General features: G+C 35.4%; 11 protein-coding genes across 15 annotated transcripts in view; 3 read left to right on the top strand and 8 right to left on the bottom strand.

Annotated features, from left to right (window-relative positions):
- The window catches only part of LOC126704133 (UDP-glycosyltransferase 83A1-like), an 82,030-nt gene extending 16,031 nt beyond the window's left edge, over nucleotides 1–65,999 (bottom strand). Inside the window, exons 1-3 of the mRNA XM_050403162.1 lie at nucleotides 65,968–65,999; nucleotides 64,905–64,945; nucleotides 63,761–64,683 (exon numbers count right to left, since the gene is read on the bottom strand). Of these exons, the coding sequence (XP_050259119.1) occupies nucleotides 63,797–64,683; nucleotides 64,905–64,945; nucleotides 65,968–65,999 (960 nt within the window). The 3' untranslated portion in view covers nucleotides 63,761–63,796. The remainder of the gene's footprint in view (nucleotides 1–63,760; nucleotides 64,684–64,904; nucleotides 64,946–65,967) is intronic.
- Nucleotides 10,465–12,246, bottom strand: LOC126701762 (UDP-glycosyltransferase 83A1-like). Its single transcript, XM_050400113.1, has 2 exons — nucleotides 11,661–12,246; nucleotides 10,465–11,426 (listed from the first exon to the last, which is right to left on the bottom strand). Exons 1-2 carry the CDS (start codon nucleotides 12,190–12,192, stop codon nucleotides 10,540–10,542), a joined length of 1,419 nt encoding a protein of 472 aa, XP_050256070.1. The 5' UTR covers nucleotides 12,193–12,246; the 3' UTR covers nucleotides 10,465–10,539.
- On the bottom strand, nucleotides 25,931–27,710 carry LOC126701761 (UDP-glycosyltransferase 83A1-like). Its single transcript, XM_050400112.1, has 2 exons — nucleotides 27,150–27,710; nucleotides 25,931–26,997 (listed from the first exon to the last, which is right to left on the bottom strand). The coding sequence occupies exons 1-2, from the start codon at nucleotides 27,682–27,684 to the stop codon at nucleotides 26,111–26,113; spliced, it is 1,422 nt and encodes a 473-aa protein (XP_050256069.1). The 5' UTR covers nucleotides 27,685–27,710; the 3' UTR covers nucleotides 25,931–26,110.
- LOC126701764 (UDP-glycosyltransferase 83A1-like) lies at nucleotides 50,051–52,231 on the bottom strand. Its single transcript, XM_050400114.1, has 2 exons — nucleotides 51,669–52,231; nucleotides 50,051–51,431 (listed from the first exon to the last, which is right to left on the bottom strand). Exons 1-2 carry the CDS (start codon nucleotides 52,198–52,200, stop codon nucleotides 50,545–50,547), a joined length of 1,419 nt encoding a protein of 472 aa, XP_050256071.1. The 5' UTR covers nucleotides 52,201–52,231; the 3' UTR covers nucleotides 50,051–50,544.
- A 154-nt stretch (nucleotides 66,000–66,153) lies between the features above and the next one.
- On the top strand, nucleotides 66,154–67,029 carry LOC126704132 (uncharacterized). Its single transcript, XM_050403161.1, has one exon. The coding sequence runs from the start codon at nucleotides 66,154–66,156 to the stop codon at nucleotides 67,027–67,029; it is 876 nt and encodes a 291-aa protein (XP_050259118.1).
- Nucleotides 67,030–71,022: 3,993 nt separating this feature from the next.
- On the bottom strand, nucleotides 71,023–72,771 carry LOC126704131 (UDP-glycosyltransferase 83A1-like). Its single transcript, XM_050403160.1, has 2 exons — nucleotides 72,279–72,771; nucleotides 71,023–71,888 (listed from the first exon to the last, which is right to left on the bottom strand). Exons 1-2 carry the CDS (start codon nucleotides 72,769–72,771, stop codon nucleotides 71,023–71,025), a joined length of 1,359 nt encoding a protein of 452 aa, XP_050259117.1.
- A 7,230-nt stretch (nucleotides 72,772–80,001) lies between these two features.
- On the bottom strand, nucleotides 80,002–83,224 carry LOC126702630 (protein Asterix). The gene is made up of 3 exons (XM_050401392.1): nucleotides 82,958–83,224; nucleotides 82,772–82,872; nucleotides 80,002–80,229 (listed from the first exon to the last, which is right to left on the bottom strand). Exons 1-3 carry the CDS (start codon nucleotides 83,111–83,113, stop codon nucleotides 80,166–80,168), a joined length of 321 nt encoding a protein of 106 aa, XP_050257349.1. The 5' UTR covers nucleotides 83,114–83,224; the 3' UTR covers nucleotides 80,002–80,165.
- A 2,985-nt stretch (nucleotides 83,225–86,209) lies between these two features.
- LOC126702981 (uncharacterized) lies at nucleotides 86,210–91,781 on the top strand. Of its 2 annotated transcripts, none has more exons than XM_050401862.1 (8): nucleotides 86,210–86,538; nucleotides 87,430–87,514; nucleotides 88,259–88,300; nucleotides 88,948–89,116; nucleotides 89,908–89,960; nucleotides 90,063–90,284; nucleotides 90,768–90,814; nucleotides 91,187–91,781. In XM_050401862.1, exons 1-8 carry the CDS (start codon nucleotides 86,246–86,248, stop codon nucleotides 91,239–91,241), a joined length of 966 nt encoding a protein of 321 aa, XP_050257819.1. In that variant the 5' UTR covers nucleotides 86,210–86,245; the 3' UTR covers nucleotides 91,242–91,781. The 2 variants fall into 2 exon arrangements, with proteins under 2 accessions (XP_050257819.1, XP_050257820.1); XM_050401863.1 differs by having other exon boundaries at nucleotides 86,391–86,538; nucleotides 87,402–87,514.
- A 4,029-nt stretch (nucleotides 91,782–95,810) lies between these two features.
- On the bottom strand, nucleotides 95,811–96,737 carry LOC126704130 (uncharacterized). The gene has a single exon (XM_050403159.1). It carries the CDS (start codon nucleotides 96,735–96,737, stop codon nucleotides 95,811–95,813), a length of 927 nt encoding a protein of 308 aa, XP_050259116.1.
- A 7,593-nt stretch (nucleotides 96,738–104,330) lies between these two features.
- Nucleotides 104,331–116,479, bottom strand: LOC126702065 (uncharacterized). Of its 2 annotated transcripts, none has more exons than XM_050400677.1 (10): nucleotides 116,301–116,479; nucleotides 112,658–112,721; nucleotides 112,297–112,545; nucleotides 109,460–112,110; nucleotides 109,166–109,311; nucleotides 106,917–108,875; nucleotides 106,628–106,691; nucleotides 106,285–106,532; nucleotides 106,054–106,161; nucleotides 104,331–105,082 (listed from the first exon to the last, which is right to left on the bottom strand). In XM_050400677.1, exons 3-10 carry the CDS (start codon nucleotides 112,487–112,489, stop codon nucleotides 104,854–104,856), a joined length of 5,598 nt encoding a protein of 1,865 aa, XP_050256634.1. In that variant the 5' UTR covers nucleotides 112,490–112,545; nucleotides 112,658–112,721; nucleotides 116,301–116,479; the 3' UTR covers nucleotides 104,331–104,853. The 2 variants fall into 2 exon arrangements, with proteins under 2 accessions (XP_050256634.1, XP_050256635.1); XM_050400678.1 differs by having other exon boundaries at nucleotides 106,628–106,676; nucleotides 116,301–116,477.
- A 13,030-nt stretch (nucleotides 116,480–129,509) lies between these two features.
- Nucleotides 129,510–138,418, top strand: LOC126704440 (protein LEO1 homolog). 3 transcript variants are annotated; one of them, XM_050403463.1, is made up of 12 exons: nucleotides 129,510–129,746; nucleotides 130,356–130,690; nucleotides 130,914–131,046; nucleotides 131,129–131,311; nucleotides 133,039–133,215; nucleotides 133,789–133,920; nucleotides 135,498–135,677; nucleotides 135,768–135,899; nucleotides 136,140–136,244; nucleotides 136,347–136,601; nucleotides 137,480–137,641; nucleotides 138,034–138,418. In XM_050403463.1, the coding sequence occupies exons 1-11, from the start codon at nucleotides 129,633–129,635 to the stop codon at nucleotides 137,612–137,614; spliced, it is 1,881 nt and encodes a 626-aa protein (XP_050259420.1). In that variant the 5' UTR covers nucleotides 129,510–129,632; the 3' UTR covers nucleotides 137,615–137,641; nucleotides 138,034–138,418. The 3 variants fall into 3 exon arrangements, with proteins under 3 accessions (XP_050259420.1, XP_050259419.1, XP_050259418.1); XM_050403462.1 differs by having other exon boundaries at nucleotides 129,511–129,746; nucleotides 136,341–136,601; nucleotides 137,483–137,641; XM_050403461.1 differs by having other exon boundaries at nucleotides 129,511–129,746; nucleotides 136,341–136,601.
- The last annotated feature ends 5,761 nt before the right edge of the window (nucleotides 138,419–144,179 follow it).

Here is a 144,179-nt window from a genome sequence, read left to right as displayed (position 1 = left end):
AAATGTTTCTCTTAAGGTTAAGCTTCTCAAAGTTTTCTTGGTTTTTCTCACTCAGGAACCTCTCACTATCAAAGGTGGGGGAAGGAGAAGAAGTGCAGGTCCTATTAGCTCTAGTTTTCCTAGGCATGATGCTAAGGAAAGGACAAGACAAACAGAGAAGAACCAAAAAGGAAACAAGAAAAAACCAAGGACGGACTGCAAGTTAGCACAAAACAATATAGAAAATAACAATCTATATGATGCATGAACAGTATAATCAAGATCAAGTGTTAAAGCCATGTAAGTCTGTCCAAGATTCAAGTGCAGAAAGTGTTGTTCATTAAAGCTCAACAGCTAGCCATCTATTGAGCCTTGAAGAGCTATTGAAGCCCATAGCTCAACAACAGCTCGACAAATAGGGTATCGGTCGAGGTTTATGAAAAACAGAATTTCAGTTCTGTTTTGACTCCAATCCGTGATTATATATTTGGGCTTTCTTTTCTCACAACCCTAAACATATAAAAGGATTATTTTAAGAGTCATCAAAGTAGACACAAGTTGCACAAGTGTTGAACAAAGTTTGTTCAAGCAAATTGTGACCGGGGACAGAATTTGCCCTAGTTCATCGTTTTTGTGTAGAAGTTGTTGTGTTTGTACACCGTAGGGTTTTGTGACCAAGCATCTTCTCAATCTTCATCATGTGATGAACTGAAAAACTTTGCAGCCAACAACTTTCCCTAGTTGGTGATATAAGTCGCGTATTGGGATCAACGCAATTGGTTAGTCACGCATTGGGAGCCATGCATTATAAGGAGAGATTGTCATTGCAGAACAAGTCCAATTGGGTATTGGGATAAGGGTTCAATTGTAGTTTGGTATAAGGTACTGGGATTCCTTTATTTGTAACCGCTTGTGGTGATAATAGTGAATTCTCAGGAGTAGTGATCTTAAAATCACCCGGTGGGGTTTTTACCATATAGGTTTTCCCCATTTGTAAACAAATCATCATATCAATTTATTTTCTGGTGCATACTTAGTTTATTGGTGATTTGTTTGTACTACCACGCATTTGCATATTAGTTTGATTAATTAATAAACGGGTCATGCTAACGAGTGCCCTTAGGGCACTCATTAATAATCCATTTTAGAAAAATTTTGATACCATTTTTATAGGAAATGAAAAAAGCTGTCAAATTATTAATTTTTTTTTTTTCATTTCCTATAAAAACTTTCTTTAAATGGATTATTAACCAATACCCTAAGGGCACTCGTTAGCATTTCCCTTAATAAACTTGGCTAATTAATCAATTAATCTATCACAAGGGGTCAATTCATTTTTGGCGTATTAAATGGTATTAGAGCAGGCATACTCTGATTAGGTTTTAATCTTTGTTGTGTGATCCATTGACCCCTGTTTGTCATGGATAGAGGACAGTCTCTTATAATACCTCCTTTATTTGATGGCACTAACTATGCATACTATAAAGTACACATGAGAGCTTTCTTGCAATTTCTAGATGAGAAAGTGTGGCAAGCTGTGGAAATAGGCTAGACCAAGCCAAAGGAAGCGCCGACCGATTGGGATGATGCTAAGATCAAGGCGGAAAACTTCAACAGCAAAGCATTGAATGCCTTATTCAGTGCGGTCAACAATGAGGAGTTCAAGAAAATATCCTCCACTGAAACTGCGAAAGAAGCATGGACCATTCTCCAGACAACTTATGAGGGAACAAAGGTTGTCAAGGACTCGAAACTTCAAAGGCTCACTACTAGCTTTGAAGAGATTAAGATGGAAGAGGATGAGTTGTTTGATGAGTTCTACGCCAAGTTCAAAGACATAGTGAACTCAGCTTTCAATCTTGGAGAAACCATTCCTGAACCGAAAATTATGAGAAAGGTGCTCCGATCTCTACCCGAGAGATTTCATGCCAAGATCACTACCATAGAGGAATCAAAGGATATTGACAAGATTCCTTTGACAGAGCTGGTTAGCAATCTATAGACCTACGAGCTAAGGTTAACAAGAAATGGTAAATCGGGTAAGAGCAAAAGCATGGCATTGAAGGCCAAGAGCAATGATACTAAGGAATCTTCAGACGATGAAGATTCTAAGATGAAGTCCTACATTACAAGGCAATTCAAGAAGTTCATGAAGAATGCTAATGGAAAGGGCTTCAACAAGGACCGTAGGCAATCTAGCTCCTCACAGTTCAAGAGCCAAGATAAAGGGAAGAAAGATGCTAGGGATAGCGGTCAGTATACTATTCCTTCAAGACCAAAGTGCTTTGGGTTTCAAGGCTTTGGTCATATGAAACAAGAGTGCCCTACATATCTCAAGACCATTGGGAAGAGCAAGGCACTTGCTACTACTTTGAGCGACACTAAGCCTAAGGATGATTCCGACAATGAAGATGACGGAATCCTAAATGCTTTCACTGCCACTGTCAATCCTACTGAGGGGATTGTTAAAGATGTGAATGAAGAAGAGGAGTTGGTGGAGTCCAAGTTTGAAAAGATGGATGAACAAGATGACATCCATACAGCCTATGCAAAGTTATACAAGGTCTTAGAGAAGCATGAGAAGATGTATAGGTTGACCATTAAGAAGCTTAGTGATGTAGAGCTGGAATGTGAGCTTTCCACAAAGTTTGATAAAGCCAATCAGACTATTAGAGCACTGAGGTTTGAAAATAATTTCTTGGCTGAGAAAACCAAGAAACTTGAGGCAGAACTGTTCCAAGACAGAGCTCAACTGGAAAGGACTTCAAGTGCTAAGCTCAATGAAATGCTCAGTCTTCAAAAATCTGTTTCCGATCGAACCAGTTTATGGTATAATTTCTCTTCTCCTAGTATTGCTTCTACTAGTCCTACTGTTTTGGTTCCTCCTACTAATAATGTTGAAATTGAGAACACTAATATCAAAACTGATTTAGCTAGTGAGAACAAAGACAAGGGCAAACCTATCATAGGAGCACCCCCTAAGCAGGATAAGAAAGAAGTTAAAAATCCTACGGCTAAGAAGGCTAACTCTCAAAAGCCTAAACAGAAGAAGTAGCACCTTTGTCATCATTATAGAGCAGCCGATCATACTCGACCTAATTGCTATAAGTGGTTAGCCACTCCACAGAGCAACGGCATGATAGCATCGAGAAACCAGAATCAGTTTCCATCCTCTTTTGCTCCTCTTGGAGATCTTCTCAAAGCCCTTATATTCCTTTCAAACTTGAACGGTTTTAATTCTTTCCCCTCACTTCCGGCTCAAGAGTTTGCTAGACAGAAAGATTCTTCCAAGGTGTGGAAGGAAAAGGGCTCCAAGTGATTCTGTCACTTCTTCTCTCTCTCCCTTCTTGTTTTTGTTTGCATTACTTGTGTGTTTTACTTTACTATTTTGAGTCAGTCTAGTTTTTATGTTTTGCTTTGTTTAACATGTTTTTGTTTGTCTTCAATTTTGTTTATTTTGTTTTTCATATATAAATAAATAAATTGAAAAATCAAAAAAATACAAAAACAATGTGTGTTTTGTACATTGGTACTTATGTACCTTGGATGGCCATTAAAACAAAGTTTTCTAAACTTTGTATCTTTTGTAGCTTAGATGAGCATCTCTATGCACAACTAAGTAAGTGAGCTTTATGGTTCGTGTTTGTGATAAGTAAGATTAAGTAATCTCTTGTACTTAACACTTGTATCACTCTTTTTAATAGGAAGGACTAGAAAATCCTAAGAAAAATGCATAAATAACCATCTCACTACTGTTGCCCACCAATCATGAAATGACATTTGTATACTTCGGCATAGCAAAAGTGGAATTTCAAATGCTTAACATAATTGAGTATTTCTTTTCTATCTCTTATAGGCCCATGCATAATTTGCTTAAAAGAAATATAAAATGCAAAAAGATCAAAATGCTTTTAAATACAATTGCAAGCGTGTATTCTAGGAGATGTGGGAGTTATAGGATGTACTTCAAAGATGATAGTCCCCATCAAATAGTTATGATTGTGCATGAGTTAAAGTGATTTTCTCATATCTCAAATCGTCATAACATGTATACATTTATGCAATTTTGCGATGTTTTTCACACACAACACACAATATTCTTTGCTACTCTTGATACATGTGCAAGTACAATGTGATTTGGCCATCACAAGATTTGCATGTGTGAATGTATGCTCACTAAACTGTCTTAACTTGTTTTTGAAATATAAAATTGGTTAGACTTGTTTAGTGTGTGTGTGTTTTGGGATCTATGTGCTTAAAATTTTTCATTGAGGGATGATTTTGAGAGTTCAAAATGTTGTTTGGATCCTTGGTTGTGTTGAATGTTTGATTGCATTCATATTTGTGTTTTTTCCTTCTTGGAAAATTGTTTTAAACAATCTCGACACCTCCTCGACACCTCTCGACACCTGGCTTATCTATCGAGCTCTTCAGCTGATTTTTATCGCAATCTCGATACCTTTCGATAGCTAGGTGGATCAATCGAGAAATCTCCTATCCCCTCGATAGCTCCTCGATATCTCCTTGATCCATCGAGCCTGCTTTGTTGTAGACACCTGGACACCTTTCGATAGCTGCTTCTGTTGAAGCTTTTAAAGCTCGACACCTGTCTCGATACCTCTCGACACCTTGATCTGTCGAGAATTACTAAACACTTGTAAATAGGTTTTAGCGCGATCTGATCCTCACTTTCTCAATCTCTCTCGATCTGTCCACACCTATTCACCTCCCAAAACTTCTCTCTCTTACCTTAAACCTCCTCCTCAAGGTTTCTTCGAGATTCATCAAGTTTTTCTTCCCTTGGTAAGTCTCTAATCCCTCATTTTCATGCATTTCATACTTTGTAACCTAAGTTTTTGGGATTTTTGTAAAATTTGGGGTTTTTCAAAATCAAAGAGGTTTTTATGCAATTTTTGGGATGGGTTTTGAAGATTTGATTTTAAAAACTTCATGTGTTGCATTCCATGTGCATTATAACTATATTTTCATGCATTTAGATGTGTGTTATATATGTCAAAATGTTTGTGTGCTGGTAGGTTTGGATTGAGCTAAGCCTATGATGATATTACTGTTGCACGTCACATGCTCATGCATACGTAACTTACATTCAATATATTTCTATATATTTGAACTGTTTGGGACTTTTCTGAGTGTTTCTTTCTTCCCCCTTACTCTTTAGTTTACGTTAGTGCATCAATGGCACCAAAACGTAAGTCTGCTCTGTCCCGAAACCCTCTTCGTTCCGAGGCATCGTCTTCTTCTGATCCTACCCCTTCCTCTATTCGGTTCTGTGATGAGGATGCTCGAAAAGACTTCTCATAGAACTTTTCTCGACGAGGTTTTCATTCGGAACACCGAGTCATCTTGTTGGACTTCTTCGACATTGACCTAACCACTGTCATTCATAGTCGAGGTTGGGAGTCACTGTGTGACATCCCGATCACCTATCCATCCATGCTAATCCAGGAGTTTTACTTCAACATGCATGAACTCAATTCTTCAATACCTCTCTTTAATACTCGCGTTCGAGGTACGCACATAGTTATCACACTAGAGTTGGTATCTGATGTGCTCCGTATCCCGAGGGTAGAGCATATTGACTACCCTGGTTGTGAGCATCTAAGGACTGTGTCCAAAGACGAAATGATTTCTGCTTTCTGCGAACGTCCCACTAATTGGGGCGATCGTTAGTTTACACCATGTTCGACCTTTGCTAAAGGTCCTAAATTCATGAACATGGTGATGACTTTCATTTTGCACCCTCTTTCTCACTATAACTCTATCACAGAGCCTCGTACTCGATTTTTGCTTTCCCTTCTTGGGCATCTCACTATAGATTTTCCTTTACACTTTATTCCTTCTATTATAGATGTCTATAGGGATATAGTGACCCGTGATAAGCTCATCTTCCTTTCAACTATCGCTCGGATTTTATGCCATTTTTCTATTCCTTTTCCCTCGTCCGACCACTTCTCCATTATGTGTGCCATTGACTACGCTACCGTTAAATGGAGCAGTACGGCAACTCCTCCCACTCCCTCAGCTACATCCACCTCCGCTCCCTCTACATCAGCAAGAGGTGTTACTCTGGACGCTATCATGGTGCAGGTTCAACGTATGGATGGTCGCCTTGATACACTCTCTACTAAGTTGTATCAAGTGAACACCCGTGTCGGCCATATTACTAGACGACAGGCTTGCCTTGGTGGTTTTGTGAAGTCTCCCTCTCCTCCTCCCGAGGCACCCGAGGCATCCAAGGACGATGACAACTTCGACGACGATGATGATGGTGAGGATGGAGATGCTAGCTCTTCCAACTTTGACGAAATGTCTACTTGACACTCTTACCCTTTGTCACTCATGACAAAAATAGGAAGTAGTTTTAGTTATGAGAGTAGTCATAATTAGGGGGAGGGTTAGTATGGGAGATTTTTGTTGAGGGGAGAGTGCACATTAAGGGATGTAGTGAGGCTTATTTGTATCTTTTTCTTTTCTTTCTAGTTTAGACACATTGTTCATGTACCTTAGATCTTGTGATCATATTGTGATAGCAAACCTTGTACTTGTTTATATATATACATTTGAGGTTGTTATTAAAGTTCTTTCACCTATCTCTCCATGTGTCGTTTCTTTTCTTTCTTTATACACATGTTTCTTATACTTGTATGTAATCTATTATTTCTGTTTCACACAAAGATGCCTTAATGAGTTTTGTTTCAAGTGTTTCAGAAATATAGGTTACTAAAGTCTACTTGCCATAAACTCTCTTCTTGCAAAAATTTTCAAGAGTTTGTGTTAGGATAAATTTTATTGTATTCAACAAGTGAATATGAGTTAAGTGATTTATGACTTCTCTCATATGTTCATTTGTTTGTTATGGTTTTGTCACGGATTGCCAAAGGGAGAGATTGTTAGGACATATGTGATTCACTTGTTAGGAACATATGTCACTATTTTATGTAATTGACTATTCCTTTGACAAAACGCACGTTACTTGTAATTGGGTAGATCTATGATGTGTTTAATATTTCAAGAAACCTTGTTTCAAGATCAAGTGTTAAAGCCATGCAAGTCTATCCAAGATTCAAGTGCAGAAAGTCCTGTTCATTAAAACTCGACAGCTAGCCATCTATCGAGCCATGAAGAGCTGTTGAAGCCCGTAGCTCGACAGCAGCTCAACATATAGGGCATCTGTCAAGATTTATGAAAAACTGAATTTCAGTTCTATTTTGACTCCAATCTGTGATTATGTGTTTGGGCTTTCTTTTCTCACAACCCCAGATATGTAAAATGATTATTTTAAGGACCATCAAAGTGGACACAAGTTACACAAGTGTTGAGCAAAGTTTGTTCAAGCAAATTGTGACCGGAGACAGAATTTGCCCTAGTTCATCGTTCTTGTGTAGAAGTTGCTATGTTTATGCACCGTAGGGTTTCATGACCAAGCATCTTCTCAATCTTCATGTGATGAACTAAAGAACTATGCAGCCAACAATCTTCTCTAGTTGGTGATAAAAGTCATGTACTGGTATCCGCGCAATTAGTTAGTCACATACTAGGAGCCGTGCATTACAAGGAGAGATTGTCATTACAGAATAAGTCTAATTAGGTATTGGGGTAAGGGTTTAACTGTAGGTTGGTATAAGGTACTGGGATTCCTTTACTTGTAACCACTTTTTATGATAATAGTGGATTCTCGAGAATAGTGACCTTAAAATCACCCGGTGGGATTTTTGTCATATAAGTTTTCCCCATTTGTAAACAAATCACCGTGTCAATTTATTTTCTGCTGCATACTTAGTTTATTGGTGATTTGTTTGCGCTACCATGCATTTGCATGTTAATTTGATTAATTAATAAACTTGGCTAATTAATCAATTAATCTATCACAAGGGGTCAATTCATTTTTGTCCTATCACAATGTATGATGAAGTACACCTAGGGATCTTAAAACTTCTAGAGCATGTATGTTCCAAAGTCAATGTCTTTAGTTAGTAGCTCCTCTCCTTTGTCACCTTTGTTAGATAGGCAACAAACTTGCAATTTTCCTGGCAGACAGCTCTTACCCTTTGCAGGTCATTTTTTACAAATTTGATCCCTTATCCACCATGAACTACATATTCTGTTATAGCTTCCTTGAATTGCTTGGGTGTTGAAAACAGCATCTCTTTTTCAAAAGAAATATACTTTACCTTAGCCACTAGCTTAAACACAGGGAACTTCTTCACTTCCTCATTTTTTGTCCCTTACCATTTCCCACATGCGTACTTCTATCATCCTCAAAAATATCATCACCATCATACCCAAGCTTATCATTAGATGATGATTCCACCAGATTGTGCAATTCCTCACTCTTATAATCAGAGTTTATTACACCAGTACCCATTTGGTCTGGTTCAACAACATCACCATCATCCTTACCATCCCAATTATCACTACTGTATTCAATAAAGTCCCGAACACCATGGTTCAACTCTTCCTCATCATCTAGCCCATTTTCCCCACCTCATTTGACTCATCCTCATTGTTAAAAGTTTGATCATTAGCATACATCTCATCACTAGTATAGGATTATCTATTGGGTGCTCCACATACACATGAATCTCTTCATGACCCTTCACTAACTCTATCATGTACATGGCATTGTCATCAACAACAACCAAATGGAAGTTTGCCCTTTCTTGGTCCATACCAGGTATTGTATACTACAGCCTACTAACAGATGTGTACCCAAAGTCCCTACATATACCCTCTATCTCAACCTTGGACCACTTAGCAGGGTCACAATTATCAACTACATCTACTTCACCTCCCACATATTTTTTAGGGTTCTCAGTAAAATAGCCACCATGATGCACAGATATACTGAATAGGTCATCCATTTTGCATGCCATACACTCAAAACGAATTAAACAATGCTAGTTAAAGAAAAAGAACAAAACAACTCTTATTTAAGAAAACACTACTCATTTACCAACACATCACTAAATGAAGTAGTTCACTCTGCATGCAACATACCCTCAATACCAATTAAATAGTACAAGTTATATTTCAATGTAACATACCCTCAATACCAATTAAACAATGCAAGAACAATACAACACTCATTTACCAACACAGTACCTAATAAAATTTTTCATTCTACATGCAGATAACACAACACTCAATACAGTATTTACCAATACAACACTAATCAAATAATTTTTCACAACACGACACTGACTCCAATAGTTCTGGAGTACTAAAATAGACATACATAGTTATCAAATTACACAAAAAACCCACATACAATACTGTTTGGCTTACTTAACTCTCTTCAACAGGGGCACATAGGGAACACAGACAACATAGGGAACACATGGACTACAATCAAAAGTAACATACAAAACCATACAAACACATTGTGACCCCTACTACCAAAACCAACCAACAAGCATATTGTAAAGTTATAAATAAGGACATAGACAGAGAGAGTAAATACCTTTTCACATACAAAGAGAGAGAGAGAGAGAGAGAGAGAGAGAGAGAGAGAGAGAGAGAGAGAGAGAATATTGCCTTCAAGTGGCAGAGATGGGTTTTGAGCGATGGTTGATGGTGATGGTGGCTTCAAGTGACAAAGCTGGTTGATGATGGTGGTTTCAAGTGACAAAGCTAGATGATAGTGGTTTCAGAGAGAGGCTGATGGTGATTCTTGGGATTAATGTTTGATTTGGGGATTTTCAGTGTATACGTGCCATCTTTAGTGGGTGGTTGACTCATGTGATAAACACGTGTGAAGTAAATTGGGTGGGAAAGCCACGTGGCATGGCAGACCTGGCCACGGTGGATTTTTAATGTTTTTAAATGATTTTTAATTCTCTCCGTCAGCCATATCAACTTTCCCTATTACTTGGCTAACAATAAGGACTTAAACGTCACGCGTTAATTGGTTTAGGGACTAAAAGTAGTAAAAATAAAATATAGGGACCAGAATAGAAAAATGTGCAAAATGTAGGGACCAAAAGTGCATTTACGCCAATAAAAATTTTGGGATTCAAACCCCTACACCAAAAATCAGTTCATGTCTTGGTCTTATGATTAAGAGTAATCATTATGAAACAGATATTATAAGTTAAAATTCTACCACATCTATAAAAATAAATAAAAACCGTTTAGCTAACAAATGGCTAATTAGTTTGACCGTACGCGTTGAAACAAAATTAACTGACCAACTATCAAAAGACTCCATATTGACATTATTATATATCTCACCCCCTACTCTCACTTGATATGAGAAAAAAATAATATTACAAGAGATATCAAATAATTGAGTTATATGACTCTTGCCATAAAGAAAAAGAAGCTAGTTTAGCCTAAGAAGCACTAAGCTTGTTCAACTAATGATCCTAACTTTGCAATCCATTAACGAAATTCAAACCCTTACATAGGTTGGTAAACACGCACAATATTTCTTTCAATCTAAAGCTTCATTTTTATGGAACATGATTCAAAATAATATCTTAATAAGGACATACTTGAAAACACTTAGAAACAATATAACAATAACACTTTATAACATGCTTAATGCTTTAATTGTTCAATAAAGCTTTCAAAATTCTTAGAAGAGGATCCACCTTCAGTTACACTCGTTTTGGCCATTTTCTTTAGCTCCAATGAATTTCTTTTTATACCATCATCAAAGAGTAGTGTTTCTATTTTTGTTTTGATTTCATGCCTCGTGATGAGCCCATTTTCATCTGGGGTCAACCCTAAACCAATCTTCCAAACATCACATATGTAACTCCTATTATGGAATTGGTCTGAAAAGAAAGGCCAACATAGAAATCGGACTCCCATGCTTATACCCTCCAAGGTAGAATTCCATCCACAATGGCTTAGAAAACATGCAATAGAAGGGTGGTCTAACACCTTCTCTTGAGGTGCCCATTCAACAATCATTCCACGATCATTTAGTCTTGTTCTAAACACATGCAAGAATTCAGAAAGTGGTCCATCTGTTATATCTGATCGGACAACCCACAAAAAAGTTTGGCCTATGAGTTCAAGACCATGTGCTAGTTCATCAAATTGTTTCTGGCTAAAGGTTGCTATGCTGCCAAAGGCAACATAAATGACTGAACCCACAGGTTGTTTATCAAGCCAGCTTAGACAAGTTGAATTCTGAGGCCAAAAGCTTCCAACATATTTGCTCAATTGATTGCCCAAAAGTAATGGGCCAACAGGTATGATCCCAGGAATTAAATCACAGACCGCTGAGTCAAGTTCATGGAATGAGTTGCAGAGAAGCCAGTTGCATTGTTTGACATAATGGTTCACTCTCGAAGCATAATATTCAAAAAAAAAGTTTTGTATCTTTAAGTCTGCTGGAAAGCTCCAAGGCAACTCGGTGCTACTGCATGCTGGGATTTCCTTTGACAACCAGATCAAGTTGTCTTTTATTGGAGTTCCTACAGGGTGATTCAACTATTATTATTTTTTTTTTTTTTCCTCAAAATTAAACAAGTATAGGTCACTAATTATGTGGCCGGTACATTCTCATCCTTTTTCACCTTTCTTATACCAAATATTAAATACTGAAGATGCTTGATTATGAGTTGCTCAATAAGGTTTCAACATGTAAATCAAAATCTTTTTTAATAACATAAACAAGTTAAAATTATTAATAGCAGCAATATTTTTACCTTTAGTATCTATTATTCCATCCTCAATAAGCTTCGGGACATGAAGTAAAAAAGCCAAGTTTCCTGGTCCACCAGGCCAAACTGCCGCCCTTTTAATTCCCATCTTCTCAGCAACTTCTAGTGCCCACCCAACCCCTATACTAGCAATGACACAACTGATCTGATCATCATCATTTGACTGATTAATTGTCTCGATCAAGTCCGTCAAATGGACTGGCATAACTTTCAGCATACTTTGTGTCAGCTTAAGAAAATCTTTTCGATCATCCCCAGATTCTAGCCCATCTGGGATTAAGACTAGCCTTATTGGGCTCTTCTCTTCACTCTTCACTACCATTGAAGCTTTGACTTTTCCATGTATAAACTCAGTGTTAACAAATGTGACCTTGATCCCATGATCAACAATCTTGTGTGACAACTTCATTAGAGGGGCAACATGACCCTGCGCAGGAAATGGTATGACCAGCACATGCGGTTGCCTGCCCTGGCTGTCCATGACACAAATTTTCAAAGGGATTTCGGGCTCACGCATTTTAAGAGGTATTGGTTGGATTTTTATAGCTCTTTCTCACAAACGTGAAATCGGAAGGGGGAGGGGCTACAATTAATAAAATAATATTTCTCAATAATTAATAAAACCTAAGATGCGACTTGAGGGGATAAAGTATGGGAGGTTGTGTGGGATTCCCATTTTAAGCAGGGGCTGCGCCACGTTGCCCTGAAAAAAAAAATTATATATAATAATTTAAAATTTTTTATATATTTACTCTTTAAAAAAATAAAAAATTTAGGAATATCCTCACTTTTTTTATGCCAATAAAATTAAATTTTACTCCATAATTTTTTTCTACATTCAATGGATGAATGATTGTTTAGTTGTGTACATTGAAAGAAATGTAGCTTGTAGCATTGGTAATGAGACTATCATATAACAATTTCAAAATAGAACAAAGTTTCTCTCCAAACTAGTTTGGAGAGAAACTCTATAAACTTTTCATATATTTCTTTTTTGGGGTGTAAATTTTGAAAATCTAACTATTGAATTTCATGTTCTTTATGTTCTTTATGTTCTTAATATGCGTATCAAATTTCGTTCAAATCGGATGCTATTTACTATTTGATCAATTAACTTATTTTTTATATACAACTTTAGATCACAAAAACTTGAAATTATAACATTTATTTGATGACATAGCAATTGATCTTTGATCTCCTTGAAATTTTGTAAGCGTTAAGGATGTAATAAAAACATGCAATCTAACGATTAGATTTTCGAAATTCACACTCAATATAAAGATATATGATGAGTTTGTATGGTTTCTCTCCAAACTAGTTTGGAGAGAAATTTTCTTCAAAATATGAAAACTCATAGAAGACAATTGTTAACTTTATGTATTTGCATGTTTTCTTATTGTTGTTGTTGTTGTCAATATATGAATTTTTTTTTATTAGATTGTGTAATTTATGCTTCTTGAGAAACGCCTTGAGAAAAAATTTTAGAGCCGCTACCGATTTTAAGTTTAGAAATTTTTTTATTTTTTATTTTTTTTAGGGGAAGGAAGTTAAAATAAAATTATAATAGACTTTTAGTTTAAATAAAATATAAATTTGATAAAATTTAGGGTAAAATATCATTTTCATCCCTAAACTTTCACAGAAGTTTGTTTTTGGTCCTCAAACTTTCAAAAATTCATTTTTGTCCCTAAACTTTGCAAAATGTTCTACTTTTCACCCTTCCGTTTATATCTGTAAACATATGGACTAAAAAGTTCTGGTGAGACAAATTTACCCTCAAAGGCTCACACCCACTAACCCACATAACCCAGTCTCAAAAATCCCCAAATCTGAAAAGCTCATTGAAGATAACCGTTACTAAAGCAACAGAAAGACTTTGAACCTTCTTGTTATACGCAAACAAAAGACAAATTTTTTGCTTAATTGAAAGTTTCTGAAGAAGAAACCTCTCCTGCATTGTTGAAAGTTCACTAGTGATTTTAAATATTGACTTGCTTGGTTTGGTGTGGAGGAAAAGAGAAATCTTTGAGGGATTTTTGGCTTCTTTGAGTTGGCCGAAAGTTGCTCTTGGAGGTTTGTTAGAAAATTTTGCTTTGTCAGTCTTTTGTTTTTGTTCATTTGATTTTTTTTTCTTTTTTTTTTTTTACCTTGAAATTTACTCTAATTGTTGTTTAGTTTTGAAGATAAGCCCATGATATGCCAAAATTTTGATATGGGTGCATGGGTTTATTATTTTTCTGTTTTCAAGTTTAGTGAAGTTCATAGTTCATACTGAATCAGTATTTGATTTTTTCACATTTCTTCTTGTATTGTTTGAAATTTGTTGGTGGATTTGAGTTTAATGAGTTGTGTCTTGGTCAAAACTTTCATGTGGATTTCTCCTAATCGTCAACGGGAGTTGCCTTTGAACACTCCATCGCCGGTACTTCGTTTCCGATGTGGGGTCGCTGGTTAGGGTCGTCGATTAAGGCCGTGGACTGGCCCGTGAGATTGTGGCATTGGAGTTTTAAGCGTTTCAAATTTGGGGATTTTTAAGACAATTGAGGATTTGATTGGGTTGTGTGGGTGTCAGGGTAAATTTTTCTGACTAGTAGAACTGTTTAATCTATGTGGGCTATCATCACCATGTGTTTATAAGTTTAAAAATAAATTAGTTTCGTCAATGTTAAACGCCACATCAACATTCTGTTAAGCCACGTAGGATCTAAACTAACAGACATATACGAAATGATGGAAAGTAGAACATTTTGTAAAGTTTAGGGACCAAAAATGAACTTTTAAAAGTTTAAGGACCAAAAACAAACTTTTATAAAAGTTTTGGGATAAAAATGATATTTTACCCTAAAATTTAAATGATAAAATTTTGCGTAGATTAAACTGTTGTTAATTTTATCCCATAATTTAAGAAAATATGTCCTAACAATTAAAAAATAATACTACCTCCGTCCCAGTTTGTTTGTCCTCTATTCTATTTTGGTATGTTCCAAAATATTGTCCTGTTTCTAAAAATAATAGTAATTAATTTACCAATATTCCTACTTTATTTTCAAAATCATTTGAAAATAAAATTAACAAATATTTAAAAAATCAATCTAAGTGAAGCACCTTTTTAGTTGCCTGATTAATAATAACTCTTTAAAAAAAAAATTGATAAATTTATAGAAAGGCGGTTTTGTAAAACTTATATATTTTTTATAAGCAAGATAAGACAATAAATTATGTTCCCTAAAAAAATTTGACTTTTCAAACGACAAATAAATTGAGATAAAGGGAGTAATTTAATAATTAATTACAATAGTTGTTTATTAGGAAAAAAAAAATTATTCCAATGTGAGAGAGTATCTTACAAATTTATCAACTTCTATAAATCTATACAACATGTATATCTATACATATGCATAAGTTGTAACTTGAAAAAAACAAAAATAAATAAATAAACAAAAACATGGGGTGCAAAAGGGATTCTATGGAAAGTCAATTGGCGAATATATGTATTAAGAAAACGATAATAGATTTTTAGTTGGAGTGGGATTTAAATTTCTAGAACATAGATGCGTGTTGCATGTCATAAAACACTTATTGTTACTTTAAACAAAAAAAAAATGATTAAAAAAAATAAGTTGGTCTCTATCTATTGAAATTTAGATGCACGTTGCATGCTTTGTTATAAAAAAAAAATAAAAATAAATAAAAATAAAAATAAAAAAGAAACTTATAGTTATTTTACTTAAAAAAATTAACAAGAACAAATAAGTTGCTGTCTCTATCAATTGAAACACACTTTTTTGTGAAAACACTTATAGTTATTTTATCTAAAATACATGTTGCATGCTTTGTTAAAACACTTATAGTTATTTAATCTAAAGAAATTGCTAAAAACAAATAAATTGTTGTCTTTATCAACTGAAACTTAGATGCATGTTGCATGTTTTGTTAAAACACATATTGTTATTTTACCTTAAAAAATTGATAAAAACAAATAAATTGTTGTCTTTATCAATTGAAACTTAGATGCATATTGTATGTTTTATTAAAACATATTGTTTTTTTTTTTAAGGTGTAAATACACTTTTGATCCTACATTTTGAGCCAATTCCCATTATGTTCCTCACCTTTTTCTCCCGGCTACAACTTCATGAGAGGCTCTCCAATTCTCCATGGGCTTGTGCAGGGTATGTTATTGCTAGCACGTGTTCGCTTGCCCATAATATGTGGTGGTCACTTACTGCCTTCATACACCAACATATACATATTTATATCAGTAGTATGCCCTTGACACTCATTCATATGAGTGAAGTAATTACGGATTTGCTGGCTTAAACAAATCTTTGAAATAGGCTAAATCTTGTTATACACTCTTTGTAAAAACACAACTTTAATTAACCCATATGGCAGGAAAAATTACACTGACCTCCCTAAGGTTTTATGTCATTACACTTACCTCTTCTTGATGACTAAAAAAATGAGTTAAAAATCTCAGAAAAACAAATTCAAATCCTCTATTAGAGAGTGTGAGGATGGCAGTTTAAGTTAAGGGTACAATACGAAATTCATCATTTTAAAAAAAAACAATTCAGTCATCTAAGGGAGTCTAATTTCTGAAAAACTCAAGAGAGATCAGTGCAATTTACTCTCATTAACTATTATAAAATAGAAAATGTGAAAAAACAAGATACCAAAATCAGCAATGATGAGAGCAATCTGAATCAATATCATTTTGATTGGTCTTCTTATCAAGTCCTCCAGTTAACCAGGCATGACTCTACTGAGCAACAATCCCACCTAGCTTCCTTTCATCTTTTGGGTCATCACCTGTCTCCAACCCCTCACGAACTGAACAGATGGCAGTGCTGATCCTCAATTCCAATTAACATGGATACAATGCAATCTTCATTGACATTGTCTTAGAGTATAATTATTGTTGAGTATGTAAGTGTGAGTAAAGTCTCACACTGAATAATAATGATAAGAATGAGTAGTTAATTATAGATAGTTAGGCCCAAACTTATAGGTTTAAAGACTTTTGAAATAAGTAGTGTCTTTATATGTTATATTAACTATTCAATTGGAAAAGAAGTAAAGTCGAGATATGTGTACTTTGAACCCACACAAATGTGCATTCCACAACACAAGCTGTGAGAGAACACGACCGCGACCTCGGCCAACTTCTACCTTGGGCCAAACCAACATGAATGGTTGAGATCTTGTTCGTGTCCCTCAGGGTGGTGATTCAACTTAATATATATTTCCTTCTAAATCAAGGGTTTTGAATGAAGTTACGACTTATTTTATTGGAAAATTAAGAAAACCATAGATAAATAAATAAAATGTCTAATTTCATTGGTTTGATAAAAATGTACATCAATTTGAATACGACTTAAAACATTACATGGTTGCAGTCCTAGATATAATCTAAGAGAAAATTTACATGGCTTTGATTCTAGTAACATTCTACAAAGATGATACTCTGATAAAACCTTAATCTAAGAACCCGTAATCTAAGTTCAAATGTTAAATTACCAGGTGAGAAGGTGTTCACCGCAAGATAAAATCAATTCACCAGACTATGGTGGCCAATTAACATGTCACATCCCCAAATAAATAATGTGCTATAAGCAAACAAGTGCATGTCAAGATTGAAAAGAAGGGGATGGTGAACATGCCATAAGAACATGATTTGAAATTTAAAAGAAAAACATGTGATTGTTTGTGATTAGTGATGATCACGGACCTTTGATATAAAAAATTATGAGAGAATGGAAAAATAAGCATGTTATTGCATGTAATTAATGGGAATCAAAGATTAACCATGATTAATTTTATCTCATGAACTACATATGAACAAATTAATATCACAAGAACATCACTAACATGCTTTGATCCTAGTTACCATGATAACATCACCACAAAATATGTTTTTATTCTATCATAATAGCACTAAAACATAACAACACTAACATGCATAAAATTAAATAAACAACAAGGGTGGGGGGGGGGGGGGGGGGGGGGAGAGAGGGGGCGGGGAAGTTCTCTAGAACCATAAAATAGGAGCAATGAAATACTTAGTCGCAACCCAAGACTAGGAAGGTTGGATGCACATTGACCATTACTTTTTTTCTTCCACTAGAGCTCTAGAAGAGTGGAGTGCCTTGAACTATGAATCCCCCATATATTTAAAGAGCATAAGAAGACTCTAGAAAGGGTGTAGGTGCATGGTTTTAAAAACCGAACCAAGAACCAGACCGTTTTTAAAAAAAATTCCCAGGTCAACCCAATTTTTGACCAGTTTTCACTAGTTTTAGGGGTTTTTACTGGACCGGACTAGCTCTCGGTTCCCGGCTGAATCGATCAGACCAACTGGTCCATTCTGATTTTTAAAACAATGGGTAGGTGGGCTACCTCGGATTTTGGGAGCTTTGAATTCAAAATTTGAAGTTGGAGGGAAAAAAAGGAGCTAGAATTTGGAATTTTGAGTCAGCTATTTTCAACACTTGGATATTGCCCTATGTCTACCGATCAGTAGATGGAGTAGCAGAGCCAATGCTAGCCTATGTTTTTATTCTTTTTTTGTATAAAAATTGAGGTAAAACTAGGATTCTTACCAATTTCAGCCAAAGTACATTTACTTTAGTAATAATAACCCTTAATTATTTCCTAATTATCCAGTATCCCTTTTAAAATATTATTTAACCAATCAATTAGGGATTATTAATGTTTGACAATATAAATTGTCCAATGTGTTCTCCCTCATGATTATTTTAAGTCAAATCCAAAAAGATTGTGACACGTCGTTTATTTTTAATTTATTCCTTATGGAACCAATCAAAATCAATTTTTCATAATTACACGTGATTAGATTAAATCATGCAAATGCATTCAGCCATTGAAATTTGATTTCACAATATCTTTCAATCTAGTGGTTCAATTCGAGCTCATGGCATATCATTTTGGTCATTAAGCTTCAAGATTTATTTTGAATTGAGATCTAAATTTATCTTGGACAAAAACAACAAAAACACAAACCCAATTCAATATCATTAGTAAACCCAGCACATCCCCAAATTTTATGTCTTATGCACCATGCCAAAATCGAAGACTTCAACAGATCCACTCGATGACTCGGCTTCCCAAGTTTGAAATCTCAGATCTTCAGTCACTGTATTAGTATTGGGAAGTTGCAAGGATCGATTGGATTTGAAGGGATTTTGATCTAATGGTCTCTGTTTGTTTCGAATTTTTCTAGTTCTGAAATTTATGGGTTTGTTTTCTAGGTTTCATATTTGTGGATAGTTTGATTTTTCTTTGTTCGTGTGAAATTCTGGGTTTGTGTTTGGTTTCTCAAAAAGCGTAAGAAAAAGGAAGAAAAGTTCAGTGTTCTTCCGAAAAATAATGAAAAAAAAAAATGTGGCTATGCGGTTTGAAATTGAAATCTAAACTCAATTTTGATGTTTTGAAGTTGTGTGGGGGGTTTGATTTTTTGGATTTGTTCATATTTAATTTTGTTTTCATGTGGATCTGAATGTTAATATTTTGGATTTTAAATTTTCTGAATTTGTGTTCTTGTTGTTTTTTTTCAAGATAAATTCAAATCTCAATTCATGTTATTTTTTGTTTTTAATTTTGTTTTTTATTTTGTTAAATTGAGAAGTTAATTTTTAAAAATATATTTTGACGTGGATGCTAAATAAAATTTTTTTAATATTATTTTTAACGGCCACGTCAGCATTTACGATGCTAACAGTGCACTTTGTTTGTCACGTAAGATATTTCCATTAAGTAAGTAATGGTATGGACTAAAATGGAATGCTTTTTTCATTTAGGGACTAAAAGTGGTAAAATAAAATGCAGGAACCAAAATAGAAATAGGTTCAAAATGTAAGGACTAAAAGTGCATTTATGCCAACTTTTTTTTAATCACCCAAGAGAGGTCAATGTAAATAGTTTTCATTTTAAGGGAGGTGAGTGTTTTATTCTAAACTAGATGGGAGTTGATTGTAATTTCCCAAAAAAAAAAAAAAAACTCAAGGGAGACCAGTGTAATTTTTCTCATTAATTATTATAAAATATAAAATGTGAAATGACTTTTTTTCCCTTTCTTCTTTGACACCAAATATTAAATACTAATTATGCTTATTAATTATGAGTTGCAACATCTAAAGCAAAATAATTTTTAATAACAAAAACAAGTTGAATTTTTAATAGCTAAATGTTAGATCTAAGTTGTGTTAGGTTCAAGGTAATTTTCAACGATCCCAGGAATTCTCTTAAATTCTCGGGCATTCCTATTTGGTTGTAAACAGCTTAAGAAAATTAATTGCCCAAATTTATTACAACAAAAGACACATTGAGAGTAGGTTTTAGTTAACTCAAATTGTAAAATCTTTTGTCATCAAATAAAAAAGGCGTAAATGCACTTTTGGTCCCTACATTTTTCACATTTTTCTATTTTGGTCCCTACATTTTATTTTTACCACTTTTAATCCCTAAACCAACATTTAAGTCCTTACCATCAGCCAACTAACAAGGAAAGCTAATGTGGTTGACAAAGAGAATTAAAAATCATTTTAAAACATTAATAATCCACTGTGGCCACGTCTGCCATGCCACATGGCCTTCCCGCCCGATTTACTTCGCAAGTGTCCATCACATAACCACCACTACCACGTTAATCTCCCAAATCAGTACCAAAAAACCCAAAATCTCCCAAATCAATACCAAAAACCCTAACAACAAAAAACATTCCTCACATCCACCCACATAGCTATTCCTTGAAGCTTAGACCAGAACGGAAGAGCTCTTCAACAAGTTCCAGCGTGAGGAGGAGAGCACCAATAAGGTGTTACTGTAATCAATAACCTATCCTAGTTGTGTCATGGACATCAGAAAATCCTAGCAGAAGATTCTACAGTTGTCCAAACTACTGGGTAAATTGTTTAAGTGGGCTTTACTACATTAATTAATTTAATTATTTTGTTTCTACAATAGTTTATGGGTTTTCATTTTCTAAGCATTATTTGCATTTCAAGTGGGGCATAAGTGTAGGTTCTTCCAATGGCATGATGATGAGATATGTGATCGTGGTAAGGTGCTTATCCCACAGAAAAAGCAGAGGATCATCACACTTAAGGCTGAGGTTGCAAGTTGTAAGAAGAGAGAGAAGTTTTCAGTTGTGGCTGTGGCATTGTTAGTGGTGATGTGTGTAGTTTTGTGTTTGGTTAGGTAATATATGTAGTGTTGGTAGTGTTAATGTATGTAGGGTTGTATGTAGGGTTGGCAATGTTAATGAGATAGGGGTGAGTAAACTATTCCTGTGTTTGAGCACCATCTGCTGTGTGAAGCAACAAGTGTTGCTGCTGGTATGTGCTACTACTGCTGATGCTACTATTGTAATCAATATTGTTAACAGGGCATTAGTAAGGCTGGCAATTTAAATGTATGTAGGGTAGTGATTGTTATGGGCATTATTAGGGATGGTAGTGGTAGTGGTGATGTATGTAGGGCAGTGTTAGTTTATGTTAGGCTAGTAGTGTGTACAATTTTTGTATGAGATGTGTTTAGCCATGTATTACCTCCTGGTAATTTTGTGCTCCTGCCAATTATTAGTAATGTAACCCATTTCCCTATGAAATGAATACACTTTTTGTGCCCATGTAAATGTAAATTCTGATTTGAATGCATCTACCTATGGATTCCACAATGTGAATGAAATGAATACACCTATTGCAGAAAATAACTGCATTACAAATTCATTAACTACTAAAAATAACAGACTCAATATTAACCAGAACAAGATCTATTTTGAATACAAATACATTAATTGTCTCTCATTGACGTGAGTACCAAAAGTATGCCAAGATATATATATGTTCAACACATGCTACCATTGCCATCACCTACAATAACTGCCTCACTGCCATTACTTACAATAAAGTTCACACAAGGGTCAACTATACTATTACTATGTATTCCAAAACAAGACACAAAATTCAATATTAAACTAAACAACACAAATTGTATAGAAATACATCTTCAACTTATCATTGATTGCTACTCATTGGTATGGGTATTAAACCAGGACAAAGGGTTCATTTTTAAACAAAACAACACCTACTATCATCACCAGAATTGCACAAAACACAATGGCATAGTTCAACTACAACACTAACTACCACAGTTGACCCAAAACACCAGTTCGTACACAATCCCCATAATTACATAGTTAAGCCAAAATAGGGCATTGTTCCGTAGTTAACCCTATCACCATAAATATACAAAACAAGTGACCCTCATCAACAAAAAGAAAAATCAACTTCTTGCTCTCTTCATTTCCTCGGACCCTCCACAAATGATTGACTCCCAACACGTCTAATTGCTTCCATGTATATGGATGCATTCTTAGAAGCCTTCAAAGTCTTTGATCTGACCACCCTTTTCTTTTTACTGCCTTAAAGTTGGGTTACTGCTGTTGGAGCTATAATGTGCACCTGATTGGTGTGGTGCACTTGGTGTGGAGCTATGCTGTTGTGTATAAGAGTGGATGAATGTGCCTCCACTTGCTTCAAATGGATTAGATTGGGGCATACTGGTATGATATGGTGCAAACTGAGTGGCTGACCTTGTCCTGGACTGGGATGGAGCACCTGGTCTAAACTGGTATGGTGCACTTGCAGTAGATGGGTTATGTATGCTAAATTGTGGTGGTGCACTTAGACTGAAGCTATGCATGCTGGTCCGGTGTGGTGCAAATGGTGTGGTTGAGGTTGTCCTGGCCTATGATGGTGCACTTATGCTTTTGCTGGTCTACAAACAGGAAATTCGCAAACATTAATAGTGAGTATTGAACAGCAACTATTTCAACAGACAAGATGCTGAGCAATATGTTCACCCTTGTCACCATCTCTCTACATACGGAGCATGCTACAAGCCAATCATAGCACCAATCAATGGGCAGAATATGTTGAGACCATGTGGTGTGACCCCAGTTCAGCACCCTATCAAAAGAAAACCACTTGGCAGGCCTAAGAAGAAGAGAGTAAGAGAACCTAATGAACCAACAAGTAAGAGAGCTGGTAGCTCTAAGCAGTGTAAGGCCTGTGGTAAGTTAGGGCACAATAGGAGTAGTTGTAAGGGTGAGATTGGAGGAAACTCTTCATTGCCAGGCACGCCGTCGATTGCGATCTCGATCTGGCGCGATCTCGCGAAGGCGAGATCGTGATCGATGCTTCGCGAGATCGCGCCGTCGATCGCGATCTCGCGAGCTCCAGTCCGACGACCGCGATCGACGCTTCGCGAGATCGCACCATCGATCAAACGAGCGCGCCTTCGCGAGATCTCGTCCAACGAGCGCACTCGTCGATCGACGAGAGACGAGCGCGCTCGTCGATCGCGATCGTCAATCGCACCGCTCGATCGACGATCGCACAGCGCGATCTCATCGATCGCGAATGTCGATCGCACCGCTCGTCGGCGCGGTGCGATCGTCGGACAAGCGACGCGATCGATGAGCGCACCGCTCATCGACGCGACGCGATCTAGGCTCTCTCTCTCTGATCTAGGCTCTCTCTTCTCTCTTCTCTCTCTCTCTCTCTCTCTCTCTCTCTCTCTCTCTCTCTCTCTCTCTCTCTCTCTCTCTTCCGGAAATGATTTGAAGTGAAAATGAGGGGAGAAAATCATTTCCGGGTCAAAGGTGAAAATATTGGTCAACCGGAAGTCATTTTCCGGAAAATATCATTTTCCGTGACAGCCAAACACGTGGGTTTTACGGAAAATGATTTCTGGAAACGGTTTTCACCCAATTCAAACACAGCCTTAAACACAAGAAACTTCTTCACTTTCTCATTTTTCTGTCCCTTACCATTTCCCACATGCGTACTTCTATCATCCTAAAAAATATCATCACTGTCATACCCAAGCTCATCATCAGATAATGATTCCACTAGACTGTGCAATTCCTCACTCTTATAATTAGAGTTCATTACACTAGTACCCATTTAGCCTGGTTCAACAACATCATCATCATCCTTACCATCCCAATTGTCAATACAATCTTCAACAAAGTCTCGAACACCATGGTTCAACTCTACCTCATCATCTAGCCCACTTCCCCCACTATCACTGCCATCACCTACAATAAAGACCTCAGGTGGGTGCTCAATGATAGGTTATTTACATTCTCTCCTTGAACCCACATGGGAAGCAACAACCACAATGGGAGCATCAACATTAACCTCCTCAATAACAAGTTCTGCACCTACTCTCCTAACATACACCTATTCAACAACCACCTCAATTGACTCATCCTCATTGTTAAAAGTTTGATCATTAGCATACATGTCATCTCTATCATAAAAACTATAAAATTCACCCCCATCATGGTCATCATCATCACTATAATCACTATAATAACCCATAGGGCCTTGCTCCACTGCCAATGGCTGCACACCCTCACTAACATCCTCTCCTTCATCAACTAGTATAGAATTATCTATTGGGTGCTCCACATACACATGAATCTCTTCATGACCCTTCACTAATTCTGTCATGTACATGGCATCATCATCATCAACAACCAAATGGAAGTTTGCCCTTTCTTGGTACATACCAGGCATTGTATACCATAGCCTACTAACAGATGTGTACCCAGAGTCCCTACATATACCCTCTATCTCAACCTTGGACCACTTATCAGGGTCACAATTATCAACTACATCTACTTCACCTCCCACATATTTTTTAGGGTTCTCAGTAAAATAGCCACCATGATGCACAGATATACTAAATAGGTCATCCATTCTACATGCCATACGCTCAAAACCAATTAAACAATGCTAGTTAAAGAAAAAGAATAAAACAACTCTTATTTAAGAAAACACTGCTCATTTACCAACACATTACTAAATGAAGTAGTTCACTCTGCATGCAACATACCCTTAATACCAATTAAATAATGCAAGTTATATTTCAATGCAACATACCCTCAATACCAATTAAACAATGCAAGAACAACACAACACTCATTTACCAACACAACACCTAATAAAATATTTCATTCTGCATGTAGACAACACAACACTCAATAAGGTATTTACCAACACTACACTAATCAAATAATTTTTCACAACACAGCACTAACTTCAATAGTTCTGTCATACTAAAATAGACATGCATAGTTACTAAATTACACAAAAAAGCCTCATACAATACTGTTAGGCTTACTTAACTCCCTTCAATAGAAGCACATAGGGAACACATGGACCACAATCAAAAGTAACATACAAAAGCATACAAAAACATTGTGGCCCCTACTTCCAAAACCAACCAACACGCATATTGTAAAGTTATAAATAAGGACATAGACAGAGAGAGCAAATATCTTTTCACATACAGAGAGAAGAGAGAGAGAGAGAGAGAAAATACTGCCTTCAAGTGGCAAAGATGGGTTTTGAGCGATGGTTGATGGTGATGATGGCTTCAAGTGACAAAGCTAGTTGATGATGGTTAATGATGGTGGTTTCAAGTGACAGAGCTAGATGATGGTGGTTTCAGAGAGAGGCTAATGGTGATTCTAGGGATTCATGGCTGATTTGGGGATTTTCAGTGTATAAGTGCCATGTTTAGTGGGTGGTTGACTCATGTGATAAACACGTGTGAAGTAAATTGGGCAAGAAGGCCACATGGCATGGCAAACTTAGCCACGGTGGATTTTTAATGTTCTTAAATGATTTTTCATTCTCTCCATCAGCCACATCAGCTTTCCCTGTTAGTTAGCTAACGATAAGGACTTAAATATCACGCGTTAATTGGTTTAGGGACTAAAAGTGGTAAAAAAAAATATAGAGACCAAAATAGAAAAAGGTACAAAATGTAGGGACCAAAAGTACATTTATGCCAATAAAAAATTTGGGATTCAAACCCCCTACACCAAAAATCAATTCATGCCTTGGTCTAATGATTAAAAGTAATCATTATGAAACATATATTATAGATTAAAATTCTACCACATCTATAAAAATAAATAAAAACCATTTAGCTAGCAAATGGCTGATTAGTTTGACCGTACGCGTTGAAACAAAATTAACTGACCAACTATCAAAAGACTCCATATTGACATTATTATATATCTCATCCCCTGCTCTCACTTGATATGAGAAAAAATAATATTACAAGAGATATCAAATAATTGAGTTATAAGACTCTTGCCACAAAGAAAAAGAAGCTAGTTTAGCCTAAGAAGCACTAAAAGCTTGTTCAACTAATGATGCTAAATTTGCAATCCATTAAGGAAATTCAAACCCTTACATAGGTTGGTACACACGCACAATATTTCTTTCAATCTAAAGCTTCAGTTTTATGGAACATGATTCAAAATAATATCTTAATAAGGACATACTTGAAAACACTTAGAAACAATATAACAGTCACACTTTATAACATCCTTAATGCTTTAATTGTTCAATAAAGCTTTCGAAATTCTTAAAAGAGGATCCACCTTCAGTTACACTCGTTTTGGCCATTTTCTTTAGCTCCAATGAATTTCTTTTTATACCATCATCAGAGAGGAGTGTTTCTATTTTTGTTTTGATTTCATGCCTCGTGATGAGCCCATTTTCATCTGGGGTCAACCCTAAACCAATCTTCCAAACATCACATATGTAACTCTTATTATGGAATTGGTCTGAAAAGAAAGGCCAACATAGAAATCGGACTCCCATGCTTATACCCTCCAAGGTTGAATTCCATCCACAATGGCTTACAAAACATGCAATAGAAGAATGGTCTAACACCGTCTCTTGAGGTGCCCATTCAACAATCATTCCACGATCATTTAGTCTTGTTCTAAACACATGCAAGAATTCAGCAAGTGGTCCATCTGTTATATCTGATCGGACAACCCACAAAAATGGTTTGCCTATGAGTTCAAGACCAAGTGCTAGTTCATCAAATTGTTTTTGGCTAAAGGTTGCTATGCTGCCAAAGGCAACATAAATGACTGAACCCACAGGTTGATTATCAAGCCACCTTAGACAAGTTGAATTCTGAGGCCAAAAGCTTCCAACATAATTGCTTAATTGATTGCCCAAAAGTAATGGGCCAACAGGTATGATCCCAGGAATTAAATCGCAGACCACTGAGTCAAGTTCATGGAATGAGTTGCAGAGAAGCCAGTTGCATTGTTTGACATAATGGTTCGCTCTCGAAGCATAATATTCAAAAATAATGTTTTGTAGCTTTGAGTCTCCTGGAATGCTCCAAGGCAACTCAGTGCTACTGCATGCTGGGATTTCCTTTGACAACCAGATCAAGTTGTCTTTTATTGGAGTTCCTACAGGGTGATTCAACTATTATTAAAATACCAAATATTAAATACTGAAGATGCTTGATTATGAGTTGCTCAATAAGGTTTCAACATGTAAATCAAAATCTTTTTTAATAACATAAACAAGTTAGAATTATTAATAGCAGCAAAATTTTTACCTTTAGTATCTATTATTCCATCCTCAATAAGCTTCGGGACATGAAGTAAAAAAGCCAAGTTTCCTGGTCCAGCAGACCAAACTGCTGCCCTTTTAATTCCCATCTTCTCAGCAACTTCTAGTGCCCACCCAACCGTTGTATCAGCAATGATACAACTGATCTGATCATCATCATCATTTGACTGGTTAATTTTCTCGATCAAGTCCATCAAATAGACTGGCATAACTTTCAGCATACTTTGTGTCAGCTTAAGAACATCTTTTCGATCATCCCCAGGTTCTAGCCCATCTGGGATTAAGACTAGCCTTATTGGGCTCTTCTCTTCACTCTTCACTACCATTGAAGCTTTCACTTTTGCATGTATAAACTCAGTATTAACAAATGTGACCTTGATCCCATGATCAACAATCTTGTGTGACAACTTCATTAGAGGGGCAACATGACCCTGCGCAGGAAATGGTATGACCAGCACATGCGGTTGCCTGCCCTGGCTGTCCATGACACAAATTTTCAAAGGGATTTCGGGCTCACGCATTTTAAGAGGTATTGGTTGGATTTTTATAGCTCTTTCTCACAAACGTGAAATCGGAAGGCGGAGGGGCTACAATTAATAAAATAATATTTTTCAATAATTAATAAAACCTAAGATGCGACTTGAGAGGATAAAGTATGGGAGGTTGTGTGGACTCCCGATTTTAAGCAGGGGCGGCCCCACGTTCACCTGAAAAAAAAAAAATATATATATATATATATATATATAATTGAAAATTTTTTATTTATTTATTCTTTAAAAAAAAAATTAGGAATACCCTCAGTATTTTTTATGTTAATAAAATTAAATTTTGCTACATAATTTGTTTTTTATTCAATGGATAAATAATTGCTTAGTTATATACATTAAAAGAGATGTGGTTTGTAGCATTGATAATGGAACTATCATGTAATGATTTCAAAATATGAAAACTCGTAGAAGACAATTATAAACTTTATGTATTTGCATGTTTTCTTATTGTTGTTATTGTCAATATATGAATTTCTCTTTTTATTAGATTGTGTAATTGATGCTCATGAGAAACACCTTGAGAAAAACTTTTAGAGTCTCTACTGATTTTAAGTTTAGAATTTTTTTTTTAGTGGAAGGAAGTTAAACTAAAAATTATTCTAGACCTTTAGTTTAAATAAAATATCAATTTGATAAAATTTAGGGTAAAATATCATTTTTATCCCTAAACTTTCACAGAAGTTTGTTTTTGGTCCTCAAACTTTCAAAAATTCATTTTTGACCCTAAACTTTGCAAAATGTTCTACTTTTCGTCCTTCCATATATTTCTGTTAGTTTAAGTCCTACCTGGCTTAATGAAACACTGATGTGGTATTTGACACTGACCAAACTTATAAACACATGGACTAAAAAGTTCGAGTGAGACAAATTTACCCTCAAAGGCTCACACCCACTGACCCCCATAACCCAGTCTCAAAAATCCCCAAATCTGAAAAGCTTGAAAAGCTAACCATAACTAAAGCAACAAAAAGACTTTTGAAAGTTCAAAAACGTGTACAAAAACACTTTTGAACGTTTAGACCCCCAAAAACCAACTTAACCAACCCAAGCAATATGTCAAACAACTAGTGTGCGGAAACTTAACATATGCTATAATATGGAATTGATTAAACAACTATCTAAGCCACAACAAAATAAACCACAGCAGATAATGTAAAGGCAGAGATAGAGAGGAAGGAAGATGCAAACACAGAGATAACACCAGATATGTTATCGAAGAGGAAACCGAAGACCTCGGCGAAAAACCTCTCCGCCGCCCTCCAAGCGGTAATCAATCCACTAGAAAATACAGTTGGGATACAAGGACAGCAATAGACCCTCCAAGCCTAATCTACCCAATGCACCTAAGCCCTCCAAGCTTCTTGCTCCAACGAGGTTGCGCCGAACCTTTTTCTTTTCTAGCTTTCCGGATTCCGCTACTACACCGTAGCATCAACCAATGAAGATTGGCTCCTTCCTAACTGCTTCCCAGAACTCCAAACGTCTGTCTCACAGAGATGATAATGGTGAAAACCAGGTTTGGTATAATGCCTCTCAAGGATTTGACAATGGAGAGGAAGAGAGTGAGGGAATTTGATGAGACTCTAAGGTAGAGATTGTGGGTGAAACAATCTGGTTTTTCTTTAGGGTTTCTCTCTCAAAATTCTCTCTGGAAGCTCTCTTTCAATCGTGGGTTAAAATGGTATTTATACTGGAGTGAAGAGGAATGCGAAACGTTAGGTTTTTCCAAAACAGGGGTGGCTCGCGGCTTGACCTCGCGGCTTGACTAAGTCGCGAGTTCCAGTCGCGAGTTAACCGTATGGCCAGTTGTCTTGTTTTGTCCTGTAGTGCTCCAGCTAGCATGACTGTTCATCTTCCAGCATGCTTGGCACGTGTGCATCTTCTGGCGGGTTGAAGCCGCGAGTCCACCCGCGAGTCCCAGCCGCGACACTCTGTTTTCTTGCACACTCTTGAGCAATCTTCACTCTATCTCACTCACTACCCTTACAACAATCCCACCTAAATACAGGGTTTCTAAATGCTGAATTACAAGCAAATTTGGCACGGAATAAAGCCAATTAGATGGTTGAATAAATTCAACCTTACAATCTCCCCCTTTGGCTATTCCGTGACAAAACCCTAAAACAGACTCTAGACTTAACATGTGAGTTGGGAACAGTTGATCAAAACTCACTCACACCTAACTCTAGAAGCTGTGAAGCACTTGAATCATATGAACATAAACTCCTGAAACACAACAATACACCATGATCATTGTAAGCAGAAAATTATAAATGCATATGAAACAGGCAATATGAGATCAAGCAAAGATGGAGTTAATAAACAAACCATGGCTTGATCAACCAAGTGAACACCACAAGGTAGTGATCACAGTGCTCATTCACACTTGGAATGAACACAAAGACATACAAGTTAACAAGCACAAGGCAAGACACTTGTATGCTCAACACTCAACCAATGCATAGCACACAAGGCATATGCATCTAGGAACAATCCTACAAGGGCACAAGAGTGACAGTACATAAACCAAAATGCAGAACATTTAGATTAAGTACTGATTTCAACATAGCATAAAGGCTGCACTTAAGCATGGTACATACCATAAAGCCTACAAACTATGCATAAAACAATAACCCTAAAAGCTTACATAAGCATATGGGTACAAACCAACCAATACCTGAATAACATCATCAAACATATATTAAAGTTTAAACCAAGAGTATATGAAAAGAGTTAGAAACAGTTATACACCAAAACACAGTGTATCAAAAACCATAAAAACACTAAAATACCCAAATCATAAACATATATAACCACATTACTCCCCCTCAACTAATTACTCCCCCTTAAGAGCTGCTTTTCTGCTTCTCAATCATCAATGAACTTTCTCCCCCTTTTTGACATGGAATGGCCAAAGGGTCACTTGTCATGCTGAGTTGTGAAGCTGTCAAGTGTAGCAGCCAAGACATCAATCTGGTCTTGCATGGCTCTCATCCTGTCAGAATGCTCAGTTTGGACTGCCCTGATCCCATCAAGCCTTTCCAGAATGATCTGGAAAGCATCTGGAGGTGTGTCTGCAGAGGTTGAAGCTCTGTGTCTTTTGCCACTTCTCCTAGGTGTTGAAGTTGATGCAAGTCCAGCTGCTTCTGCTTCAGTCTCCATTGGAGCAGCCTCTCCTTCATCACCTTCATCTTCTTCTCCTGGAAGCCTGACACTTATCCTTTTGCAGGTGAGCTTGTTGATTGCAGAGGGTGTAGACATGGGACTGATGTCTTGAGGGATTGGAACACCTTTATTCCTAAAAATCCTCATAAGCAAACTTGGAAAGATCAATTTAGGCCTAGAGGTTGTTCTAGTCTCATCCACAATGGTGTCATAAATGTGGGAACTTATGTCTATGAAGTTCTTTTCTTTGAGATCCATCAGAAAGACTGCTCTAGCACAGTTGATTGTAGTCAATTTCCTAATGGGATAGAGGTTAAACATCATGATTATGGTAAGGCACCTCATGTCCACTGGAAAGGCAGTGGTATTCAAACATTTCCCTTCTCTCTGCCCACCTATCCTTTGTTGAATTGTTTCAATAGACACACTCCTATCCTTGTAATTGATAAATTCTTCATCATCTAATCCTTCAAGCCCTAATGCATCATCTATGACATGAGCATCTAAGACAAACTCTTTACCCCTCACCCAGCAACTCAATTCATTATCCTTTATCACAGCATTTGAGTAGAATTCCCTAATTAAGGGTTCACACACAACAGGGAAACCACTCAGAAGCTTTTCCCATCCTCTTCCTTCAAAACAGCTGGGAATAAAGGTTTGCCTTAAGTCCTCCAAATCCACAAATCTCTCTTGAATGATTCCTGCATTCAAGAAGTTATCCTTGTATCTCTCAAAGTGGTGAACTGACCTAAACAATCTAGAATCCATTTTTAATCTCTTGTCAGCCTTCTTGGCAGTAGATTTCTTCTTCTGTGGTGAGGGAGCCATCTGTGAACAATCAGAAAAGGCCACAACAACATATAGCAATATATGTGCATAACCAGTCAGTACCATGTAGTTAACAGAGAGAGATATCAACCATACAAATGAACTACAAAACTTAAACAACAAGCTACTTAGTTCAAACACATGGATAAACCAAGCCTAGGATAGGAAACACATGAACAACATGGTGAAACTATCCTGAAGGCAGATAAATGACATTGAGGCAGATAATGGAAAAATGATATGACACACAAACAATATATTGAGCCTAACTGAAGCTACCCACAGATAGACACACAAGAACATGCAAATCTAGCATAGTAAAACTCACAACCTCAAACAGAACCAATAGAAATCACTCAACAGCTCAAAGATCAGATTGAAATAGAATAAACACTTAGCTACGCACAAGATGAAGAGCAATAAGCATATGACAATCATTTAACTCACCTATAGCAACAGCATCCACAAGCTAAGTAAGAACAAGGAGCAGAGACCGAAACACAAACCCATTTCAAAAACACAATCATATGCGAAAAAATCAAGGGTAAAAACACAAAATCAAGTAGAAAAGAGTGTAAAACAGAAAACCCATACCTGTAACTTGACGATTTTGAGCTACAAGAGTGCAACACAAGAGATTGGAAAAGGGAGCACGGAGTGTTTGGGAGGGAGAGAGTTTAGAAAGAAGATGAACAGTCACAAAAATTCGAGGGAAAAATTGAAAAAGTTTAAAAACTGCTCCTGTTTCTACAAAACACGCGATTTTCGCGACTGGATTAAGTCGCCACACAGTCGCCAGATCAAGCCGCCAAAGCACTCAAGAACAAAATTTTGAAAAATTTTTCTAAGTGTTTTTCGCGACTGGAAAGTCTACCCGCGAGTGAGTCACGAGCTGAGCCGCGAAAATCTCTGAGTGAATCTCGCGACTGGACCTTCCACTCGCGAACAAGTCGCCAAAACTGACCAGCGAAGATGCGACTGAGGCTCGCGACTTGACATACCCGCGACTGAGCCGCCAAAACAGGGCAAAACTGTATTTTTGAAATTTTCAGATTTTTCCAACAAAATACTTTCCAAAAACACCTAAAACACTCAAAAATCTTTTTGTGCTTGAATTAACAAAGATTGAGCATGTGAAAACACATTTTATCAAGTACAATCACACAAATGAATATGGCATTTATTGAACATAAACTTGTGTGTTGTGTGTGGATACCAACAATGAAATAGTCCTTTGTCTAATGTGAAGCTTCAATGATCAATTCAACCAAGGCATACACAATTAGCACTAGATCATGTGACCAATCTCAATTATAGAAATATGAATATATGACCTCCCACATAACTTGATAATCATAACTTGGAGTTTTTCATTTGACTCCACTTTCAGCCTTAACATTTGATCTTTTGAGGCAATCATCTCTCATTGTGAGAGGGATATATAACATTTCTCTTTGAAGAAAAGACCTTTGGCCCTTTTGAATGAAATTTCACTTTTAATATAAGGTCGCTTACCCTTTTTCCTAGTCAAATACTAGAATGTGCGACTGGCTTTTGCAGCTCAATATCTCTTTTCATTTGGAGATTTACATTTGGTGAGCTCTTTTTAGCAAAAAAAAATAAAAAGTGGGAAGAGATATAGACACAAGACTATGCATGTTTCAAGATCAACATAACCATTCACTAATCATTCATGACAAGTTTGAAGATCTATTTACAACAATCACATAGATTTCAAGATTTTTCCCATAGTGATATGAGTGCATGAAAACAAGCAATGCTCGAAAATGCACAAAGCCATTAGCACAAATGTACAAGGCAAAACGAGTTTTAAGACAAAACTCAACAAAGTCAATCAAGCCTTTTGATTTTCAAATTCTTTATGTAATTTTTGGATTTTTGACTCAAGAAACAAAAAGATTGATAAAACACAATTAAGAAATATTCACAAGAAGAATAATCATGCAACCAAGAACAAACACAACAAGCATACCAAACAAACATAGTCACAAAGCATAGGAAGTATTAATGCATGGACATGTTGTAATGCTTATGCATGAGTACCCCTTTTCACCCACACGTCACTTGCGTTTGGGGTGATTTCCTTAAAGGATTGGGTACGGGAGTTAGGGCTTTCAAACCTTCGTGAGAAGCTTTCCAAGCAGTTGGTGAATGCACCAATCATCTTCATCACGTTCATCATTCCGGGATCTCCATTTTGCTCTCTAGGTTGATCACCTGCCCAAGTTCTCCTATCAATTCTTGGTCCTCCTGACCTTTGAGGAGTTGCACTGTTCTTTGCTCTCAGCTTTTGGCAATTTGGTCGAGTGTGCCCTTGAAGTCCGCAATAATGGCACACATACATTCCTCTAGGACCTCTTTGTGGTCGTGGACGTGACTTAGCACGAGATTCAGACCTGCCCACATACTGATTACGATGATTCAGCATCCGTTGGTCCACCACATTCTTCTTCTCCTCCACCTCGAGCTTCACACCAGTAGGGTCAGCTACAACTGGATCTTTGGCTTTGACAAACTTCACTTCTTTGGTGACATTTCCAGTTGAACTACTTCCTCCGGTATATCCCAGTCCGGATTTGTCTGAGAAGCTCTTCTGAGATGATATAACATCATCTAGCTTCTTGGTGGTGACCCTCTCTATTTTTGCATTTGCTTGCACAATCTCATTTTCAAGAAATCTTACTTTAGTGTAAGCTTCGGACAGCTCATCATTCAGAGTTTCAATCTCGCATTTGGCCTCCCTATACCGGATTAGGAGACTTTTGTAGTCTTCCTCAGCCTTCTTCATCTTTCTCACAGCAACCTTGGCTACCCTTGTGTATTCACCTGACTTCTCCAAGAGTGAGTTGTAATTTTCTTGAAGAGTTGCTGTGCTTTCTTCTTCTTCAGCTTCTGATTCTTCAACAATTCCTAGTGATTCGTCATCACTATGTTCTCCAAGGTCTTGAACAAGCAAACTCAACTCATCCGAAGACTCAACATGAGCAATAGTCATGAAAGCTGAATAGTTCCCTTCTCCATCACAGCTCTCTTCAGATTCTGAGTCGGACGAGTCTGAATCACTCAAGGTCGTGGCATACACCTTGCCTTTCGATTTCAAATAATTAGGACATTCCTTCTTGAAGTGTCCATGCCCGTTGCATTCAAAACAAGTGACACCTTGTGTGGATTGGAATTCTTTTCCATCTTTCCTTTTGAAATCCCTCTTCTCCCTTCCAGAATTTTGGAATTTTCTCTTATCATCAAATTTTCCATTGTTTTTGAATTTCAAAAACTTTCTGAAATTTTTAACAAGATAGGCTACATCTTTGTCCACCATGTCTTCTCCCGATGAGCCTTGACCTTCCACCTTCTCATTAGTGGTCTTTAGAGCAAGGGATTTGCTCTTCCGTTGATTTGGCAGCGACATCTCATAGGTCTGCAGAGAACCAACCAGCTCCTGTACTCTGATGTCGTCAAGATCCTTGCTCTCTTCAATGGCTGTCACTTTAGCACGGAAACTTTCCGGCAATGATCGAAGGATCTTCCTTACAATCTTTGTGTCCTCCATTTTCTCCCCCAAGTTAAACTTACTGACAACCACTTCGTTTAGCTTCCCATAGAAAGAGTCGAAAGACTCATCCTCACTCATCTTGAGCTCCTCAAACCGAGTGGTCAGCATTTGTAACTTGGTATCTTTCACTTTCTTCGTGCCTTCATAAGTTGTTTCCAGAATCTCCCATGCATCTTTGGCAATGGTAATGTGAGAAATCCTGTGAAATTCATCTGGAGACACACCACAGAAAATAGCATTTAGTGCTTTACTGTTAGCATTAGATGCAGCAAGTGCTGCCTTATCCCATGTGGATTTGGCTGCCTCAGGTTTGGTCCAACCAATCTCAACAGCATCCCACACGGATTCATCAATAGAGCATAAAAAAGCTCTCATACGAACCTTCCAAAATGCATAATTACTTCCATCAAAATATGGAGGTGCATTAAGGGATTGAGACCTATCCATCTCAAAAAGGGAGTCAAGGATCACACAATAGTAATGAAACCAAACAGCTGTGTACCCGCTCTGATACCAATTGAAAGTTCAAAAACGTGTACAAAAACACTTTTGAACGTTTAGACCCCCAAAAACCAACTTAACCAACCCAAGCAATATGTCAAACAACTAGTGTGCGGAAACTTAACATATGCTATAATATGGAATTGATTAAACAACTATCTAAGCCACAGCAAAATAAACCACAGTAGATAATGTAAAGGCAGAGATAGAGAGGAAGGAAGATGCAAACACAGAGATAACACCAGATATGTTATCGAAGAGGAAACCGAAGACCTCGGCGAAAAACCTCTTCGCCGCCCTCCAAGCGGTAATGAATCCACTAGAAAATACAGTTGGGATACAAGGACAGCAATAGACCCTCCAAGCCTAATCTACCCAATGCACCTAAGCCCTCCAAGCTTCTTGCTCCAACGAGGTTGCGCCGAACCTTTTTCTTTTCTAGCTTTCTGGATTCCGCTACTACACCGTAGCATCAACCAATGAAGATTGGCTCCTTCCTAACTGCTTCCCAGAACTCCAAACGTCTGTCTCACAGAGATGATAATGGTGAGAACCAGGTTTGGTATAATGCCTCTCAAGGATTTGACAATGGAGAGGAAGAGAGTGAGGGAATTTGATGAGACTCTAAGGTAGAGATTGTGGGTGAAACAATCTGGTTTTTCTTTAGGGTTTCTCTCTCAAAATTCTCTCTGGAAGCTCTCTTTCAATCGTGGGTTAAAAGGGTATTTATACTGGAGTGAAGAGGAATGCGAAACGTCAGGTTTTTCCAAAACAGGGGTGGCTCGCGGCTTGACCTCGCGGCTTGACTAAGTCGCGAGTTCCAGTCGCGAGTTAACCGTATGGCCAGTTGTCCTGTTTTGTCCTGTAGTGCTCCAGCTAGCATGACTGTTCATCTTCCAGCATGCTTGGCACGTGTGCATCTTCTGGCGGGTTGAAGCCGCGAGTCCACCCGCGAGTCCCAGCCGCAACACTCTGTTTTCTTGCACACTCTTGAGCAATCTTCACTCTATCTCACTCACTACCCTTACAACAATCCCACCTAAATACAGGGTTTCTAAATGCTGAATTACAAGCAAATTTGGCACGGAATAAAGCCAATTAGATGGTTGAATAAATTCAACCTTACAACTTTGAACCTTCTTGTTATACGCAAACAAATGACAAATTTTTTGCTTAATTGAAAGTTTCTGAAGAAGAAACCTCTCCTGCGTTGTTGAAAGTTCACTAGTGATTTTAAATATTGACTTGCTTGGTTTGGTGTGGAGAAAAAGAGAAATCTTTGAGGGATTCTTGGCTTCTTTGAGTTGGCCGAAAGTTGCTCTTGGAGGTTTGTTAGAAAAAAAAAAAAAAAAATTTGTCAGTCTTTTGTTTTTGTTCATTTGATTTTTTTTTTTTTTCTTTTTTTACCTTGAAATTTACTCCGATTGTTGTTTTGTTTTGAAGATGAGCCCATGATAGGCCAGAAATTTGATATGGGTGCATGGGTTTATTATTTTTCTTTTTTCAAGTTTAGTGAAGTTCATAGTTCATATTGAATCAGTATTTGATTTTGTCACATTTCTTCTTGTATTGTTTGAAATTTGTTGCTGGATTTGAGTTTAATGAGTTGTGTCTTGGTCAAAACTTTCATGTGGATTTCTCTTAATCGGTAGCTGGAGTTGCCTTTGAACACTCCGTCGCTAGTACTTCGTTTCCGATTTGGGGTCGCTAGTTAGGGTTGTAGATTGAGGCCGTGGACTAGCCCATGAGATTGTGGCGTTGGAGTTTTAAGCGTTTCAAATTTGGGGATTTTTAAGACGTTTGAGGTTTTGATTCGGTTGTGTGGGTGTAAGGGTAAATTTGTCCCACTAGTAGAACTGTTTAATCTATGTGGGCCAATCATTGTGCACCATGTGTTTATAAGTTTAAAAATAAATTAGCTTCATCAATGTTAAATACCACGTCAACATTCCGTTAAGCCATCTAGGACCTAAACTAACAGACATATACGGAATGATGAAAAGTAGAACATTTTGTAAAGTTTAGGGACCAAAAATAAACTTTTGAAAGTTTAAGAACCAAAAACAAACTTTTATAAAAGTTTAGGGATAAAAATGATATTTTACCCTAAAACTTAAATGATAAGATTTTGCCTAGACTAAACTGTTGTTAATTTTATCCCATAATTTAAGGAAATATGCCCTAACAATTAAAAAATAATATTACCTCCATCCAAGTTTGTTTGTCATCTATTCCACTTTGAGATGTCCCAAAATATTGTCATATTTTTAAAAATAAAAGTAATTAATTTACACATGTTCCTATTATATTCCTACTTTATTTTCAAAACTATTTGAAAAGAAAATTAACAAATTTAAAAAAAAATAAAAAAATCTAAGTGAAGCACCTTTTTAGTTGCCTCATTAAGAATAACTCTTTTAAAAAAATTGATAAATTTATATAAAGGTAGTTTTGTAAAACTTATATATTTTTATGAGCCATACAAGACAATAAATGATATTCCCTTAAAAAATTTAACTTTTCAAACAGGACAAACAAATTGGGACAGAATGAGTAATTTAATAATTAATGACAATAGTTGTTTATTAGGAAAAAAATTGTTCCAATGTGAGGGAGAGTATCATATAAATTTATCAACTTCTGTAAATCTATACAACATGTATATCTATCCAATAAAAATACATATGCATAAGTTGTAACTTGAAAAAAAAAAAAAAAAAACACACACACAAAAACAAGGGGATCAAAAGGGATTCTATGGAAAGTCAATAAGTGAATATATGTATTAAAATAACGATAATATATTTTTAATTGAAGTGGGATTTAAATTTCTAGAACTTAGATGCGTGTTGCATGTCGTAAAACACTTATTGTTACTTTAACCAAAAAAAAAAATGATTAAAAACAAATAAGTTGATCTCTATCTACTGAAATTTAGATGCACGTTGCATGCTTTATTAAAAAAAACTTATAGTTATTTTACTTAAAAAAATTAATAAGAACAAATAAGTTGTTGTCTCTATCAATTGAAACACACTTTTTTGTTAAAACACTTATTGTTATTTTATCTAAAATGCATGTTGCATGCTTTGATAAAACACTTATTGTTATTTAATCTAAAGTAATTGATAAAAACAAATAAATTGTTGTCTTTATCAACTAAAGCTTAGATGTATGTTGCATGTTTTGTTAAAACACTTATTGTTATTTTACCTTAAAAATTTGATAAAAACAAATAAATTGTTGTCTTTATCAACTGAAACTTAGACGCATATTGTATGTTTTATTAAAATATATTGTTATTTTTTTAAAGGTGTAAATACACTTTTGATCCTACATTTTGAGCCAATTCCCATTGTGGTCCTCACTTTTTTTTCCCGGCTACAACTTCATGAGAGGCTCTACATGGCCTTGTACAGGGTATGCTATTGCTAGCACATGTGTTCACTGGCCCATAATATGTGGTGGTCACTTACTGCCTTCATGCACCAACATATACATATTTATATCAGTAGTATGCCCTTGACACTCATTTATATGAGTGAAGTAATTACGGTTATGCTGGCTTAAGCAAATCTTTGAAATAGGCTAAATCTTGTTATACACTCTTTGTAAAAACACAACTTTAATTAACCCATATGGCAGGAAAAATTGCACTGACCTCCCTAAGGTTTTATGTCATTACGCTCACCTCTCCTCTATTTTGAAATAAGACACTCACCTCTTCTTGATGACTAAAAAAATGAGCTAAAAATCTCAGAAAAACAAATTAAAATCCTCTATTAGAGAGTGTGAGGATGGCAGTTTGAGTTAAGGGTACAATACGAAATTCATCATTTTAAAACATTTGTTTCAGTCATCTAAGGGAGGTTAGAGGTAAGTATTTTATTCCAGCCTAGACGGGAGGTGAGTCTAATTTCAGAAAAACTCGAGAGAGATCAGTGCAATTTACTCTCATTAACTATTATAAAATAGAAAATGTGAAAAAACAAGATACCAAAATCAGCAATGATGAGAGCAATCTGAATCAATATCATTTTGATTGGTCTTCTTATCGAGTCCTCCAGTTAACCAGGCATGACTCTACTGAGCAATAATCCCACCTAGCATCTTTTCATCTTTTTGGGCCCAACCCCTCACGAACTGAACAGATGGCAGTGCTGATCCTCAATTCCAATTAACATGGGTACAATGCAATCTTCATTGACATTGTCTTAGAGAATAATTATTGTTGAGTATGTAAGTGTGAGTAAAGTCTCACACTAAATAAAAATGATAAGAATGAGTAGTTAATTATATATAGTTAGGCCCAAACTTATAGGTTTAAACTTTTGAAATAAGCAGTATCCTTATATGTTATATTAACTATTCAATTGGAAAAAAAGTAAGGTCAAGATATGTGTACTTTGAACCCACACAAATGTGCATTCCACAACGCAAGCTGTGAGAGACCAAGACCGCAACCTTGGCCCACTTCTACCTTGGGCCAAACCAACATGAATGGTTGAGATCTTGTTCGTGTCCCTCATGGTGGTGATTCCACTTAATATATATTCCCTTCTAAGTCAAGGGTTTTGAATGAAGTTACCACTTATTTTATTGGAAAATTAAGAAAACCATAGATAAATAAATAAAATGCCTCATTTCATTGGTTTGAAAAAATGTACATCAATTTGAATACAACTTAAAACATTACATGGTTGCAGTCCTAGATATAATCTAAGAGAAAATTTACATGGCTTTGATTCTAGTAACATTTTACAAAGATGATACTTGGATAAAACCTTAATCTAAGAACCCGTAATCTAAGTTCGACAGTTAAGTTACAAGGTGAGAGGGTGTTCACTGCCAAATAAAATTGATTCACCAGACTATGGTGGCCAATTAACATGTCACATCCCCAAATAAATAATGTGCTATAAGCAAACAAGTGCATGTCAAGATTGAAAAGAAGGGGATGGTGAACATGCCATAAGAACATGATTTGAAATTTAAAAGAAAAACATGTGATTGTTTGCGATTAGTGATGATCATGGACCTCTGATATAAAAAATTATGAGAGAATGGAAAAATAAATATGTTATTGCATGTAATTAATGGGAATCAAAGATTAACCATGATTAATTTTATCTCATGAACTACATATGAACAAATTAATATCACAAGAACATCACTAACACGCTTTGATCCTAGTTACCATGATAACATCACCACAAAATATGTTTTTATTCTATCATAGTAGCACTAAAACATAACAACACTAACCTGCATAAAAGTAAATAAACAACAAGCGTTGGGGGGGGGGGGGGGGAGTTCTCTAGAACCATAAAATAGGAGCAATGAAATACTTAGTCGCAATCCAAGACTTGGAAGTTTGGATGCACAATGACCATTATTTTTTTTCTTCCACTAGAGATGTACTAGAGTGAAGTGCCTTGAACTATGAATCCCCCATATATTTAAAGAGCATAAGAAGACTCTAGAAAGAGTGTAGGCATGATTTTAAAAATTGAACCGAGAGCCGAACCGTTTTTTTCAAAATTCCCGGGTCAAATTACATTGACTTTAGTAATAATAACCCTTAATTATTGCCTAATTATCCAGTATCCCTTTTGAAATATTATTTAACCAATCAATTAGGGATTATTAACGTTTGACAATATAAATTGTCCAATGTGTGCTCCCTCATGATTATTTTAAGTCAAATCCAAAAAGATTGTGACACCTCATATATTTTAAATTTATTCCTTATGGAACCAATCAAAATCAATTTTTCATAATTACACATGATTAGATTAAATCATGCAAATGCAAGATTGTGACACCTCATTTATTTTAAATTTATTCCTTATGGAACCAATCAAAATCAATTTTTCATAATTACATGTGATTAGATTAAATCATGCAAATGCATTCAGCCATTGAAATTTGATTTCACAATATCTTTCAATCCAATGGTTCAATTGGAGCTCATGGCATATCATTTTGATCGTTAAGCTTCAAGATTTATTTTGAATTGAGAGCTAAATTTATCTTGGAACAAAACAACAAAAACACAAACCCAGTTCAATATCATTAGTAAACCCAGAAAATCCCCATATTTTATGTCTTATGCACCACGCCAAAATCAAAGACTTCAACGGATCCACTTGAAGACTCAGCTTCTTAGGTTCGAAATCTCAGTCTCCAGTCACTGTATTAGTTTTATATGGGTTTGGCTTCTCAGCTTCATATGGGGTTTGTTTGTTTGTATTGGCAAGTTGCAAGGATCGGTTGGATTTGAAGGGATTTTGATCTAATGGACTTTGTTTGTTTCGAATTTTTCTAGTTCTGAAATTTATGGGTTTGTTTTCTAGGTTTGATATTTGTGGATGGTTTGATTTTTCTTTGTTCGTGTGATCTTCTGGGTTTGTGTTTGGTTTCTCAAAAAGCATAAGAAAATGGAAGAAAATTTCAATGTTCTTCCGAAAAGTAATGAAAAAAAAAAAAAAAAAGTGTGGCTGTGTGATTTGAAAGTGAAATCTAAACTCAATTTTGATGTTTTGAAGTTGTGAGGGGGTTTGATTTTTTGGATTTGTTCATATTTAATTTTGTGTTCATGTGGATCTTAATGTTAATTTTTTGGATTTTAAATTTTCTAGGTTTGTGTTCTTGTTGTTTTTGTTCAAGATAAATTCAGATCTCAATTCATGTTTTTTTTTTTTTTTTTTGTTAAATTGAGAAATTAATTTTTTTAATTTCATGTTGATGTGGATGCTAAATAAAATTTTTTTAATATTATTTTTAATGGCCACATCAGCATTTGCGATGCTAACAATGCACTTTGTTTGCCACGTAGGATATTTCTGTTAAGTAAGTAATGGTAGGGACTAAAATGGAATGCTTTTTTCATTTAGGGACTAAAAGTAGTAAAATAAAATGTAGGGACCAAAATAGAAATAGGGTCAAAATGTAAGGACTAAAAATGCATTTATGCCAACTTTCTTTTAATCATCCAAGAGAGGTTAGTGTAAATAGTTTGCATTTTAAGGGAGGTGAGTGTTTTGTTCCAAACTAGATGGGAGTTGATTGTAATTTCCAAAAAAAAAAAAAACTCAAGGGAAACCAATGTAATTTTTCTCATTAATTATCTTAAATTAGAAAATGTGAAATGACTAGATGACACAAATTTTGTGGACTTTATCTTCTTATACTTTTTTTCCCTTTCTTCTTTGACACCAAATATTAAATACTAGATATGCTTATTAATTATGAGTTGCAACATCTAAAGAAGAATAATTTTTAATAACAAAAACAAGTTGAATTTTTAATAGCTAGATATTAGATCTTAGTTGTGTTAGGTTCAAGGTAATTTTCAACGATCCCAGGAATTCTCTTAAATTCTCAAGCATTCCTATTTGGTTGCAAACAGTTCAAGAAAAATAATTGCCCAAATTTATTACAACAAAAGACACATTGAGAGTAGGTTTTAGTTAACTCAAATTGTAGAATCCCTTGTCATCCAAAAAAAAAAAAAAGAACAAAACAAAAAAAGGCGTAAATGCACTTTTAGTGCCTACATTTTTCACATTTTTCTATTTTGGTCCCTACATTTTATTTTTACCAATTTTAGTCCCTAAACCGATTAACGCATGACATTTAGGTCCTTACCGTCAGCCAACTAACGAGGAAAGCTAATGTGGCTGACAAAGAGAATTAAAAATCATTTTAAAACATTAAAAATCCACTGTTGCCAAGTCTGACATGCCACATGGCCTTCCCGCCTGATTTACTTCGCACGTATCCTTCACGTGACCACAACTACCACGTTAATCTCCCAAATCAATACCAGGAAACCCAAAATCAGTACCAGAAACCCTAACAACAAAAAACATTCCTCACCTCCACCCACACAATTATTCCTTGAAGCCTAGACCAAAATAGAAGCAAGCTCTTCAACAAGTTCCAGCGTGAGGAGGAGAGCACCAATGAGGTGCTACTGTAATCAAAAACCTGTCCTAGTTGTGTCATGGACATCAGACAATCCTGGTGGAAGATTCTACAGTTGTCCAAACTACTGGGTAAATTGTTTAAGTGGGCTTTACTACATTAATTAATTTAAGTATATTGTTTCAATTTGTTGCTACAATAGTTTATGGGTTTTCATTTTCTAAGCATTATTTGCATTTCAGGTGGGGCGTAAGTGTAGGTTCTTCCAATGGTGTGATAATGAGATATGTGATCGTGGTAAGGTACTTATCCCACAATAAAGGCAAAGGATCATCACACTTGAGGCTGAGGTTGCAAGCTACAAGAAGAGGGAGAAGTTTTTAGTTGTGGCTATGGCATTATTAGTGGTGATGTGTGTAGTTCTGTGTTTGGTTAGGTAATATATGTAGTGTTGGCAATGTTAATATATGTAGGGTTGGCAGTGTTAATGCGATAAGGGTGACTAAACTGTTGTTGTGTTTGAGCACCATCTGCTGTGTACAAGCAACAAGTGCTGTTGCTAGTGTGTGCTGCTGCTGCTGATGCTGTTTGCTGCTATTGCTGATGTTGCTATTGTAATCAATATTATTAATAGGGCATTAGTAAGGCTAGCAGTTTAAATGTATGTAGAGTAGTGATTGTTATGGGCATTATTAGGGCTGGTAATGGTAGTGGTGATGTATGTAGGGCAGTGTTAGTTTATGTTGGGCTAGCAGTGTGTACAATTTTTGTATGAGATGTGTTTAGCCATGTATTACCTCCTAGTGATTTTGTGCTCCTACCAGTTATTAGCAATGTAACCCACTTCCCTATGAAATGAATACACTTTTTGTTCCCATGTACATGTAAATTCTAATTTGAATGCATCTACCTATAGATTCCACAATGTGAATGAAATGAATACACCTATTGAAGAAAATAACTGCATTACAAATTCATTAACTACTGAAAATAACAGACTCAATATTAACCAAAATAAGATCCGTTTTGAATACAAATACATTAACTGCCTCTCACTGATGTGAGTACCAAAAGTATGCCAAGATATATATGTTCAACACCTGCTATCACTGCCATCACTTACAATAAAGTTCACATAAGGGTTAACTATACTATTGATGTGTATTCCAAAACAGGACACAAGATTCAATATTAAACTAAACAACACAAATTGAATAGAAATATATCTTCAACTTATCATTGACTGCTACTCATTGGTATGAGTATTAAGGCAGGACAAAGGGTTCATTTTTAAACAAAACAACACTTGCTATCATCACCAGAATTGCACAAAACACACTGGAATTGTTCAACTACAACACTAACTACCATAGTTAACCCAAAACACCAGTTGGTACACAATCACCATAATTACATAGTTAAGCCAAAATAGGGCATTGTTCCATAGTTAACCCTATCAACATAAATACACGAAACAAGTGACCCTCATCAACTTCTTGCTCTCTTCATTTCCTTGGACCCTGCATAGATGATTGACTACCAGCATGTCTAATTGCTTCCATGTATCTAGATGCATTCTTAAAAGCCTTCAGAGTCTTTGATGTGACCACCATTTTCTTTTTCTGCCTTGAAGTTGGGTTGCTACTGTTGGAGCTGTGATGTGCACTTGACTGATGTGGTGCACTTAGTGTGGAGCTATGCTCCTGTGTATAAGAGTGGATGAATGTGCCTCTACTTGCTTCAAATGGATTGGATTGGGGCATACTGGTCTAATATGGTGCGAACTGAATGGCTGACCTTGTCCTAGATTGGGATGGAGCACCTGGTTTGAACTGGTATGGTGCACTTGGAGTGGATAGGTTATGCATGCTAAATTGTGGTGGTGCACTTAAACTAAAGCTATGCATGCTGGCCTGGTGTGGTGCAAATGGTGTGGTTAAGGCTGTCTTGACCTATGATGGTGCACTTGTGCTTCTGCTGGTCTACAAATAAGAAATTCACAAATATTAATAGTAAGTATTGAACAACAACTATTTCACCCTAATGTCACTTTATTACCTTATTATATGTGCTGGTTCTATTTGTGGTGCTTGGCAATGAAGAGTTTCCTCCAATCTCACCCTTGTAACTTCTCCTATGGTGCCCTAACTTACCATAGGCCTTACACTGCTTAGAGATGCCAGCTCTCTTACTTGTTGGTTCATTAGGTTCCTTTACTCTCCTCTTCTTGGGCCTACCAAGTGGTCTTCTTTTGATACGGGGCTGAACTGGGGTCACACCACTTGGTCTCCACATATTCTACCCATTGATTGGTGCTATGATTGGCTCGTAGCATGCTCTGCATGTAAAGACATGGTAATAGGGGTGAACATACTGCTCGGCATATTGTTTATTGAAAAATATGCAAGTGATTGCATGAGCACATGGTATGCCAGTTAGGTTCCATTTCCTATAACTGCGGTGTGCTATGGCCAAGTCAACAGTGAAACTCTACAGACCATTTTTCACTTCAAACTATGTATGCCTTGCCTAGCAAGCTAACCAACTTTTGGCTGCCAGCTTTTCCTTGTGCAACCTCTTCATCACCTTGGCACAAATATCTAACTCTAGCCTCACACCCTTCTCTCTGTTCTCTTGGAACCTAGTCATCAGATATAGCCTAATACACTCAAGCTACAATCATATACAAGTACAATGAAACATTAGATATTAATTGCAAAACCTGCCAAAAACAAAACCAAACAATCACTATAATTAACTGTAGGTGATCATAAATACTCATACCATGCTAATTATGGGCTTAGATATGAATTTAAGAATCCTGTTGTTGAAGCTCTCACACATATTGTTGAGTATGGTGTCAGTCAAGCCATCCTCACTAAACATGTGTCTGGCCCATTTTGTTGTTGAGAGTGAGCATCCAACCAACTATGTGCATCAGCATTAATCTCTTTCAACTCATTCATCACCCTATCAAACTCTTTTTTGTAAGTTGCCTTAGATGCCCTCCAAAACATATCTCTGATCAAAACACCAGGATGGTTCTTCTTGAAGTTGTTATAGAGGTGCCTGCAGCAAATCTTGTGTTCATACTATGGCCAGTTGTCAATGAATGTTTGCACCAACCCTTGTCACAAACAATATCACAGGCAAGTATGTAAAGTTAGTGGACCAAAAGTACAATGACTAAATACAGATTAAAACAACCAAATGGAGAATTAACTACACACCTTTTGCTAGTCTGACATAAACACCCATCTCCTATTCTAACCTATGTCTGCAACTACCGGGTTAATGAACCAAGTCCAAGAGTCCTTAGTTTCAACCTCTATCACTACATATGCAAGTAGGAAATACTCTTCATTAGGATCTCTGCATACTGCTGTAATCAATTATCCCCCTAACTTGGTTTTCAAATGGCAGGCATCCAATCCAATGAATGGCCTGCATCCAGCCAGAAACCCCTTCTTTCATCCCTCCAAACATATATATAGTCTCTCAAAATAAGGCACTCCACACACCAAGTCCATCTCAGCTACTAAATCACCATCATTAAAGGTATGTACCTTCATAAGTATTGTATTACCATGATTAGACCTCCTTAATTCCTCACAGTACTCCCACAGCTGGTTGTACTGTTGTGTATAAGCCCCATCCACATATTCTCTAGCCTTATCCCTAGCCCTACTTGCTTTTCCTACACTTATGTTTAGGGTATACTTCTCATGGACAGCATCTTGGATGTCTCTCAGCTTGTTGTTAGGATGTCTTTTCACCTTCTTCATCAACTTCTTCCCAATGTTAGATGAAGTACACCTAGGGATCTTAAAACTTCTAAAGCATGTATGTTCCAAAGTCAATGTCCTTAGTCGGTAGCTCCTCTCCCTTGGCACCTTTATTAGACAGGCAACAAATTTGCAGTTTTCCTGGCAAATAGCTCTTACCCTTTGCAGGTCATTTTTTACAAATTTGATCCCCCATCCACCATGAACTACATATTTTGTTATAGCTTCCTTAAATTTCTTGGGTGTTGTAAACATCATATCTTTTTCAAAAGAAATATGCTTTGCCTTAGCCACTGGATTAAACACAGGGAACTTCTTCACTTCCTCATTTTTCTGTCCCTTAGCATTTCCCACATGCATACTTCTATCATCCTCAAAAATATCATCACTATCATACCCAAGCTTATCATCAGATTATGATTCCACCAAACTGTGCTATTCCTCACTCTCATAATCAGAGTTCTTTATACCAGTACCCATTTGGCCTAATTCAATAACATCATCATCATCATCATCCTTACCATCCCAATTGTCACTACTGTCTTCAACAAAGTCCTGAATACCATGGTTCAACTCTACCTCATCATCTAGCCCACTTCCCCCACCACCACTTCCCCCACTATCACTATCATCACTTACAATAAAGACCTCAGGTGGGTGCTCAATGATAGGTTCTTTACCTACTCTCCTTGAACCCACATGGGAAGCAACAACCTCAATGGGAACATCAGTATTAACCTACTCAATAACAAGTTCTGCACCTACTCTCCTAACATACACATGTTCAGCATCCACCTCAGTTGACTCATCCTTATTGTTAAAAGTTTGATCATTAGCATACATGTCATCACTATCATAAAAACTGTAAAATTCACCCCTATCATGGTCATCATCATCACTATAATGACTATAATAACCCATAGGGCCTTACTCCACTGCCAATGGCTGCACACCCTCACTAACATCCTTTTTATCAACTAGTATAGGATTATCTATTGGGTGCTCCACATACACATGAATCTCTTCATGGCCCTTCACTAATTTTGTCATGTACATGGCATCATCATCATCAACAACCAAATGGAAGTTTGCCCTTTCTTCGTCCGTACCAGGCATTGCATACCACAGCCTACTAACAGGTGTGTATCCAAAGTCCCTACATATACCCTCTATCTCTTCTTGGACCACTTATCAGGGTCACAATTATCAACTACATCTACTTCACCTCCCACATATTTTTTAAGGTTCTCAGTAAAATAGCCACCATGATGCACAGATATACTGAATACGTCATCCATTCTGCATGCCATACACTCAAAACCAATTAAACAATGCTAGTTTAAGAAAAAGAACAAAACAACTCATATTTAAGAAAACATTGCTCATTTACCAACACATCACTAAATGAAGTAGTTCACTCTGCATGCAACATACCCTCAATACCAATTAAACAATGCAAGAATGATACAACACCCATTTAGCAACACAACACCTAATAAAATATTTCATTCTGCATACAAACAACACAACACTCAATAAAGTATTTACTAATACAACACTAATCAAATAATTTTTCACAACACAACACTAACTTCAATAGTTCTGTTGTACTAAAATAGACATGCATAGTTATCAAATTACACAAAAAACCTTCATACAATACTATTAGGCTTTCTTAACTCTCTTCAACAGTGGCACATAGGGAACACAGAGAACATAGAGAACACATGGACCACAATCAAAAGTAACATACAAAAGCATACAAAAATCAATACTATTAGGCTTTCTTAACTCTCTTCAACAGGGGCACATAGGGAACATAGAGAACATAGGGAACACATGGACCACAATCAAAAGTAACATACAAAAGCATACAAAAATCATACAAAAACATTGTGGCCCCTACTACCAAAACCAACCAACAAGCATATTATAAAGTTATAAATAAGGACATAGATAGAGAGAGCAAATACCTTTTCACATACAAAGAGAGAGAGAGAAAAAAAATATATATATATATATATATATATTGCCTTCAAGTGGCAGAGATGGGTTTTGAGCGATGGTTGATGGTGATGGTGGCTTCAAGTGACAGAGCTGGTTGATAATGGTTGATGATGGTGGTTTCAAGTGACAGAGCTGGATGATGGTGGTTTCAAAGAGAGGCTGATGGTGATTCATGGGATTCATGGCTGATTTAGGGATTTCTGGTGTATAAGCGCCATGTTTAGTGGGTGGTTGACTCATGTGATAAACACATGTGAAGTAAATTGGGCTGGAAGGCCACGTGGCATGGCAAACTTGGCCACGGTGGAATTTTAATGTTTTCAAAATGATTTTTAATTCTCTTCGTCAGCCACATCAGCTTTCCCTGATAGTTGGCTGATGGTAAGGACTTAAATGTCACATGTTAATTGGTTTAAGAACTAAAAGTGGTAAAAATAAAATATAGGGACAAAAAAAAAAGGTGCAAAATGTAGAGACCAAAAGTGCATTTATACCAATAAAAAATTTGGGATTCAAACCCCCTGCACCAAAAATCAATTCATGTCTTGGTCTTATGTGTAAGAGTAATCATTATGAAACAGACATTATAGGTTAAAATTCTACCACATCTATAAAAATAAATAAAAACCATTTAGCTAACAAATGGCTGATTAGTTTGACCGTACGCATTGAAACAAAATTAATTGACCAACTATCAAAAGACTCCATATTGACATTATTATATATCTCACCCCCTGCTCTCACTTGATATGAGAAAAAATAATATTACAAGAGATATCAAATAATTGAGTTATAAGACTCTTGCCATAAAGAAAAAGAAGCTAGTTTAGACTAAGAAGCACTAAAAGCTTGTTCAACTAAAGATGCTAACTTTGCAATCCATTAAGGAAATTCAAACCCTTACATAGGTTGGTAAACACGCACAATATTTCTTTCAATCTAAAGCTTCATTTTTATAGAACATGATTCAAAATAATATCCTAATAAGGACATACTTGAAAACACTTAGAAACAATATAACAGTAATACTTTATAACATCCTTAATGCTTTAATTGTTCAATAAAGCTTTCAAAATTCTTAGAAGAGGATCCACCTTCAGTTACACTCGTTTTGGCCATTTTCTTTAGCTCCAATGAATTTCTTTTTATACCATCATCAGAGAGTAGTATTTCTATTTTTGTTTTGATTTCATGCCTCGTGATGAGCCCATTTTCATCTGGGGTCAACCCTAAACCAATCTTCCAAACATCACATATGTAACTCCTATTATGGAATTGGTCTGAAAAGAAAGGCCAACATAGAAATCGGACTCCCATGCTTATACCCTCCAAGGTTGAATTCCATCCACAATGGCTTAGAAAACATGCAATAGAAGGGTGGTCTAACACCTTCTCTTGAGGTGCCCATTCAACAATCATTCCACGATCATTTAGTCTTGTTCTAAACACATGCAAGAATTCAGCAAGTGGTCCATCTGTTATATCTGATCGGACAACCCACAAAAAAGTTTGGCCTATGAGTTCAAGACCATGTGCTAGTTCATCAAATTGTTTCTGGCTAAAGGTTGCTATGCTGCCAAAGGCAACATAAATGACTGAACCCACAGGTTGTTTATCAAGCCAGCTTAGACAAGTTGAATTCTGAGGCCAAAAGCTTCCAACATAATTGCTCAATTGATTGCCCAAAAGTAATGGGCCAATAGGTATGATCCCAGGAATTAAATCGCGGACCGCTGAGTCAAGTTCATGGAATGAGTTGCAGAGAAGCCAGTTGCATTGTTTCACATAATGATTCACTCTCGAAGCATAATATTCAAAAATAATGTTTTGTTGCTTTGAGTCTCCTGGAAAGCTCCAAGGCAACTCAGTGCTACTGCATGCTGGGATTTCCTTTGACAACCAGATCGAGTTGTCTTTTATTGGAGTTCCTACAGGGTGATTCAACTATTATTTTTTTTTTTTTTTTTTATCTCAAAATTAAACAAGTATATGTCACTAATTATGTGGCCGGTACATTCTTATCCTTTTTCACCTTTCTTATACCAAATATTAAAATACTAAAGATGCTTGATTATGAGTTGCTCAATAAGGTTTCAACATGTAAATCAAAATCTTTTCTAATAACATAGACAAGTTAGAATTATTAATAGCAGCAAGATTTTTACCTTTAGTATCTATTATTCCATCCGCAATAAGCTTCGGGACATGAAGTAAAAAAGCCAAGTTTCCTGGTCCAGCAGGCCAAACTGCCGCCCTTTTAATTCCCATCTTCTCAGCAACTTCTAGTGCCCACCCAGCCGCTATACTAGCAATGACACAACTGATCTGATCATCATCATTTGACTGATTAATTTTCTCAATCAAGTCCATCAAATGGACTGGCATAACTTTCAGCATACTTTGTGTCAGCTTAAGAACATCTTTTCGATCATCCCCAGGTTCTAGCCCATCTGGGATTGAGACTAGCCTTATTGGGCTCTTCTCTTCACTCTTCACTACCATTGAAGCTGTGACTTTTGCATGTATAAACTCAGTGTTAACAAATGTGACCTTGATCCCATGATCAACAATCTTGTGTGACAACTTCATTAGAGGGGCAACTTGACCCTGTACAGGACATGGTATGACCAGTACATGCGGTTGCCTGCCCTGGCTGTCCATGACACAAAGTTTCAAAGGGATTTCGGGCTCACGCATTTTAAGAGGTATTGGTCGGATTTTTATAGCTCTTTCTCACAAACGTGAAATCGGAAGGGGGACGGGCTACAAATAATAAAATAATATTTTTAAATAATTAATAAAACCTAATATGCCACTTGAGGGGAAATAAAGTGTGGGAGGTTGCAGGGGATTCCGGTTTTTCAGTTTAGAATTGTTTTTTGTTTCGAGGGAAGGAGGTTTAATTTAAAAATATTTATAATAGATTTTTAGTTTGAATAGAATATAAATTTGATAAAATTTTGCGTAGATTAAACTGTTGTTAATTTTATCCGTTAATTTGAGGAAATATATCATAATAATTAAAAAATAATAATTTAATAATTAATGACAATAGTTGTTTATTAGGAAAAAAATTGTTCCAATGTGAGAGAGAGTATAATATAAATTTATCAACTTCTATAAATCTATACAACATGTATATCTATCCAAAACAAATACATATGCATAAGTTGTAACTTGAAAAAAACAAAAAATAAAATAAACAAAAACGTGGGGTGCAAAAGGGATTCTATGGAAAGTCCATGGGTGAATATATGTATTAAAATAATGATAATAGATTTTTAGTTGGAGTGAGATTCAAATTTCTAAAACTTAGATGCATGTTGCATGTCTTAAAACACTTATTATTGCTTTAACAAAAAAAAAATGATTAAAAACAAATAAGTTGGTCTCTATCTACTAAAATTTAGATTCACGTTGCATGCTTTGTTAAAAAAAACTTATAGTTATTTTACTTTAAAAAAATTAACAAGAACAAATAAGTTGTTGTCTTTATCAATTGAAACATACTTTTTGTTAAAACACTTATTGTTATTTTATCTAAAATGCATGTTGCATGCTTTGTTAAAACACTTATCGTTATTTAATCTAAAGAAATTGATAAAAACAAATAAATTGTTGTCTTTATCAACTGAAACTTAGATGTATGCTGCATACTTTGTTAAAAACAAATAAGTTGGTCTCTATCTACTAAAATTTAGATTCACGTTGCATGCTTTGTTAAAAAAAACTTATTGTTATTTTACTTTAAAAAAATTAACAAGAACAAATAAGTTGTTGTCTCTATCAATTGAAACACACTTTTTGTTAAAACACTTATTGTTATTTTATCTAAAATGCATGTTGCATGCTTTGTTAAAACACTTATCGTTATTTAATCTAAAGAAATTGATAAAAACAAATAAATTGTTGTCTTTATCAACTGAAACTTAGATGTATGTTGCATACTTTGTTAAAACACTTATTGTTATTTAATCTAAAGAAATTGATAAACAAATAAATTGTTGTCTTCATCAACTGAAACTTATATGCATGTTGCGTATTTTGTTAAAACATTTATTGTTATTTTACCTTATCATTTAAAATCAAATAAATTGTTGTCTTTATCAAGTGATACTTAGATGCATATTATATGTTTTATTAAAACACTTATTGTAATTTTTTTAAAGTGTAAATATACGTTTGGTCCTACATTTTGGGCCAATTTCCTTTTTGCTACTCACTTTTTTTTCTCCGGATACAACTTCATGGCCTTGTGCAGGGTATGCTATTGCTAGCACATGTGTTCGCTTGCCCATAATATGTGCTGGTCACTTACTGCCTTCATACACCAACATATACATATTTGTATCAGTAGTATGCCCTTAAGCCCATGAATCAGTCTCTCCCAAAAAAATAAATAATAAATTATATATATATATATATATATATTAAGAATGAGGTTTTGATCTCAAATTCTGCAAAAGTAAAAGTTACGTGTACAATATTATTTAGACCTTCAGTATAACCTTTTGCCTTGAAACATTTATATAAGTGAAGTAATTACGGATTTGCTGGCTTAAGCAAATCTTTGAAATAGGCTAAATCTTGTTATACACTCTTTGTAAAAACACAACTTTAATTAACCCATATGGCAGGAAAATTGCACTGACCTCCCTAAGGTTTTATGTCATTACACTCACCTCTCCTTTATTTTGAAATAAGACACTCACCTCTTCTTGATGACTAAAAAAATGAGCTAAAAATCTCAAAAAAACAAATTCAAATCCTCTATTAGAGAGTGTGAGGATGGCAGTTTAAGTTAAGGGTTGAATACGAAATTCATCATTTCTAAAACTTTCTTTTCAGTCATCTAAGGGAGGTTAGTCATGTTAGTGTAAATAATTTGTATTTTAAGAGAGGTGAGTGTTTTATTCCAGACTAGATGAGAGGTGAGTCTAAATTCTGAAAAACTCAAGAGAGATCAGTGTAATTTACTCTAATTAATTATTATAAAATAGAAAATGTGAAAAAACAAGATACCAAAATCAGCAATGATGAGAACAATCTGAACAACATCATTTTGATTGGTCTTCTTATCGAGTCCTCCAGTTAACCAGGCATGACTCTACTGAGCAATAATCCCACCTAGCTTCCTTTCATCTTTTGGGTCATCACCAGTCTCCAACCCTTCACGAACTGAACAGATGGCAGTGCTGATCCTCAACTCCAATTAACATTGGTACAATGCAATCTTCATTGACATTGTCTTAAAGTATAATTATTGTTGAGTATGTAAGTATGAGTAAAGTCTCACGCTGAATAATAATGATAAGAATGAGTAGTTAATTATATATAGTTAGGCCCAAACTCATAGATTTAAACTTTTGGAATAAGTAGTGTCCTTATATGTTATATTAATTAGTCACTAACCCGTGCGATGCACGGGAAAACACAAAGAATATCTACAAAATCTATATAACATTATAGTTATATTTGTTAGGTTCAAACACCCCCTTCTTGAATTATCAAATTATTAAAAAAAATTAACCCTCTTGTTTTCATAGCTCATATTTAAACAATCGCAATAGAAAATTTTCTATTAATAGTAAAATTTGTGTAAAGACAAATTACAGTTTCATGTAAAGTGTACATACCCATACTCTATACCTCTAAGGAAGGAAACATCACAAACCCTTTACATATGTAGGATAGATTTAAAACAAACTACATATATTCCAAGTTTGATAAGCCAACTCAATGGTAGAAAAATGTTCTTTATAAAATTAGATAGTAACATATTTTACAAAAGGGGGCAATTTTTTGTAACTCTATCTTGCTGCTCATATTCTGCAATATACAACAAAGTGATTTATTTATCTAGGTATAATGGGCAATAGCATTGGTTGTTCTTAAGCACAATTCAATATAGACAAATGAGATAGAAAAGAAAAAAAGTAACATAACAAATACAAAAAATACCATTGTTCCAGCCCTCTATAACTCCATAAACAAAATCCTTTCCTAGCCTAGAAATACAAAAAGTTCCCTCCTTCCCCACATACCTGAGAGGGCCAAGACCACCAACAACTCTCCACAGCAGTCAGACCAACCTCTCAAAGAAACCCAAGGAAAGCACAACCAAAAACATATAAAGCTTCCTCCTTTTTCTTATTGAACCAAGAAACCCAGCAAAGGCAGCTTCTTTTCCCATTCACCCTGCACAACCAACAGCAAGAACATATACAACAAAGCAAGCAGCAAGGCATAGGAGCAAAAAACATAAAATAACTCCATCTCTACCTTTCCCAACATCCTTGATTGTAGGTCCTTACTTTCTCTTATCTTCTGCTTTAACATATATAGTATTAGATTAGATATTGATTTGAAATCACGTGAATAAACTGCTAGTTTTCCATCATTCTTTGGACAATATTCTCCCCCCTCCTTGCAATAGGATTTCAGAAAGAGCAATTAAGAATTTTGATTGAATGATTAAATTTATGATTTTTAGATAAGTGGTAATTTATTTATAAATAGCTTTTCTCTTTCTCTCTTTCTCTGTTTCTCAATTAATCATTATATCTCTGTCAAAGACCCAAACTCTTAACCCAATAATATAGATTCAATTTTGAATGTGTGTTTGTCTTCCTTATAATCTCAGAAACTGAGTTGTGTGTTCAAAACCGCGCAGCAAACCATTACTACCAATCCATATAACAAAATGTAATAAGGGAAACAAAAATCATCAAGCAAAAAAACATTTCTTGACAAAAAAACCATTTGTAAGTGAATTTAATATCAGGGTCTGAATTGTAATTTGTGAGCTTGATTGAATAATTTAAAAATGGAAAATAAATTGAATATAAATTAAGTCAAATCAATGTCAAGACCATGTAAGAAAACATTTTTTTTCACATTAAATTCAGTAAAGAAAATTGAGTATAGCACATACACAGCAAACTGAATTAGTGAAAAAACCTTCAACTGATCCAAGTTCAATCAAACATAAACTCTGTCAATTTATATAAAATAAAAATCAGACATAGTAACTTTATTTTTTTGCTTAGAATCAAGACAAAAAAATTTACTATTAAATTCCCACATTACTATCATAGTATCATCATAAGAGAATCAGACCAAATGTTATAAAATGATAACATGAGTAAGACCTAGTAGTTGAAGGAATTGAGTTTTATAAAAAATTTGTGAAAAAAAATCAGATAGAAAATTATGAATATTAGCCTGCACCCATTATAGACCAGCAGATCTAGCCTTAGTATCATATAAATGAAGTACCAACACATAGTGAATAACAGAAGGGAGAAATAATTTGTACTTTTTGGCCAATCTGCTAGTGTCGGGTCCTCCCAAGCTTGGCCAGCAGCTTTGCAAGGAACTACTCTCTTCTTGGTTTCTGCTTTGTGCTCAATCTCATTGCTTGCAAGGGCAGCCTTTATGCTCTCAAGTGCTTCTGGTGTAATCTTTTGTGCATGTATTTGAAACAATTGTTGTGCCTATTCAAATACAGCACTTTTAATTATAAAAATATAATATTTATTTATAAAATAAAGAAAAAACAAAGATCAGAAACCACCCGCACGATTTAATTCTCCTTTTCTTTTGGTTACAGACAGATTGGTGCTCTTCCTAATCATTAAAAAAAACTGATTTCATGTCACAAAGGTGGAGAATGGTGGTTTGGGGAGTGGGTTTGGCTATGGGTCTTTGTTTTGGAAGAAGGAGAAGGGGAACGGTGGAGGAAAGTGAAGGGGTTTGCATTTTCTCTCGAAAGTGGAGATTGGTGGTTTTGGTATCGGGTTTAGCTGTGAGTCAATAGACAGCTAAAACTACAAATACAAAACAAAGTCAACAGACTCAAGAATACCCCCAAGTTTGAGATAACCAAGAAACTTAAATATGCAATCACATTCCAATTTCAAATTCTTTCTCAAAACATATTATTAATAAATATGCAAGAAACAGTACATAATAAAGGAAAGGTAAATACCTGACTGTCCTCGTCTTGTAGTACAAAGAATCATATGTAACCCCTCCTTAATCATGTTCAGCTACAAACATGAAAAAAAGAAAAAAGAAAAATGCAAGCACCTACAACAAAAGTGAAATAAAATAGAATACCATAGAAAAATCTTAGTAGAAATAACATAAAGTAATTCACAATTGGCAAATAAACAAAGCAAAATTCACAATTCACAAAGGTATCTAAAAGGAACCTTCACAATTGATTGTGCTTCCATTTACTTTTGCTTCATTGTTGTTTTTTTCCTCAACACCCAAACCGATGCTCAAAAACCAATTACGCAAACTGGCCACTATCAAAGTATTTGTATTTGCACATTTCTAGTAATTACGCAATTTACAAAAAAACAAAAAACAAAACCACATTCACAATGTTTCCACAAGTTCATCCTATTAACTATTACCTAATTGGGAAAACAATAGGGGGGGGTCATCAACCTCAAATGTGTCATTTACAGCATCTCCATATTGTCCAATGTATTGGGCACAACAATTTTACACACCAATACAGCATTACAAAAAACCCAGATATATATTTTCAACCCATAAACAGGGCAAAACCCAGGTGGGGGATTTCCATTGAATTTGGTTCAATTTGCAATGAGAGGAATAAGATGATGACATTAGAATTTAGAAGGCTAGATACATTACAGACCAGAAGTTGAGAGAGGAGCTCCATATCAAACTAAGATTGGAAAAACTAATAAGGAATTGGTATCCAAGACTTTAATAAGTTAGCTGAGAAAATATTGTATGAAACCCCAACCCCTTAAAAAGTCTCAACTGTACCCAAAATCAACCTCAATTCAAGACGTCAATATACAAATTTTACATATAAACCACACATAATCAAAACCATACTTCTAACAACAAAATATACCAAAGAAGAAAATGTTACAGAAAATTAATTTATATATATGAAAAGAAACATATATATACAACAATTTCTTCATCACAATTTGTGAATAGAACACTACAATATACTATGATATTAAAACTCCAAGCATAAAAGCAGATTTAAAACAGCAACCAAATATTTGCTGTAACTATTAAAAACCTGCTCCATATCTGTAAAGAAAAAAAAAAAAAAAAAAAAAAAAACCACCATGGTATACGTTGACCATAACCCAGAAACTTAAATTAAATCCAAATGTTACAATTTCTTCCCATAAAGCTCTGCCTAAAAATATAGTTTTGCAAGCTTTTGTGGAATATAACTTTCATCAATTGTTCAAATATTGAAAGGACAACACAAAGTTCAACAAATGTTAGAATTTCTTCCCATAAAGCTCTGCCTAAAAATATAGTTCTGCAAGCTTTTGTGGAATATAACTTTCATCAATTGGTCAAATATTGAAAGGAAAAAACAAAGTTCAACAACTGGTGCACAACATTAAACCTGGTCATAAAAATTAGTTTTTTTTTTTTTTTTTTTTCCCCCTTTCTCTTATGGCAAAACAGAAGCTTTATATCAAGCAGATGGTGTGTGTCTATGAAAAGTGAAACTATTTTGATTCTAGGAAAGTTAACTAACCTAGGTTGGAGGAGAAAGATGAAGAAGAAGAACATGATTTATCAGCTACGAAATCAGAGAAAGAAATCAAATTAAAAAAAAATTAATTTAACAAATCCTTAGGTGTAAATTAAATGAAATCAACAATAATCAAACTGAAAGCAATTCAAACATTAACGAATTAGTAAAAATAAATAAAAGTTAAAACGTTTCACAGATATTTAATGTGATTCGTACTAACAGATTTAATCATAAAGAAATCATATTAAAAAAAATTAATTTAACAAATCCTTAGGTGTAAATTAAATGAAATCAACAATAATCAAACTGAAAGCAATTCAAACATTAACGAATTAGTAAAAATAAATAAAAGTTAAAACGTTTCACAGATATTTGATGCAATTCGTACTAACAGATTTAATCATAAAGAGAGAAAAGAGTTACCTTCTTTGGAAGAGTCGGCAGTTTGGGCTAATACCTTAGAGAGAATGATTGAGAGGATTAAACCCAGATTTTGAAACCCAGAGGATGAAACCCAAAGGTCTGCGTTAGGAAGGGGTGAAGTGGTTAGAGAGAAGAAGGTTTTGGATGAGCATACTTGAGGGCTGAAGAGATAATCAAACGGTGGAGCCAACAAATATAGAACTGGAGAAGGGTGGTGCCGGAGAAGGTGGAGGCATTGAGCCGTTGAGCTGCGATTTGCGTGTGGGGGAACGGCAGAGCGTTGTCTGCGTTTTGGAGGAAGGAAGGAGAAGGTAGAACATGATAGGGGCTTAGGGCTCTGATTTTGCGTTTAAGTTTTTTTTTTGGGTTTAAAAGTTTTTTTTTTTTTTTTTTTAGGAAGGAGAAGGTAGAACGTGTTAGGGGCTTAGGGCTCTGATTTTGCGTTTAAGTATTTTTTTTGGGTTTAAAATTTTTTTTTTTTTTTGGTTTATGATTTTTTTTTAATATTGTGCTGACGTGGAAAATTGTGGGAGCTTCAAAAGTTTCAGTTTTATATATATATATAGACTATTCAATTGGAATGGAAGTAAATTCGAGATATGTATACTTTGAACCCACACAAATGTGCATTCCACAACGCAAGCTGTGAGAGACCACGACCGAGACCTTGGCCCACCTCTACCTTGGGCCAAACCTACATAAATGGTTGAGATCTTGTTCGTGTCCCTCATGGTGGTGATTCAACTTAATATATATTTCCTCCTAAATCAAAGGTTTTGTATGGAGTTGCCACTTATTTTATTGGAAAATTAAGAAAACCATAAACAAATAAATAAAATGTCTCATTTCATTGGTTTGATAAAAATGTACATCAATTTGAGTACAACTTAAAACATTACATGGTTGCAGTCCTAGATATAATCTAAGAGAAAAGTTACATGGCTTTAATTCTAGTTACATTCTAAAAAGATGATACTTGGACAAAACCTTAATCTAAGAACCCGTAATCTAAGTTTGAATGCTAAGTTACAAGGTGGAATGGTGTTCACCACCAGATAAAATTAGTCTACTAGACTATGGTGGCCAATTAACATGTCACATCCCCAAATAAATAATGTGCTATAAGCAAACAAGCGCATGTCAAGATTGAAAAGAAGGGGATCGATGATGAACATGCCATAAGAACATGATTTGAAATTTAAAAGAAGAACATGTGATTGTTTGTGATTAGTGATGATCATGGACCTATGATATAAAAAATTATGAGAGAATGGAAAAATAAACATGTTATTGCATGTAATTAATGGGAATTAAAGATTAACCATGATTAATTTTATCTCATGAACTACATATGAACAAATTAATCTCACAAGAACATCACTAACATGCTTTGATCCTAGTTACCATGAAAACATCACCACAAAATATGTTTTTATTCTATCATAATAGAACTAAAACATAACAACACTAACCTGCATAAAATTAAATAAACAACAAAAGGGGGGGAAGTTCTCTAGAACCATAAAATACGAGCAATGAAATACTTTGTCGCTATCCAAGACTAGGAAGGTTGGATGCACAATGACCATTATTTTTTTTTCTTCCACTCAAGCTCTAGAAGAGTGGGGTGCCTTGAACTATGAATCCCCTGTATATTTAAAGAGCATAAGAAGACTCTAGAAAGGGGAAAAAACTTAGGTGCTCTGGGAGCAATGCTCCCTTCTCTCACATGAGGGGTGGGTCTCACCTCTCATGTGAGAGGAGGGAGCATTGCTCCCGGAGAATGTAAGAATTACCCCTAGAAAGGGGGTAGGTGGGCTAACTTCAATGGTGGCTCCAAGAATTTTTCTTAGGGTGTTCCTTAAGAAGCATAAATTATACAATCTAAAAAAAAGAGAAATTCATATATTGTCAACAACAATAATAAAAAAAAAATATACGCAAATACATAAAGCTTACAATTGCCTTCTACGAGTTTTCATATTTTGAAATCAATACATGATAGTCTCATTATCAATGCTACAAGCTACATCTCTTTCAATGTACACAACCAAGTAATCATTCATCCACTGAATGTAGAACAAATTATGGGGCAAAATTTAATTTTATTGGCATAAAAATTTAAAAAATAAAATAAAATAAAAACTGAGGGTGTTCCCAAATTTTTTTTGAAGGGTAGACAAATAAAAAAAATTTAATTATTATATAAAAAAAAATTCAGCCACCCTTGGCTAACTCGGATTTTGGGAGCTTTGAATTCAAATTTTGAAGTTGAAGGGAAAAAAAAGAGCTAGAATTTGAAATTTTGAGTCAGCTGGTTTCGACACTTGGATATTGCCCTATGTCCACCGATCAGCAGATGGAGTAGCAGAGCCAATGCTAGCCTACGTTTTTATTCTTTTTTTGGATAAAAATTGAGGTAAAACTAGGACTCTTGCCAATTTCAGGCCAAATTACATTGACTTCAGTAATAATAACCCTTAATTATTGCCTAATCATCCAGTATCCCTTTTAAAATATTATTTAACCAATCAATTAGGGATTATTAATGTTTGACAATATAAATTGTCCAATGTGCGCTCCCTCATGATTATTTTAAGTCAAATCCAAAAAGATTGTGACACGTCATTAATTTTAAATGTATTCCTTATGGAACCAATCAAAATCAATTTTTCATAATTACACGTGATTAGTCTAAATCATGCAAATGCATTCAGCCATTGAAATTTGATTTCACAATATCTTTCAATCCAATGGTTCAATTGGAGCTCATGGCATATCATTTTGATCGTTAAGCTTCAAGATTTATTTTGTGAGAAGTAATTAGAAATCCAAAGTCTAAAATTATAATTCAACCGTTAGATTTGAAACTACCTTCTTACCCTTATATGAGGTTAAATGCAAGTAGTGAAATAGGGTTAAGGCTTCATTTGGGAGTTCATAAGGGAATGAAATGGAATGATCATAAGGGAATGGAAAGGAATTGAATGGAATGGAATGTATTTAAGTAAGAGAAAGAAATGGAAAAGAATGGAATGGAGTGGAAATAAGCAACCTTGATTGGATGTTTTAAAATAAAGAAATGGAAATGAATGAAAATAAATGGAATGTAAGTAATCTTGTTTGGAAGTAACATGGAAGGAATGGAATTGATTCATTTTATGACAATATTACTATTAGACCCCTATTTTAAAATAAAGGATTGAATATATAGGGGTATTTTGGGAGTTTTAGTAAAAAAATCATTAAATCTAATTCTATTCCCTCCCATTCCTCTCAATTTCGAGGGGAATGACAATTTGAGGTTTTAGGGGAATAAAGAGGAATGAGTGTTCCCTTCTACCCATTCCATTCCCTCCCACTTAAACTCCCAAACAAGGAAATGGACTCTCCATTCCCTCCATTAAAACTCCCAAATAGGAGAATGAAAGAATATTCTAAAATTATTCTTTTCATTCATTTCCATTCTATTCCATTTCCTCCCCCCAAATGAGGCCTAAGGGTGTGCATGGGTTGAGTTAGGTTGGGCTGGAGGGGTTTTTCAACCCAACTTGACCTTGTCGGGTTGAGAATTTTCTAACCTAACTCACATGGGTCAAGTTGAAGGGTTATGCATATATATTTTATTCCTTATCAAAGTTGGGATTTCATTAATTATTTAAACATTATTTTCAATAAATTATTACAATCCATTTAATATGCTTAAATTATATTCTAAATTCCAAAAATAATTCTCAAAATACCAAAATCAATCAAACAGTAAGGGTCATATTTTTATGTATTGGCATATCCGAGATCAAAACGTAGTTTTTATGTAATTCATTCTAAGTTTAAGCTTGTCACATTTTATCTACAACTAGGATAAATCGAAAACACAATACTGCTCAAGAAATGTTGAAATTGCAATTCTGGCTACTTGTCAATCTATTGAGAATAAATGAATCTCAATACATGTCTCAACACCTCTCGATCCATAGAGACTTGGGAAAACTAAACAAAAATTTTCTGTTTTAGCCTGCAATGACTTGGCCTTTCTAGAGATTCATGCACTAGGGTTCCATAGCATATAAAAGATATTTTATCATCTTCATCATAGATATAGAAAGACACACGCATAACAAGGAGTTGTTGCAACGTTTGTGCACTTCGGGTTTTGTACCAAGATGATACCGGTATAAGGAACATTCGCACACGCACACTATTTCTTTCAATCTAAAGCTTCATTTTTAAGGAACACGATTCAAAATAATATCTTAATAAGGACGTGCTTGGACACACTTAGAAACAATATAACAGTAACACTTTATAACATCCTTAATGCTTTAATTGTTCAATAAAGCTTTCGAAATTCTTAAAAGAGGATCCACCTTCAATTACACTCGTTTTGGCCATTTTCTTTAGCTTCAGTGCATTTGTTTTTATACCATCATCAGAGAGCAGTGTTTCTATTTTTGTTTTGATTTCATGCCTCGTGATGAGCCCATTTTCATCTGGGGTCAACCCTAAACCAATCATCCAAACATCACATATGTAACACCTATTATGTAATTGGTCTATAAAGAAAGGCCAACATAGAAATCGGACTCCCATGCTTATACCCTCCAAGGTTGAATTCCATCCACAATGGCTTAGAAAACATGCAATAGAAGGATGGTCTAACACCTTCTCTTGAGGTGCCCATTCAACAATCATTCCACGATCATTTAGTCTTGTTCTAAACACAAGCAAGAATTCAGCAAGTGCTCCATCTGTTATGTCTGATCCAACAACCCACAAAAATGGCTTGCCTATGAGTTCAAGACCAAGTGCTAGTTCATCAAACTGTTGCTGCCTGAAGATTGCTAAGCTACCAAAAGCAACATAAATGACTGAACCCACAGGTTGTTTATCAAGCCAACATAGACAAGTTGAATTCTGAGGCCAAAAGCTTCCAACATAATTGCTTAATTGATTGCCCAAAAGTAATGGGCCAACAGGTTTGATCCCAGGAATTAAATCGCAGGCCAGTGAGTCAAGTTCATGAAATGAGTTACTGAGAAGCCAGTTGCATTGTTTCACATAATGGGTCACTCTTGAAGAATAATATTCAAAAATAATTTTTTGCATCTTTGAGTCTCCTGAAAAGCTCCAAGGCAGCTCAGTGCTACTCCATGCTGGGATTTCCTTTGACAACCAGATCAAGTTGCCTTTTATTAGAGTTCCTACAAGGTGGTTCAACTTTTTTTTTTTATCAAAATTAAACAAGTATATGTCACTAATTATGTGGATGGTACATTCTTATCCTTTTTCACATTTCTTATACCAAATATTAAATACTGAACACGCTTGATTATGAGTTGCTCAATTAGGTATCAACATGTAAAGCAAAATCTTTTTTAGTAACGTAAACAAGTTAGATTTGTTAATAGAAACCAGATATTGCCTTCAATATCTATGATTCCGTACTCAATAAACTTTGGGATACTGATAAGGGTATTTTTGGAATAAAAAATTAATTCTTAAACAATAAGAGCCCATTAGTAAAAAGTAAAGCCGACGGTGCCAATCCCCAAAGGAGCCATCAGTCTCATGGAAGGTCCGTCTGGAACCTTGAGCCCTACACCAGCAGAAGCTGATGGCTGAGCAGATGGACCCCTGTTAAGTTGACAGATACACTTTTGTACTAAGCGAACGGATCACATCAACAGAAGGATGGGCATACCGACGGATCTAACGTGGCCTTGCGTAGTCTCCACGCACGTTCTCATATGGAAATATCTTGCACACCACGCACAAAGAACCTACTCCACGACTTTTGCCTTCCCAGTATGGAAGGTATCCCCAAGATCTCAGTGTCATTAACTCCACCTCCTCCCTATAAGGAAAAACTCTATCTTCTCAGGATCTAGGTCTCCTACGCATCACTATAAAAACCACAGGTCTCCTCCTTTCCAAGGTACGCAAAAAATTCCTAGCTCTCTCACTATAGAGTTCTTGGAGATTTCTCATTCACTGACTTAACCTTCGGAGGGTCTTTGGCCGGCACCCTACAGGTACTCTCTATTAGGTTCTTGGTTTCTTGTTCTTTAGGTACCCATTAGAGCGCTCGAGGACAATCAACTCATTGATGATTTTTGTGCATCATCAGTTGGCACCGTCTGTAGGGATGAGTGATTGGCCATATCACCGCTTCTAAGAAAAAGAACTGCATGGTCCAGACGCAATCAATGGCTACCATCAACCAGGAGACAAGGAACCCCTCCAATGCCTTGGAAAGACAAGTGCAAACCCTAGCAGCAACAATTGAACGGCTCACCCAGTGCAACTAGGAGTTGGAGTTGCAGCTAAACCAGAGGAATGAGTGACGGCCCGAAGATCAGTGCGATGGATGGGACAACAAGGAATAGAACGGCAGCCACCTCCCGATGGAAGACTGACAGAAGAGGGAGGATTAGGAAGAAAGCAACGTCCTCAGCAGGTGAGACAGGCAGGAAGACACCAACCACCTGTTGGAACTAGAAATTAGCACAATGCACATGGCTCAAGACATGCAGATGATGAAGGACAAAATGGACATGATGATGAACACCATGAGGGGACAAGTATCCACCAACCTAAACAAGCTAGTTCAGTAGACAGACTCACCTTTCATAGCGCAGGTAACTTCTTTCCCCCTTCCAACCAAGTTCCGGATGTCGCAAGTGGAAGCATACAATGGGTCACAGGACCCACTCGACCATTTGGAGTCATTCAAGACCCTTATGCACCTACAAAGGATTCCAGATAAGATTATGTGCAGGGCATTCCCCACTACGCTCAAGGGACCAGCAAGAGTATGGTTCAGCAAACTAACCCCCAACACCGTCTCTACCTTCAAGGAGTTGAGCGGACACTTTGTCACCCACTTTATCAGGGGGAAGAGGTACAAGAGGTCCTCAGAAAACCTGTTGAACATTAAGCAATGGGAAGACGAAAGCCTGAGGTCATACGTGACTCGTTTCAACAAGGAGGCCCTTTTGATTGACAAGACTGACGACAAAGTTTTGGTCATCGCATTCACCAATGGACTCCAATTAGGAAAGTTCCTCTTCTCCATCTACAAGAACAACCCGAAGACAATGGCCAACATGCTATATAAGGCTACGAAGTATAAGAATGCTGAGGACGCCATGATTTTCCGAGGGGGCAAACCAAAGAAAAGGGAAAGACAAGACTATCCCCGTCCCGACAGAAGAAGAAAGTCTGCCCAAATGAGTGACCGAAAGGACGATAGGAGATCAAGACCTCCTCCCGGAAGGACTATCAACTTCACCCCACTAAATACCCCACTTGACCAAGTCCTCATGCAGATAAAAGACGATGCGGCATTGACTTGGCCAGACAAGCTAAAAGGCAATCCAAATAAAAGGCCTAGAAACAAGTATTACCGTTTCCACCGAGATCATGGGCACGACACTTCCAAATGTTATGACCTAAAGCAGCATATAGAAGTCCTCATCAAGCAAGGAAAATTACTGCAATTTATCAGAGGCAAAGAGAACCCGCCAAGGGACCCCGAACCCAACTGACAAGTCGAAGAACAGCCGAGGGCCCCACTTAGAGAGATAAGGGTGATCATAGGAGGAAATACAATGCCTAGCTCCTCTAAGTAGGCGAGATTATAGTTCTAAAATGGCTGGCTCCTTTAAAATTATAGTTCTAACCGTTATATGTGAAACTACCATTTTACCCTTATATGAATTAAATGCAAGTTGTAAAATAGGGTTAAGTGTGTGCATGGGTTAGGTTGGGTTGGGTTGGAAGGGCTTTAAACCCAACCCGACCTTGTTGGGTTGAGAAATTCCCAACCTAACACACATGGGTCGGGTTGATGCGTTTTGCATATATATTTTATTCCTTGTAAAAGTTGGGATTTCATTAATTATTTAAACACTATTTTCAATAAATTATTACAATTTATGTAATATGCTTAATTATATTCCAAATTCCCAAGCTCATCAAAACTAATTCTCAAAATACCAAAATCAATCAAACACTATAAGGGTCATATTTTTATTTATACGCATATCTGAGATCAAAACGCACTTTTTATGTAATTCAATCTAAGTTCAAGTTCGTCACATTTTATCTACAAGTGGGAAAAATCGAAGACACAATACTACTCAAGAAATGCTGAAATTACAGTTCTCGATACTTGTTGATCTACTAAGAATAAATGAATCTCACTATATGTCTCAACACCTCTTGATCCATCAAGCCTCAAGAAAACTGGAAAAAAAAAATTATGTTTTAACCCACAATGACTTGGCCTTTCTAGAGATTCATGCACTAGGGTTCCATAGTATATAAAAGATATTTTATCGTCGTCATGATAATATAGAAAGACACGCATAACAAGAGTTGCTACAACATTTGTGCACCTAGGGTTTTGTACCAAGATGATACCGGCTTATCAAGGTGTGATTTGAAGAACATTACAAAGCTACAACAATCAAATAGGTTGATGTGATGTTAGTCAAAAATAGGAGATTTTTGTGAAGGAGAAGTCTTCTCCAAGAAGTAGTCCAATTGAGGATTAGAGCTAATTAGTTTTCATATAGATCAGTAGGTTCTATTGTAGGTAGGTACTCTAAGATTGGGTAAGATTCCTTGTACTTGTAAATTCTATTCATGTTAGTGGATTCTTCAATAGTGATGACCTAAAATTCACTAGGTGGGGTTTTGTCTGCTATAGTTTTCCCTATCGTGATCAAATCGCCCTATCAAACTTATTTTCCATTACATTTAATTTAGTTTGGTGATTTGATTGTGCTTTAATTAGTTTTGCATGTAATTTGGACTAATTAATCAACTTAGCCCATTGGTTAATTAACTGGGGATCAATCTATAATCTAACACAAACTAATAAAATAAAATAAGGGAAATAAAATAAACTTATATACATGAATAGTTGGGTTGGGTTGGGTTAGGTGGGTTGAAAAGACTATCAACCCAAACTTGAGCTAACCTAATGCTCAAAATAAAATTCCAACCCAACTCTCAACCTATGAAAACCAACCGAGGCATCAGGTTGGTGGATTTCATGTGCACCCCTAAATAGGGTTACTACACAAGCACATAAAGTCCACTCAGAGATGATTAGAGATGGCCATGGGTAGGGTATGGATCGAGTATACCCATCCCCGACCCGAAAAGTTTACCCATGGATACCCGATCATCAATATCCGTTAATATCCATACCCGAATCTTACCCAAATATATTATCCATGGATATCCATACCCTACCCGAAACCCAAAACCCATTTAATTTTTTTTTTTAAATTCAAAACATTAACATAAAAACTAACCAATCTTAAAAAAGAAAAAACTAATCAATAAAAAAAATTTATTGATTAGTTTGTATCTTTTTTTTTTTGAGATAGAGATAGAAATTTTATTAGATAAAAAATAAAATAAAGAAGCAACATTTTCCTCTCCATCTTCAGTTGTTTGTCAAGCAAATGGCAACTCCAACTATAGAGTAGGTTTTTTTCAAATTGTTCCGCGAGACTCACGCTCTGTTTAGCTTTAGCTTAGTTCACTTCCAATAAACAAACACGAAAAAAAAACAATTCAAAATAAAATAAATAGTCTCACACGGTTTCTTCATCCTGATCCTAAGAAAACCATAAAAGAGAGAGAGAGAGAGAGAGAGAGAGAGAGAGAGAGTGTGTGAAAATCTTAAATCTCAAGAGTGTGTGTGTGAGAGAAGAATCTGGGTAGCCCTAGAAATCCGGGGAGGGCATGGCGTCATCGAAGGTAGTTGTAACGACGAATCCGGATCTGCCACGGCAATCTTCTCTCTACTATGCTTGCTGATCTCCAACAACAACAGCAGCAAAATCAGTCTATGAACATGGACGATCTCTTGAAGAATCTCTACTCCACCTCGTCTGACCAATTTGCTGAAGGAACCACCTCAGCTGGCAGAGGAGGAGGAGGAGGAGGAGGAGACAAGACTGTCGATGAGGTTTGGAAAGAGATCGTCGTCGGCACCACCACGATCAACGCCGACAATCACAGCAAGGTGGAGGAGATTAGTAGCAACAATGGTAATAACAAGGCGGAGGAGATGACTTTGGAGGATTTCTTGACTAAGGCTGGGGGGTGAGAGAGTGTGAGGACTGAGGAGAGGCAGAGAGAGTGTGAGACTGAGTGACAGTGAGAGAGGATTAGGGTTTTTTTTTTACGGGTCGAGTTTGGATAATATCCATACCCTACCCGAACAATTCGGGTAATATCCATACCCTACCCGGTTAAGCTCTACCCATTAAGAACCGGGTATTACCCGAAACATTTGGATCGGGTAGGGTTGGATATCCATTACCCAATGGGTATGGCCATCCCTAGAGATGATCTTGGAAAACAGATTTTGTAACTTAAGGACCTAGTTACTTACAAAACCTTTGCACATCTAGACTATCTATTATGACCTCTACAAACGCCTAAAAGTTCGCTATTAGTGACAAGAAGCAATGTTGTCACTAAAATTCACTTTTTAATGACGACAAATGTCGTCACCAATATAAAAATCACATATATTATATTTATCTTGGCCACATATCAATGATGACACGGAAGATCATCACTAGCAAAAACAAGGTCTGTCACGAATATAAATCTTATTTTAGCAACGCAAATCTCATCGTCAAAAAATTTATGGTTGTCGCGGAAAAGTTTTTTGCACCATTCATGAAGTTGTCACACCATCTTATTAAAGACCTATCAACTACGAACATTTTTTTTGTTTTTTGGCATTTATTGAAGACTATAAGTTGTCGTGGCTATTGTGTACTTATTTTTTGAATAGTTAGATCAATTAGAAATTAATAGAATAATAAAATAATAAATTTATTTATTTTTAGTCATTTTTAGTTATGTTATAGAGGGTCCGCCTACATAATGTGTACTTATTAGTAGCAACTTTTTGGTTGTTCGTTGATAATTTGGTCGCTAAAGACCTAAATTCTTATAGCAACTCATCATCGGCACAAATGAGAACATCTGGAACTTCAAGGAACCTTCTTGAAGATTTGCTACAGTGAACTCACTAGAAAAATCACTGGAAAAGTTTTTGTGGTTTCAAATGTTTGAGGCTTTAGATGCATAGGAACACACAAATGGTTTTTCTTGTTTTAGCTCTAGCATAAAGATGATTTCTCTATTTAGCTCTGGTATATCTGCCTCTAAAAGTTGTGCAACAAGTGGTTTATATATATGCACAAAGTAGGGATAAAACTCAAAACATAGCAAAAACCTTTTTTTTTAACTGAATTTAGATTGCAAATAAAATATAAAAAAATTGCTTGTGCTTAGTTGGAGCAACCCTATGTCAACTTTCAAACAAATCTAATATTTGTATTTATTTTGAAGCTTTAGATGTTTATTATCCAATAACTACTCATCTTTGAGGAGATCAAAACATTATTAACTGTCTTTTAAACAACTTTTGGCCCTAATTGATACAGCCTTATTTTGACATGTTTCGACACTAAGATTTGCCCAACACACCTTGAGACGTTTTAATGCTTGATCTGTTCAATAAAGTACTCCAAGTTTTTTGTAGAAGATCCCCCTTTCCCAACACTCTCTCTGGCCATGTTCTTCAGCTTCAGTGAATTTGCTCTTATGTCATCATCAGAAAACAACTCGTCAATCTTCCTCTTAATTTCATGGCTTGTAATGATCCCATTGTCATCTTTTTTTAATGGTAAGCCAACCTTCCAACCATCACATATGCAGCTCTGGACATAATGTTGATCTCCAAACTGAGGCCAGCATAGGAAAGGAACTGCATTGCTTAAGCTCTCCAAGGTTGAGTTCCAACCGCAATGTGTCAAGAAACAGGCAACAGAAGGATGAGCCAACACCTTTTCTTGAGGTGCCCACTGAACAATTTTTCCATTAGCAAAACCATCTGGGTATTTGGGGTTGAACCCTTTGGTGAGGTCTGACTTTATCACCCACAGAAATGGCCGACCTGCAAGTTCAAGTCCAAGTGCTATTTGATCAAACTGGTGCTGGCTAATGGATACAAGTGACGTGCTGCCAAAGGCTACATAAATGACTGATCCAGCTGGTTGTTCATTGAGCCAGCTCAAGCAAGTTAAATCCTCTCTCCAAAGGTTTCCAACAGGATGCTCATTTGCCAGCAATGGACCAATAGGTAACATGTTTGGGAGTAAATCACTGGCTGCAGGGTGGAGGTCATGAAACCAGTGGCACAGTAGCCAGTTGGATACCTTCATCTTTTGCTGGATGGCAAGGGCATAAGAAAACATGGTCTTTTGCATCTCTAGGTTCTCTGGCCAGTTCCAGAAGAACTCAGAAGTGCTCAGAGCTGGTACGTTTGGTGACAATTGTATTTTCCCATCCTTTCTCGGAGTTCCTGCAGGTTCATTCTCCCTAGTGAAATTTCGAAAATCATATATTTTTCTTTGTTTTTTTTGTTTTTCATAATTCAATAGTTAGGGGAGGGGAGATTTGAAACCTGAACATCTCCAAGAGGCAAGAGGTGCCAGTTGAGCTATATGGCTCTTGACTTAGAAAATCATATTTATAAGTGGTGATCTTGTCACAAAGCACATACATTATAAACAATAATTGGCAGTCTTTCCATAGCTTCACAGGCCTCAAGGCACTGCGATCCTGTTATGCTATAGACATTTTACTCATAATGGAAAACAAAATATGAAGAACTAGATATAATGATCCAATAGCAGAAGTAAAAATGAAAAGAAACAAAATTAACACACAACAATCACTGTCACAGACTAACCATTTTTGTCAATGATGCCTGCCTCAAGAAGTTTCGGAATGTTAAGTGCCGAGGCCAAGAGTCCTGGTTCGGATGTCCAAAACACTGCCCGCTTGAGCCTCATCTTCTCAGCAATCTCCAGAGCCCACATAAAAGCTGCATCAGTAATAACACAAGTGATCTGATCATCATCACCACCCAATTGGTTAGCCTTCTTAATCAAGTCCTCAAGACGACCAGGCAAGACTTGAGAAATACTCGAACTGAGCTTCCTTTCATCTTTCCGATCATCCTCAGATTCCAAACCATCAGGGAGTGAGACTAGCCTCATCAGGTGCTGCTTCTCTCCCAGCTCTGGCAATGCATTCTTCATTCGTACATGTGTAGACTCTGTTATCACAAATGTCACCTTTACCTCATGATCAACTAGAAGGTGTGACAACTTCATGAATGGTGCAACATGCCCTTGTGATGGGTATGATATCAGTAACACATGAGCATTGGTTGCTCCCATGCTTTTAGAATTGGAGTTTATTTGGGTCTTTGTTTTATGGTGCGGTTCAGTCTCTCCGTACAATTGTGTTTGTTCGAATTTTGTAGGAAGATTAATATAGAATTCTAGCAGTGAATATTGAGTTTAAATTCCAATGTCCATTATCTAACTTGCAGTTTTAGTGGAATGATCGACAAATGATATGGTTCATTATGAGAATATTATAATTTCTCCACAATGAGATCAAAATTATAATTTCTCCACGATTAATTATTAAATATGGTTAAGAATTTATTTTTCATATAACAATTTAATATAAATAATGAACATTTTATTTCTATATATTATTAATCATTTATTGTTTTTATCAAATTAAGAGTAATAATGTATAATAAAGTAAATTTATTACTATTAATCTTCTTTTTTTATCAAATTAAGCGTAATAATTAATAATAAAGCAAATTTATTACTATTAATCAGTTAGATTAACTAGTAAAATCTCTTATGGTTAAATAAGAGATCTGGAGTTTAATCTCCGTCTACACCAAAATAAAGACTAATCATCAGAAGTAAACGTCATAGGTTGAAACTCTCTCTACAAAATCAAAACAAAAAATTGGAGGACACAAAAAAAAAAAAATCATTTATTATTTTTATAAAATATGAGTAATAATTGATATATTTATTACTATTAAATGATGTTCATCAATTATAATAAAAATAAAAAATATATTTATTAATTTTCGAATGCAATATTATTATTCAGAGAAAAAAACAAAAAACAAAAAATTGGAGTACACCAAAAAAAAAAATCATTTATTGTTTTTATAAAAATATGAGTAATAATTGATATATTTATTACTATTAAATGATGCTCATCAATTATAATACAAATAAAAAAAAAAAAGATATTTATTAATTTTTAAATTTAATAATATTATTCAGAGCGTGAATGTTCTCTTTTTTTAATGAAGAAGCATTTGATTCCTCTTGTTCTCGTATCCCGACTGTGTCCTGTATTTTTTTAAAAAATTTTAAAAATGACACAACTGGGACACATATGTAGAAATGTCAAGTGTTAGACACGGGTACAACACCTCAAATAAAGTGTCTGTGTTTCCTAGCTTGTAACTTAATTGGCACATCTCCATGCACAAAGTGCTAAGGCGAAAGGGTTTGAATTGTGAGATTAGCAGCACATTGTAACTATCTAAAAAGAAAAAATCAGAGTACACCAAAAAAAAAATCATTTATTGTTTTTATAAAATATGAGTAATAATTGATAATAAAGCATATTTATTACTATTAAATGATGTTCATCAACTATAATACAAATCAAAAATAAAGATATTTATTAATTTTCAAATGCAATATTATTGATTATTCAAAGCATGAATGTTCTCTTTGTTTTGTGAAGAGGTATTTGATTCCTCTTATTCTCGTATCCCGATTGTGTCTTGCATTTTTTTTTTTTTAAATGACACAGTTGGGACATGCATGCAAAAGTTTTCAAGAAGTGTCAATTCCGACATGGGTAGAGCACCTCAAATAAAGTGTATGTGCTTCCTAGCTTGTAACTTAATTGGCACATCTTCATGCACAAAGTGCTAGGGTGAAAGGGTTTAAATTGTGAGATTAGCAACAAATTGTAACTATCTAAAAAAAAAATTTTGGAGTACACCAAAAAAAATCATTTATTGTTTTTATAAAATATGAGTAATAATTGATAATAAAGCATATTTATTACTATTAAATGATGTTCATCAATTATAATACAAATAAAAAATAAATTTATTTATTTATTTTCAAATGCAATGTTATTATTTAGAGTGTGAATGTTCTCTTTGTTTTGTGAAGAGGTATTCAATTCCTCTTGTTCTCATATCCCAAATATGTCCTGCATTTTTTTAAATTGTTAAAAAAATGGCACAGCTGAGACACATATGTAGAAGTGTCTAACATGGGTACGACACCTCAAATAAAGTGTTTGTATTTCTTAGTTTGTAACTTAATTGGCACCTCTCCATGCACAAAGTGCCAAGGCAAAAGGGTTTGAATTGCGAAATTAACAGCATAGTGTAACTATCCAAAATAAATAAATTTGGAGTACACCAAAAAGAAATCATTTACTTTTTTTATAAAATATAAGTAATAATTGATAATAAAGCATATTTATTACTATTAAATGATGTTTATCAATTATAATACAAATAAAAAATAAAGATATTTATTAATTTTCAAAAATGCAATATTATTATTCAGAGCGTGAATGTTCTCTTTGTTTTGTGAAGAGGTATTTGATTCTTCTTGTTCTCGTATCCCAACTATCCTGCATTTTTTTAATTTTTTAAAAATGACATAGCTAGAATACGCATGTAGAAGTGTCTAAGAAGCGTCAAGTGTCCAACATAGGTACGGCACCTCAAATAAAGTATCTGTGATTCCTAACTTGTACCTTAATTGGCACCTCTCCATGCACAAAGTGCTAGGGTGAAAAGGTTTGAACTGCAAGATTAGTTACATATTGTAACTATCTAAAAAAATCATTTATTGTTTTTATAAAATATGAGTAATAATTGATATAAAGCATATTTATTACTATTAAATGATGTTCATCAATTATAATACAAATAAAAAATAAAGAAATGCAATATTGTTATTCAAAGCGTGAATGTTCTCTTTGTTTTGTGAAAAGGTATTCGATTCCTCTTGTTTTTGTATCCCAACTGTGTCCTACATTTTTTTTTTAATTTTTAAAAAATGACACAGCTAGCAGTGTCCAAGAAATGTCAAGTGTTGACATGGGTACAGCATCTTAAATCAAGTGTCTGTACTTCCTAGTTTATAACTTAATTGGCACCTCTCCATGCACAAAGTGCTAGCACTTTGAACTGCGAAATTTACAACATGTTGTATCTATCTAAAAAATTTATAGTTAGCAACACGTCTTATCCGTGCAATCCCAATGGTTATTCCCAATGGTCATGCAAAATCATCATCCGAAACATACTCCTTCCATTACGCATTGCCATTATTTTAGGTATATTATTTTTTACAAACATCTTGTAGGTATATTATTGTTAAGTCTTCCAATCGAAGCCTAATGGTTGTTAAAATAAAAACCATTCATAGTTGTCATTCATATGTTATGAACAGCAACCTCTAATAGTAGAGATTTCATGGTTATAAAAAATGGTGTATTATAACTATCTGCCCGAAACTATGGATCATTTAATATGCATGTTAAACTATTAATTTTTGCAATCAATATCTTAATTTGAGATTTTTTTTTTTTTTTTAAGTAAACAGTAATACTTATTAGAACACACACGAAAATAGTAGTACTAATGTTTTACACTGAGTTTATAATACATTACATAATCAGAGTATAACTACAAAAGGGCCTTTATAGTTGTAGACTAGGATTATAAACAGCAAACACTAGATACACAAAACCATTGTGGGATAAACATCCATATTTTTTTTTAGTAAACAGTAATACTTATTAGAACACACATAAAAATAGTAATACTAATGTTTTAAGTTGCAATGTTTACCGTACCATCCAAAATCATTGTCAAAATCAAAATATTAGTTGGGAATTGGGATAGATATTTATTTACAAATAATAGGAACTAGGGGTGGCAAAATTTAACACGACCTATGAACACGACGCAACTCAATACAAAATTAGTAGATTATGGGTTGAGGTTTAATGGGTTTGTGTCATATTTGGATTGACATGACTGACCCGTTTAATAAACAAGTAGCATTAGTGTCTAATTCATGGAACCTATCTTACCCGTCTAACCCATTTAATTAAATGATATTTTACCAATATACCCTTTAGACCCTAGGTATATAAACTTTTTTTTTTATATATACAAGATAAAAATTTTACTCTAACCTAATTTAAGTGTATATATGTATAAATCTCCCTCCTAGAGACTTGAACCCCAGCCCTTGCCCCCCACACCCCACAAGCAATTATACTTGTGAAGTGACCATCGCAATAAGGGTGTGCGGTGGTTAGGTATATAAATTTGTTATATTAGTTGTTGTGATTTATTTTCCTTAACATATTGTGATTGATTATTTGTGATATTGAGATATATTTTAATTTTAAATGATTATTTGTGATGCATTTACTTATTAGTTCCGAATTTTATATTAAAAAAAAAAAATTTAGTTTTTCATTATTTAGATCTGTAGGGGCCGGTCAGTCACTAAAGTTATTAAAGTCAAGTTAATTGGGCCTGTGGCCCATCCGAGGAGGCAAATCTGCCTGAGGAGGCCCATATCAGATTGAAGGGTTAACCAAACGAAGGGAAGAGGGAATATCATGAAAGGTGAGTTCAGTATTCGTCTGAGGACAAAACCCTTCTCGGCAATACGAGTCCGTGGACGATCAGGACTTCGTCTGGTTACAAACATACCTCGGAGCTACGTCACCACTCAAGGTGGGATAAGGGGCCAAAGGTGGGAGAGAGAGAGAGAAGGCCAACAAATATCTATGGTAACAGCTGCCTCCGCATTAATTACCTCTCAACCAACTCTCTAGCCGCATTAATGTGGAAGTGATGCCTGAACAGTGATGAAACAGTCTTACAGCTACTAGAAAGAGGTTCCAGAAGGTGTTAGATGGGACAGAAAGAGATCCCCTGAACCCAACCTACACGTGTGTGGTGAAGATGGAATAAAGGGGGCGGTATATAACATGAAAGGAGGGCATGCAGAAGGGGGATCGGAACAGAGAGAGAAAAACAAAGAGAAGACTCAGAAAGAAACTTGGAAAGAAAAGAATTGTATTTGTTTCAAAGAAAAACCGATGTTGTATCAGCTCTGATCCATCAATAAACGTGAGGTTGAATCTTTTTATTTTACGGAGGTTAATCTAGTTCTTGAACACCCACGCTCTACAAATTATATTGTTTGGGCCTTTTAACGTACGAACCCAAGACTGGTTTTGGGATCGTTACAAATTGAGTCCTTACAAGATCAATTTGGTTAATACTAAATTTTTTTTTTTTTTTTTGCTTTGATAAAATCTAATAAATGGGTTGATACGACTAACCTGTTTAATAAACAGGTTGTACCAAGGTTGAAAAATCTTGACCCATTTAATAAATGTGTCTAGCTAGTGTTGACCCATATAGTCAAATACTCATTAGTCGACACGGCACCAACCCGACACGCGACCACGAGTTGCCACCCTTAATTAGGAACTAATAAATTTTTTGCAATGAATTTTTTTATAATGGGGTGAAAATTAAAATTTTATTTCAAATTAATGTGTTGATTGCAAGAATTTATAGTTTGTGTTAAATGCAATCTCATAATTTAGGGAGACATTTACGATTGTAAATTAACCCATGTCATTTTGGGGTGGGTTGGGATTATGTTTGTTTATTTAGTAAAAGACAAAGTTTGGCTACAACCAATAATAAGAAAACGAATTGCACATAACTTACTTAATATGGTTGTATACAATCACTTAAGTATTGTTACACATGTGACATATGTCATTTTTCTATTGTTGGTTGTAGCCTTATTTGTAGTCAAACTTTGTTGTTTACTTTATTCTCAAAAAAAAAAAAAAAAAAAAAAAAAAAGAGAGGTAGCATTACTTTTGAAAACTAGGTGTTAAATGTATACTTTTTTCCTATACTCCTTACGTTTTTAGCAATTTTCAATTAATTTTGAGAGACCTGATTTTGCTACCATTTTCTTCCCCAAAAATTGATAGTATAAGAACCATAATTGTCAAAACATAGATCATATCATGAATCTTTTTTTCTTTTCTTTTTCTATATTGTGTATTCTAATAATTTTTTCTTCATATTTTTTTTTTTTTTAGCCTTCTTGCTTCTTAGACTTATAACAATAATAACAAAAATAAATTTGCAAATATAAAAGTGAAATGTCAAGTATGTAGTCCAAATTTTGTAGAAGAAAGAGAATAGAAGGGAAAAACTCATGGACATTTTATTTTATTGGACTCAATTAAGTATTCCAATAATTTTGTGTTAAAAAAATCTAACAACTTGTTTAAATCAAATATAATCTCAAATTTTGACCAAAAAACTCATTTTAAACTCACATATCTATGTATCGTACAATTCACCAATACGATATGATTCATCAATATGCACCTATGTATCGTACAACTTATGAACACTTATAATATGCCCTTACAATACAAAACTTTTTGTACGCATATGATATATATCGTAAAATACTAATCACATGTTGTATGATGCTGACAACTATGGCAATAACCCCAAACAACCCATCTTTGATTAGCTTCCCTAATCATTAAAACCAGACCTGCTATAGTACTGTTGAGTTTTCCTGAACCTCCATACCCTACACTTTGCTCTATTAGAAACCCAAAATTCCTCAAGTTTCACCTACCTCTGCCGCCATAAAACCCTAACCCTAAATATCCTTGAATTTTACAAGCTGCTCCACAGAAAAATCATGCAACTTGATTCCTGTATCCAGTCCCTCAAAGGCTCAAACCCCCGTAAAATTCAATCTTTGCTAGCCTAATTTTGAATCAAAAGCCCTCTAATTTCTTTTCCCATCCTTTATCCTTCAAAGCAGAAATCCTCCCTTAAGCTTTTCCTTAATTCATCGAAGACAAACATCCCTGTCCTGCTGTCCTACGTCAATTTGGACATTGATGCACTTGAGAAAAACATGATTTTCCCTTAAGAAACAATACCAAAAGGCAAAACATCCATGTTATGGAAATAAAAACAGAGCATTTGGTCACTGTGGCTTCAACTCTACTGTAGCTCAGAAAAGTTGGCCAGCTCTAAGATCACTGTGGTCCTCCATGAGAACTATGTAATTGGTTTCTGACTGTTCAAATACTTTTTTTTTCTTTTTTTATAATTCAATAGATGGGGGGATTTGAACATTAAACATTTCCGTTACAAAGGCGCCAATTGAGCTAAAAAGCTCTTGGCGACTGTAAACATATTTCAAACATGCATGACGTAATACTCTTTAAGTGCTATAGCAAATGCAACACTATATTAGTATACTCTGCATCAGCATAAATAAATAGATGAAATTGAGAACCAAAAATGCATTTTCACCATTCATTATTCTATTGATACTTGAATCATTAAGTAGGTAATGCTACAACCTGCCTACTAGTCTTGGTAGTTAGTACACCAATGTCATTAGGTTTTGTCGGGTTTTGGGGGGGAAGGGGGGCTATGTGAAGCACTTCTTCCATGGTAGAGCTAAAACTGCATCCATATAATTTGAATAACATTGTCACAGAAGGTGTCCAAGCAAAATTACAAATTTCATTAACAGTATACCCCAAAACAACAAAAAAATCACCATCAGAAGAACGGAGCCTTCAAAGAGTTTGTCTTGACTATGTGAACCATGAAATCTTAACCTTTTCTGCCTGGTCGAGCAGGCCCAAAGTAGTTCGTGACTAATCCCATAATAGCAAACCTGGTGTTCATAATTCCAACATAAAAGATGTAAGATAAGTAACCAATAACACCATCATATTGAAGCACAGATGAGAAAAGGCAAATACGTTGAGGACTGAAAGTCTTAAACTAAATAAAAATAAAAAATAAAAATAAAGGAATCAGTATCCTTCTCACAAGCTTGAAGATCAACAATTCGACACTGATGTAAAATTTTCCCATAGAAGTTAAACCAACAATTTGGAGTGGAGCTCCACTACACTTAGTATATCTAATGACTACCGAAATCCCATATAGTTTAGCTTATCTGTTTTTTGGCTGCAGATATTATATTCTTCTCTAATTATATGTCAATCGTTTGTACACAATGAAGCCCTAAAATTGCATTGAAAGGTAAGATTACACAAAGCTGGAACAGATTAGCAAACTAGCCATGCAGTGTCCTTTTATCCAACAAACATGTAAACTTAAAATAGACATACAATTACTACACTTTGTGTAGAATCCTAAGATGAGGACATCTTCAAACCTACTCTAAAGAAAAATGCTGCCTCAAAGTGATAAGTTACTCCCCCTTTTCAGCTGTATATGGCTTCTTAAAAGGTATGGCTGTGTTACCCTTTATTTATTTGTTTGTTTACAAGGAACTCATAGTGTCTCATTTGATACTGACTATTACAAGGGAGAAACTATGATAGGGTGGTGTGCCCTATCAGTCTTGATGGGCACCACCCCTTTTACCTATATTGGATGGAACTTTTAACACTTTAAGATATTCAATAGGTTAAGGATTCCTAAAGAAGAGATAACAAAGTGAAAACTAATAATTTAAATGTTTTTTCCTATGGGAAAAAAAGGGGGACTCTAATCTTGCCCATATATGCAGAGCTATCCACCATTCAAACTCAAGTGGAGAAAGAAAAAGCCATTTAGCTCTAATAATTCATGCGAAATTTAAAAGATGTACATTTATATTTTTTAAAGATTTATTTGAATGCCTTTGATCTATAGATAATTTTATCAGTTTATACAAAAGTAGGCAAGGTCTCACCAATGTTAATAGGGCACCACCTCATCATACTTTATATCTTATTAATTTTATGGAAGACAAAATATAAGAAATCAAATCATTTTAAAACATTTGTTAACATTTGTGGGAACAACTTTACTCTCTATATAGGTCCAAACGATTGCAGCAAATTACAATCACCAAGTAAATAACCAAAGAGACCATTTGCATCAAAACCTACCATTAAGTCATTAACACAATCTAAAAATCAACTACCGAAAGAAATTGCCAAGTAGATAACTTGAATTTGCAATAGAATATTTTCTTCTTTGTAATAATGGCACAGAAATGGACCTGGTCAACCGTAAAACAAGACAAAAACAGATAGAATAAAAGGCCAATGAATCCTCAACAATTTCACCAAAAGTCAGTTCAAATTTCCATGTCTGCAAATAATTAGCAAAAAAGGGTTACTATATCCTAAAATTGGCACTTCCTCCTAAGAGAAGGCCATTGAGTGCTGAATTTTTTTTTTTTTTTTTTTTTTTTTTTGATAGGTAATAACAGTTTTATTGATGAGAAAAGTACAATGTGTTTACGATAGTAAACCCACTACACTACTTATCAAAAAAAATAGTAAACCCACTACACTTGAAGCGAATACAAACAAATCAAAGGGAAGAGTTAACAGAAATAAGGAAATCAGACAAGGAAATACAATGCATAAAATCAGACATTGAGTGCTGATTTTATCCATTTAATTATGGGCTGATCTGAAATATCTAGGACATCAAGAAGTGGAGGTTTAGGCTATTCATGTCAACTTCGGTTCTCTCTTCTAGCAGTAAAATCTTGGGCATTTCGAGTCTTTTGGCAACTTTGAATAAGCTAAATACTGCTCATTCTAGACCAAAATAGCCATTTCCAAGGTTTTCATAACCAAATGTCAATACCCGTCATTAGCGTCTAAAGGGTCTTCGCTTGTACTACACGGACCATACAGAGTAGTAGTATGAATTTGTTCAGATCTTCGATTGTGAAAAAACTAAAAAGCACAGATACTTGAAACTAGCAGCCGAATCTGTATCATATACATATCCAATATTGACCAGAATACAATGGGATACTTTTTTAGTCCTTTTTCTTAAATTCTTCCCTCCCTCTGGCTCACACGCACACTCAATCAAACTAATAGCTTCTTAACTACTAGTTTTATTATTTAGACATATTTTATGCCTTTTTATCACTTCTTATAATTTTTTTAACTCGAAAAGTCTCTTATCATCGAATAAGAGATTTGGGATTCGAACGAGCAGTCACCATAGGTTAAAACTATCTCTCAAAAAAAAAAAAAAATTTAAAACTAAAAATTAGCACAATATGTAGTATCAATGGCTTAGCATATACTAAATTTTCAAGAATTGACAGATCCAGAAATTTCCTAATATCTCCGATGTGTTTAATCAAGAAATCTTAGAATCCCTAATGGTTTCATGAGCATGAAAATGAAGTTGATTCACATACAGAAATGAAAAGGAAAAAGTGAACTTACATCATGGCCATGGAGACCTGTTTGAGATCGGTTTCGAAATTGCGCAAGTTGGTGAGCGATTGGGCGCAGAAAATGATAGCAAGCCACGAGCTTAGCTTGTACTGCAAAAAAACCATAAACATAAGAATTTCAAATAAATGCACAGATTAAGATCAACATTGAAAGGTAGAGGAGAGAGTAGGGGACCCTGAACATAACACCGGCGATGCCGAAGATGACGGCGATGAAGCCGGAGTAATCGACCGGGAGATCTTGAGGGTTCACCAACGGAGCCACGAATGGCTTCGCCGCCGACGGCATACGCGGATCGTTGGCCGAGTTTGAGTTCCCGTGCGATGACATCTCAGATACGATTCGTTTCGATCTCTTCTCTCTCTTGCTCTGTGTGGAAATGTGGCTCGGTGGCTGGCTACCTCGTGCACCTCAGCTCAGCTGACTAGTATGTAAAAAAAAGGTCTCCCCACCACCTCATCATCATTGGAACCATGTGGGACCAACTCTCAACGCTTTCTTTTTTTAGTTTTTTTTTTTACTAAATTACATAAATGATTTCTATCCTTTACACCATATTTTAATTTGATCTCTAATTTTTCAATTGTGTTAATTTGATCTCTAACTTTTTAGTGCCGTGTCAACTTAATCCCTACCATTATTTCATGGATGAAAAAATCTAACGTGCCCAACGGCCTAAATAAAAAATTAATTTATTGCCACGTCAATGAACACATGTCTTGCCATGTTAGTTTTTTTTTTTTTTTAACCCAAATTAATTTAACCCTAATCAAATCTTTTTCTTTTTTTGGGTTTGATAAGAAAATTTGCAGATTTTATTAAAGAGGGGCAGACCCAAATTAAATCTAAAACACATATCTCCTTAAAATCTAAAATCCCTAACGGTGAGGACGGCGGCGCCTTCTCCTTCCAGCAGCACCTTCTTTACTCCAGCAACACCAAGTTTATCTCTTCTGTGTGAATCTGGTACCTTTAGAATCATGTGACTTCTTGTGCAAAAGTTCATTTGAATGTGTTTGTCTGTATGAGTTTATTACTACAAGTGGGTCCAAGCATTTAAGGTAGAGATGGTCTCAAACAGATTCACAGTGGACTATAACGAAGTTCTTTTTTTTTTTTTTCCCGAGCTGTGACTATAACGAAGTTAAAGGGTTAAAAAAAGGAGTTTCTTTATTGCAGCAACCATAGGGCCAATCTCCACTAATGCGAGATTGAGCATAAAAATCAAGTAAAAAAAAGATTATATATAAGCAAAACGCCAAAACATGAAGTAGAAAAGTACGAAAAATACACAAAACTGAGCCAAATGAAAATACAAAATTAAGAGAGACACAACTAGTTCTGCTGGAGTAGAGAAGGTGCTGCTGGAAGAGAGAAGCTGTCGGAAGGAGAAGGCGTCGTCGTCCTCACGATTAGGGATTTTGGATTTTAGGGAGATATGTGTTTTTATTTGGGTCTGCCCAATTTAATAAAACCAGAAAACTTTCTAAAAAAAAAAAAAAAAGAACTAATGTGGCAAGACATGTGTCCAATAAATTAATTTTTTATTTAAGCCATTTGACATGTCAGACTTTTCCATCCATGAGATAACGGTAGGAATTAAGTTGACACGGCACTAAAAGGTTAGGGACTAAATTGACACAATTGAAATGTTAGGGACCAAATTGAAATATAATGTAAAAGACATGAACCATTTATGTAGTTTACCCAAAATTTTCATTTTAATTACACTTTTAAAATTTATTTTCTTAATTTAATCTTCTTCTTCTTTTTTAAGAGAGTTCCAATTTATGGCATCTGCTCTTGATGAACTCTTTAAGCAGGAATTGAACCTCAGATCTCTTATACAAACATCATAGACTTTACCAGTTAAGCTAACTAGAACCCACTTCTTAATTTAATCCTGAAAGTCTAGTGACACACAAAACCATATGACATTTTAATGTCACACTTATTTTTAGTCGTGGTAGCCTAGTAAGTTCCAATATAATTTTAAAATTTAGTTTTGTTAGCAAAAGACCTAATCATGTATAAATTATCAAGTTATTTAAATTTTAAAATAATACGAATAATACTGTGGTATTTTGTATACCTTCAAAAAAAAAAAAGAGGATCCTTTTTCCCTAAACTAGGAATAAAATGATACTCCCTTAAATTTTTTATAAATGCAAGAATGAATATTAATATCTAACTTTCTTAATGAAATCATATATATTATATTAAATTTTCTCAACAATATATATTGAGTAAAAGTTCAATTCAGGGTCTAAATTTAATTGACTCTAAAAAATCCAAATTTGATTCTAATTAAACACTAATTTTGTGTCATGTGTCTTTAATTGCCCACTAATTTGATGCCAAGTATTTCTATATTTTAAATAGGCTTTGATTTGTGCTAAGTGTCATTTCATTTCTCATTTTATATCAAGTTTTTTTACAAGTAAATTCATTATCTAGACTTAAAAATTATAAATATTTCTACGTAAAACTTTGAATATGTAATACTTTCAACTTATTTAAAACTATTTAAGTTCATCTAAAACTACTTCTAACCCATTATATTTAAATCTAATTTGAAACCAATTTTAATCTATTTAAAACTATTCATATTTTCTAATAAAAATTAATTATTAGTTTACCTATATTCTAAATAAGTAAATAATGTAAAAATCCAAATTTTAACACTTTTATTTATAATTTATTGAGTTAAGATTGTATGTGACACCTATCATAATAATAAGCTATGCAAACATGCTAGGTTATATAAAGATCAATTGTTTATATCTTATTTAAAAAGTGCACTCATAAAAAAAATTATTTTATCACAATAACAAAAGATAAGTTAAAAAGTAACAAAATAATTTTGTTGTTAAAATAAAATAAACAAGAATGAACAATTTGCATGTTCTACCAAATAATATTCTTACAAGATTTTTTTAAGAGTCGACAAAATATAGGAATGACCAACATTTATATTTAACTAATAAATCAATTTTAATATGGACCTAAGTATGTTTATTTTTATATGTATCAAGCTAGCATTCTATTTAAATTGTTATGTAACATTTTGTTTATATTGAATAAAGTAACTTGACTATAATTTTTTTTAATCCTAAATTTCTTTTTTTTTTTATAAACTAATCCTAAATTTCTTATTCTATAATAAGAAACTTTATTAATTGAGCTACTTAAAAACTCACATTGCAATTTTATTTTTAAAAACTTCCAAAATATTTATTTACAACTTTTTAATGGAATTGGATAAACTATTTGTAGCAGTAGCACGAAGTAGAATTTATAAAAATTGGATTCTAAAAACCAAAAATTAAAAATAAAATAAAAATGTATTTATAGAAATTAACACAAAATGACTTGTAGTACAGAATCAAAAACCCCTCCGTGTTAAACCCCCCCCCCCCCCCCCCCCCAACCCACCTTTTCACATTGGCATCAGCTTCATCAATGGCGGGCCAACCTGAAACCCCAACAATGGAAACCCTAGACCCACAAACCCCTTCTCCTTCTTCTTCTTCTTCTTCTACTGTTTCTTATTCAAAGCTAACAAACCCAAGTTTTCAAAATCAAAACCCTTCACCAATGCCACCATCACTGACAAGGCTATGGAGACCAGCCGCGCAGCGAAACCTCCGAAACCAGTGGTCCAAATTGGTTTCTTGTAGGAAACAATGGGTTTCTTCTTCTTCTAGTGGAAAGTCCCACGCTACCTCTCTTGTCAATGCCCATCTCTCTCAGAGGTATCTATCTTACACTTTTCCTTTTCTTTTCTTCTTTTGGGTTTTTTTTGTTTGTTCATGTTTTGGTTCAGTATTCATTTTTGTGATGTGGGTATTTTGTGGTTTTCCGGGTTGTGTTTGGGTTTGTATGTTATGCTCTGTTTGCTTGCTGAGAAAATGTGGGGTTTTGATTTTGGGTATTGATGTTCTGCCTATAATACAACTTTGCACCTTTAAATTTGACCGTTTACAATTCAGTATCTTAAAGTTTCATTTAAAAATAAATAAAAAATTAGTCTTTTAACTTTGATTTTCTTTTTTTTCTTTTTTTTGGGTTCAATTTAGTTATTCCGCCTAGTTCTGTCCATTCTCGCTGTTAATTTTAGTATTTTTTTTTACTCTCCAAAATGAATTGTTTTGGTGGACTTAATGGAGTGGATCAGACAAAATGACTACCTCAGAAATGAATGAATGTTAATAGACTGAGTGAGGGGGAAAAAAACTTTTAGATTAATGAATTGAATACAATTCAAAAATAAAGGCTGTACTTTGTAACTTAGCTTTATGTTTTTGCACTTTGGGTAGGTATATTTGGTTTAAAGTGTTCTGCTCTGGTTGGTTCCTGAGAAAATGTAGGGAAGACAAAAACTTGGGTTTTAAGTTTTGGTTCTCTTGGATTATGGGTATGTCATTTTTCTGATATTTTCTGATACTAGATAATGTGAAACTTTGCTTAACCATGCCTGGTCTGCTCTGGCTTAGTTAAGGTTTTATGCTTCATTTATTGTGGATTGACTTTGGTTAAAATTGGCAGCAATGAAGTATTAGTTTGTACATTAATAAGGTTTTTTTTTGTGGTGATTTATGTGAGTTCTGAAATTCAGGGTTTATATGGGTTGATAATTGATTCAGATACATGCCTTCAATGGAGCTGGGTGTTCTAAGTGACATGCTCAATATAAGAAAGAAAGCGGGTCAGAAATTGTTTAAGCAGCAGGTAATTATCAGTTGAATCTATTTTTAATTTCTTTGCATGTGCTAGTGATTGAGATTTTGTCAGAATCTTTGGCTAAAGACTATTTTTATCAAGTTTTTTGGGTAAAGCTGATGAAAAGTTTTCATGCTTCACTTTCGTAAATTGATCTGAATCTTGGATTACGGGAATATTTTTGAAAATATTTGGCCAAATCACTTATCAGAAAAAAAAAAAATTTTGGCCAGTCTTTAATTTACATTAATCATGTAAGTTGAGACTGCAAACTAGGTAAGTATTCCAAATAATTTCTGAAAATTTGAGAATGACCAGCTCATTGAAGTTCTGGAAGCCAAGTTTGAAGTTTTGGATAAAGATTGCACAGAACTTGGCTTATAGTATGACACAAACTATAAAATTACCATGAAGCCTGGAGATCATGTTACTTCATAACATTTTATGTAGATTATAATGCATTGTAGATAGCTAGATATGTTCTGTTTTTGAAGATCAATTTGTCTGCAATGAACTTTCTGCATGGTTTTGGCAGATTTTCTATAATGAACTGTGGTTTTTTAAACCGAACAACAACATGAATTTGGCAATTAATATTACTACTAAGCTTATAAGAGGACCTTTAGTCCATCATGCATAGAAGTGTTTCCTGTAATAACTTACTTTTATGATATGATGCATTCAAATCTTTAATGGTATTTTATAATCCAGTTTTGTGTGTCTGTTGGTACTTACTGAATCTTGTTGTTTCAGGAAACTTTTCAGAGCAAACTTTTATCATCATACAAAGACATGGTAATGTATTCATCATCCAAAAAGTATGAAATGTGTGTTCTAGAATATTATACTTGAGCATCTAAGAAAATTTGTATTATACTTTTCTTTTTCATTTAGAGCAGTCAAAGAATTTCCAAGAATCTACTCTGTAGCAATATATTTCAGTGGGGTTTCTCATTTTGTGGTCAAAAGTTTGGTGTTGGCCACTTGATCTGGCTTGCCACCTAAATGCAAAAGCAATTTTCCAGTATAGCTGGAAGCCTGACAATATGGTTGATTTTTTTATTAAAAAAAAAAATAAAATCATATAATTAATTGGAAAGGCATCAGTTGAGTTTTTCTTTCTACCAAACACCTTTCCCAAATCCCCCAAAATTCGGAGCTTTGTGCATTGGGTACAACCTTTTCATTGTTTACTTTGATTTGGTAAAATCCTTTATATTAAGTTGTACCAAGAACAAGCCAAAACAAACAGAATACATACGCTATTTTTTGTGATTCATGTCAGCATGTGTTAATTTAGCTTCTTTTGGACTTCAGAAAGAATGGAATATTTCAAGAGATATTTTGGTAACTATATTGTTATTATCTGCATTTCAGATTACGTGATTCAAATATTTTACAAGATGTATCTATTCTGTTTGATTTAACAAGTTTGTCTACAGGTGGCTGCTGTAACTCAAATGGTCAATGCTAGCAAATCCATGAGAACTTTTCTCAAAGGGCCAAGCAATAGTGCGCTTGTACAATTTTCTAGTTTTTCTGGAGATCAGAATGACTCTGGAGATGGTGGTGGAATTCCAGTCTTTGCATTTTGGTCAATCTCTTCTCATGGTATGTTGATTGCAATTTTTATTACTGGATCTTGTTTTTCAGTATAAATTAATATGCATCTATGCCCATTACAGTTTGGTATTTCCAAGTTATCTTTGACAGTATCAATCTACATCATCCCTAACTTATCCTTTTTAACTATTTTGTTAATTAGTTGTACTTTCAGATCATTTTTGCATGGAAGTTTGAAACACACCAATTTTAAAAACTTGGCTGAGCTTTATTTCTTTATTTCTTGATGAAGACATATCTCTTTATGAACAATTTTTACCTATCAAAAAAAATGTATTTTCTCTAAAATTGGGATGATGAAAACTTTTTAATTAATGAATAGTTAAAGAAAAACTACAATGTCAAATCAATGGATGGATATTTGGTCAGAACTTGCTGGATGTTTGATGGTGAGGAGCAGAGTTTATTGGCGCTTAAGGGATTTTTATGTGATCTATTTTAATTATGGATGGTGGATTCATTTGCTAGTTGTTTACTTTTCTATGTTTTATCTTTTTAGATTATTGAATCTTTGTCTTTTGAATTTTTTTTTCTTACCTTTTGTTTTCCCACTCTGTTGCTGGTGTTTTCCCTTGCATACTTTGGTGTACTAGGTTGTGCCCCTTAAATGTTTTCAAAAAAATGACTTGCTTATTTAAAAATTAAAATTAAGGTAACAATGTCAAATCCATGACAAATTTAAGCCTCACTTCTAAATATATTTATTTATGTCTAAATCGATATACATTTTTTGACTTAATTCATATAATGTGATGATTCTTATCCTTGAACAATCTCAGAGCAATTGGCAGAGGAGCTCGTTCAGATGTTTATAATGGAACTAAATTTGAAGGTAGTTGTATTTTTCTTTGACCACAGGGAAATTTTGTTTAATTTGAACATTTTCAGTTATATTTCTTCTTTATCGATAACTAGTATTGTTTGGTCTGGGCAGCGGTTGCTGGTACTAGAGTTACTGTCTACTAGTTGTAACGATCCACAGGTGAATGAGTTGCATTGGTCAGATCAGCTTTATCCAGGAGAATTTGATCATTTGAGTATGTGCAACCTTTTTTCTCAAGAAACTTGTGAGCCAGTCCCACCAAAATTGATGGATTTGAAATCTGATGCATCCACTGTACGAAGTAATAACCAGCCAAACCCTGAGGTTTTGCAGGTACTGGATTCAACAGTGTGTATAACAAAATAATTTAAAAGGCATGCAACTAGCCATGTAATACATGTATGATAGAAACACCTGGGCTTTGGATTTAAAGCGTGGACTGAGGTTATAGAGGTCCCTTTAGCAACATCCAACTTTATCTAACAAATGAGATTAAACACTGGGAGATGTCTAATAAAATATTGATGAGATTAATTAATAAGATGTTAATAATAACCATAATAGTTGTAACACTAACTGAGTATTTTTATTAAAAAATCTTTAAAGAAAAAATGCCATGTGGCAGAAGAACTGAACTTAGCATAGCCATATGACATACTTTTGACAATTCTAGGGTTTCTAGATCTGAATTTTCTCCAAGTTTCAGCTTTTATATATTAATATATGGATACTATTTTTTTCTTGGAATTTTTCTGAAATAATTTTTTTTTCTTTTTTGGGTGCTTATCTGAACTAGTGAATTGTCTTGTGTTGCAGGTTTATATAACAACATGGCTTGCAGAGGTGAACATAGATACTCTTAGGTAAAAGTTGGAGTTCAAGAACGCAATCTCTCTTTATTTTTTACCTCTCTATTTTTCCAAAAAGAGATGATAGCTTGGGCTCAACAGTCCAGTGGGTATCAAATAATAATAGTTGCATCACCTGTCTGTGCCAAAAAAAAATTGCAGGGGGGTAAACATTTTCACTCTGGAATTGCTTAGAAATGTAGAAAAGTACAAACCTAAATACCATTAGCTGAGTTGACTGTTTCCAAATTGTTGAAGAAAAACCATATCAAACCATGAGTATACATAGATAAATGCGTCTCCAAACTCTTTACTGTAATCTGGAGTGTCACTAGCACAAAAGTTACCAACATTTTTATATTCTTTTTTTTTTTTTTTCCTCCACAGGGTTGATGAAATATTTGCTGTAATAGGGGAAGAAATGCATCTTGGGCTTACATGAGCTATTCTCTTGGCAAAAGACTTATTGTATTAAATTTATCCGACCTCCCCAGACCATGAAGGATGTTCTGTTTTCACTACATCCATTGTAGACAATGAGAATGTGAATGTAATCATCGCTGAATCTCTTGCATCGTAAAGCATGTTATTCTTCACTTTGCAGAAGTAGCAAGAGAAGGAAGTCCTACCATAGAGTTGTCTCCAGGCTATGGATTATTTTTTCCCACCAGCAAGTTGCAGTCACAATGGCAGTTTGACTTCCATTAAAACCAAGCCTAGAACCAAGACAAATGAAGATGAAACAGTTGGCGTTTGGTTATATAACTAGAAGAAAGCTACTAACAGGAATTCTTAAAAATTTATGTGGACATTGAATCAAATATATGTCTTGTTTATGGAGGAACATTGTACAGCAAAATATATGCTTTGGGGGCTAGATCTTCACTGTTTTGTTTATTTGGCCAACAGAATGTGGTAACTGATACATGATTCGTCAGTGTATCATTTCATTAATACAGGGTTAACAGAACTATCATTGTCATTTTTCCATTTCAAAATCACGGGGTTTATTATTTTTGAAATTTTAGGTTTAAGAGTTTAATTTGTTACTTTTAAACCTATACTATTTAATTTGTTAAATCCCTAATTTTTAGGGTTTAAAATGTAATTTTTGCTTCATTTTATATCACAACAAAATGTGACTAGCTATTAGCATTCCGTATTTTTGTCTTAATTAGAAAAGAAGTGCTACACCACAACATTTTCACAAATTAGAAAGTGAAGAAAAAAATAGATAATTTGAAATGAAGTAAGAAAGAATATATAAATGAAAAGTAAACAGGTGTGTAGATGAATATTAATCCAAATGTCAACAAAACTGAGTTAACTCAATTTTTCTAAGCCTAAAACTGAAGGAATTTTTTTTTATTGACATCACAATGTTTAGGAATTTAACAAAAAATAAAAAATAAAACCAATTATTCTTGCATAGGTTTGTTCAAAGATTGATGACCGTGACCTTGCTCATCTTATTCATCCTTTGACATGAATTAGACTTTGATCATAATTACACACGAAATTAACGGTTGCCAATTTTGGGTCATAACTTATAACCGAAACTTAATTTCAAAAGAAAAATGTTAACGGAAGCAGGTCCAATGGAAAGAGATGGTAATTATGATAAGCTGCTCGTAGCCCTGCAATTCAACCTTAATAAATTGTTTTAGGAGCTACAAAACAACACTCTGATAAACTTAAAATAATTTGCTGAATAATTATTTATCCATGCAAATCCATCTAAAACATGTTGCATTAACACTCAAAAAAGATTTTTTTTTTTTTTTTTTTTTTTTTTTTGAGTTAGTTGATATTCCAATACTTTTTTTTTTTAGAAAGAAGACTACTATTTTATTGAAAACAGATCAGCCAGGATCAGCAAAGAGTACATCATAAAGGTGTGGTGGAATATCCTCCACCTACACCGACAAACCTCTAACATGTCTAACATGTCTATTACCACTTCTACGAATATGTGAAAAAGCAATACAATTACTGGTAACTAGAGTGGATTTTGCAGACTCGAGAATATGGCCAAATGTTGACAGGGAAGCTTCTGTGTTTCGGAGGGTGTTTATCACCACTTCCGAATCTCCCTCAAGTATAAACTCGGTGATCCCAAGTTCCTATGCAAAGGTCATCGCTCTCGCAACAGCCATGGCTTCCACAATAACTGGTGCGAACGGTAACGGTGCTTGTTTAGAAAGTGAGGCAATGGCATTTCCATGGCTGTCGCGGACTACCACACCCAAACCAGCCTTGCCCAACTCCGAAAAAGTGGCCCTGTCAAAGTTTAGTTTAAGACAGTTTTCCGGAGGAGGACGCCACTGGACACTGTGCTGAGAACGTGTGGCTGCTGCGTGGTTTGTGAGGGCACATTGGGACTGTTGGAAAGTAGCAAGAGCTTGTGAAGCTTGTTGGAAGATTTGTGCTTTGGGAAGAACACTTGAGTGTGCGCGCATTTGGTTTCGCCGATGCCATATCGTCCACATTACCATAGCCATGAGATCCACGTCCTTTCTTTTTTCGTGAGTCAGGTTGATCAGTTCTTTGATATTTGAAACATTAAACTGTCCCCGATCTTCAAAGCCTGGGATGTTTTGCCAAATCTCATCCAGCATGGGGCATTTCCATATAGCATGAATTGTTGTTTCGGACTCCCCACCACACTCTTCGCATTTATCTTCGGTTAGGATCTTCCTCCTCAACAGATTGCGCTTAGCTGGTATGACTTCTTTGCAAGCCCGCCACATGAAGTTCCACACTTTATTTGGGACATTTAGCCCCCAAATCAACTTCCATACCTCAGTTTGCTGCTGTGTGTTACCTGCAGGAGCACCCAAAGAAGGTAGTTTAGTTAAGAACTTTGAACCTGAGTTTACCGTGTAGTTACCTGAGGGAGTGAAAGGCCAGATGATTTTGTCCTCTACAGGGGTGCGGCTCAATGGAAAACTAAGAACCAGTGCGGCTTCTTCAGGTGACAACAAGTCGTGCACTAAATTTGCATCCCATGTTCTTGTACTTGGATTAATTAGATCAGCAACTCTATAGTCTTCAAAACCTGGTACAATATCTGATAGGACTCGTGGATGTTCCTGTGATGGTAACCAGGCATCATTCCAAATACTAATATCCTCTCCACACCCCACCCTCCATCTAGCACCCTTTAATAGGACATCTCTTCCTTTTAGGATACTATGCCAAGCGTGTGATCCAGAGCTAGAATCTTGAGCCTCCCATAAACTACAATTTGGAAAGAACTTCGTTTTAAAGATTCTATAGAATAGAGAATCCTTATTGTGAAGTAATCTCCAAGCTTGCTTAGCTAAGAGAGCATCGTTGAAATTGGCCAAATCCTTGAATCCCATTCCACCTTCTTTTTTAGGAAGACACAGTGTATCCCATTTCACCCAATGGACTTTTCTTCGTTCTCCTTTCTGACCCCACCAGAATCTTCTTATTAGGCTCTCAATTTCTGAACAAAGCCCTATTGGAAGTTTGAAGCAACTCATGGTGTAGGTTGGAATAGCCTGAACAACTGCTTTGATTAATATCTCCCTTCCAGCTTGTGATAGGAGTTTCTCCTTCCAACCCTGCAATTTCTTCCAAACTCGGTCCTTTATGTAATTGAAGCTTGCTTTTTTGTTTCTACCTACCAATGAGGGTAACCCCAGGTATCTTTCATACTGAATAATTTCTGGAACTCCCAAAGCCAACTTTATTTGATTTCTGGTATCATCAGTGGTAGATTTACTGAAGAAAATTGTCGTCTTGCTTCGGTTAATCTGTTGTCCTGAGAAACTTCCATACACATCTAGAATGTCTAAAACTTGTTGGCACTCCTCAATGGTGGCCCTGCAAAACAGCAAGCTATCATCTGCAAACAAAAGGTGTGTTAGGCGTGGGCTATTTCTACAAAGAGAGTAACCCTTAATATATCCTTGGTGAGCAGCTTTATTGATTAATCCATTAAGACCTTCAGTACAAAGTAAGAAAAGGAAATGAGAGAGAGGGTCTCCCTGTCTGATGTCCCTAGATGGTGTGATCATGCCCTTGGGTTCTCCATTCACCAATATCGAGTATGTCACAGTTTTAACACATAACATCATGAGATTGATCCAGTGCTCTGTGAACCCCATTTTTTCCATGACTGATTGTAGGTAGGACCATTCCACTCTATCATACGCTTTACTCATGTCCAACTTGATGGCCATATAACCTTCCTTCCCTGTGTATTTCTGCATGCTGTGTAAAGACTCAAAAGCTACCAGAATATTGTCAGAAATAAGGCGGCTTTTTGTAAAAGCACTTTGATTCTCAGTGATAATATTAGGCAAAATTTTCTTAAGTCTATTTGCAAGAACTTTTGAGAAAATTTTATACAAAACATTGCACAAACTAATAGGTCTAAATTCAAAAGCAGATTCAGGATTATTCTTTTTTGGAATGAGGGTGATAAAAGTGTGATTTAGGTGCTCAGGTAAAGTGGCCGAATTAAGATAATGCAACACAGTTTTAGAAATGTCATCACCAATTAAATTCCAATAGTGTTGATAAAAGAGGGGTGGCATACCGTCTAGCCCGGGGGCCTTTAGTGGGGCCATTTGGTTAATGGCTTGCTTTACCTCCAGATGGGTGAACTCGGCTGAGAGCTTGGAGTTCATTTCCTCGGTAATCACGGTTTGAATAGAATCTGTAGCCGAAGAACAATAATGCTAGTTTGTTGAGCTAAAGAGGGTCTGATAGTACTGCACTAGACAGTCCGCTATGCTTTCATTGTCCTCAACCACATGGCCATTGGAATCCTTCAGCTTCCGGATTAAATTTTTCCTCTTTCTTTGTGAAGCGTGGCTATGAAAGTATTTTGAGTTTCTATCTCCAAATTTTGCCCACATGACTTTTGATCTCTGGAACCAAAGTCTGTTTTCCTTATCCACCAGTTCAGCTATCTCTTTCTTCAAATCTCGGACTTAATGGTTATTTCTAGATCTCATAGCTACTTTTTCAGCCTCTTTTAATTCCTCTCTTTATGGCTCAACACCATTCTAACATTGCCAAAACAGTTCCTGTTCCATATTCTTAACTCTTTGCCACATTTATCTATTTTACGAATTACATGATCATGAGCAGCTTTGTCTTCCCTAGATAGCCACACCGCTTCTACAATATCTGAACACCCTCGATCCGAGAGCCACATTTCTTCAAACCTGAATGGTTTTGAGAAAGTCGGGATGTCTAAACCATCCAAGGTGATCCACAAAGGAGAATGATCAAAGGAGTCTGAATGCAAGTGGTGTATTTTTGTACCCGAAAATTTCATGAACCAATCATGGTTGGATAACCCTCGGTCCAGTCTCTCCCATAGTGAGTGTCCATCAGCAAAATGCTTTCTCCATGTGAATTGCTCTCCCACATACCCAAGGTCAAGAAATCCACACTCATCAATGACATCCCTGAAAAGTTGCATCTGAGCTTGACTTCTGTTATTGCCTCCCAATTTTTCTGAGTGTCTGGCGATTTCATTAAAGTCTCCAGCACAAAGCCAAGGAAGTTCATGTTTATTATTGAGTAAGCGAAGTTTGTTCCAAGCTTCAATCCTTTTGTGTGTTGCCGGCTCACCATAGAAACCTGTGAATCTCCATGCTTCATCACTTCCTTTATTGATTATTGAATCTATGTGATATTTAGAAAAAGAATCCACATGAACATCAAAGGAATTTTTCCAATACAGAGCCAGTCCCCCACCACCTCTAGGATTTCTATCCACGTAAAACAGATTATCGAACTTAATATTCCTTTGAATTTCTTTTAGCCTAGCTTCATCCGCCCATGTTTCGGCTAAAAACAGGACGGAGGGATCTTTAGCCCGAATCAATACTTCAAGCTCCTTCCCTGTACGCAGGTTCCTAAGCCCGTGACAGTTCCATACTAAGAGACTCATTGTGCTTGGCGGGGCTGCTGAGCAGCCTCCACCGTTAGATTTTGTTGACTGTCTTCCTTTGAAACCTATAGTTTTTTGGCAGGTAACTCAGGAAAATACTCCATTACTTCTTCTCTGCTTCTTTTTGTATCCGTGGGTCCATGTGATGTGTCAGTCTCCATATTGGTTTCTCGTGCCAACCTTTTCCACGTGCGTAGAGTTCTATTTGATGGAGTAGGAGATGTTGGGTTCTCTATCACGTGGGTTGCTTGCTCCTGACTTACTGCATGTTGTGCTGGCGGTGAGGGAGTTGCTTGCTTCCCATTTTTAGCTAAGACTTGAGAGGTGTCAGCTGTCCTAGGATCCACGTGCTCCTCCTTTTTGTCATACTTTCCAATAGCCAAGTCTAATTCCTGAATCTGCGCTTCAAAATCAGAGTGATTAGTATGGAAAGAAATTAAATCCGGATTGGAATCAATTACCTTTAATGTCGAGTTGCTAATATCTTGGTGTATTTGCGTGATTTGCTCCCCTACATCTTGAATTTCCATAATTGTCACACGCTCCAGGTCCGCTCCAGCCACCTCACCGGAGTTAGATCGTTCCAGATTTTCTCTGCTTGTCTTAGCCACCGTCGCAGATGGCTTCTCGGTGGTTGCAGGTTGAGAATGTTTCGTAGCGCCTCCCAGACCATCGCCCAAACCAGCAACCACGATGAATGGAGTTCTTCCTGGGTTATATGGTGCAGCTCTTAGCCATGGTCCATATTCATAAGGTTCTATGTGTGCTGAATCCTTCCTTGCTAACCAGGTCTCGCAATCTTTTCCATCATGAGAAATCATACCACACCAATAACAGAAATTGGGTAGTTTCTCATATTTAAAAGAAACCCAGATTTCTTCCTTTGCGTCCAGTGTAATCCGTCGACCCCGGCAGAGAGGCTTTGAGATATCAATTTCTACATGGACACGTAAAAACTCCCCTCCCACCAACTCGCTGAGATTCTCACACGGAGATACCTGTCCAAGTGTTTCTCCCAACTCAATTGCCGTCTCAGAGTCCAGTAAACGCATCGGCAAACCATGTATTTGCACCCAAAATTTCAGTTTGGTGAACCTCAAGTACCTTGACGGTATAGACCCATCAAATCTCTGTAACAAGACAGCATGTTTATCAAACGTCCATGGTTCATTAGCAAGGACCCGTTCTACATCAGATTTGAGTTCAAATACGAACAAGAGTAGATGGTCGCCCGCTTCGCGCACCTTAAAGTCCTTTTTGGCTCTCCACAGAGGTTTAAACGTGCGGCCTATTGCTTCCACATTAAGGGCTCTCTTGGTAAGGAACTTGGCAACCAAAACATACTCCTTGCTTCGTAAGTTTTTGGATTTCGACAGACTAAGCTTCACGTCTTCCTCGTCTGTCAGTGAAAGTTTCTTCTAGTCGTAAAGTATATCTTCCATGAATGCAAAGCTATGTTGAAAGGATATAATGGAGAAGAATAGGCCACAAGTACCGGGACAAAGGTCAAAGAAAACCCTACAGCTAGAAAGGATTAGCAGAGGGGGAGGTTTATCATTCCAGGGAAGATAACGGCGTTCTACGTTCTAGTCTCTCTAGAGAGAAACTAGGGCGAGAAACTAGGGAAGATATTCCAATACTTAAACAATACAAGTATAAATATACATCATTCTTCATGCCAACAAAGCGTGGTGAGTCTCAGATAATTAAGGTTTTAGATTCATCTTAACAAGGAAGAACCAAGGTTGAACCAAAGAAAATAAATCTTCAGACCTTTCACAAACACCAAGGATGGATGTTGAAATCACACTCGGCACATTGATAGATCAACCCTATGCAAGGACCACTGCATTTGTGACATGAAGGGTGCTCTTTAGTTGCCTCAACCAAAGTAAGGGGCTTTCTCAAAAAAAAAAAAAACCAAAGTAAGGGGGTGTTCGTGGCAGTCAAATTTGGAAGCACTTCCAAACTTGCAATTTAGATATCTTCCAAGAATACATTCAGAATGAGCAGGATAATTGCAATTTGCACAATAGTAGAACCAATGTTTTGGGTCTCGTTCTTCTTCACAAATATTACAGTAACAACATTCACCAGAATTATCTTTAGCAATATAACAAAGATTGAAGAAATACTCATGTTGGTTATACCTTGTAATATGTGGTAGTGTAGCGCATCTGAAGTCTAGTGTAAATTCGCAAGTGGTACACTGAAATACTTGGTATCTTTCAAGATCACAAATACTACATTTTTGTTCATATGCTATGCTGGAGAGGTTAAGACAGTGCTCATGACCATAATGGATAAGGGTGTCTGAGATCAAACTACATTGAATATCAAGATCAAACTTGCATATCTCAAAATTGTAGGTGAATCCATTGCAAGATTGGTGACAAGCATCACACCAAAACAACTTACTCCTATAAGATGCTTTTTTTAGAAGGGTGAGTGGGTGCCGATGAAGTGGGTATCGCTTTCTTCTATGTAATTCAACACGATTTATGAAGAAAGAAACTACACTTGACACAACTATAAAACGAAGGGAGAATGGCTCGTGTGCACCCACCACATTTTTCTTTATTCTGAACCTCATCAACAAGCTTTAAGTCATGCTCATGACTGAAGTGTTAAATTTCTATAGTTATTTCAGTTTCGTCCTCCCTTATGTTGATTTTTTTGACTCTATAAGCTATAAAGTCAATGGACTCATTGAGTTTTTGATCTTCATTACCCAACATAGTTTTTAATTCAGTGGACTCGACATCTCTAAGTTCTAGCATATTTATGTCATCCATGTTTCTCTTGTCCATAGCACAATAGAGGTAAGCCACAAAATCGCAACTCAAGCAATAGTAAAGCCCATAGTTTGTGTCTACTTTTTGGACACAAAGTTGACAAAATCAAAAGTTAGATTGACCTTCAAGAGAATGAATGAGATGAAGGGGATGCTTGTGACATATAACTTTGACCTTGCGTAAGCAAGAAGCACAATTTTTATGTGTCCAAAAATTGCATGGGGCACAAAGATAGGGCACAACATTGCCTTCTTTGCCACAAAGGTCACAAGTGAACTTGATCAACTTCCAAAAGCAGGTCAATAGGTGGTTATGGACTTCAGATTCCAAAGGTAAGTGGTAAAGAAGCACATCCGTTGTGAATATTAAAGCAGCAACGAGAGCAACCATAAGTGTATCCCGCACGAAATTCTTTACAAACTTCGAATTTGCTATATTCATAGTCGTCACGATATATCCATTCATCAAAAAGAATAAGAGCATGTTTTGGGTGCAAGGGATGGCACAATTCAAGAGGTACAACCCAATATCGGCTTCTAGCACCCATAACAAACTTCACCATAAATTCTCTCATCTTCAATGAAGACCAACGGATGCTCGTGGAAAATTTTTTGATGCTCCATCTCTATCACATGCATAAACAACATCCAATTTGTTTAGAAATGAAATTTATAGAACAAGGTTGGGTCCTGAGTGGTACCAACTAAACCAGTTTAATCTTGTTTCTAGTTCCACTTTCCTTTCAAAAAGCAAGTATAAACTTGTGTAGGAAAGTAATTAGATATCGAGACATACCTTTATTGATTATTTGAGATGACTCCGCTCAGAAAGTCCTCACCTTCAGCCACTGTACGTAATGTCTTCAATAATCTTTGGTACTGGCAGATTTGGTGTGGGAAAGCGAGGTTTAGACACTGTCAGAAAAGAAACACACACAAGGAGAGAGAGAGAGAGAGAGAGAGAGATAGCCCGTGACAAAGGGGAATCACTTGTTTTGTTTGTGACTTTATCTGGTCTTCTTGTCCTTTTTTTTGGGCCACTATACATACGCATGCACAGCAAAAGTTCGAACCATGTAAAGTTGAGTCCCCAAAGGTCCCTTTTCTTCTCGTCTTTTTTTGGGTCAGCCTACACATATATTACGCATGCATGACGAAAGTTACCCCCAATATATTGACTAGAAAAGTAGATTTAGCCAATTTTCATCCTTCATTAATAGACCCAGAGAGTGTAATTAGTTCAATTTTTTATTTTGCTTGCCTGTTCAAAGATAGACCTCCAAGTTTTTACAAATAGATCAAGAAGATGATGTTCTTATTGAAGTTCATGTTTGATTACAAAGATAGAATTGAAGTTTTTTTTTTTTTTTTCTTTTTCGAGAAGAAGATAGAATTGAAGTTGATATCAAATCAGCTAGCCATGGCAACTCGCTGAAATTTAAGAGTAACTTCAGTATATTTCATATTATAAAAGCAAAAGATTTAGTTATAGTGGTCTAAGATTCAACCAAGTAGAGCACTCTTTAGAAATTCTATTTATTTAGTATTCTATGTCATCAAACTTTTGCATTTATGTCAAAGTGTTAATAATTTATTATCACGTGTTAATGGTTAAATGCATTTATTTATATATACTAATTACTAACATGTATACCTTTTTGTTAATTTTTTTTATGAGTAATGCTACTATCACAAACTATTTTATAAGACTTTTACAAAATGTTGATGTGACTAACTTCTTATTGGTTTTCATTTAGTCCCATCATTAATATCACTTTTTTATTTACCAATAATTACTCACCATATAGCAATTTGTAAAATAATTTGAATTTCTAACATTATTCTTTTTTTATTGGTTTGACATTTTCAAATCACATGTATTGCACATACATATTATCCTTAACACGATCGCTAAACTTTAAATTAATTGGATGTTATTTATTATTTGGTTAAATATTTTATAAATAAAATAATTATTGATCTATGATTATCTTAATATTTTACAAGTTTGGAAAATATAAAGAGAATGTATTAAATATTTTATAAATAAAATAATTATTGATCTATGATTATCTTAATATTTTACAAGTTTGGAAAATATAAAGAGAATGTAATATTTGACCAACAATTTATATCTTTTAAGTCTTAACTCATTTTAGTGACATAACATATAATTGAAATTAATTTCCCAAATATAATCTAATACGTATGACTTGTAATAGAAATTAATTTCCCAATTAGTATAACACATAATGAGAGTATTTTACATGAATCATAAAAATAATTTTCTACTAAAATTTTCGAAATGAGATAGCAAAACATGCACATCATGTGGAACATTGGCTAGTTTGCTGTTAGTTTTTCTCTCCTATTGGATTTGGGGACTTATGACAAACCAAGCATTTAGTTGTTATTTTACTCATCCAATTCCGAAACACATAGACATCTTCTCCTCTTCAGCTTCTCCCTCTCTCTGTCTTTCATTCCAAGCGTTTTCCTTCCCCATCACCTGGTTCTCATTGGTGAAGAATTCCTTCTAGATCGGAGTTCTCTTTAGTCAAGCAATAATGTTGGCTATTTACTATTTTGCCTGTTAAGTCCATTTGCATTTCACATGATCTGCTTTCACATTTTGTCCGAGGGTTCAAGATTGGTATTGCACGGATAGAAATTAAAGAATGGGAAGTTGAAATGAACATGGTAAAATTTCTAGCTCCCTCAAGATTGGCGTCTTATCATCAGGCAAAAATGGTGAAAAGACTAATGTTTATTCGATTTACAAAATCGTGGCCCTATTTTTCTTCAATTTATGAAAAGAATTTTGAATGTGTTACATAAAGAAGAATTAACTTTAACCAAATACTTCTATCTGCTATTTCTAAACCAAGTTTGAATTATTTCGAGGGTGAGGACGTAATTATATTTTTAGATTAAATTCTTATCATTTGCTCATTGTTCTCTGTTACATGGCAGGCAATAAAGAAGCACACATATTATGAAGGTTAAAGTTGTAATGGATTAATCATAAGTGTATTTGTCATTAAATTAGTTGCAAACTTCGCATTTGCTATATTTTTCATTGTCAAGACATATCTATTTGTCAAAGAAAATAAGAGAATGTTTTGACTTTGGAGTGCAAGGGCTGATGCAATTCGTGGGGTTCTTCAGCACATGATTTTGAAGGTAGAACCATTTGCAATTTATATTAAATTTAGCTAGGACCCAATACTGGTTCTTGGCAATCATAACAATCTTAACCAAAAATTCTCTCGTTTTCATTGAAAACGACCAACGGACGCTCGTGGCAAAATTGTTGAAGCTCTATCTCTATTATATGCAAAAACGTCCAATTTGTTTATAAAATGGATTTCATAGAATAAGGCTGACGGAATTAGTAGCAGTATTTGAAACCAGTTTAATGTTGTTTCTTTTCTTTCTATTTTTGAGAAAAGTTTTAATGTTTTTTTTTTTTTTAATACTAAGTATTTTTAACACACACACGGGAGAGGAGATAATGTCTTAAAGAAACTTACAGTAGTATATATCCAAAAAGGCCTAACTTTTTGGATAGGCAAGCTTTAAAGAAAAGTTTTAAAGTTATTTCTAGTTCCACCAATTTTGCCCCCAAACACAATGTATTTCAGTAAAATGAGCTGAGGTTTAAAATATATTTGAGCTATTCATAATAATAAATAAATAAATAAATATATATATATATATATATATTTGAGCTGATAAAATTCAAATTAATAGAAACACTATCAAGAGGGCAGTGCCGTCTGGCCCATATCTATTCGAAATGTTTCAAAATTGCGTGGAAATCGATCGTGTACATAACGAAGCAATATGCCAAGTACAGTTCAATCCACATATATATATATATATATATATTCCCTTCTCGTCTTCTAACTTGAAAAATTGAAACGAATGCAACTTCCTCCACAACTTTGAGAGATAACAAGTTATTTGAGAACTGATTTTCCAAATTAACTTCTCAATAAATTTTGAAATCCAAAAAATATTGTGCCAGGTACAAAATTTATTAAGATAACAAGGTAAATGAAAAGTGCTCTGATAATCATTTGGGTACTTTCTACTATGTCACTACTTTTAACTAGATTTTCAGTAGTAAGCAATTAGGTCCAGTTACTAGGTGTTCCATTAATAACGCCATTGATATAACTTTCTAATTAGGTTTTTTTTTCTTCTTCTTTTTGCTGAATACCATTCTGATTAGTTTAAATTAACATAATTCAACACTTCGTAGCTTTAAAATCCAAAATTTGTTTATATTAAAATGCTGTTATGGAAAAATGTGGGTTTTCAAAACCTTTTATTACTTTCACGACTTAGAAAAAGTCAACAAAAACTTAAGCTTTTATTTTAAATTAGATATAGAATTGGTAGTTCTTCAGAAAAATAAATAAATAAACAATTTGTTAGTTTTCCAATTTCCAGAAGTCTCAACCTATTTTTTCGGAAGGCATTCCAGCTTATCGTTGAGTTCCCCAATAAACATCTAACAGCAGCATTTCCTACCACCATTATCTAAACTTAAGCACCTTTTTTTTTTTATATAAGTATAATCAGTTACAACAATTGGGAAGAGGGGAATTCTATCTCCGTTGAAAACACCAAGAGGTACCAGTCTCTTAAACTAATGCAAGTCGGGCACAATAATACATCTAAACAAGATAGGGCACCTTAACCCAAATGGAGGTAGCTCCAAACTACTGAAAAGAGGGTTTTCATGAGCCATTCAGATCATTTGGCCACCATTTCTATAATTTTAAGCTGAATTTCAGACAAAAAGAATCACTATTTTTAAGTAGTAGTATGAACAAGTCAGATTAAATATATAACAGTTTAACTGCCTAATCTTTGCAGTAAAATTGGAAATCCCAACCCACTCTCCCCCACTTTTCTACTTTTAACAGCAACCCAATTTCTGAATGGAAACTCATGCTCCAAAACTTAGGAACGATTCATATTATTACCAGGAATGATAGGAGCTGGAAAACCAGACTGCTTCTGTCCTCCCCAGTTACTGAAAAAATGACCGGGAAGTTTCTTTCTTAACTATAAGGAGCAACTTATATTTCACAAGAACGACATCAATGGCCTAGATTGCAAAGATCTAAAAGCCTCCATCGATTTTAAGGAGACATTCTACTATCCATTCTTCTCCTACAATCCCACTCCTGTGGTTCTATTTTGTCGAAGCAAGTGCCATTATATAAGTTGAAAGAAAATGGACCAGAGAAGCATGAGGGACGTGGAGACAATTGATCAAGAAAGAGGAAAAAATCAATTAATTAATGATCAAAGTGAAAGACATTGTACCCTGTCTGGGAGATTCCTAGGCATTGGGAGTGCAGTAACATATCTTTGGGGTTTCTGGGCATTTGTAGCTGTATCGGAGGACGCTGAGGTCTCGGCACCATCAACTTGCCCCCGGCCATGGAATTTAGCAAAACGATTGATGACAGAAAACTTCTCCAGATCCTGGCATTCCACTCTCAAGTCCAATATTGAGGCTTTATTCTCCAGTCTGCATCATCAAGAGGAAGCAATAGAAAATATGAGAGAGAGAGACTATAGATAGTAAACAAAGAAATGCACTAAATACCATAATAAGAGCAGCAACAGACAACCAATAAAAAAATAACAATAACAAACAAACCAACAACAACAAAAGCATTTTCTTCTTCTTTTTTCTTATATTGGTAAATTACACATACTCAATGGGTAACCTTACCCTCCATTCCACCATTATGGATGGAAGAAGTGCCATCTAAGCTAGAGCTCATTGCCCAAAAGCATCTAGTATTCTCCATATGCATAATCAAATCCCCCACACCCCCCCCCCCCCCAAAACAAACCTCCCCCCCAAAAAAAAAACTAAAAAAAACCTCCCTTTACCCTGTAGATTGTTATCAAACTGATTGTAGAAGTTTTCTGGGAGAATGCAATGTAAGTTGATCATTCTTTGGGTGTTGTAATTAACAAACTTCATTCATTGACTAAAGGCAAAAATCAAGAAGCTTGCATCTAAAAATGATATCCCTGAAAATACATTCTAACATATTTAAGGTGTTAGAAGTTGTTCTCTATCAGCCATCTGAACATCCTTACCTCAGTTACTCCCAATTCATGAATGTCTCAATCTTAAACAATGTAAGAGCACAAGGCATATGCATTCCCTTCTAGTTTCAATATGCTAAAAATCTATTTTGGGACAATATTAGCACATTGCAAACAAGAAACAACACAATCTACTTGGGGCTCAAGTTAAATGCTCCTCAATATCGATCACCATGGGGTATAAAGCTAGGAAGCAAAGTAAAAGTGCAACGGATGATACTCAGCAAAGCTTTATCCAAAATTCCAAACTACTCAGATTCTGCCAGGAGAATTAATTTATACCAAGCTGCTTCATTTACGGAAACATTCTTTTTACTTTGAAAGAAGATTACCATGAATCCCTATTACACACACACACACAAAAGGCCAGAAAGCTACCTCAACAGATCATTTTCCAGCTTCCTCGCTTTGCCAATAAAGTCTTCCACAACCTTCACGAAGTATCGATCATCAATTCTCCCAGATGTTCTAAGCTTCTCGGACAGGCTAAAAGCAAATTTCAGAACTTAATATTATTAAGTATGGAATCATATAAATTCATAAATAAAAAAAGTTTTCCAGTATAGGCACATATAAAAACTTCCAAATGACTTCTAGAGCAATTCTTACAGGTTTCTGCCGTCAAGAGGCACAAGGGTATCCCCTCCAGAGCAAAAGGTTGCACTGCATGCATCCCCTAGGGCTGATCTAGCAACAAAGTAAGCCACACTCTCATAGTGTGAGCTAGCATCTGCAGATAGAAAGGCTGCTGGAGGAGGGCGAAGCAGTTGCTGCATAAGCTGCTTTGTCAAAATAAGCCTTCTTTTCAGCCTAAGCATCTGTAGTCCATCTTCAACTACTTCAGCTTCATCTTCCACCTGTCATCAAATATGAAGCAATTAGAACTCTCAAAGAACCACAAACACAGGAAAACATAATATCAGGCTACAGTCAGACAGACTGCCTAACAGACCTTCTCAATCAGTCGATTTGCTGCTTGGGCCCAGATTAATTCTGCTGTGCTGTAAAATGTAGAACTTTGCAAATGTTAATTAAAAAAGAATAAACAAATCAGCCGGGGGTGGGGGCCAACATGCATGTCAAAATATAAGCTAACACAATGAAGCAATCAATGTAAAAAATAAATTTGAGAGAATTAACGGACCAAAATTTAAATTCAGAACGAGAGAGAGAGATGTGTAAGTCAATAGATAGTGGATTAGAAAAGTTAATAGACTAGAAGAGCCACATAGGCCAAACACCTGATATTCTGGAGCCTTTGGGGACCCTCTGTTAGTTCCTTATGCCATGGTATAAGTTCAGATGTAGCAGTTTTACGTTTCTTGGGTCCCACAACAACCAGGCTTTGATCAGGGACATCAGGAGGCAATAAATGAGGGGATGAGAACTGATCATTTGCCATTGATGTGGAGGTAGAACTTTGTTGGACGTTACCAGGATGACTAGCATCGGCAGCAGCATTAACTTGCTCCGCAGAATTATGAGCAAGCAAACTGTCAGATGGCTTTCCAATAATGAAAGGCTGCTCCAAAGCCTTTTTCCGCACATCATATGTTGGCAGCATTTGTCCATTTTTAAAGGTTCCATACTGGTCAAACCATGATGGTGCCATCTGAGGACTAATCTGAGAATGCTCAGCTCGAACAGCAGTAGCATTATTACTGGATAAATTATGAGAATTGTTCTGACTAAATGCAAGCATATCCTGAGAAGATGCATTCATATCCCGACTTTCCCCTGGCTTGGCTGAAAAGCTTAGCATCTTAGAATCTCCAGATGGACCTGCACTATGATCAACTGATGCATCTCTTGTCATGCTATTGTATCCATATGATAATTGCTGTCCTCCTTTAGGTGCTACCTGTTGCACATCCACACCACCATCTGGACCTTTAAATCTCTTCACACTACGATTACTTGGATCGATCTCGGCACCTTTCATGGCTTGTACTTGATGCAATAAGGAGTAATTTTGATTCATAACATTATTTTGGTTTAAAGTACTGCCAAAATCTGCAATTTCTCTTTGGGTGGCAGCAGCATTTGAATGAGATGAATCAGAAACACGCTTTACAGCAGATTCCTTCCCCTGTGAAACACTTGATGCCTTTTCAACAGGGTCAATATTTTCAGCTGAAACTTGCTGCCCAGGGCTTCCTTTCATAGGCTGCTCTTTCCCAGCAAAGGCTTGAGAATTTATAGAACTTGCACCGAATCCGGATGGACCATTCCCTCGTTTCTGGGCATCTTGACTATCAAGCTTTAGAGATCCAGAATTGTTATCTGATTGAAAGTGAGTCCTAAAAAAATTTGTGGAAGCCTTGGATGGATGAACACCTAATAATCGTTGCTGGGTAGAAACACTATTCCAGACATTAGGTTGCATTTTTGAAAAGGCACCCGGTTGAGACATGCCAGGCGTAACAGAAGGCAGAGAGACTGGCATGGCTTCCAAAGCCGGGATTTGTTGGCCTGGATCTCTTGAATGGGTTTGGTCTGCACTACTAGGCCGGGACATCTCTGTAGAACAAGTAAGGTTATTTTGTGGAGTACTTGTAGACACATCTGGTGCTGATGCCAGTGCAGATTGAACAGCTTGAGCTCTCTCCCCAGATTCATCTCTCTGTTTTGATTGGGAAGCAATCCTATCTAAAGATATGTTCACAGATTGATTCGACAATACTTGTCCACTTGCAACAGTCATGTGCTGACCCTGAAGATGACTTCTTGAGAAAGGAGAACCAGATGTGAAAGCTGAAGAAAAATTTCCCTGAACATTGTAATGTGAGGCTTTATTGCTAGGTTGTCCTAAACTACCAGAAACATTATTCCTAAATTCACCCTGAGATGATTCACAGGAAGGTGGCAAAGATTGAACAGAGGCTGCGGAAGACAACCACGCATTACCCTTATCTCCAGTCCCAGAAGCAACATGAGCTGAACCAATTACTGTTTGTGAGGAGCTCTGGGAAGACAAGGCACGGTCAGGAATTGGCAACCTTTGAGATGGAGGGGCTAACTGTAAACCAAAACCTTGAGTTGCAGAAGATGGATTTTGCTGAAGATGACCAACAGATCCATCAGAAGTTTCCGCTTCAGGCATCTCAGAAGACATATACTGGTCAGAAGAGCTATTATGTGTTCTGATGCCAAGTTCATTTGATTGATCCACCTTGTGAAGAAGCTCAAGCATATTTTGACTGCATGCATCAACAAAAAAAAAAGGATATAATTCAACTCAAAACAGGGAAAAAAGCAGAAAGAGAAGTATAAAAATGTAAACAAGAAACACATTAGTAGTCATTCGGTGAAAAAAAAAATGCAAAAATGCTGTCGGCAAACATGTATCATTGCAGTATCTAACATATAAAAGCTATTAAACAATTAATGAACAATAACTAAAGAAAAAATCCAACCAATAACATAAAAATTTTAATTTATAAAATACCAATGCCACAAGAGGAACAGCTAATTTTAAATATTCAACTACCTTGATGAAGCTCTCTTGTTAGGGGAATAATTACCCACAGACTTGTCAAAGGGAGCAGACGAATTAGGAAGATACCCTGGATGCATACTTTTCGAAGGTATCTCATCTAAGCCTTTTGTGTCACCCTGAAAACCAGGTAAACGGCCCTGTGAAATTTTAAATGAAAAGGCGTCAAGTAATCTTCTATAATTTTTAGGAATTCAAAACATTAAAATTTAGTTATAGAAAAAGGCCAACAAAAACAAAGTTTTGCTAATGCCACAATTCTCAAATATAGCAAAGCCTAATGATCACCTTCTCCAATTCCATAGAATTTCTATCTGTGTGACCAGCAAATCTTGACTGGCCAATATACACCTGTTCTTGAGCTCTCAATCCTTGAGAAACCTGCTGAGCCATGGCCTGTGGATTCGCATTACCTCTTGGGCCATACAAAGGATCTGCATCAACATCCACATCCCCCATTGGATGATACTGGAATCTGCGAGCTCCAGGTTTTCGATTAGCCTGAATAGATACCTTTTGTTTTCCCCCAGTTCGGGAATCACTAGCATCTAACCAAACATTCTCTCTCAAACCACCACTGGAAGTATGATGAGACACGTTAGAGCGAAAACTATCACTTGAGTTCTCTCTTTTTCTCGAGTTCTCCGTTTCATGCATTTCAACTGCTCCCTTATCCAAGCCATTATTTCCTGATGACTCCAAAATTTGAGGGCTCTTATCGAGATGGTGCTGATATTTCCCCAGAACCTCACTTCCTATAGAGTTTCCTGGAGAATCAACATCTTTCCAGAAATTACGATTATGATTGTTTTGAAGCTGTTGGCTTCTTTCCTGGTTGGCCCTTGAAGTGCTTAAATTAGGTGCTGCAGTAACACTATTAGGAATTGAATCTTCCCTGTAGACCTGCAGGCTACCTCCAGATTTAGCCTGTTCTAGTTCAACAGATGAATTAGGAACAGAATCAGTCTTCCATATAACAGCACCATGACCAACTTCCTCATGTGTAGCCCCCTTATGATCACTAGCCTGAGTCAATTGAGATGATTTTTCATTATCATGATGTTTCAAAGCACCACTATCAGGTGACAAAGATTCAGTAAAGTTCCAACCGTTTGGTCTATTGTGTGGCTGGCCACCACTATTGTAAGAAGATAAGCTTTGCTGATGGGTCCAAGAACCTGAATTACTCTTGGGATTTATTTCTACACCGGAAGACTGAACAACATTTCCAAAAAGATGGCTACCTTCAGCAAGATGCTTTTGTAGAGGGCTACGATCCAACCATCTGTTTCCTTCTTCCTGAAACTGTGGAATAGTTCTATGAGAAGAACTATTCTGCAACCCATCACCCTGTTGATGTAAATTTTTGGGCCCTGATTGCTGAATTCCTGGAACTTTAAAAAAATTTGTACTTGTAGTGGGCCTATTGGCATCATCAGGATGGGGAAAAGGCCTAGAATTCATTGTCGAAGCAGTCTGCAAGTTATTATCAGCCCAGACTGGCTGTTTGCTACCATCATTAAGGGTTAAGGACTGCTGAGTCCCAGCTGGAGGTCCACTGTTCCCAAACGTTGGGCCACTCCACTCTTCCTGAAGCCCTATATCAGCACTAGAAGTTTCAGCTACAGCAGACTGCATAAGAGCACTCCAACTCCCACTTTGCAGTGAAGGAAGTCCATTAAAATAATCTGTACCATCCAACATATTTAAGCCCCCTGTGCTCTTGCCAAAGGAATCCCACAGATTGTCATCAGAACCAAACAAAATCTTTTCTTCAGTTGGATCTAGTGAAGAGACACTCTGTGAAGGGGCAACCTGCATCAGTGTTTTCTCTTGTGACGTTTCTGAAGATCCAGCTAGCTCTTGCCTCCCACCAAATTCTTGCACGGATGCATTTCTTTGCTGGGGATTCACTTGCTGCGAGTTTTCCAAGTTAAGTCCACTGTTTAAACCTTGACCTCCACTGTTTAAACCTTGACCAGCAGCAGGGCCAAACATATTTTTCCCTTGAAAGTCTTGTCTGGAAGCCAGAGTTTCATCTGGCATGCTAACCTGACCAGGAAATGTAGCATATTGATGACCTGAAAAGGAATTACCACCAGCTGATACCTGCTGCAATGCAGGCTTATCCATTTGAACATGAAAATTTTGATTTGGAGTGCTTCTTGTGCCAGAAACGGGAACCCCATAAAGAGATTGATCAACCTGTTGAGGAACAGATCCCATCAGATGTCGTGCCTGGCCTTGCTCAGGGGATAACATATGTCCAGTAGAAGATCCTTGCATAACTGGAGATGCACCACGCTGCAGCCAGTTTGGGTGACCAGCCACAAGCTCCGGTGGCCATGGATAATTAGATGCCTCGTTTATAGGAATACCATTGATTAGGGCTGCTGAATGGTTGGGAGCTGTCTGTTTTGGGAGAGAGGAAACCTGATTTATAGAACTCTGCTGCCTTGCCTCTAGTTGCTGAAGTTGTTGCTGCCTCTGAAGTTCTTGCATTTGTGTGAGCATTAATTGTTGCTGTAGTAGCTGCATTTCATTGATCCCCGGCTGCTGCCTTGGCAAAGATTGCAGCATGCCAGGCTGCTGGCCACTCATTTGCTGTTGGCCAAAAAAATCAAAATTAACTGGAGATTCAGAAGCTTCCAGCCTTGATGAATTTTTCTTGCTAAGCTCAGGACCCCCCCGATGTGACTCAAGAGTAGATATGCCTCTTGATGTCAAATTATTCCGATCAGGTTCTGTATCCACTCCCAAAAAGTTCGCTTCATTCTGCCTTGTCTGGAACATATGATGCCCTTGCACATAGCCATTCAAAGTTGTCTGTTGGTTCTGAGACAAATTTCTTCCAAACTCAGGCCTCAGATTTGATTGTGTTAAGTTGAAACCATGTGGCACTCGTGAAGACTGACTTCCATCTCCCCTCTCAGACTCTCCTAAAATCAAAAGAACAGAGCAGTATGATTAATAGCAGGTGACAGAGCTTAACCATAGATCATGAGATCCTACATTTTATAGTAGTACAAAAAGGGAATGGGAAAAGAAGTTTATTCAGCTGTTAGAAGATTCTCTATGCAATACCATACAAGTCAATAGAAAACAATGAATCAAGAGGTTAATACCTGATTGCTGTACATTGTAATTCTTTAAATTGGAAATAAAAGACGCACCAATCTGTCTTTGGTTTCCGGCCAACAGATTGTTATTTAACCCAGGCCAGTTCCCATGAATAGCCTGTGAATGATGCTGGGCCTGCGACAAGTTCTCTTGGCCAAAGAAATTGTGGACCCTGTCTCCAACTTCGTTGCCAGGCATAGATGATCCAGCCCACAAATATTCAGCAACTATAATTTTGCGAGGATAAAATTTACCTAAAGAAATATGAATAAAGTTCAAGATTACCATATCCAACAATTCCATTATAGAACGGTATGAAATTTCTACAAATACAATCAAGTTAAAAATAAAAAATAAAAACCACACCTCTTTCTTGTACATTTAGTCATTCCAAGTTTCCAACTGCCACACTCGCACCTCAAAACTTATCCTGCATACAAATGGTCCAGCATAACAATGCATCTTGAGTGGTCTGATTTGACAGAATAAAACTTACCAATAATTTGTGCAAGAAGTCATATCAAGTCACAAGTCATCATCTTATCAACAAAAAAAAAAGTCACAAGTCATCAAAGGTACTTCATTATACTCCTTTTTCCTCCATATCAGATGATAGAGGGGGAGGAGAAGATGGCAATGATGACAAAGATGAAGAAGAAAGTTTGTGCATATAAGTGACTCTTCAAAAAGTCGTCTCACTTTACCAAAATAAATTCCCTTAAATACTGAATACACAAGCCCCAACAAAGTAGCAAAAAATTATTTCTCTTATGTTCTTTTGTTCAAGTTCTATATGCTTAGTCATGTAATGAAATGGCATCCTTAATATTTCTGGTGAAATGTGGTTGAATTTACTTGTTTCCATTCTCTTTGGATTTACAATAGCATGTGTATTTTAGCAGTTTTATGTACTTACATTTTTTTGGTTATTGAAGTTTGATGTTTATTTGTTGCTATTTTACAATGTCTTAGTATTCTTTTGATCAAGAAAGGGTCTTAATTAGTAACTAGAAAATTTTTTCCTCGTTTATACAAGATTTTTTACAGTAAAAAGTTCCATTTTGTCACTTTTGCTTCTTAATGACACATCAACACAGAGTTCTACACTTATCTCCTTTTTTTTATATATAGGTACAGAGTTTTACTCTAATCTCAATGTTGAGATTCCAATGATTATCTTTAAGTCCCCTTTTTCCCTTAGTGAAACTCTAAAGCTCTCTCTCTCTCTCTCTCTGCATTTTTTTGGGAAAATTATATTTCAAACCCCATAGTTTTAGGTAGTTTCACATTATGCCCACATTTTCAGAAGTCTAAAATTAAACCTTAAATCGTTTCAATTCAAACCATAAACCCATTTACAGTGACATCATCAACGGAAAGTGCTTAAATAAAACAGTGTCGTGTGGATATTTGAACACATGCCAATTACATGTGAACATCACTTCACTCCAAGCCACACAACATTGTTTTGATTAAAGCATTTTCCATTAATAGCTTCACACATAATGGGTTTATGGCTTCACTTGAAATTTTTTTTAAAGTATAGGGTTAATTTGAAACATGTAAGAGTGTAGGGTCTAATTTGTAACCACCTCTAACCTATAGGGTTTAAATGTAATTTACCCTTTTTTTTTTTGGATAAGTGATTTACCCTATTTTATTGTAATTGCCCACAGTGTTGTGCAAACTCTTCATCCACATTTAATTCATCCATAAGTCCAATTTTATTTCAGAAAGCCTACCACAGTGGCCACAAACCCTATTTTGTATGCCTCCAATTTAAGCACATAACTAAAATCAAATCCAATCTAATTTTATTCTATTCACAAACTAAATTCTAATTTTCCCTTCATAAAAATTAACAGAAGTGCTAACCCACCAATATTGTTCATAGTCATTCCTTAATTTCTAATTTTAAGGCTGCCCAACATCATTTCCCCTTCCTTGCTACACCCCCTTCCCAAGTCTTTCTTCCTTGATTCAATGTGCTTTCACACAAAAACTTTACACCATCAAGGATATTTTCCTCATTGACATAAAAACATCACCATTACATTGAAAGAAATCTATGATTATCTTTGATTACACAGCCAACGACTCTACAAACACCATGGTAACAAAAAGACTTTCAACAGTAATGGAACAAAACAACAGCATATTATCTTCTTCTTTTTTTTAATTCAATAGTTGGAGGAGGGGGGATTTGAACCCTGGATATCTCCATTAAAAAGACCAAGAGATGTCAGCCAGTTAAGCTACAAGGCTCTTGATATTTCTTATTAAAAATATAATAAAGTGAAAACAAACTACAATGTAATCTGACCATACCTGCTTGCCATTCTAGATTCACTTAATTATCAGCAGTAAACAAGTTATCAAACACTGCCATTAAAGCCCTCCCAACAACCTCCCATCTAAGTTGGAAAAGGTCAGGATAATTCTATCACCCTTTGAATGATGGAACGAATCTGTACATATTCTCTTTACCTACTTCATTTCTTTAATGGATTAGTATTTTTCTTACCTATGAAAAAAAATTGATGGAACAAATCTGCTTTCTAGAAACACCTGTGTTCCATCCAAACCAAGAATCAAATTGGAACACAAACTCAACATTTGAAACATCCCATCCAGGCACACACACTAATTGAGTTTATCATGCCATCCCACCTCCAAACCATCCTCCACTGTCTAACCATACAGCACATTTGCTTCATTAATGTTCGCACTTATCTTGAATTAGCCATCCTAAAGATTGTCTATGCCTATCACCCCAAAAGAAATTTTTATTTATTTATCACCCCATAAGAACCTTGACCACATTTTAGTAAACTCTTGACAGCAACTAGAACAGTTAGAGCCAATGGGTATAGACATCTCAAGGTCATAAATTTCCTTTAGTATCTTGTTCAAACACTAATGATTTTCTCATTCATTCTTGATAAGCTTATGCAAAATAATTTTCTCATTCATATAAAGTTTCCTTTTCCTGTTATAATTTTCTTTTTCATTTTTCCTATCTTCACTAAATTCTGTTGAAAATAATCTTCATGTACATAACACATCTAATCAGGCATTTTCTTTACATTAAAACTCAATACAGATACAACCTTTACAAAAGACGCACATCATTAGTCTACTTAAAAAATTCTCTTGTTGCCAGTGAGTCCAAGTGCAAATGAAGTATACATCTGAAAGGATGGATCATCAAAAAATTGCTGACTAAGTGCCAGATGTTAATTACCAGGAAGGCGTGTGCGTTTCACCCATATTAAATATGAAAGACATATCAAAATTAAAAAGAAAAAAGTAGAATAAATGACATTCAGGCCATACAACCATCAAGAAGTTGCTAATGCCTCGATACCCAAGTCGCCAGAATCCTCCTACCACCAACATCCAACACCCACAAACAGAAGCAAATATGAAATGTATGCACCAGCTCAAATCTGACACAGTGACCCATCTTCTCCATTTGGTTATTCAGTGAATGTATGCCACGGAGAAAGAACCACAAAAAGCCAAATAAATAATTTAATGCTAAACTTTTAGAAATTCAGACCCGGAAAAGCCACCCAAAACAAACACTTTTCTATTTCAAAAAGTGTAACTAAGCCTAGCAAAACTTTAAGTTTTATTTTCTAACAAACAAAACGACAAACAAAATACACAATACTCAAATTTCAATTCCTTTCCCTTTTCCTCCATTTTCAGAGCACCCAAACAGAAATTAGAGCCACAAAATTTTTCTTAGAATCTCACAGCTGTAGCCCCAAAAAAGCACAAGATCGAGAACACGACACCACAATTCGAACTCAAAAACCAGTGATTAAATCAACAAAGCGAAGCGAAAACTACAATACGAGCTGCGAGAGAGCTGCCCAAGCCTAAACCACAAAACCCTAGCATAGATTTGTTTTTTTTTCTTCGAAATGGAAAATGGTCCCCAAAGAGAGAGAGAGAGAAAATTAGGGTTTTTAGAGAGAGGAAAGAGGAGGTTTGAACTTACAGTGACGCTGAGCGGACTCCATTGAAGCTCTGCACCGATCCTCCGAGAGTGTGTGATTGCAAAGCGCTAGGGTTTGAATCGAAGAGAGAGAGAGAGAGCGAGAGAGCGATATAGAGAGAGAGAAATGGGTGTGTCTTTGTGAGCTCAGAGAGAGAGAGAGAGAGAGATAAAGTGATCGAAATAGTGCGAAATTTTCAACGAACTGAGGAACAAAACTCAGGTTCGGACTGAGGCTGAATTGGTTCGGTTGACGAGCCGGGTGGTTCGGATCCGAAGCTGAGGCGGGTTTGGTTTCTTGGTAAAAGGAAAGCGTTTTGCCTTGCTATACAAAGGGGCATGTGAAGAGTTGTTGAGGGTAGAGAGAGAATTAGGTGGTTGCCCAATCAAATTCTGCCACATGTCAGTGGGGCCAAGTTTTGGGTGGGGAGTAATGTGGTGCGGGGAACTGTATTTTGTATGATTGAATTGGATTTGTGCTACCCGTTGATTTGCAATAAATTTTGGGTGACTTTTTAAAGAGATTGTCTTATAAAGTTTGAAAAATAAAAATCTTTTACTTTTTACATTTGCTTGGTCAATTTTTTTTTTCTTTTACCTTTTCTTCACCTTTAGCTTGGAGGAGGGTAGGGAAGCTTTCCCTAGAGTCCCCTTTTTTCTTTTTCTTTTTTTTTTTTAATAAGTAAATAGCTGAAGACGTGAAGTTAAAAATTCAAGCCACAATCGTAAAATACTAAAAAGAATATCATTGTCATTAGACTATCATTTAAATCGGTTAATGTACATTCAAATCAATTATTAAAATCATATTTAATCTAATTGAATAATAATATATTATAAATATTTTACTTTTCTTATTACTCTTTTCAAAGCCATAATGAATGTTAACTTTCCTTAAAAAATAAAAACAAAAACAAATGTTAACTAGTTACATGTATGTTCAAACCAATTAAAATGAATGTAACTTTCCTTATTAAAAAAAAAAACAAACAAACAAATGTTAACTTGTTACATGTATGTTCAAACCAATTATGATTCATTTATTGCAAATTTTGTTGGACTAAAACATTCTAACACTAAACTAATTATTATAAATTACATTTGTTCTTTTATAAACTACAATTAAAGTACATTCAATCTTTTTTCAAATTATCTAATTTGAATTATAATTTTATTACATGCAAATTATTTTCTTACAAACATTCTTTTGCATTAAACGAGTTACCAACTAGTATGATAAAATATATATCTTACACGTCATGATTACACCATATAAGTACATGTATCTAAGTGTCACAAGTAATGCGAGGTGCTTCCACCTTGTAGCTCACTTTAAGTATGTTATAAATATTGAGATAATATGTTATAGATGAAACTTTTTTGGTGTGATTGTATTTATGCTTATTCTTATTGTTAATTCTACAATTACAAAACAAGCATTTTAAGTTTGAAATTGTTAGAAATACTGAATGAATGTATTGTATTTCTTAAGTAATAAAATATACAAGAGTGCCTTAATATAAGAGGCAGAGTGTGTAGTACAAGTAAACAAGGTGTGCCCAAAACCCACAATCTATTACACGTTAACAACCTCCCTCAAATCAAGGTGGGTGTGAGACCAACTTGAGATTGTCAACCAAAGCACGAAGGCATCCCTTAGGATGTGACTTGGTGAAGGTATTGCAAATTGATCTTTAGAGGAGATTAAGAACAGCTTGAGAGCACCATGGACAAGATGATAACAGATAAAATTACAATCAATTTCAATGTGTTTAATCTGTTCATGGAAGACATCATTGTAAGTAATATAAATGGCACTTTGACTATCACAATAAAGAGAAGTAACAGAGATTGTGGACACACCTAAGTCCTTAAGAAGCCATTGTAGCCAAAGGAGCTCAGATGTGGTATCAATAAGGGCACAATATTCTGCTTCAGTACTGAAGTGGGCCACAAGGATTTGTTTCTTGCTTCGCCAAGAAATAAAAGAAGAACTAAGAAGAAAGCAATAACCAGTGGTGGACCTGCGATCAATGGGATCTTTTGCCCAATCAGCATTAGAGAATGCACGAATAATAAGAGGAGACTGAGCAGAGTAGAAAGGGTCATGGAAGAAAGTGTCCTTCAGGTATCGAAGAATGCGCAAAACAGCAGCATAGTGAGTCGATCATGGAGCAGACAAATACTGGCTTACCTGGTGAACATCATAGGAAATGTCTAGACGAGTGATAGTGAGATAAACTAATCTACCAACCAATCGTCTATAAAGAGAGGGATTAGACAATCACCCCAAGGGAGTCAGATGCGCATTAAGTTCAACTGGAGTGTCAACAATCTTGCTATCAGTGAGTTCAGCTTGAGACAAAAGTTCAGAAGAATACTTGGCTTAAGTAATATAAAGACCATCTGTGGAATGAGTAATTTCAAAACCCAAGAAATAGCTGAGATGGCCAAGATCTTGAATGTCACTGAGGTCATCACCAGTTATGATCATATCATCCATATATAGAAGAAGCAAAATGGTGCCTTTGTCGATGCAATGAAAAAATAAGGTAAAATCATAATGACTAGCAAAGTAACCCAAGCGAGAGATGGTAGAGCTGAACTTGGCAAACCAAGCTCGTAGAGCTTGTTTAAGGTCATAAAGTGCACGTCGAAGGTGATAAACCTTATTCGGTTCAACAGAAAGACCAGGAGAAGGTTGCATATAAACTTCTTCACTTAAATTCCCATTAAGGAAGACATTTTTGACATCCATCTAAAAAATGTCCTATTTACTGGTAACGGCAACAGCTAAGAGGGCATGAACAAATGAGATTCGAGCAACCGAAGTAAAGGTCTCTTCATAATCAACCTCATACTTCTATGTAAAACCTTTTGCAACAAGACAAGTTTTATATCGCTCAATGGACCCATCAGAGTGAGTTTTGATCTTGTAAATCCACTTACAACCAACCACAAATTTCCTAGGGGGGAGAAACACCAAATACCAAGTATGGTTTTTAAATAATGCATCAAGTTCTTTTTTTATTGCAATTTGCCATAAAGGGTCAGTGGAGGCCTCACGATAGGTGTGAGGCTCGTGTAGTGTAACAAGGGCGATATAACAATAATAGTAAAGTAAATGTGCAGGAATATATCTTACCCAAGTTAAGTGACGAGGTGGAATGTCTTGTACAAGATCTTCAGGTAGAGCAGGAGTAGGGGACCCAAGCTCAGGGTTGGGTGGCTTAACTTCGACTTGTTCATCTTCCACCTGTTCATTAGAAGGTAATCTAGGATAGACATAAAAAATATCTGGTGGTTGGACAAAGAAGTCTATAAGAGGATCAGGAGTAATAATAGAAGGAATGTGTAGCTCGTCTAGAAAAAGATTTAAGACAGAGGAGGTAGATAGGGAGGCACGGAAGTGAGAAAGCTCGACAAAGGAGTGATGTTCCCAAAAGACAACATTGCGGGAAATACGAAGACGATGAGAGACAAAATCATAACACCGATACCCCTTTTGAGTTTCGCCATAGCCAATAAAACAACAAAGTCTAGACCGAGGCTCAAATTTGTTATGTTCATGTGGTTGAAGAAGAACAAAACAAATAGAACTGAATGAGCAAAGGTGGTGATAGTCTAGAGGTGATCCAAAAGACGCTCATATGGAGTTTGATTTTGGATGATAGAACTGGGAATGCGATTAATAGCATGAAGAGTGGCTTCGCCCCAAAAAAGAGCAGAGACTTTGGCAGAAAGAAGGAGAGCATGAACAGTGTCAAGAATATGACGAAATTTGCATTCGACTTTGCCATTTTGCTGAGAGGTACCTGGGCAAGTTAGTTGATGAACAATGCCATAGGAATGCAAAACAGCTTGGAAAGCATATTGAGTGTATTCAAGAGCATTATCAGATCAAAATTTTTTGATACATTTGGAAAATTGAGTTTCAACCATTTTTGCAAAATTAGAATATACTTGCAATACTTCAGAACAATGTTTCATATGAAAAATTCAACTACAGTGAGAATAATCATCAACAAAGACAACAAAATATTGAGATCTACCAATACTAAAGATAGAGGAAGGCCCCCAAACATCAGAATGAATTAGGTCAAAGATATCAGTGGACATTGATTCACTAGTATTGAAAGACAAAGCTGGTTGTTTTCCTAACTAACATGAAACACAATCAAAATTTTCTGTGGACATTGAATCTAACAAACCTCTAGAAGCCAAGTGTTGTACCCAAGAATAAGATGTGTGACCAAATCGAGTATGCCAAAGTACAAGGGAAGGAATAGAAGAAACTGCAGTAGTTGTAGCAGCAACAAAAACAAAAGCAACAGGTGGAAGCCAAAGGTTGTCCACAGAAAATATATGCCCAACTCTAGGACCGGTCTCAAGCTCCTGTCCCACCCTCAGATCCTGCATAATGCACCCAAAATAATCAAAGGTAATGCGATAACCCAACTCAGCTAATTGTCCCATAGAAAATAAATTATAAAAAAGGTTAGGAACATTAAAGACCCTAGGAACTGAGAGATTGGAGGATGAGATAAAACCTATATTATGACCAAACATTGTTGAACTATTAGCTATGTGAATATTAAGAGGGTATGGTGCAGGTTCAAATTGAGAAAATAAGAGTGAGTGAGGTGTCATGTGATTGCAACAAGCAGAATCCATAAGCTAAGAGGTACCAGATGAAACTGAGAGAGAAGAGGAATAAGATGCATTACCAACCATACGGATGGTATTAGAGATGATGTTTTGTAGGTCAACTGTGGAAATGGTGATAGTGGATCCAGAAGACTTGAACTTTGCAGAGATGAGAGCCATTGGTTGGATACTCTTAGTGTTAGCAACAGTAGCAGCAGAAATGGAAACAACTGATTTGTTGCGTTGATAGCAAGTCTCAATATTATGGCAAAGACGTTTGCAAAAATTGCAAAAACGTTTGTTGAATTGTCAACGACGATTGTTGCAATAAAAAGAAGACATGTTTTTATTCTTCATTTAGAAGAAAAATATGAACAAAATTGATTGCAAAAATGGAATCTACGCAAAAAACTTGGTCAAAGTCAACCGTTAACGCACAGTCAAAGTCAACGGTCAACACACGGACAAGGTCAATTGGCGGCGTTGAGTAGATCAGTTTATGGTCTATAGAAAGGTATTTCTAGTGTCGTAATCGGAGATCACAATGGACAAACCCGAGAAGGCAATGGTCTTTGGCAGCGGAGAGTACTTCTGGTGGTGGAGATTCAACCTTGAGGACCTCTGACGGAGGCAAAGCAGTTAGGAGAGGACGTAAAAAGCTTACTGACCGGAGAAGTTAAGGCAGCGGAGAATACCAATAACGACAAGATTGCAAGACACAATAAAATGTTAGAGCAGTGACTCTGATACTATGTTAGAAATACTGAATGAATATATTATATTTCTCAAGTAATAAAATATACAAGGGTGCCTTTATATAAGAGATAAAGTGTGTAGTACAAGTAAACAAGGTAGGCCTAAATCCCACAACCTATTACACGTTAACAAAAATATTATCAAAACTAGGCTTGTTTTTAAAAAGTGAAGATGATTTTCTATAGTAGTAGTTAATTTTATACCTCGAAAAGATAACTTATTGCTGTTTTGGTAGATAAGAATTCATATATTATTTATGAGATTTTGAAAAATGCCCAAATCCATTTGATAAATGATTGATTCAAAATATATTGAGAAAAAATTATGTTGTCTCCTTAGAAAAAAAAAATGTTGTCTCTTTTCTTTAGTTTATATTTATTTAACACTCATTGGTTCTTAATTTCATTTTTTCCGAATATATTTAGTCTTAAATCTTAATACAATTTTCATTCTTGAATTTTAAAAATGTGGGTTTTTCATGTTTTGTCCCCCCGAAAATTAAATTTTTGTTCCATACCTAGGTGGATGGAAGATGAGTTCACCCCTTTTAGAGGGCCAGGGAACCATCGTCCCCATTGGCTTTTGAAAACCCTCATCTCCTTCCTATATATTTTTTATAAAATAAAATAAAAATATAATTGTGGGGCCCAAAAATTTATGGGCCAGGCCCACTTGCTCATGGGGAGTCCAAAGCCCCAAGCCGAAGAAGGCTATGGCCCAAGCTCAATAATATAAAGCAGAAAATGGCCCGGAGATGCAGCCGAGGACAGTTCAGTCCTCGGCAGACCCAAAGTTCCATTGAGAAGAGGGGTAAAAAAGGTATAGGAACAAACTTGAAAGAAAATCTAAAATATCTCGGGAAAGCTGCCCTTACTACCCTTCCCAGATAAGACTCTGCACCTAACAGAACCGGATTCTTCGGCTTTTTCAACCACCCCCGACGATTCTGGGATTAGACTGACGGGACAAATATCAGTCTTGGAAAGGTTGACCCTACACGTGGACGAAGGACAGCGAACGTGGGCTAGTATAAAAGAAAAGGTAAGTAATCTGGGAAGGAGGGGAAAAGATGGTCAAAAAGGAGAGCCTCCCATCCCACCTCTAGGAGAAAGACCCCAGAGGTAAAAACACCTTAACAATGTATGTACACCATAAAAAAAAACTCACCGCCGGATAACCGAGGGAAGAACCTAATGCTCATCGGACTAAGTCCGAGGAGTCCAATCACTCAGGTTACGAAGCTGTAGAGCTTGGATGTTCAGGTTGAACCCTTTTTTACATGAATTCGCCTAAAATATGGTCCGGACCATCGCCCCGTGATCAAAGGCAAGCCTTTCAAGCCCACTCTCTACAAATCATATTGTGAGGGATCTTTCATGTGCGAGCCCAACGTCATTCTTGGGCCGTTAAATAATCGTGTCCCTACAATAATGATATATACAAAATTAAGTTCAAGACCCCCTAATTAAAAAAAAAAAAAAAATCTTGTATTTATACTAATGACTAATGCACCATTTTTTTATTACTCTTTGTAGCTCATTAAAGCAAAGTGTATTCAAGATATGTCATCCTGAAAATATATAATTTATTCTCCTTAAGCCTTTTTTTTTTTCTTTTCATAAACAAAACCTTTTTATTTATTTTGCATTTGAAGTTACAATTTCTTAAGTATGACTAGTAGAGAGACCACAAATTGTTATCCATATCCAGCAAATGGATTACTGTTAGAGATACAATGCTTTTATTTATTATTTTAGAAGAAAAGACAATTGTCGTTTTTGTATTATTATTATATTTTGATTTAATTTTTTTTAATAATATAACAGTTGTGAACAAATCATGTTACACACTATATATATATATATATATATATAATGTCTAATTGTGCCGAAAGGCAAAATGCCTCTAATGTCTATTTCAAATCCTTTTTTTCAAAGCTAAATAGAAATCTTTATTTGATACCATTATATATTCGACAGCTACTTTACTTGCATTGACTCCAACTAAGAATATTGCATGTAAACAACGAACACTTTTTTGACCTTAAATCTAGTAGCAATTAATAGTTGCTCGTTTGGAAACTTTCAATAATACAAGTAGTGACGTACTCAGTTCATTTATGTAGTCAACTGCCATGAGTGGATTACTTGGAAAAAAATCTGAAATAAATGTTGCTTAACTTGCTTGAAATTAGAAAAAAATATGATATTGTTGAAAATCATTGACACTTGAACAGTGGTGTTTGTTGCGATAACAAAACACATAGAATCTACGGCCTAAATGTTTTGATGAAATTGATGAGAAAGAGGGAACGATGTTTCTATGTGTGTTGCTCTTTACAACACCTCACGTTAATTAATTTTCTATCACTACACAAATGAACCCTTGCCTCTTTATAGATAGAGATAGCCAAAAGATACGAAGTCAAAATATGTAGTAACTCTTTGACAAATGGGTATAATTCTACATGGCCTTCGGCATGAGTCCACTATTGGCATATTCTTGGGTTTAGTTTGGCCTAATATTTCTAACAGATTTAATTATATTTCTATATGAATAATCTCTTTTAAGAGTCATAATAAATTATGAATCATATATTTTTATGTTTATGTTTAATGTAGTTTCCATACACATGAAATTGGTATTTATTTTTTAAAAAGTAAGTTTGACTTATGAAAGAAAGTAGATTTTTTTAGGAGCATGTTGTTATTGTCAATAGTTTTTTTTTTAAAAGTGTATATTTATGATCATAACATCAATCTATCTTTTTTTTTTTTTTTGGGGGGGGGGGGGGGGTGGGGGAGAATTATTGTGCACGTAATACAATATTTTTGAATGAGATTCGCTAAAATTTTTGTGGTTCAATAATATTAGATGGTTTCCACCCCAAGGAGAACCAAGATTTGAATATATTTTTCCCATTTGTTATAAAAGAAATGATATGTCTACAACATTTTCACAATAAATTTTAAATAACAGGTTGTTACTAGTTATTATTGTTGTGACAAAAAAGTAATTTTAGTGTTAGGTTCAAATTTGAACTAATAACAACTAACCACCTGTGATTTGTTGTGAAAATATTATGGACGCAGCACTTCTCATAAAATTTAATTGAGAAGTACTACGTCCACAACATTTTTACAATAAATCATAGGTGGTTAGTTGTAATTGGTTTAAATTTGAATTTAGCATTGAGATTACTTTTTTAACCCAATAATAACAACCAGTAACAACCTGCCACTTAAAATTTGTTGTAAAAATGTTGTGGACATATCATTTCTCAAATTTTATATAATAAAAAAATATATCGTCCTAGTTGCCAAAATATTCAGTTTATTCAAAACCTTCAACTTTCCACACAAAAAAAAAAAAAAAGTTTTCTTCTTATCACATGATTGAAATTATCAATATTTTTTATATTGTGTAGATCCAATTAAACAAAAAGAGGCATACCAATCAAAAATATTTTAGACAAAAAAAAAAAAAAAAATACAAATAAGCATAGTTGATGGCAATATAATTTTTTTTTTTTGAAGTTAAACTCGTCAAATATATTAATACAAAAAACAATACAAAGAGTTACATGTCTATAACTTGCATCTTGTTAGTTCTAGCCTAATTTGCAATACATTTGAGGGGTTTCACCTCATCACCAAACTATGTGTATTTCGTTAGAAGATGGACTGTCTAATTTGCCTTTCGTCTGGTTAAATGGAAGGATGCTTCTGAATAGTGTTTCTCTTTAAGTATGCCACAGACAATGTGTCCTCAGCTTATGCATTGATCCGTGCCCTTCTTCATCACATTACATATATTAGTCGAGTCACTCTTGACTTCAATACGGTATAAGCTTGTTTGAGTTCTTTTTGTGGTCACAACAAATGTTATGTTTTGAAAGGTTAGCGGTTAAACCTGGGTTCTCTAAGGCAGTCGAGTCCGATACTCACAACAATGGGTTGTCCATTGGCTATTACCAACACCATCAGGGGCGGAGCCAGGAATTTTTGTTTGGGAGGGCCAAGTTGTAATACTAATATATTTATTAAGACAACCCCATACACACACATAAATACACATGCTTTTTTTATTATATACACACACTTTTTTATTTGATAATTAAGTTATATATATACACACACCCAACAAAAAAAGAGCTTAATATTTTCAATCAAAATTATGTTTGATGGCTATCTTTCATAAAATTAATAAAATACATTTTCACAATTTTCATAGTGAAATTCTTAAAAAGTTTCATTTTCTATAAAAATGATCAAATTTTATACTAATGTAAGTAAAATTATTCAATCGAACTAATGTAATTTTCAAAAACAAGAATGATCCAAAACTTGGAGGAACAAATTAGGCTCCAAACATATTTGAAACTATTTTACTTTGACCCATTATGCGGCAACTAAAGAGACATTTCATGTGTAGTTTTAGTGACAATAATTTTTTAATGAGTTAATGACTTGTTAATCGCCACATAACAGGTTGAAAAAGATAAATTCAATCATGTTTGGTGCCAAACTTTTTCAAATATTTAATAGATATAAAGGCACATTTTACAATAAAAAATAAAATTGCGAAAAATAAAGTTGTCCCTATAACTATTAGACCAATTTTTTTTTTTTTTAAAGTATCATTGGACTAATTCAAATACTTAGGGGGGCCAACTCTTATTTTTGTAGACTAAATTTTGAAAACATTAAAATAATTATATATATATTTTAAAAAATTTCAAAATTTACATGGCTCCGCCCATGAACACAATTGCATTTTTTCCTAGGCAAAAAATAATATAATGAGTGATAGCAATAACAAATTAATGAGAAAAATATTATTCTCATATATGGATCATTTAAGCATGATTTAAACTATGAAGTAAATGTTGAAACGGTCTTTCTTTAGGTTGTTTTGGCAACCTAGTTTGTTCTATACATTCCCAATACAACTCCTAAATCTCTACATATACTTGTGACGGTGCTGGCTGTATATTATCATGGAGGACCCTTTTTTTGGTGCTTCTAGATTGCCGAAACTTAAATACTATTTAACAAAATTTTAGTATTAGTAAGCACTTTTACGTTAAATTAAGCAATATTGCAAGAGAGAAATATAGACACGTTTAATTTTACTATAGAAACCATACTTTTTGTGTAAAGAAAAATTGTCCATTTGAGAATTGCTTATTTTCAATAGCTTATTTGCATAACATGAGACAAAAAGCTAAAAGTTAGCATAAAAAGCTAAAAGTTAGATTATTTGAAATAAAACAGAGACAAAAAGCAAAATGCTTTTGCTTTTTGCTAATTGGCAAACACACCCTTAAAATAGAGGTATTTTATTGATTTAGATTATAATCAAGTCAAGTTTAAGTACATAAAAAGTATAAAATTCAAATAATTCCTATACCCTAATGGGTTAAAAGTGTGAACCAAAGTGCACTTTGGACTCATTTAAAATCCAAAATCCTTACTATTAAGTTCGAGTTGAAAAATCCACAAAAAAGCAACCTATAACCATCCCTATATGCGATTATGAAAGTTACATCGAATATAGATAAATACAATGAAAAAAAGTTAAGTTACTAAAGAGTTCGGCCGTAGAAAATATTAAACCCGAACCATCCAATAAATTTTCGTGCTTTTGCATGTGTGTTTCCCCTTAATCTCTTTGGACACAAACATTTATTTGGGTTTTGTTCCTCAATTTTTTTTAAGAGGCACTCCTCATTTACCAACGGTCAATCTTAAATATATATATATATATATATGTGGGCCAGAAAATTCGTGGCCTAGGCCCGTCCTATATCAAGGCCCAGGGCCTGATCTGAAGAGACTAGTTGTCAAGGAGGAGTTCAATGCACGGATAGGATAAGTGAAAAGACTGCAAGACGAGTATAAAAGGAAACGAAAGCCAAGAGAAAAGGAGGAGGAGGAAAAAGGGGGAAGAACCTGACTCTCCTCGGACTAAGTTCGAGGAGTCCAGCCCCTCAGGATACGATGCTGTAGGGCTTGAATGTTCAAACCCAACCCTTTTTCTACATGAACTCCTCTAAAATCAGGACCGGACCATCGCCCCGTGATCAAAGGCAAGCCTTTTAAGCCCATTTTCTACAACTCATATTGTGAGGGATCTTTCATGTGTGAGCCCAACGTTATTCCTGGGCCATTAAATAATCGTGTCCCTACAATATATATATTTTGTTATTGGAGATTTGAACTAGATGTCTCTTTTAGAAACATGAAGATGTGTTGAGCAATTGAATTACAAAATTCTTGGTAAGATGACTTCCACTTAAAAAGGATTAAATCAAATTTCTGTTGAATTCATTTTTTAAAAAGACGAGTAATGAGTTTCACTTAGAATCATGATATTTTTAGCATTGCCAAATCAATAACATGGATGATAAACCAAGGTTTTGAATTTCGTTCCAGATTGACAATTGAAATGGAATATTTTGATGTTGGTGTGTTTCGGTGCACTATTTCAAAATTACGCTTAGGATATATATAAACACATATAATTTATTTATTTATAAATTCATATTTCATTATATCCAATTAACCAACACAAAATTTAAAATATGATATGAGAATAAAATGAGTCAAATGATGAATTTGAACTTCAATATTTTAAAAAATCTAACGTAGTTCGGAATAGGCTGGAATTTAGAGACCAAAACAACCAGAATTCGTCCTAAACAAACTGAAATTTAGATTGAAACGGAATAAGGGAGTAAGTGCATCGGATTAAGCATCAGAATGAAATTTAAAACTCGTGATAAACTCTCTATTGGAAAAACGATTTCTATACTTGAACTTATCTATCCAATAGACAATCTTACCAAAAAAGCTATTCTCATAATTAATTTTAAACAATGTGCCAAAAGTAATAATTTTACCGTAACTGTTTAAGTTTCAATTTCTTACCCTAACTATTTTTTTATTCAATCACTCTCTTTCCTTATATTAAAATATTCCACAAATACAATTTCTCTCTTCACTTTGTACTCTCTCTCTCTCTCTCATGAGTGATGACATTTCTAGTGGTCATCGTATTGCGTTTCTAACACCAACTCGAACCCTATACTATCAGTCCAAAGAGGAGTGTGAAATGCAACAAATATGATTTGAGTTTTTAAACAAAGAAGAAAAAGATTGGAGAGGCGCCGATGACAAAAAGGGTAGTGGCCGTGTAAAGATCTAACAACAATTTAAGTTTTTCCAATGAGGGCAGTGGATGCCATTTGTGGTTTCAAAAGCCTTATGATATCCATAAAATTTTGGATTCAAAACCTCCTGTCAGGATCTTGGAGCTACTTCCATAGAATTCCTCCCTATAATAACTTGGTACATGTAGAACTTAAAGACTGCAAATACGCAAGGAAATAGTTAGATACTCAAAGAAGTATGAATACCTTTATTTTGTCAAAAAAAAAAAAAGGAAGATCAGAGGGATTCCGATTGCGATGGGCAAGGTGGTCGACAAATTAAAAAAAAAAATTATTAAAACAATGATGGTGCAAATAAATTTTTTTTTTTTTTTTATTGATAAAAAATGCAGTCTGGTTAGAGATTTTTAGTATAGTTTAAATATCGTCGAAATACATATGGGTTGTCAAAAAGTGAAAACGGTTTATTAAACACCCCGTACCAGACCCCCAAAATATCTAATAAGATTACATCAATTCATAAGTGGGACCGGACAGGCCAGTGAGTTGGGTCCCATCCTTTGAAACCCAACGCTGACGCGTCAAGAATATTTTTCCTTTTAGGGTGGTCGATATAAATCGCTAGCAAAGCAGAAAAGATATTAATAATAATTGAGAGCTCAACCCTGATCTGCTGTATCGCACACAGAGAGACTACGCTCTCTGAGTTCCGAGCTCCGAACAGTCACAGAGAGAGAGAGAGAGAGAGAGAGAGAGAGATGGGGACCGAGAAGCGGCACCAGATGATGCAGAACCTGTTCGGCGATCAATCGGAGGAGGAGGAAGAGATTGATTCCGAGCACGAGTCTAATCCTCCGCCCAATTATGCCTCTGTAAGATTCTTCTTCTTCTCTTTTTTGATGTATAAAAGTTATAGGTGAAGTTGAAATTTCAGATTCAATTTCGTGCTCATAATGCTAGGTTTTCATCAATTTAAGCAAATTCTAGCTATGGCTTTGGATCTAGGCCTCTAGGGTATCCATGTGGAAATTTGAAGTTCTTGTGATTGTGTTAAAATCTTGGTTATGTGTGTTTTGGGATTAGATAATTTTTGTAATGGAGCATGTTTGTGTGTTGTTTGAGTATGTGTACGCATTCTGGTTTTTTAAAAGGCACAAATTTTGTTTCCGAAATCAGAGTGATTAAGTGTGCTTGATCATAAATAATGTTTATGTGTGGTGTGGTTAAAATTGGTTCTAAGTGATTGAAGTTTATGTAACTAAGAAAAAATACAGTTTCAGTTTATAAATTTGTGCCTTTGCCCTTAAGATTGAGCTTTGCAAAAAAATATAGCCCGGAACAGAAAACAATAATTTTGGTGTTTTTCTTAAGGACCCATCGCATGCGTGTGTAACATGCCAATAAAAATGGGTTTTTTATTTTTATCATTTATTTATTTATTTATTTTTTTCCTGTTGAAAATGTGACGGTTTTGTTTTCAGGATGAAGCAGAGGGTGGGCTGGAGCCTGAAGGCGAAATTGAAGTGGAGGGGCCTGGGGAGGCTGAAGTAGAGAGTGAAGGTGAGTTGGTTGAAGTAGAACCTGATCCGGGGGAAAGCGAGGGTGAAAGAGATCAGAGTTCTCAAGAAGTAGAAGTCGGTGATCAAAGAGATGAAATTGGAGGAAAAGAGACTGACAGTGATGAAAAGGAAGATTATGGTCAAAGAGTGGTAACGAGCAAGAGACGCGATGTGATTGAAAGTGGATCCGAGAGATCCGAGGAAAACCATTATCCTGACAATGACGAAGAGGAAGTTGATCAGGGTAGAAGTCAAAGGTAATTTGCATAATACTAATACTTCTCTAACACAAACACATTCAATTTTATCTTGAAGAATTGGGTGCTATTTTCTGGTATGGGCTGGTCATGCATAGCTTGGTCACTAAGCACTAGGCATTGCAGACATCAAAACAAAAGAATATTAATGTTAATGTGAGCTCTTTTTATAACAAGCAGCAAGCTATCTTGAATATTAATGTGAAACTTACCTTCTTAACAGTGGATCGCCTGGGGAAGGAAAAGATCAGACCCATGTTTCAAATTCAGCCGTTCGTGATGTTTTTGGTGAGTCTGATGATGAAGAAGAAGCTCCTGAGTATGCAGCTCACAATGACATTGAGCAAGATTTAATTGTGAGTATATCATTGATGCAATGAATATATCATTGACCAAGATTTGTACTTGGTGATGATAGAAAGTGTTTTCTTGCTTTAGAACCCTATGGAAGAGGAAGGGACCTACGGAAAGAGTCCAAGACCAGAGGATTTAGTGCCTGATGAAGATGCTCGTTATGAGTCAGAAGAGGAAAACATTGAGTCTAGAATTAAAGAGAAGCCTGTTGGTCCACCATTGGAGCTAGAGATTCCATTACGTCCACCTCCAGCTCGTCCAGAGAGGGTATATTCTTTCTTCTATTTGCTGCTACTATGTTTTCTTAAGTTGTCCATCTTGCTTGATTCACAGGTTTCTTGCATACTATATTTAAGGCATATGCATTATATATTGCTTTACAGGGAATGAAGTTGAAGCTAAAATTAATTCAGATGGTCTACTTGTTTTGCTAGTCATTTCAGATATTAATTATGGTCTCACCTACATATCTTAATGAATTAATTGGTGGCATGTGTAGATTGCACTTTTGGATGTTGAGGTTTAGCTTGGGATTTGGAATTGTATTTTAAAAAAGACCTTGGGCAAGCAACATTTAACCTGGCTATTTAGTATGAAGCTGTGAAAGTTGTTCAATTTATGTTGCGATTGGCATCATATAAATTATACATTCAAACTTGAGTTATAAAAACGTATATGGAGGACAAATTTTACCTTGTTCTTTATTTTATTGTGGTTAAGAAGTTCTGCATAGTGAAAGAAAAGGTTTGGGATTGATTGGGTTATGCCAGGTTTGGTTGTAGACTTACTTTGTTGTTGGCACCATTGGCTTGGGAAATTTAGGGGCTGTTTGGTACATTAACTTAAACACATGTTTTCAGTTTTCAAATAACATTACACGCATTTTCACACATTTTTTCACCCACACGTATTTTCAAAAAAACTGAAAACTATTGTTTAAATACACGTACCAAACGGACCCTTAATTCCAATATTTGGAAATTAGTACTAGGCTATTTGATGTGGACTATTTGGACTGAACGTAATTAGCGTTCTTTTGAGGATATTGAGAAATCAATGGCTCAATTGTTAGATTTGTGCCATCGGACTCTCTTCGATTGGTCTCGGTGTTGGGGTCTTTCGGATTGTTCTACTATTACTGATTTTCTTTTGTCTCTTAGAATAGGATGTTGATTCCTTTATTTCTTTTTGTCATTGTGGTTTTTTCTTCACTGCTGTGAACCTTGTATCTTTTTTTCTCTTCTAGTAATAATATTACTTTCTTACCTATCAAAAAAAAAAAAAAAAAGAAAAAGAAAGAAAAAAAGTTTTCTGGGTCCTGAAGTTTCTAAAATCTGTAAGCGCAGCCCTTAAGATCGACTTCCCTCAGTTTCCATGGAAGCGTTTTGAGTCATAGCTGCGCAAAATCAAAATCACCTCTTTTGGTTTGGGGTTTCTCTTTAGGGTTTTCCTTTTGAGTCCTCCTTTTATCCCACCTTGCTTGTTTTTTCCATGAGGCATACTCTTCGCCATTGGATCTGTAATTTTTCTCATCTTTTTGGAACTTCATACAGTTTCAATTAATGGGTCTTATTTTCAGTTCCAATTTGATACATTTTTAGTTTGTCTCATTTTAAGGTGGGGGAACATTTTTAATTTTTACTGTTAGCTAGCAACCTATCAAAAAAGAAGAAGTTCTGCATGACTTGATCATCTTACTTTTCTTTTGCAAGCTTTGTGTCTAGTAATTTACTTGATGATGGTTGCCAATAAGATCTAGCTCAAATGGCACCTCATCTACTACAATGTAGAGTGTGAGATCACAGGTTCAAGACCTATTGGATGCATAACTTAATAATTTTAAAATGGGGGGGGGGGGGGGGGAGGAACTTGATGGTTATTGTTTTCATTATCATTGTCCTCAGATCCTTTGATACCCGAAAAAAGGATCATTAATATTTTAATTTCATGAGTTGGTGCAAAATTTTAATATTTGGCTGTTTAACTGTTTGCAGATGAACATGATTAAAGTTTCTAATATAATGGGCATTGACCAAAAACCATTTGATCCTAAAACATTTGTGGAAGAGGATATTTTTGTGACAGATGAATCTGGATCTAAGAAACGTATACGCTTAGAGAACAATATTGTGCGCTGGAGGACTGTTAGAAATCCAGATGGCACAACATCTGTAAGTATTTATCTTTTATTGTTATCTGTTATACTTACACATGCATGCATAACAGAGAATTCAAACACATTTGGTCATAGAAAGAAACACAGAAGTCAAATCAGTTAGGATCACAGGGATAAAGTCTTGGGGTCCTTTGATTATGTCACTGTACTCATGAAACTTGTAAGTTGTAAAAGAGGATTTTTCTCAGTCATGTCTTCTATGGGGTTGATCAAAGTGTTGGATTTTGTGATTATTTCCACACACAAATTAATTGTATTTATTGTTTTATAAAGTCGCTTGATGTTCAACAGTCTAAACTCTAAAGTGCGTGTGCAAAAATAAATTTAGAGCTACCTTTCTTAATAATGATTCAGTGTTGGAGTAGAACATCCTATTATACCCTCTACATAGTGGTTCTTCAACCTATGAACTTTTTGTTCTTGGTAATTATTTCCCATTTTAATCTTCCCTTTAGCCTTAAGTTTTGAAATTGGTCCAACATTACTGTAAGAGCTCATTTTGCACTTGACTGTTCAACATTTTTCTCAGATTTAATTTAGTGTTTAAATATTTCCTTGTGTTTTATAGCGCGAAAGCAATACACGCTTTGTGAGATGGTCAGACGGCAGTTTGCAGTTATTAATTGGGAATGAAGTTCTTGACATATCCGTGCAAGATGGACAACATGATCAATCACATCTTTTTCTTAGACACGGAAAGGTGAATTTATATCTGTTTGATATGTCTAATAGTTTTTTATTTAATTGATATCTTATGTGATCCATAAATATAACATCTTTAGTCATTTCTACCCCTTTTTTCCCACTTCCTTAACAAATGTAGTGATCCAGCCATGGAATAAAGGTCAAGTTGCTGCCTCTAGAACCTTAAATCTTGAGTACCCTAAATTTTCCAACCTTTGATGTTGCATATCATTTGTCTAAACATCCTTGAAAGCAAAATCTTTTATTGCTGCCTGAGAAGTCTGGTGTGTTGTTCCCCTAGCTTCCACCTTCATTCTTCTAAAATTTTAAACCCTGGTTCTATGAATTTTTCTACCCTAAGTCCAATAAAATCTGATATACAAACTTCCTAATTTTATCCTTCGTCATGTATCAAGCTGCCAAATGTGTCTGAGAGAACCTGAAATACATAGCCTACTAAGATGCATCAATTTTCTTTTACCTTCCACACCTTCTTTGTGGCATGTTTTCAGAGTCAGAAACTCATATTTTGTGATTATCTCTCCAGGATTATTGTTTTGATTATTCCTTCCTGCTATAGCATCCCTTGACCCAGTAATATAACCAAAATTTGTAACGAATTTTCAAGTTCATTCTACCTCTGCCCCTCTTTTCTAGATACTTGTAAGAACATGAGTATATCACGTCACATGGAAGTTGAATCTAGATTCTTACAATAATGTAATATGTATACACAAACAGCCACACATATACATATGTGAGTGTGTGTGTGTTGGTCAATATAAATGGAAAAAAGCTTAGAAGCCCTTGATAATAGACAATCAGTGTATTTGGTATTAGGGTTTAGAGTCATTTGTTATTTAAAAGTTGACATGGGACTGCCACTGTGTTGGGGTTTAGAGGCATATCCTTGATGTTCATGTCCTTGCCTTAGATTTATGTCCTCCTCCCATATTGGAAATTTATTGCTATTTTCTTTTATAGGTTTTTTCTTCCTTGGGTGCTAAAAGAGGTTTAGTTTTTTTTCCCCGATTGGTAATTTATGCACAAAACCACTGGGTTTTAGACCCATGACCTTATACTCTATCCATTCTTGTTGGAGGAGAAAGTCCCATTTGGGCTAGGGTTTAATGGCAATATGTCCCCTCTAGGCTGCTTTTACTATTATAGGACTTAAATTTTATTCTAGGGACTGGGGTTCCTGTCAACTAGATGCTAGGGGGCAGAAATGATGAAGTTGATTTTATGGAAGCCCTCTCATGTTCTTTTAGAGAATTAAATGCAGTGTACGTGCAGGACAAGAATATAGTAATTTAGGGTCATCTGTATATCAGCAGGAATAGAGTTTAGCCTTTTAGAACAAGATCATGCTATATATGCATACCAAATACCGAATAGATGCTGTTGATTATGGGTTCCTGTTCTGAACGCTGAATCTTGCCCACCAAGCTTGGCCATTGTAATATAAATTGTATGTGATTTCTTGTAGGGTCATCACTTATTTTTTACTTTTCATTAAAATCGTTTACAGCTCTCTCCATGTCCTGTTTTGAACTGCATGATTTCTTGAATCCTTAAATGCCTTGCTTTCAGGGAATTCTCCAATCTCAAGGAAGGATTTTAAAAAAGATGAGGTTTATGCCGTCATCTTTGTCATCAAATTCTCATAGACTGCTGACTGCTCTTGTTGACTCAAGGCATAAAAAGGTTTATAAGGTTAAGAACTGCATCACTGACATTGATCCTGAGAGGGAAAAAGAGGAAAAAGAAAAGGTAATTACTAATTAATTGCATTAAGTAGTGGTGTGTGCTTTATATTGAGAATCATGAGTTTCATTTGTCCATTTTTCTAATGGTTTGTAGGCTGAAAGTCAAAACATCAGAGCTAATGTACTTCTTAATCGGAAGAGGGAAAAAGTGAACCGGAAATATACCCCAAATGTAGACAGGAGGCGCCAACTTTCTCCTGGGTTCTTGGAGGATGCTCTTGATGAGGTCAGCTCTTACTCTTACAATGAATGGGAAATAGATGAAAAAGTTAAAACACTTGCATTTTCCCCCTTCATCTATGGAATTTTATTATTTGACTGGTACTTTTCACCTTGGAGACCACAAACATTGTTTTAGGCATGGAAAAGCCTATAGTCTTCATCTTCCTGTAGTATTCTGGAGTATTTTTCTATATATGTCTGTCCAAGGCTGAACCAATTCTCCTAATTGTCCACCAATTTTTAGGATGATGAGACAGATTATTATGATTCAAGACGTTCTCGCCGCCGCTTTGAGGAAGATTTGGAAGTTGAAGCTCGAGCTGAGAAACGCATTCTAAATGCTAAAAAGGTCTCATGACTTGATCTCTTAAGTGATTCCCCCCACCCAAAGAAAAGGTGATTATTTATTTTGTCTGCTAAGACAGTTTTGCTTTTGGTGTTCTAGTCACAGGGACCAAAAGACATCCCTCGCAAGTCATCTCTGCCAACTGCTAAATCTTCTCGACGCCCAGTGGATTTCTCTGACAGTGAACGAGAGGAGTCTGAGTATGAAAGTGATGGGGAGGAAGACGAGAGGTCTCCCCCACGTAAAAGAGCTGAGGAGCCGGTGCAAGAGTATGAAGAAGAGGAAGAAGAGGAAGAACATGATGAACAAGAGGCAGAAGTGAATGAAGCATCGGAGGAGGAAGAGGAGGAGGAGGCTGAGGTAGGCCTGTTTCTTTGATTAATCTAAAATTTCCATACTACGTGTTTCAGCTAGGCTCTCTGGTTTGTACTCTTCCAATTGAGGCACAAGAGATTATTTACTTAATAATTGTTGTTCCATGATTGTGCTGTCTGATGCGGGCACTTTTTGTTTTTGATATGTTGGATGCCTTTGGAAACTTCAAATTTCCTGAGTTTAAACTGTCTATTTTAGATGTACTGTTGTGTCCATAACATACTTTAAAGAATTACCATTGATTGTCTATTTTAGAGTATTTTTTATATATGTTCAATGGGATTTGACATGTCAATAGACACGAGGTGTAATGTTTCATTTTGCATCTAATCTGAAAATTCCTTAGCATGCATCCTCGAGCAGCACTGAACAACTCTTGACGAGTTTTGGTCCTAGTGTGAACTGCTTTGGTCTAGTCGTCTCAAAGGGCTGCCAAAGAAAATACAAGTAGAACCTTTAACAGAAACAGTGATAAATGCACTGTGCATATAATTCATGTGGCTAGGGAATGCAGCTTTTTCTGGGGAAGCTAAGAGTTCTTTGGCACTGATGTTGATAAATTGGTGTTAGGAGACTGTACAATGTCATATAATTAACAAATTATCTGCTCTAGGTGGTACAGTGATGTTAACTATGAAAGGAAATGGTTGTGCCAGATGGTTAAGTTTTTCAAATCCTTCTTTATTGCAGTTTGTAATACATATATGATCTCTTTTTGGGTGATCATCCCTAAGATTGTCACGGTGTGGAATGCATACATTTTCCTCTATAAAAATTCCATGTATGGAGATATTGCAATGTTATGAAATAAAGTTTATTTTTTATTCCTTTTATACTTCATCCTGCTTTTTGGATATTTTCAGGAGCCAAAACAGAAGGGTAGGGAGTTTGGAGGCAGTCTCAAGCGCAAGGGGATTGAGTCAGATGAGGACTCTCCTCCAAGAAAGACTACATCCCATCGCCGAATGGCAGTTGTTTATGATAGTGATGAGGAATGAAACTTGCTTCAGAAAAGAATTCCATAAGTGAGTATCTTATTTATGTACAGTAAACTTCTTCTTTATAATTTTTGTCATGCTCGCTCTCACAGTTGAAACTGTTGGAGATGGAGAAAGTACATAATTGCCTTTTGTAAGAAGAGTTTATTGATTTCATGGAAAATACTTGCTTGAATAACTGTTGATTTCTTTGTCTTGATTATAAAATATTTTGTTTTTTGCATTTTTTTTTTCTTATCATATTATTGTTTCATAGGGAACTATGTAAAAAATAATATATCTCCTTGTACTAGGTAAAAGTAAAGGTTGTATTATTTAGCATACGGTTTTTTTTTTTTTTTTTTTTTTTTTTTTTTTTTTTTTTTTGTGAATTTCTTTTAGGGGCTATGATTTTGAGTCATATTCTTACATTGTTTCAGCTGAACACTTGAGAATGAATCAGAGATGAACCACGTTTGCAATTGGGGTTGGGATAACTGTTGCATATTGTCGATAAGACTGTTAATTGTAGCAAAAGCAAATGTTGGCTCCCGTTTTCCCCCATTTTCAAAGTTTGTTAATCTTAACGTGTCTATGTATATGAATAAGGATTTGTATTTTATTATGTAGGAGGAGATGTTGTGAACTGAATCAGTGTTCTCCATCATTTTTTCCCCTAAATTAATTCTGAATTTTTTTTTTGAGTTAACTCTTACCATTTGTAATAACTACTAAAATTAGTAATGGGTACTTTGTGATGGTCGAAGAATATTGTACAAGGCTTATCGTTATTTTTATTATTCCCAAGTATCTGTTTTTTTATTTTTTAATTACTTGGAAGTTTGTCAAATGCAATGCCCTTGTGTATCCAGTGATGGCAGAAATCAGCCTCTTTATTTTTTGGGTGTATGAAGGAACTTTACTTTATTTTTTTGAGATAGGTGGATAGTAGGGAGGAGGGGGAGGTAGAGGTGGAGGTGGGATTCCAACCTGTCACAAAGGATGCTATTACTTAAACCCCGTCTAAAAAAACTTCATTGAAAAAAGAGAAATGAATTATCATAAATTTGTAAAGAGTTTTACTAATGTATGTCTGGTAAATTATTATAGGAAATTTTTTATGGAAAAATAAAAAAAAGTAACTAACTTTTTTGACAGTTTTATCAATTTTCAATAATTTTTTTTTTTTTTTTTTTTTTTATAAAATTGGTGATTAATATATGTTTTATGGGTATACATTAACCGAACATATTTGTAAATAAGAAGAAAAGCTAATGGGGGCATGAAGACAAAGGAAGGAGTATTGAAAGCGGGTAAAAAGAGGTGTGGACTGTGGAGGGTGAATGTAAAAAGCATTAATTCAACCACAAACTGTTTGTGAATGATGCCTTCTTTGAAATTTGTGTGAAAAAGGGCGAAAAATCTGGGACCCTACTTTAGGGCAAAATGTAAAGAGAACTTTGTGAATTTAGGAGTAGTGGCAAGTGATTTCTTGTGGTTTTGGTTTACAAAATTAGATCTGAATTAAGTACAGTGGCGAAATTTGTTCTTCTATTCAACTTCTGTTGATTCAGTGGATGAAAAATATTCATCTCCATGTACCATCCAACAATGTCTGAGAGCATTCATAGCAGCTGTGGTATATGTGTTAAATGCCAAATATTTGGCACATTTGGCACACCAAACACCAAAAACAATGCATTATTAGATGTGTTAAATGTTTCAAAAGTTTGTAACATGCTATAGTACTGTCTTAAACAACAATTGCATAATATATATATATTATTATTTTATTTCCATTTTCTCTCTTCTCATCATATCTCTCTCTCTCTCTCTCTCTCTCTCTCTCTGTCTTCTCATCTCTATCTTCTCTATTTGTCTTCCATAGCATGCCGATCACCAATGGCCACCACTTGACGCCGTCAATCTCACCAAAGACCACCACTGGACGTTGCCGACCATCTGTCTTCTCTATTCCGCTTCGGGTTTTTTTTTTTTTTTTTTTTTTTTTTTTTTTTTTTTTTTCACGTTTTTTGGTTGTGGCTTGATGGGTGGGTTGGACAATGGGTGGGTTCGAATGGGTAGATCGGTGGTGGGTGGGTTGAGATGGTGATGGGCGGATCAGTGGTGGTGGGTGGGTCGGTTGGTGATGGGCAAATCGGTGGTGGTGCTGATCTCTGTTTTTGTCTTTGTTTTGGTAGTGGATTTGGCGGTGGTTGTGGTTTTTTTTTTTGGTGATTGTGGCCGCAAAAATTTTTCTGGTTGTTGTGGTTGATGATGATGATGGGGAGGAATTTAATATATTATTTTAATGTGTTGTAAATATTATTTTAATGTATAGAATTGAAGAATAAAACATCTGATAAATTAGATATTGTAAAATGATGTGGTAAAATAATAAAGTAGGTTTTTGGTATGTCAAAATGATATTTTTTTTTGCAATATCTGCTGTGGATGCTCTTACAACCCAAAATGAGCCATAAATAAAACCGAAAACAAAGCAAAAGCTTGAAGTACCAAGTTCTTGGCCATGTCTTTGAAAGTACCAAATCTTTTTGCGTCTATATGAGGCTCCCTCCAAAAGTGACATATTGATAGGTACGGTATGTATTCTTTTTTGACAAATTGGCAGAAATGAGATATGACACTTATTTCCATTCAAGTTTAGGTTTGTTTGTTTTCTTGTGCTTGGTTGTGACCAAATCTAAGTCTATGTTGGTTTGTTTTCTTGTGCTCGGTTGCAACCTGCAAGAACGCAGATTCTGACCAAATCTAGTGCTTGCAACTTGCAAGAATGCAGATTCACAATATTTTCCCAATAAATTTTATGTGACAAGTTGTTACATTTTTGCCTACTAGTAATAACTTGCTACTTAAGATTTGTTGTGAAATTATTGTAAAAATATTGTGGACGTAGTGTTTCTCATTTTTAATTCCCCTAAATTACTTATTCTAAAAAAAAAACTCCCTAAATTGGAGAAGTTTGGAGGAGAAGTTCCACTTATATTAAAAAATTTTAAATTGTAAATACAATACCTCTCTTTACTTAATTTTTAAAATTGAGTAACATACAGTTAACAACCCTAAGATTTGGGCTAATATTAGCTTGGTTCAAAACCCACCAACTTGATCCCTAATCACCGTGAGAGAGAGAGGAAAAAAAAAGAGAAACGATTTTGGGTCCAAGTTGGGTTTAGGGACTATGTTGGTCCATTTTGTAAAGTTTTGGACATGACTAACATTAACCCAAATCTTAGGAGTATTAACTGTATTTTACCCTTTAAAATATCCAAATAAAGGAAAAGGTAATTGTTTTCAATAGTTAATTACATATTTAACGACAAATTTTAATGGAATCTAAAGAAATTCCTGAAATGAATGAATTTGAAATATAGAGAATTCAATTGAAAAAAATTAAAGTTAGAGGGCTGAAATGAATTTCAGTCAAATTTAGAGGGTGAATTTGCATTTTAGCTCTCTCTCTCTCTCTCTCTCTCTCTCTCTCTCTCTCTCTCTCTCTCTCTCTCTCTCTCTCTCTCTCTCTCTCTCTCTCTCTCTCTCTCTCTCTCTCTCTCTCTCTCCAAGGAGATAAAAGTTATCTTTATAAGATGAGAAAGGTATAAGTTTATTATATGGAAAGTTTAATTTTTTTTTTTAATTTTATTAAATAGAGGATTTATTTATTAACTAAGGAGCACTGTTACAAATATTGTCAATTGGGCACTTGCGAGGAGTGCTTAGTTGTAAAATATCACACACATATTTTACATAAACAAAATTTGGACATTCATTACATTCTCTGACGCTACATTGGTGCTCTTATCCCCTTTCTGTTAGTTCATCTGCCATGCCATTTGCTTCATGAAGACAGTTTTTAGATATCCAATAAAAAATATTTCATTAAGCATTATACAATTTTATATGAAAAGATGTAATTATTTAAAACCTTAACGTTGGAAAAAGAGAAATTGAATTAAGTATTTCCTTTTTTCCAAAAAAAAAAAAGAATTAAGTATTGCCTTACAGTGATAATTTAGTACTTTCTCAACTACCAGCAGGATCATATTCTTTAATCTTTTGCAAAAATAAAGTATAAACACATACATTTTTTTTGGCAAGGAGTTGAGAACGCTATATTGCATCAAAGCCAAATCCCTTATATAGATGCTGGGCCTAATGGGAGTGGATTGGTGTATAAGGTGGAGAAGAATGGAGGGTTGGTTAATAAAAAATCAGATGTTTTGATCCAAATCTATGAGATGATGTTGAGATGGATGAAATGGATAAATAAAGTGTTTCCTTAGGAAAAGGAAAAGTGTGTAGTCCTATGCATCCCTATAGTGTTTCCTTGTTTTAAGTACTGCTGAATGACGAAATGCAGTGTGGAGTTCCTCTCATGTATTGTCTATTGAAATATATAAATGGCCTTTTTTTTTTTTTTTTTTTTAATTAATTAGCTCAGCTTATTCATTTGGTTATTGAGAATGTTACTTATTTTTGTTAGGAAAAAACTTGTTTTACAAAACACGTTGTGTTATAACGAGACATGTTTTCAAGTTATAAAAACATAATGGATTTCCAAAAAAAAAAAAAAAAGTTATAAAAACACAGTGTGTGGAACTGTGTAAAACAAACACCACATGGTGTAAACTGTTAATGCTCATTTACAAGAAATGATTGGTTTTGAATATTTTAGTTTGGATGGATCTTAGATTGGCCAACCCTTAACCCTAAAAATTTGGGACTAGAATTGTTAAGGGCCTATTTTTGCGGGTTGGGCTATTAGTGAACTAAGGTTGCGTTTGGAAATATAAATTTGGATTTAGATTTGAGTTTTCAATACCTTGATTTTAAATCCATTGATTTTAGATGCCATTTCTAATCCAATGATTTTAAATCTCTTAAATCCTTATTGGATTTGTCAAATCCAAATCCAATTACCTTTTAAAATGATCCAAATAAGGTATTTGAATTTTAATAACTCAAATAAAAATCCATATGCTCAAATCCTGTTGCTATCCAAACGTACCATTAATATTTTTATATTTTATACAATCATTTGCCCCATAGGTCCAATAAATGAGTACTAGTTGGTTGGGCTAGGCCTACCACAGTCTGTGGTAAGCCCAACACACTTAATCTGAAAAGTAATTACAGCGGCCTAATCCTTTAACTAAGCATAAAATGAAAACTTAATTAATAGCACCTATCTGTCTCATGTTTGCACCCAAAAGAAAGATAAAAACCTCTGTTTCTACTTCTGTGATTCCCAGAAGCTATATGTATATATACAAGGGACAGGGATTGTTAAAAAGGAAGCAAGGAAAGTTAGCCATCTGTACATTCTTCATTTTATTATCCTCAGCTATTCCATTCATTGTTTCAAATCATCATACTTGCTTTAAGTTTTGTTTCATTAGACCTTTTATTTTACTCTAAGCTTTCAAAAACGAGTACTGAGTTGTGTTGCCCCACTAGCTTCCAAGATCCATACTTGGATAGGGTTTTGGGTTGGGCTCTCCAATTATTTTTGGTGTTTAAGACAAAAGATTCACAAGAAGGATTTTAGAGCATTTGCATTAGCTCATGCAAAAAATTCTGTTTACATACTTTTCAAAATACTTCACATCAGATTATCTATTTTACACTATATTTCATTAAAATATTAATTTTTCTTATTTTTTTTAATTGTTTCTCTTTCTTCATAGTTCACACATAACAACCATCATTCACTTTCTTCCTTCGTCCTCGAGGAATGTAAAAAAAAAAAAAACAATTAAATGTAAAATGAATAGTGCCGGTCTGAATTTGCATGATTATTGTAGCAAATTTGTAAATTTACACGGTTGCTATAGCAAATTTGTAAATTTATACAGATTGATGTGAATTATTTTTAGGCAAAACTATGTAAATTTTACACATTTTTCTATTATACAAATTGTGAATGCTAGAGTGCCATTTGTTGTATATATAAGTATATACATGGATAGGTTGTAATAATGATGTTTAAGTTTGGAGAGTATTGTTTCATAAAGTCGATAAAGTGAAAATTCAAATTCTGGAATTTTCTAAGTGAAAATTCGAAATTCAGTATTTTCGATTGGTCGAAACTTTTGCTCAATCGATTGAAATGGTAAGGAAATCTATCATGGAGTCTTTGCTTGATTCGATTGCTATTCGATTGATCGAAAAGAGCATTCGATCAATCGAAAGGAACTCTCGACTGATCGAAACTCAAAATAACTGAATTTTCTACAGAATTTTCTAGTGACTGTTCAGAAAGTTTGAAGAGGTTTCAAGCCTTGTGAAAAGTTTTATGAAACATTTTAACTCTCCATATGTGTTTTTTGATGAAATATAACCCTATGGGTATAAATAGAGGCTTGTGTTCACTTGAAATCCTGTTGTTATTCTCTAGAATTGCTATCTGTAGAACCCAACAACTTGGTTGTATCCTGAGGACAAATTTGCGATAACCCTTTAGTAACAAGAGTGTGAGGGCAAATATTGTCTAAGGATAATAATTTTGTGTCTCCAAGTTATCTATTTTTGTTTGTCTTTTGTGTTATCCTTATTCTTCCTTTAT

The sequence above is a fragment of the Quercus robur genome, chromosome 10, assembly GCF_932294415.1.
Source record: "Quercus robur chromosome 10, dhQueRobu3.1, whole genome shotgun sequence".
NCBI classification, from domain to species: Eukaryota; Viridiplantae; Streptophyta; class Magnoliopsida; order Fagales; family Fagaceae; genus Quercus; species Quercus robur.
This window is presented reverse-complemented; position numbering and strand designations above follow the sequence as displayed.

Excerpts from the sequence above, each read along its gene's own strand:
- LOC126701762 (XM_050400113.1), bottom strand. The coding sequence starts at position 12,192 with ATGCGTGAGCCCGAAATCCCTTTGAAAATTTGTGTCATGGACAGCCAG. Across the intron at positions 11,427-11,660 it reads TGGAATAATAGATACTAAAG|GAACTCCAATAAAAGACAAC; the intron begins GTAAAAATATTG and ends ATCACCCTGTAG.
- LOC126701761 (XM_050400112.1), bottom strand. The coding sequence starts at position 27,684 with ATGCGTGAGCCCGAAATCCCTTTGAAAATTTGTGTCATGGACAGCCAG. Across the intron at positions 26,998-27,149 it reads TGGAATAATAGATACTAAAG|GAACTCCAATAAAAGACAAC; the intron begins GTAAAAATTTTG and ends ATCACCCTGTAG.
- LOC126701764 (XM_050400114.1), bottom strand. The coding sequence starts at position 52,200 with ATGCGTGAGCCCGAAATCCCTTTGAAACTTTGTGTCATGGACAGCCAG. Across the intron at positions 51,432-51,668 it reads TGGAATAATAGATACTAAAG|GAACTCCAATAAAAGACAAC; the intron begins GTAAAAATCTTG and ends ATCACCCTGTAG.
- LOC126704132 (XM_050403161.1), top strand. The coding sequence starts at position 66,154 with ATGTCGCAAGTGGAAGCATACAATGGGTCACAGGACCCACTCGACCAT.
- LOC126704131 (XM_050403160.1), bottom strand. The coding sequence starts at position 72,771 with ATGGGAGCAACCAATGCTCATGTGTTACTGATATCATACCCATCACAA. Across the intron at positions 71,889-72,278 it reads AGGCATCATTGACAAAAATG|GAACTCCGAGAAAGGATGGG; the intron begins GTTAGTCTGTGA and ends ATGAACCTGCAG.
- LOC126702630 (XM_050401392.1), bottom strand. The coding sequence starts at position 83,113 with ATGTCATCGCACGGGAACTCAAACTCGGCCAACGATCCGCGTATGCCG. Across the intron at positions 82,873-82,957 it reads TCGCCGGTGTTATGTTCAGG|TACAAGCTAAGCTCGTGGCT; the intron begins GTCCCCTACTCT and ends GTTTTTTTGCAG. Across the intron at positions 80,230-82,771 it reads CAGGTCTCCATGGCCATGAT|GTTTGCTATTATGGGATTAG; the intron begins GTAAGTTCACTT and ends TATGAACACCAG.
- LOC126702981 (XM_050401862.1), top strand. The coding sequence starts at position 86,246 with ATGGCGGGCCAACCTGAAACCCCAACAATGGAAACCCTAGACCCACAA. Across the intron at positions 90,285-90,767 it reads CAAACCCTGAGGTTTTGCAG|GTTTATATAACAACATGGCT; the intron begins GTACTGGATTCA and ends CTTGTGTTGCAG. Across the intron at positions 90,815-91,186 it reads GTGAACATAGATACTCTTAG|GGTTGATGAAATATTTGCTG; the intron begins GTAAAAGTTGGA and ends TTTCCTCCACAG.
- LOC126704130 (XM_050403159.1), bottom strand. The coding sequence starts at position 96,737 with ATGAGTCTCTTAGTATGGAACTGTCACGGGCTTAGGAACCTGCGTACA.
- LOC126702065 (XM_050400677.1), bottom strand. The coding sequence starts at position 112,489 with ATGCCTGGCAACGAAGTTGGAGACAGGGTCCACAATTTCTTTGGCCAA. Across the intron at positions 106,533-106,627 it reads CAAATCGACTGATTGAGAAG|GTGGAAGATGAAGCTGAAGT; the intron begins GTCTGTTAGGCA and ends ATTTGATGACAG. Across the intron at positions 106,162-106,284 it reads CCTCTTGACGGCAGAAACCT|CCTGTCCGAGAAGCTTAGAA; the intron begins GTAAGAATTGCT and ends ATTTGCTTTTAG.
- LOC126704440 (XM_050403461.1), top strand. The coding sequence starts at position 129,633 with ATGGGGACCGAGAAGCGGCACCAGATGATGCAGAACCTGTTCGGCGAT. Across the intron at positions 131,312-133,038 it reads CTCCAGCTCGTCCAGAGAGG|ATGAACATGATTAAAGTTTC; the intron begins GTATATTCTTTC and ends AACTGTTTGCAG. Across the intron at positions 133,216-133,788 it reads ATCCAGATGGCACAACATCT|CGCGAAAGCAATACACGCTT; the intron begins GTAAGTATTTAT and ends TGTGTTTTATAG.